Source organism: Oncorhynchus keta, chromosome 2, assembly GCF_023373465.1.
Source record: "Oncorhynchus keta strain PuntledgeMale-10-30-2019 chromosome 2, Oket_V2, whole genome shotgun sequence".
Taxonomy (NCBI): domain Eukaryota; kingdom Metazoa; phylum Chordata; class Actinopteri; order Salmoniformes; family Salmonidae; genus Oncorhynchus; species Oncorhynchus keta.
This window is the reverse complement of record NC_068422.1, coordinates 25,843,776-25,974,520: the sequence shown is the minus strand read 5'-3', so window position 1 is coordinate 25,974,520 and position 130,745 is coordinate 25,843,776. Positions and strand designations below refer to the sequence as shown.

The 130,745-nt window shown below is 43.1% G+C and overlaps 4 protein-coding genes across 6 annotated transcripts; 1 reads left to right on the top strand and 3 right to left on the bottom strand.

Moving 5' to 3' along the window:
* Window positions 1-27,330: 27,330 nt before the first annotated feature.
* LOC118361565 (homeobox protein koza-like) lies at window positions 27,331-32,219 on the bottom strand. Its single transcript, XM_035741593.2, has 2 exons — window positions 31,354-32,219; window positions 27,331-30,877 (listed from the first exon to the last, which is right to left on the bottom strand). Exons 1-2 carry the CDS (start codon window positions 31,700-31,702, stop codon window positions 30,363-30,365), a joined length of 864 nt encoding a protein of 287 aa, XP_035597486.1. The 5' UTR covers window positions 31,703-32,219; the 3' UTR covers window positions 27,331-30,362.
* An 8,264-nt stretch (window positions 32,220-40,483) lies between these two features.
* Window positions 40,484-43,535, bottom strand: LOC118398626 (homeobox protein Nkx-2.5-like). The gene is made up of 2 exons (XM_035794155.2): window positions 42,824-43,535; window positions 40,484-41,753 (listed from the first exon to the last, which is right to left on the bottom strand). Exons 1-2 carry the CDS (start codon window positions 43,212-43,214, stop codon window positions 41,122-41,124), a joined length of 1,023 nt encoding a protein of 340 aa, XP_035650048.1. The 5' UTR covers window positions 43,215-43,535; the 3' UTR covers window positions 40,484-41,121.
* A 16,200-nt stretch (window positions 43,536-59,735) lies between these two features.
* On the top strand, window positions 59,736-92,468 carry LOC118398614 (aspartate aminotransferase, cytoplasmic). The gene is made up of 9 exons (XM_035794136.2): window positions 59,736-60,006; window positions 77,923-78,104; window positions 78,395-78,518; window positions 80,612-80,724; window positions 80,986-81,090; window positions 81,507-81,657; window positions 84,245-84,410; window positions 89,869-90,011; window positions 90,469-92,468. The coding sequence occupies exons 1-9, from the start codon at window positions 59,898-59,900 to the stop codon at window positions 90,606-90,608; spliced, it is 1,233 nt and encodes a 410-aa protein (XP_035650029.1). The 5' UTR covers window positions 59,736-59,897; the 3' UTR covers window positions 90,609-92,468.
* Window positions 92,469-92,618: 150 nt separating this feature from the next.
* LOC118398618 (metal transporter CNNM4) lies at window positions 92,619-123,781 on the bottom strand. Of its 3 annotated transcripts, XR_008075135.1 has the most exons (14): window positions 123,310-123,781; window positions 123,104-123,206; window positions 121,978-122,976; window positions 117,668-117,811; window positions 110,388-110,528; window positions 110,060-110,229; window positions 106,946-107,045; window positions 101,188-101,336; window positions 99,951-100,182; window positions 98,997-99,305; window positions 98,598-98,681; window positions 98,184-98,274; window positions 94,316-95,142; window positions 92,619-94,058 (listed from the first exon to the last, which is right to left on the bottom strand). XR_008075135.1 is itself a non-coding variant. In XM_052474483.1 (13 exons), the coding sequence occupies exons 1-12, from the start codon at window positions 123,679-123,681 to the stop codon at window positions 98,195-98,197; spliced, it is 2,883 nt and encodes a 960-aa protein (XP_052330443.1). In that variant the 5' UTR covers window positions 123,682-123,781; the 3' UTR covers window positions 92,619-95,153; window positions 98,184-98,194. The 3 variants fall into 3 exon arrangements, 2 of the variants coding, with proteins under 2 accessions (XP_052330443.1, XP_052330442.1); XM_052474483.1 differs by having other exon boundaries at window positions 92,619-95,153; XM_052474482.1 differs by having other exon boundaries at window positions 92,619-95,142.
* Between the last annotated feature and the right edge of the window lie 6,964 nt (window positions 123,782-130,745).

Genomic DNA, 130,745 nt, shown 5'->3' with positions numbered 1-130,745 from the left:
TGGAACTCAGTAGTGAGTGTTGTAACCGAGGACAGAAGTTTTTTACACGCTTCAGCACACGGTGGTCTCGTTCTGTGAGCTTGTGTGGCCTACCAATTCGCAGATGAGCCGTTGTTGCTCCGAGACATTTCCGCTTCACAATAACAGCACTTACAGTTGACTGGGGCAGCTCTATCAGGGCAAAAATTTGACGAACTGACTTGTTGGAAAGGTGACATCCTATGATGGTGCCACGTTGAAAGTCACTGAGCTCTTCAGTACAGGCCATTCTACTGTCAATGTTTGTCTATGGAGACTGCATGGCTGTATGCTAAATTATATACACCTGTCAGCAAAGGGTAGCTCGAAATAGCCAAATCCATTCATTTGAAGGGGTGTCCACATACCTTTGTATATATATAGTAGCTCTATGATTAGCTTCCATAATGACCATCGTTATGGTTGGAGGACAAAGGGTGGCGGCTTGCAAGCTGAAGAATACCATCCCAACCGTGAAGCAAGGGGGTGACAGCTTCATGTTGTTCGTGTAACGGATGTGAAACGGCTAGCTTAGTTAGCGGTGCGCGCTAAATAGCGTTTCAATCGGTGACGTCACTTGCTCTGAGACCTTGAAGTAGTAGTTCCCCTTGCTCTGCAAGGGCCGCGGCTTTTGTGGAGCGATGGGTGACGATGCTTCGTGGGTGACTGTTGTTGATGTGTGCAGAGGGTCCCTGGTTCGCAGCCGGGTATGGGCGAGGGGACGGTCTAAAGTTATACTGTTACAGTCGGGTGAACCTACCAAAATAGGTGGCATCAAGACGATGGAAAATTATGTGGATATATTGAAGCAACATCTCAAGACATCAGTCAGGATGTTAAAGCTTGGTCGCAAATGGGTCTTCCAAATGGACAATGACCCCAAGCATACTTCCAAAGTTGTGGCAAAATGGCTTAAGGACAACAAAGTTGAGGTATTGGAGGGACCATCACAAAGCTCTGACCTCAATCCTATAGAAGATGTGTGGGCAGAACTGAAAAAGCGTGCGTGAGCAAGGAGGCCTACAAACCTGACTCAGTTACAACAGTTCTGTCAGGAGGAATGGGCCAAATTTCACCCAACTTATTGTGGGAAGCTTGTGGAAGGCTACCAAAAACGTTTGACCCAAGATAAACAATTTAAAGACAATGCTACCAAATACTAATTGAGTGTACGTAAACATCTGACCCACTGGGAATGTGATGAAAGAAATAAAAGCTGAAATAAATCATTCTCTCAACTATTATGCTGACATTTCACATTCTTAATATAAAGTGGTGATCCTAACTGACCTCAAACAGGGAATTTTTACTAGGATTAAATGTCAGGATTTGTGAACAGCTGAGTTTAAATGTATTTGGCTAAGGTGTATGTAAACTTCCAACTTCAACTGTGTCTCCGTTGTCTTTGTAAAGCACATGGCAGGGGAATGCACTTCCTGGATGCTGATAATAAAATAAATCCATTAGCATTTAAATGTTAGAAAGTGATCTCTCCCAGTACTTCCCCTTGTTAGGTCCTTTAGTGCGTGTGTTGTCTTAGTCATTTGAACAGAGCGAGGAGAAGAAGCCTAAAGCATGGTGTCCTCCGGTTAGCTAAGACAGTGATGTTTTGGACAAGCAGCTTTAGAAAGAATCGGCTTTCACAGGTTCGGGTGGAGAGTGATGTCTCACTGACTCATCTCACTCACACACACAACACTGTCTCTTGTCAGCCAGACACCTGTTCAAACAGCAAGTTATAATGAACCGTCTGTGTGTGTGTGTCTATCTGTTTCTCACTGTGTGTGTTTGGCCCTGCATATATCTTCCTGTCTGTGGTGTAGATGGCTCACCCATGCTTCTGGTGATGCTCCTCTGGGTGTGCGTGGGGGGATACAGTCTCTCTGACACCATTTCCAAGCCTATCCTAATATAAACTATTTAGTCTGGAGCTAAGCCATGTTGTTCTGTGGGTGTGCGTGTCTTTGTAACTAGTTTGAAAACAAATTAACGTTTTGCCTCTCTTATCTGACATGAGTGTATTTGGTATGTAAACGATGAAAACAAAGACTACTGGACAGCAGTAGTAATGATGAACACAAAGACTACTGGACAGCAGTAGTAATGATGAACACAAAGACTACTGGACAGCAGTAGTAATGATGAACACAAAGACTACTGGACAATAGTAGTGATGAACACAAAGACTACTGGACAGCAGTAGTAATGATGAACACAAAGACTACTGGACAGCAGTAGTAATGATGAACACAAAGACTACTGGACAGCAGTAGTAATGATGAACACAAAGACTACTGGACAGCAGTAGTAATGATGAACACAAAGACTACTGGACAGCAGTAGTAATGATGAACACAAAGACTACTGGACAGCAGTAGTAATGATGAACACAAAGACTACTGGACAATAGTAATGATGAACACAAAGACTACTGGACAGCAGTAGTAATGATGAACACAAAGACTACTGGACAGCAGTAGTAATGATGAACACAAAGACTACTGGACAGCAGTAGTAATGATGAACACAAAGACTACTGGACAGCAGTAGTAATGATGAACACAAAGACTACTGGACAGCAGTAGTAATGATGAACACAAAGACTACTGGACAATAGTAGTGATGAACACAAAGACTACTGGACAGCAGTAGTAATGATGAACACAAAGACTACTGGACAGCAGTAGTAATGATGAACACAAAGACTACTGGACAGCAGTAGTAATGATGAACACAAAGACTACTGGACAGCAGTAGTAATGATGAACACAAAGACTACTGGACAGCAGTAGTAATGATGAACACAAAGACTACTGGACAGCAGTAGTAATGATGAACACAAAGACTACTGGACAGCAGTAGTAATGATGAACACAAAGACTACTGGACAATAGTAATGATGAACACAAAGACTACTGGACAGCAGTAGTAATGATGAACACAAAGACTACTGGACAGCAGTAGTAATGATGAACACAAAGACTACTGGACAGCAGTAGTAATGATGAACACAAAGATTACTGGACAGCAGTAGTAATGATGAACACAAAGACTACTGGACAGCAGTAGTAATGATGAACACAAAGACTACTGGACAATAGTAATGAACACCAAGACTACTGGACAATAGTAATGATGAACACAAAGACTACTGGACAGCAGTAATAATGGTAGCTGACAGTGTGCCTGATGTATGGTGTTTCGTCTACAGAAGCTGTTCCTCTCTAGCACACCTGGCTGAACAACGTCATTTAACTGTGAGATCAATGAATTTGTAAAGTCTTCAGACCACTTCCTTTTTCTACATTTTGTTACGTTACAGCCTTATTCTAAAATGGATCCAATTGTGTTTTTCCCCTCACCAATCTACACACAATACCCCACAATGACAAAGTGAAAACAGGTTTTTAGACATTTTTGCAAATTTATAAAAAATTCAAAAACATAAATACCTTATTTACATAACTATTCAGACCCTTTGCTCAAAATTGAGTTCAGGTGCATCCTGTTTCCATTGATCATCCTTGAGATGTTTCTACAACTTGATTGGAGTCCACCTGTGGTAAATTCAATTGGTTGGACATGATTTGGAAAGGCACACACCTGTCTTTATAAGGTCCCACAGTTAACAGCAAAAACCAAGCCATGAGGTCGAAGGAATTGTCCGTAGAGCGCCGAGACAGGATTGTGTCAAAGCACAGATCTGTGGAAGGGTACCAAAACATTTTTGCAGCATTGAAGGTCCCCAAGAAGAAAGTGGCCTCCATCATTCTTAAATGTAAAAAGTTTGGAACTACCAAGACTCTTCCTAGAGCTGGCCACCTAGCCAAACTGAGCAATCGGGAAAGAAGGGTCTTGGTCAGAAAGGTAACCAAGAACCCGATGGTCACTCTGACAGCGCTCCAGAGTTCCTCTGTGGAGACAGGAGAACCTTCCAGAAGGACAACCATCTCTGCAGCACTCCACCAATCAGGCCTTTATGGTAGAGTGACTAGACGGAAGCCACTCCTCAGTAAATGGCGCATGATAGCTTGCTTGGAATTTGCCAGAAGGCACCTAAAGTACTCAAACCATGAAAAACAAGATTCTCTAGTCTGATGAAACCAAGATTAAACTCCTTGGCCTGTCATGTCTGGAGGAAACATGGCACCATCCCTACAGTGTAGCATGGTGGATGTTTTTCAGCAGCAGGGACTGAGAGCCTAGTCAGGATCGAGGGAAAGATGAAGGGAGCAAAGTACAGAGAGATCCTTGATGAAAACCTGCTCCAGAGCACTCAGCACCTCAGACGAGGGTGAAGGTTCACCTTCCAACAGGACAATGACCCTAAGCACACAGCAAAGACAGGGCAGGAGTATATATTTATACATATAATATATTTATATATTATTTGCAAATAAGTTTGTAATGTAAGAAAAAGTGAAGGGGTCTAAATAGTTTCCAAATGCCTCTTGTGTCTTACTGCTTAATACAGTGGGAAAGTGATCACCTTTTCTGCCTTACTTCTGTATCCTGTTTCGAATGGGCTTCAAGATTATATCATCAAATGCATAAAAACACGGTCACTTCAGATAGATACAGTTGAAGTCGGAGGTTTACATACACCTTAGCCAAATACATTTCAACTCAGTTTTTCACAATTCCTGACATTCAATCCCAGTAAAAATTCCCTGTCTTGGGTCAGTTAGGATCATCACTTTATTTTAAGAATGTGAAATGTCCGAATAATAGTAGAGAAAAGTATTTATTTTGGCTTTTATTTCTTTCATCACATTCCCAGTGGGTCAGAAGTTTACGTACACTCAATTAGTATTTGGTAGCATTGCCTTTACATTGCTTTACTTGGGTCAAACGTTTCAGATAGCCTTCCACAAGTTTCCCACAATAAGTTGGGTGAATTTTGGCCCATTCCTCCTGACAGAGGTGGTGTAACTGAATCAGGTTTGTATGCTCCTTGCTCACCCACGCTTTCTCAGTTCTGCCCACACATTTTCTATAGGATTGAGATCAGAGCTTTGTGATGGCCACTCTAATACCTTGACTTTGTTGTCCTTAAGCCATTGTGCCACAACTTTGGAAGTATGCTTGGGGTCATTGTCCGTTTGGAAGACCCATTTGCGACCAAGCTTTAACTTCCTGACTGATGTATTGAGATGTTGCTTCAATATATCCACATCATTTTCAATCCTCATGATGCCATTAGTTCCTCCTGCAGCAAAGCACCCGAACAACATGAAGCTGCCACCCCATGCTTCTCGGTTGGGATGGTGTTCTTCGGCTTGCAAGCCTCCCCCTTTTTCCTCCAAAAATAACAATGATCATTATGGCCAAACAGTTCAATTTTTGTTTCCTCAGACCAGAGGACATTTCTCCAAAAAGTACGATCTTTGTCCCCATGTGCAGTTGCAAACCGTAGTCTGGCTTTTTTATGGCGGTTTTGGAGCAGTGGCTTCTTCCTTGCTGAGCGGCCTTTCAGGTTATGTCGATATAGGACTCGTTTTACTGTGGATATAGATACTTGTGTACATGTTTCCTCCAGCATCTTCACAGGGTCCCTTGCTGTTGTTCTGGGATTGATTTGCACTTTTTGCACCAAAGTACGTTCATCTCTAGGAGAGAGAACAAGTCTCCTTCCTGAGTGGTATGACGACTGCGTGGTCCCATGGTGTTTGTACTTGTGTACTATTGTTTGTACAGATGAACGTGGTACCTTCAGGTGTTTGGAAATTGCTCCTAAGGATAAACCAGACTTGTGGAGGTCTACAATTTGTTTCTGAGGTCTTGGCTGATTTCTTGTGATTTTCCCATGATGTCAAGCAAAGAGGCACTGAGTTTGAAGGTAGGCCTTGAAATACATCCACAGGTACACGTCCAATTGACTCGAATTATGTCAATGAGCCTATCAGAAGCCTCTAAAGCCATGACATCATTTTTTGGGAATTTTCCAAACTGTTTAAAAAGGCACAGTCAACTTAGTGTTTGTAAACGTCTGACCCACTGGAATTGTGATATAGTGAATTATAAGTGAAATAATCTGTCTGTAAACAATTGTTGGAAAAATGACTTGTGTCAAGCACAAAGTAGATGTCCTAACCGACTTGCCAAAACTATAATTTGTTAACAAGACATGTTTGGAGTTGTTGAAAAACTGGTTTAAATGACTCCAACCTAAGTGTATGTAAATTTCCGACTTCAACTTTACGTTAAACTGCGTATTTCCAGATCCTTGATATGCTTTGGTTTGCACTTATGCAGGAATGGTCTTATTTTTGCTCATCTTTAATCAAGGGTGCTACTGCCATCATTTCATTTGTGGCTGTATCTTTCACTTCCGCATTTTGATGCATGATCATCTTAAAGCCCACTCAAATCAGTATGGCTCTGGACTCTGAAGTACTCTGGACTCTGAAGTACTCTGGACTAGAAAAGGTAGTCACTTTCTCACCGTACTATACAACTTCCCTTTCTCTCTCTATCTCTGTCACTCTCTCCCTCTTTCCCTCTCTCTCTCAATCTGTCACTATCTCTTTCCCTCCCTCTCTATCTCTGTCACTCTCCCTCTTTCTCTCTCTCTCTATCTGTCACTATCTATTTCCCTCCCTCTCTATCCATGTCACTCTCTCCCTCTTTCCCTCTCTCTCTCTATCTGTCACTATCTCTTTCCCTCCCTCTCTATCTCTGTCACTCTCCCTCTTTCTCTCTCTCTCTATCTGTCACTATCTCTTTCCCTCCCTCTCTATCTCTGTCACTCTCCCTCTCTCTCTCTCTCTCTCTCTCTCTCTCTCTCTCTCTCTCTCTCTCTCTCTCTCTCTCTCTCTCTATGTCTCTCTCTCTCTCTATCTATCTATCTCCCTCTCTCTATCTCTCTCTCTCTCTGTCACTCTCTCCCTCTTTCTCTCTATCTCTGTCACTCTCTCCCTCTTTCCCTCTCTCTCTCCATCTCTGTCACTCCTTCCCCCACTCTCTCTCTGTCACTCTCTCCCTCTTTCACTCTCTCTCGCTATCTGTTACTCTCTCTTTCCCTCTCTCTCGCTATTTGTCACTCTCTTTCCCTCCCTCTCTATATCTGTCACTATCTCTTTCCCTCCCTCTCCCTCTCTATCTCTGTCACTCTCCCTCTCTCTCTCTCTCTCTCTCTCTCTCTCTCTCTCTCTCTCTCTCTCTCTCTATCTCTGTCACTCTCTCCCTCTTTCCCTCTCTCTCACTATCTCTGTCACTCACTCTCTCCCTCTTTCTCTCTCTCTCTCTCTCTCTCTCTCTCTCTCTATATATATATATATATATATATATATAAGCTCTGGTGCTAATGTGCTGACGCCTGGCTCAGGATGTAATGGATGAGGTGTGAGACACACACACACCGGTTGTGGTCCCATGCTCTCTTAGGGGTGATGCTGGATGGAGGAGCTGTTGATGATAATCCACCTGCCTGTTTCTCACACTCCCACTTCAGAAGAGAGAGGGGGGCATGAAGGGGATAGTGATGGGAGAGTGATGCTCTTACTTGCTCTCTGTGCATATGTGTGTGTATGTGTGTATGTGTGTGTGTGTAACAGTTGGGTTGTTCCACGAAATGAGTGCCTTTTGCGTCCCTTTGATATTTTAAGTAGAAATTGTTCATGTGGAATTTTACAAGTCTGTTATATTAAATGAGGTGTCCTTTAATATAGACCACATGGAAAATTCTATAAATATGATTTTTAATATGAATATAAGACTTGCTAAAGTGCCAGAATTCAGCATTTTGACATGTCCCTCTGGGACCTCTAGTAACCCAAACACTTCAAGTTTTCACCATAATTGTAAAGCCCTAGTTATTATGTTTCTTTGACTAAGTTATTTCTGGTGATTATTATGTGATGAGTGATTAATTTTAAGGTTAACAAATCCTGTCCCTCATTTTAAGGTCCACCTTGTTACTTGAACTGAACTCTCATTTTAATATGGTGAAACTGTTACCCATAGATAGACAGGACAGAAATGTTTTACGAATTGCATTGTGTTTGTGAAGCTAGCATTCAATTGCCCCTCTCACAGGGGGATTTATGGCTGATTTAAGATTAAATTATCAAACCTGTTACGGTTACCTTAATAGGCGCTTAGTATAGTCTTTTTTTTCCATTCAACCTCTTGAAATGGGAAAACATTTTTAATTAAGTTGAACATGTGATCTTCATGACAGAATGTTCAAATTAGAAGCATTTGTTTTAATCCTACAAGTTACACTACAAGTTACACTACTCAAAAGGCAACCAATTGCTGAAACGGCCAGTTATAGTTGTAGCTGGTGCTTTAAGGTCTGTGTTTTGTCCAAAGAGGAGTGTTTCAGGAGAGGAGAAGACAAGAGCATTGGGAGGTTTGGACTCTAATGCAGTTCCCTATTAGTCTTCTCCCTGTAGTAAACCAACTAACCCAGCTTTCAGCTTATCTTTGTTCAAAAACCCTAGCAGATTTTAACTGCAAATGAGTGATCCATTCCTTACTGGCAGCAAGTAAAATATTACACAGGCACACACTGACCATATCTGACGATTGAGACAATGTGTGAGTGAATTAGAGATGTGAGTAAAGATGCTATCTGTTGTCGTGATCAGGTTTAATCCCCATTATTGACCATAGGAGCAGGCTGGACAACACAACCTGTAACGATACCATCAGACACACAGATAAAGTCACAGATAGAGTTACTCTGGACAGAGAGACCGCCTACCCTGCACATAGCAAAGGAGAGAGAAAGAGAGGAAGTCATGAGTTACTGTGGATAGAAATCTGATAACTTCAAGTTCAGCAGAGATATTCTCCCATTGACATTCATCTATGGATGTGTGTCAGATAATTCAGATGTGGAGGAGAAAGTGCACCTGCACTAAAGATAATGAGCACAGAGACATATTCTTCCCACCACCAAGTATACAAGCTGAAAATGATTAGCACACACAACACACTTACACACACACCCTATGGGATAGAGCTGTCGAGGCATGGAGCACAGCTGGCTTAACTGTTTGTCTATGCTGTGGAAGATATCATGAGATTATGGGAGAAAGTTTGTGTGTGTGTGTGCGTGTGCATGCGTGCATGTGTGTGCATGTGCTTCAGTCTGTGTGTGTTTGCATGTGTGTGTGTATTTGCGTGCGTGCATACATATTTGTGTGTCTGTGAAACGGGATACCTCACACTTCTCGTCCAATAAAAGACATCATGCTAGACTTGCAGTTAGTAGACGGCTTCCCCAATAAATCTAAAACATCTAAATGTTTAGAGAGACACGCCATATCTAATGGGCTACAACTGGGAGGGTTCAGTCAAGGGTGTGTGTGTGTGTGTGTGTGTGTGTGTGTGTGTGTGTGTGTGTGTGTGTGTGTGTGTGTGTGTGTGTACAGTGGGGGGGATGTACGTGGTACTGTGAACGGTCCTGCATTGGCTAAGATGATTTATTGCCACCCCACAGCAAGCTGGCATCAGCGTGCAAAGACTAATGGTGATACGGAAAGAGGAAAGACGGAGATGGAGCGAGGGATGGAAGGACAGGAGGGTTTCTGTTTACTTCTTCAAATACAGGATCAGAGAGGAAGACAAATATGGACAAAAAAATGGTGGGTGTGTCTTAATGTGTAGATCGGTGTATATACAGTACCAATCAAAAGTTTGGACACACCTACTCATTCCAGGGTTTGTCTATATTTTACTGTTTTCTACATTGTGGAATAATAGTGAAGACATCAAAATTATACAAATAACACATATGGAATCCTGTCGTAACCAAAAAATATATATTTTATATTTGAGATTCTTCATGACAGCTTTGCACACTCTTGGCATTCTCTCAACCAGGTTCATTTTTTAATTTGTTTTATTTATTTTACCAGGCAAGTCAGCTAAGAACACATTCTTATTTTCAATGAAGGCCTGGGAACAGTGGGTTAACTGTTCAGGGGCAGAACGACAGATTTGTACCTTGTCAGCTCAGGGGTTTGAACTTGCAACCTTCTGGTTACTAGTCCAACGCTCTAACCACTAGGCTATGCTGCCGCCCCACACAACTGATTGGCTCAAACGCATTAAGAAGGAAAGAAATGAGGATGCATTTCAATTATCAGGTGTGCCTTGTTAAAAGTTCATTTGTGAAATTTCATTCCTTCTTAATGCGTTTGAGCCAATAAGTTGTGTTGTGACAAGGTAGGGGTGTACAGAAGATGGCCCTATTTGGTAAAAGACTAAGTCCAAATTATGACAAGAACAGCTCAAATACACAAAGAGAAATGACAGTCCATCATTACTTTAAGACATGAAGGTCAGTCAATATGAAACATTTCAAGAACTTTTGAAGTTTCTTCAAGTGCAGTCCCATCAAGCGCTATGATGAAACTGGTTCTCATGAGGACCGCCACAGGAAAGGAAGACCTAGAGTTACCTCTGCTGCAGGGGATACGTTCATTAGAGTTACTAGCCTCAGAAATTGCAGCCCAAATAAATGCTTCACGGAGTTCAAGTAATACATCTCAACAGCAACTGTTCTGAGGAGACCGCATGAATCAGACCTTCATGGTCGAATTGCTGCATAGAAACCACTACTAAAGGACACCAATAAGAAGAAGGACTGGGGTCAAGAAACACAAGCAATGGACATTAGACCGGTGGACATCTGTCCTTTTGTCTGACGAGTCCAAATTTGAGATTTTTGATTCCAACCAACCGTATCTTTGTGAGATGCAGAGTAGGTGATCAGATGATTTCTGCATGTGTGGTTCCCACCGTGAAGCATGGAGGAGGAGGTGTGATGGTGTAGGGGTGCTTTGCTGGTGATGCTGTCAGTGATTTATTTTTAATTCAAGGCACACTTAACCAGCATGTTTACCACAGCATTCTGCAGCGATACGCCATCCCATCTGGTTTGCACTTAATGGGACTATTATTTGCTTTTCAACAGGACAATGATCCAACACACCTCCAGGCTGTGTAAGGGCTATTTGACCAAAAAGGAGAGTGATCGAGTGCTGCGTCAGATGACCTGGCCTCCACATTCACCTGACCTCAACCCAATTGAGTAGGTTTGGGATGAGTTGGACTGCAGAGTGAAGGAAAAGCAGCCAACAAGTGCTCAGCATATATGGGAACTCTTTCAAGACTGTTGGAAAAGCATTCCAGGTGAAGCTGTTTGAGAGAATGCCAAGTGTGTGCAAAGCTGTCATCAAGGCAAAGGTTGGCTACTTTGAAGAATCTCAAATTTAAAATATATTTTGATTTGTTTAACATTTGTTTTGGTTACTACGGGATTCCATATGTGTTATTTCATAGTTTTGATGTCTTCACTATTATTCTATTATGTAGAAAATAGTACAAATAAACCCTTGAATGAGTAAGTGTGTCCAAACCTTTGACTGGTACTCTATATCTGTATGTCACAAAGGCATCTGTTGCTTCGGGGCGTGTGTGTGTGTGTGTGTGTGTATTGGGTAGGTTGTATTGCAGTGCCTTTGATGATGAAAGTACTGCGTGAGAGTCAGCTAAGTGTTCCTCCTTCTATACGTCCCCAGGCAATACATGTCTTCTCTTTCTCTCTCGCTCTTTCTCTCTCTCTCTCGCACTCTCTCGCTCTCTCTCTCACACACATACCTCCCCTCGGCATTAAGGGTTAAGCCTGGAGAGGGTCTGGTGAAAACTAGCATTCTTGCAGATGAGTGCAGGTGTCCACCACTTTCTCTTTCTACCCTTTCATACACCCCTCCCTCCCTGTCTGCCCCTCCAACCCATTCTTCCATCTCAGATGTTGTCACAAAATTCCTTCAAAAGGTAAACAAGGTCGTAAAATCCTCCGACAAGCTCTTTAGTGAGCAACACATGCACACACAGACATGAACACACATGCACACACCCTGCCACAGGCTTAAAACAAGGTCACTGATCTGTCAGAGGTGTGGACAAGACGGAATGGTGTGTGTCTGGCTTTAACAGCGCAGGTGCAGTCAGGGACACAGAGAGAGGCCGTCTGTACTTTCAACTATAAAAGAAATTCTGTCTTCCTCTCCTGTCAAACAATCTGCCTGCAGCACTAGTCAACTAGTCAACACAGCAAGGCCAGGACCAAAGTATGTATAATGACTAGGTTTTAGACTTTATCTACAGAACTTGAACTTCAACTAAAAATAGTTTGGAATACTTACCCATCACATGCAACACATTTGTGCATTGGTTACTCCAACTGCATAAATAATCTCTGTGTTCTCATGAGCATTGTTAAAACATACGTTTGGGGCCTCCCGTGTGGTGCAGGTGTCTAAGGTACTGCATCGCAGTGTTGAGGCGTCACTACAGCCTGGGGTTTGATCCCAGGCTGTGTCACGACCGGGAGTCCGATAGGGCGTTGCATAATTGGCCCAGCGTCGTCCGAGTTAGGGGAGGGTTTGGCCGGGGGGCTTTACTTAGCTCATCGCGCTCGAGCGACTTCTTGTAGCGGGTCGGGCGCCTGCAGACTCACTTCAGTTGTCAGTTTGCTCCGAGACATTGGTGCAGCTGGCTTCCAGGTTAAGCAAGCAGGTGTTAAGAATCGCAGCTTGGCAGGTCATGTTCTGGAGGACGCATGACTTGACCTTCTCCTCTCCCGAGCACATTGGGGAGTTGCAACCTGCACAAAGACTTACACATAATACACATTTAGCCAGCTGTTGTTGAAATGTAAATTAAATACATTGTTTTTTCATGGAAACAGGGACTTGACCGTGCCTCTGCTAATGATAAGCTATGTCTTGGCCAGCACATGGTCTCCTGTTGGCGTATGAAGATTGTTCAGACCTCTGATAAGTCTGTACGTCTCCAATGTTTTGTCTCTTTATCCTCCCCCTTTATTGCCTGTTTAGAAACGGCTCTCAACACCACCAGAGTTGCAGCGATGAGACAAGTTTGCAATTGGATATCAAGTAATTGGGGAGAAAAGGGGGTAAAAAAAAAACATATAAGATACGTTTGGAGATAAATCCCACAGTAACTTTGGTGAACACACATTGACACAATGAGCGTGTTTGTACTCCTCTTCACTAAGTCCCTGTCACATATACAGTGGGGCAAAAAAGTATTTAGTCAGCCACCAATTGTGCAAGTTCTCCCACTTAAAAAGATGAGAGAGGCCTGTCATTTTTATCATAGGTACACTTCAACTATGACAGACAAAATTAGAAAAAAAATCCAGAAAATCACATTGTAGGATTTTTTATGAATTTATTTGCAAATTATGGTGGAAAATAAGCATTTGGTCACCTACAAGCAAGCAAGATTTCTGGCTCTCACAGACCTGTAACTTCTTCTTTAAGAGGCTCCTCTGTCCTCTACTCGTTACCTGTATTAATGGCACCTGTTTGAACTTGTTATCATTATAAAAGACACCTGTCCACAACCTCAAACAGTCACACTCCAAACTCCACTATGGCCAAGACCAAAGAGCTGTCAAAGACACCAGAAACAAAATTGTAGACCTGCACCAGGCTGGGAAGACTGAATCTGCAATAGGTAAGCAGCTTGGATTGAAGAAATCAACTGTGGGAGCAATTATTAGGAAATGGAAGACATACAAGACCACTGATAATCTCCCTCGATCTGGGGCTGCACGCACAATCTCACCCCCTGCGGTCAAAATGATCGAACGGTGAGCAAAAATCCCAGAACCACACGGGGGGACCTAGTGAATGACCTGCAGAGAGCTGGGACCAAGTAACAAAGCCTACCATCAGTAACACACTATGCCACCAGGGACTCAAATCCTGCAGTGCCAGACGTGTCCCCCCGCTTAAGCCAGTACATGTCCAGGCCTGTCTGAAGTTTGCTAGAGAGCATTTGGATGATCCAGAAGAAGATTGGGAGAATGTCAAATGGTCAGATGAAACCAAAATAGAACTTTTTGGTAAAAACTAAACTTGTCGTGTTTGGAGGACAAAGAATGCTGAGTTGCATCTGAAGAACACCATACCTACTGTGAAGCATGGGGGTGGAAACATCATGCATTGGGGCTGTTTTTCTGCAAAGGGACCAGGACGACTCATCCGTGTAAAGGAAAGAATGAATGGGCCCATGTATCGTGAGATTTTGCGTGAAAACCTCCTTCCATCAGCAAGGGCATTGAAGATGAAACGTGGCTGGGTCTTTCAGCATGACAATGATCCCAAACACACCGCCTGGGCAACGAAGGATTTCAAGGTCCTGGAGTGGCCTAGCCAGTCTCCAGATCTCAACCCAATAGAAAATCTTTGGAGGGAGTTGAAAGTCTGTGTTGCCCAGCAACAGCCCCAAAACATCACTGCTCTAGAGGAGATCTGCATGGAGGAATGAGCCAAAATACCAGCAACAGTGTGTGAAAACCTTGTGAAGACTTACAGATAACGTTTGACCTCTGTCATTGCCAACAAAGGGTATATAGCAAAGTATTGAGATAAACTTTTGCTATTGACCAAATATTTATTTTCCACCATAATTTGCAAATAAATTCATTAAAAATCTTACAACGTGATTTTCTGGATTTTTTTTCTCATTTTGTCTGTCATAGTTGAAGTGTACCTATGATGACAATTACGGGCCTCTCTCATCTTTTTAAGTGGGAGAACTTGCACAATTGGTGGCTGACTAAATACTTTTTTGCCCACTGTAGGTACTTTGGAGCAGTGAGGAGTTGTTGGTGGCGTACAGGAGCTGATGCTCTCACACGTAGAATATCGTGGACAGTCTTTAGCACTAAACAAGCTATCACAGTCTCATGTCAGAACGGTGACCTAGCTGTTATCACTCCATGTCCTAAAATGAACAATAGCAGCTTCATCTGCTCAACTCCACTCCTGCAGAAAGTCTTAAAGAGGAACACTTAGTAACCACCCGTCTCGCTCTGCAGCCCACTATGTGACTAGTGTGTGTGTGTTGTGTGCATGCCTGTGTGCATGTGTGTGTGTGGGCACGCACGTGTGAGTACCTTCTACGTGACTAGACCTCCTTAGAGAGACAATTTCTGTTCAAGGTCGGACAAGGTCTCAGGCGGTTCTAACCCCCCACCCCCCCACCCCCCCTTGAGCTCTCTCACACGCACACACACTTGCCCAGACCTTGACCTGTCGGACACTGTGTACTGTATGTGTGTAACCTGACCACAGTCGCTCGGTGGAGGAGTAGAAGGAGGGAGGGAGTGGAGAAGGCTGTGAGAACAGAAGAAGAGAGTGGTTTGGAGTCTGACCTGTTAACCAGAGGCTCGTGAGAGGCAGTAAGTACCCAGTAAACATGTCCACATTGGCATAATGTGGGCACATTGCGAGCTAAAATATTGGACCCATGTAGGCTGCCCACATTGGGCCGATACGCCTTTGCTATTTAATAGGAATGTATTTATTTATAATTTATTTAATTAAATGCATGAATTCCATAATTTTAAAGGTATTTAGGGAAAGAGATACAGTGTATCAGAAATACAACCAACAAGTTGTTACTATCATACATAGAATTTTTACAAGAGAAACTGTGTGGGCGACCCTGTATTGGGTTTGGTGTGGGCTAGCCCGTGTCGGTCTGGTGTGGGCTTGATGTGGGCTAGCCCATGCCCACCTTGCCCACCAAATACCAACATTGGGCCAATGGGGTCAAGTTTGCTGGGTAAAGCCTGAGTTGGGAGGACTAGGCAGACAGGGTGAGTAGAGGAAGAGAGGTGGTAAGTAGTTTCTGAGTGAGTGTGGTTGTTATCGGTTTGTGATAGTGGATGTTGCTCTGTGTCAGAGCTTCTCAATGCTCTACTTGTCTCTGCTTATCACCACTAATTAAAACATCTAAATTCCTCTGGTCAAAGCTCTGGGCTGAGGGAGTGTGTGTTAGAGAGAGAGAGAGTGTGTGGGAGCGGTCGGAGGCGATGTAGCAGGTTGGAGGATATCATCCACTTAGCTGGCCTTCTATGGACAGGAGGCTGTACAAATATTCACCCTTGGCCTGGCCTGCCCTGCCAAAAGGCAGCTGGCTAAATATCCGAATCCACTCATTTGAAGGTTTTGTATATATAGTATACGAAAGAACACACACACTCCCTTGAGTCATAATGTGAGCCTCTGTTTTGGGACCCCAAGTTTCGGGTCAGTGTCATTCACAGCTCACACCTGTGGAGGGGGCCGGTGACACACACACACACACACACACACACACACACACACACACACACACAAACACACCGCCCCCCAGACGCACGTTCCTTGAAAAGCTACTCCTGATCCTGAACCCCCCCCCCACACACACACACACATAGCATGTCCAAGACAAGGGAACATACTGTAGATGTTTCTGTGAGAGTATCTCTCCTGAAGGACATGGGTTTGATAAGTGTAGCCATGAGTTTCTTTTTAAGTTGAGTTGAGAAATATGTATTTGTATGTCCAAGCAAAGTGCCATATTTACGCATGTTGCCCCTGTTTTTACCATAAATAAACAACACATAGTGTAAGTAAACAAATAAGTAGATAGAAATATTAGAAATATTAGATAACATAGATGTGAGGGCAGGAGGAAGGTCCAGGTTTAAGCTTGGTTTTAGAGGTTTCTACTTTGATAAAATACCACTGGGTTTTGAACCAAGATCAACTGCACAACTCGGGCTTATTTAGATCTGTGACAAGGGGTTGTTGTTAGCGTTGTTATCAGACTCGGGAAAGTTTGTCTGTCCAGTCTAGTGCATCTTGTCTAGTGTCTATCTATCTGAAGAAACTTACTTCCTCATAATCTAATGGACTCCACTCAAACACTATAGTCCTTCTAGTGATCATAAATAACCCTGATTTCTCCTTCCCCTGGGTGGTCTCATCTATCAGACTGCCTTTACTAATCCTCACTATGACCCTTCCCAATGCTTTAGAACACACACACACACACACAGAGAGAGAGAGAGAGGGAGAGAGAGAGAGAGAGAGAGAGAGAGAGAGAGAGAGAGGGAGAGAGAGAGAGAGAGAAAGAGGGAGAGAGAGGGAAAGAGGGAAAGAGGGAGAGAGGAAAAAATGTGAATTTCGAACTTCAGAATGACATGAAATCAAAACAAGTTAATTTAAGAGAGACTGCAAACATTTCAGAAAGGTCAAGGGAGAATTCAATCAAAGCCGTATTTGGGGAAATGTTCCTGGGTCAAAAAGTTATTTCTGTATAAAGTGCAGTCAATTTTCCTAGGTAAAATCTAAAAGATTATTATTGTTACCTAACAGCATTAATAAAATCCCACAGCCGACACCAATGTAATATAAGAGGAAATCATGTATCATGAGTAATCATTCAATGAACCATCCATTTTTACGTGAAATATGAGAGAAAACCCTCGTCTTTGGGGGAAAATGTGGTTGTCTGTGATGGATACAACACACCCAGAGGGGAGGAGATCTCTTATGGTTTTACTGTAAATGTTTACATTCCTACATGCTCCGATGCTATCAGCTAATAGTTTCTGGAACACAGCAGAGCAGTCCTCTGAGTGGGAATATTGGCCGTGTGTGTATGTGTCTGTGTGTGTGTCTATGTATGCATGTGTGTGTGAAGCACTAATGCGGCTGGGGAGACAGGGTCCGGGGAAGCAGCCCTGTCTTTTAAACAGAGGTATTAACCATGACCCATCTACTTCCTGAGTCCTGACCCAAGTCTGCCCTGGGACAACACATTAACGCCTGCACACACACTTACACCCCCCCACCCCACCTTTCACCTTTAAACACAGACACTTCCCCCCACCCATTTCACCTTTAAACACACAAACACATTCCCCCCTCCACCCTTTTCACCTTTAAACACACACACTCTCCCCACCACACCCCTTTCACCTTTAAACACACACACACACACTCACCCCACACCACCCTTTTCACCTTTAAACACACACACTCCACCTTCAGTAGGCCTAGTTAAAATCTCGTTGGATAGATTGATGTTGTTCTATCCTCACCCATCATCTGTGGGAGGTTTGTAATGGAAATATCCTTTGACAGTCAGTGCTTACAGTTGTTGTATAGTTGTTTTTTTATTTCACCTTTATTTAACCAGGTAGGCCAGTTGAAAACAAGTTCTCATTTACAACTACAACCTGGCCAAGATAAAGCAAAGCAGTGTAACACAAACAACACAGAGTTACACATGGGAAAAACAAATGTACAATCAATAACACAATAGAAAAATCTATGTACAGTGTGTGCAAATGTAGTAAGATTAGGGAGGTGAGGCAATAAATAGGCCATAGTGGTGAAATAATGACAATTTACCAATTGAACACTGGAGTGATAGATGTGCAAATGATGAATGTGCAAGTAGAAATACAGGGGTGTAAAGGAGCAACAAAAATAAATAACAATATGGGGATGAGGTAGTTGAGTGGGCTATTTTCAGATGGGTTGTGTACAGGTGCAATGATTGTTAAGCTACTCAGACAGCTGATGCTTAAAGTTAGTGAGGGGGATATAAGACAGATTGTGAACAGTGTGATATCTCTGAGCCCAGCTCTTACAAAGCGTAGTATAGCAGAGACTGCAGACGGTGTGTGTGTCTGTGTGTTTGTGTCTGCACACACGTCCATACATGTGTGTTTGTGTATGTGCAGTGGCACCATACACTCCAAAAACCTAAGGGAGCACAGAGTACGTGAGGATGGCTGGGAGGTTGTAAATTGAAAGAAATGTCATTTTTCAAACATCTGAAACAGATTTTTCCTGCCATCTAGAGCCATAATCATTATTCTTAATTCTATATAAAACATGTATATTTTTTCTGCATTTCTAAGCATACCTCTTGAGCTGTCTGTATCCTCCTGATTGGTGGTTCTTTTTTAATAGAAACTAAATATGCTTCTATGCCTCTCTGCTAACATCTGGGTAAAAGATTGAACTGACTTTTATTCAGTACATTTAGTGATTGCTTGCGTTTCTAAAGTCTACCAACCTTGCCAGCAGGCTTGTCAGCCTAAATGCAACATGCAACAATTTCAAAGATTTTACTGAGTAACAGTTCATGTAAGGAAATCAGTCAATTAAAATAAATAAATTAGGCCCTATTCTATGGATTTCACATGACTGGGTAGGGGTGCAGACATGGGTGGGCCTGGGAAGGCATAGCCAGGCCCAACCAATCAGAATTAGTTTTTATCCACAAAAGGGTTTTATTACAGACAGAAATCCTCCTCAGCATCCCCCCAACCCCCTCAGACGATCCCACAGTTGAAGAAGACAGATGTGGAGGTCCTGGGCTGGCGTGGTTAAACGTGGTCTGAGGTTGTGAGGCCGGTTGGATGTATTGCCAAATTTTCTAAAATTATGTTGGAGACAGCTTATGGTAGACAAATTAACATTAAAATGAACATTAAATTATCATGCAAAAGCTCTTGTGGGCATTCCTGCAGTCATTCCTGCAGTCAGCATGCTAAAACTGCACATTTTTAAATGGCCTTTTATTGTCTCCAGCACAAGGTGCACCTGTGTAATAATCATGCTGTTAAATCAGCTTCTTGATATGCCAACATTTCTGTGATTATTTTTATTTCAGCTCATGAAATATGGGAACAACACTTTACATGTTGTGTTTCTATTCTTGTTCAGTGTAGTTAGACAAGCTTGCTAACTTGATTGAGAGTAGGGATGTCACAAATTGAAAAGAAATCTTACTGTTTAAACAGCCATTTCCATAGTGAGCTAGCAAGGGATGGAGAGAGAGGGGAGGGGCACAGTATAGGCAAGTCGGATGTCACGCAGACCATCAGAACTGTGCACTAGGCCTATCTATTGGCAATCAAAAGCTGTATCTTGCAATTTCTTGGCTGGCAATATACACACAACAGACCGAAGACTGAACACACACTCTCATCATTAATGAAGAGAAAGAGTAGGCAAGCCAGCACGAGAGGGTGCAGGCAGATTGAAACATACCCCTATGTCTTAATAATCTGTATCTAGCAATTTCTTGTCTTGCATGCCTTGCCAATTCTCCAAAATAGCCTAAAATGTGTCTTCCTCTCTGGTTGAGACTGGGAAACTATCCAGGCTAGCTGAAGCCAATCTTCCTAATATTGCTAGGTGGCCAGTAGTATTACAGAGAGACAACAACAACAACCACAAAAAAATGTAATACATTTCCTATGTGCATGACACCTCTGTGTGTGTGCGCGTGCATGTATGCATGTGTGTGTGCTGACTGGGTGAGTGTTTCATTGTATCTATGTCTATTCCACCCAGCTGAGAGCTGAGCTACTGTAGCAAACTCCTAAGACAACAAAGGATTAGTGTTTCCAATACAGATGAGAAATCTAGCAATTCATTCATTAATTCTGTTAAGTACAGGTACATTGCCTGTCCCGACGTGATGTTAAAACAGGTAGAAATCTCTCCCCAACATTGACTTTGTTTTTAGTCCCATTTTCTTCACACTAAAACAAATCCAGTCTATTCTCCAAACACGCTTTCTTCTCACTGAGTTCCCCCTCTGTCAGTCTGTCTCTCGTTACACCCCCCATCCTCTCTATTTCTCTACTCACCTTTCTCCCACTCATCTCTATCACTCCACTGGGCACAGACATCAAATCAACGTCTATTCCAGGTTGGTTCAACTTAATTTAATTGAAATGAAGTGGAAACGAAGTTGATTCAACCACTGTGTGCCTAGTGGGTCGTCTCTTTCTCTCCCTCACTCACTCACTCTCTATCTGTTTTACGAGCCTCTTCACGTCAAACAGCAGGGAAGCGTGAAGGCGATACTTGGCTCTCGCTCTCAGACTGAATGTTTACATACTTGTGCATTATATATGTATAGATAAACACAGACGTTAGCTTGCTGACCCAGGCCTTCTCTCACCTAACCACTACCAAAAGAGGCTGAAGGGTCTAGATATGCAGGCTTTTGATCCAATGTCCAACCAGCACTAACACACCTGTTTCAGTAATAAACTAATCATGGTCTTCAGTTGGGATTTGGGACCATGACCATGCTGTCAATTATGTAATGATGTAATGATAACTCTAATTACCCAAGTGTTCTGTTGTCACATGAATGTAACCACCCTGTAAATGTCAATAGATGTCACTTGATGATGGTCCATTAATCACAAGGTGTTGTCTCTCCTCCCCAGAACCATGTATGTACAATACCAGCTACACGTGATAGCTTAGAGTGGTAAATCTGATCTGAACGAGATGAATGAGGCTTGGGCAGCTGCCAGTGTCGTTCCCAAGGTGAGAGTGACTCTGTCTTACAAACAGGCTGGAGGCCTAGTGGGTGTGTAGCATGTAGGTAGGCAGACAGGGTGATGGAGATTTTCACTACAGCTGCAATACAACTACTACCGATAATGCATTGGAATACTTCAAGTAGAGATGAATACTTGATTTATGTTGTTAGGGAGAAGAACTCACCTTATCCAACAGTACTGAGGTTTCACCTACCTAAGGGATGCCACGGCAGCCATTTTCTGCCCAAACTCTCCCCACGCATCAGTTAAGAGAGATGTGAATAATTTTTCATGTCAATTAGCAGACATAGCATGAGGCGTGAGAAGCACTCTACAACCTGACTTACCTGGGTAACTGCCAACTCAGGAAATCGCATCTGTGCTTTTAAAAAAAGCCGACCTCTGGATGTGCATTGAAACCACAATAATTTAGCCTACATGGAATGCACTCCTTATTCTTTGACTATGTAGAATGCACACAACATTACAAAGTCCCATCTTAAAGTAGGCCTAATGTCGCTTTGAGCATTCCTCATTCCATGTTCTATATCCCATTTGCCACTTAACTCCATCCAACATATATATTTCTATTTAGTTAAACTGCAGTAGCTAACCCCTCGACACAGCCTGGTCTCATAGACTAGACATAGCATAGTAAATGTAAATCCGGGACACTCAAATTAGTGATGTGTTACGTTTAGTATGGTTGCGTAAGACCAGGAACAGAAACGGAACTTGGGAAGAAAGTGATCCATACTGTACTAAATCTTTGCCTGTGTGTGCTACCTGCCACTCCCCATCCGAAGCATAGGCTACTGTACTAACGTTACAAGCTTGATTCAGAAGAAAGGGAGAAAGATGTTTAATTAGCTAGAGAATGGATTAGCGTGTTCAATGCTAGTTAAGGATACTATAGGCCTAGTTGTCACTTTATCACGTTCCATGTAAGACGTGTGTAAAGTCCTGGGCCGCTCTGCACACACAAGCTTGTTAGCTAGCTAGCTCAAAGGACATTAAAAGTTCCTCCATCGAAGCCACTCCTCCCTAGTATAATTCTGTGGACCTAATTCATATAATGCATGTCCTAACAAGATGCCCAGTGCTTCAAGCCCCCCCACCCGCACAATTTCAGTTGCATTGTGGCACCATAGTCTACACTTGTCTTTCCACTGAAGTGGAAATAACTAGCATGCCTGCTCTATCTGCACTGATTGGTGAAGTCATTTAATGAGCTAAATGTAAAAACTGTTGATTTCACAGGTTGAAAAATGAACAGAAAGGAACAATATAAACTAGTACTTTTGGGGGTTTGAACTGGGTCAAAATTTTACTTAGCTATTCGGAACAGTGGAACAAAATGCTAAATAACACAGAGGATTACTTAAGACAAAAACGAGAGTAGGGTGGTTGGTTGTTTGGTTGGTTGGGGGGGGTGTAGGCATATAACACAAATCTAGCAACCCAGAGGTTGGGCATCTTTGAGTCTCATCATGAACAACCTTTGCATTTTAGCTAATTAACTATTTACTACTTTTTTGCTACTTTCAACTACTTAAGATGTTAGCTAACCCTTCCCCTAACCCTAACCCTAACCCTAACCTTAACCCTTTAACCTAACTCCTAATCCCAACCTTAACCCAAAGTTAACCCCTAACTCTAACCCCTAGCCTATCTAACGTTAGCCACCTAGCTAACTTTAGTCACATCAATTTGGAATTCATAGCATATGTTTTGCAAATTTGTAACATATTGTATGAATTGCAATTTGTAATTTATCATATGAATTGTAATTTGTAACATATTATATGAAAGGGATGATGGACATCCACAAACGAATACATACCATACGAAAGGTAACATATCCTACTAATTGCAGCGTCCTGGATCGACCTTTACTATGTCACGTCTACCAATGAGTCCAGGTTGCTCAGCAGGGTCTATTACAGTGAGATGAGGGTTTAGTCTGTACAGTCTTTTCAGCATAGCATGATTAATGTGGATCTGTCCTGAGCAGCAGGGCTGTGTGGTGCAACACCAACACGCTCTATTGAAGCTATCTGACTCATGCAGCTGGGCCTAGAGCAGGGAATTTACAACAGCAGTAAACACACATTCATACCTGTAATACACTGAGTGTACAAAACATTAAGGACTCCTGCTCTTTCCATGACATAGACTGACCAGGTGAATCCAGGTGAAAGCTATGAATCTATTATTGAAGTAACTTGTTAAATCCACTTCAATCAGTGTAGATGAAGGGCAGGAGACAGGTTGAAGAAAGATTTTCAAGTCTTGAGACAATTGAGACAATGATTGTTTATGTGTGCCATTCAGAGGGTGACTGGGAAAGACAAAATATTGAAGTGCCTTTGAAAGGGCGGTATGGTAGTAGGTGCCAAGCACACCGGTTTGTGTCAAGGTGTTCTTAATGTTTTGTATGCTCAGTGTATGTAAGAGTATATTGCATGGGGTGCCATTTGTAAAATTTAACAGCACCTCATAATATAGCCCCAACACCCAAAATGATCAAGTATCAACACAAGTCAGTGAAGTCTACACTTTCGGACCATTTTTTGTTATTCTTTTTGAGCTCAACTCATGCATCTGAAGAGACAGCGGATTCAGAACAAGCGTTAACAAGCTAGGCTACAAACACAGCAGACAAAACTCCACAGAGTAAGATATACATCTTATGATAATTTAGTGGAATAGATACAGTGCCACCAGAAAGTATTTACACCCCTAGACTTTTACTGGCTTTTAATACATTTTGTTGTGTTTTAGCCTGAATTTAAAATGGATGAAATTGAGATGTTGTGTCAATAGCCTACACACAATACTCAGTAACATATACACAGAATTATGCTTTTAGACATTTTGAATTAAAACATTTATAAAAAAATGTCCATCTGAAATGTTAGCAAGTCACATAATAAAATGCATGGACTCACTCTGTCTGCAATAACAGTGTTTAACATTTGTTTTATAACTACTTCATCTGTACAATTATCAGTCTAGCAGTGAACTTCAGATTCAACCACAAAGAGCAGGGAGGTTTTCCAATACCTTGTAAGAAGGGCACCTATTGGTAGATGGGTAAAAAAAACAAGACATCGAATATCCCTTTGAGCATGGTGAAGTTATTCATTGCACTGTGGATGGTGTATCAATACACTCAGTCACTACAAATATACAGGCATCCTTCCAAACTCAGTTGCCGGAGAGGAAGGACAACACTCATGGATTTCCCCATGAGGCCAATGGTGAATTTAAAACAGTTACAGAGTTTAATCGCTGTGATAGGAGAGAACTGAGGATGGATCAATAACATTGTAGTTACATTAGTTACACAATACTAACCTAAATGACAGAATGAAAATAAGAAGCCTGTACAGAATACAAAATATTCCAAAACATGCATCCAGTTTGCAATAAGGCACTAAAGTAAAACTGTAAAAGATGTGGCAAAGAAATTAACTTTATGTCCTGAAAACAAAGCGTTCATTTTGGAGCAAATCCAACACAACACATCACTGAATATCACTCTTCATTTTTTCAAGCGTGGTGGTGGCTGCATCATGTTACGGATATGCTTGTCATCGGCAAGGACTTTTTCAGGATAAATAGAAATGGAATAGAGCTAAGCACAGGCAAAATCCTATAGGAAACCCTGATTCAGTCTGATTTCTAACAGACACTGGGAGACAAATTGACCTTTCAGCAGGACAATAACCTAGTTACAGTTTTGACTTAAATCGGCTTGAAAATCTATGGCATGACTTGAAAATGGCCATCTAGCAATGATCAACAAACAACTTGACAGAGCTTGAAGAATTGTAATAATAATGTGCAAAACATTGTACAATCCAGCTGTGGAAAGCTCCGAGACACCCAGAAAGACGCAAAGGTGTAATCGCTGCGAAAGGTGATTCTAAAGTGTTGACTCAGGGGGTTGAATACTTACATAATTAAGTTATATTAGTGTTTTAATTTAAAAAAAATGTTTTTACAAATGTTAGAATTTTTCTTCCACTTTAACATTACAGAGTATTTTGTGTAGATCTTGACAAAAAAAAAGACAAATCCATTTAAATTCCACCTACAAAATGTGAAAAAAGTCAAGGGTTTCTGAAAGCACTATACACGTGTTAGGTATAAGTTTATGTAGTGCACTTTTTACATTTTGTGTAAAGGTTCTCCTTTACCCAAATCCAGATAGCAGATGTTCTGAAAGAGCTGCAAAACCTGGACCCGTACAAATCAGCTGGGCTTGACAATCTGGACCCGCTATTTCTGAAACTATCTGCCGCCATTGTCGCAACCCCTATCACCAGCCTGTTCAACCTCTCTTTCATATCGTCTGAGATCCCCAAGGATTGGAAAGCTGCCGCAGTCATCCCCCTCTTCAAAGGAGGAGACACCCTGGACCCAAACTGCTATAGACCTATATCCATCCTGCCCTGCCTAAAGGTCTTTCAACAAACAGGTCACTGACCATCTCGAATCCCACCGTACCTTCTCCGCTGTGCAATCTGGTTTCCGAGCCGGTCACGGGTGCACCTCAGCCACACTCAAGGTACTAAATGATATCATAACCGCCATCGATAAAAGACAGTACTGTGCAGCCGTCTTCATCGACCTCGCCAAGGCTTTCGACTCTGTCAATCACCAAATTCTTATCGGCAGACTCAACAGCCTCGGTTTTTCGGATGACTGCCTTGCCTGGTTCACCAATTACTTTGCAGACAGAGTTCAGTGTGTCAAATCAGAGGGCATGCTGTCCGGTCCTCTGGCAGTCTCTATGGGGGTGCCACAGGGTTCAATTCTCGGGCCGACTCTTTTCTCTGTATATATCAATGATGTTGCTCTTGCTGCGGGCGATTCCCTGATCCACCTCTACGCAGACGACACCATTCTATATACTTTCGGCCCGTCATTGGACACTGTGCTATCAAACCTCCAAACGAGCTTCAATGCCATACAGCACTCCTTCCGTGGCCTCCAACTGCTCTTAAACGCGAGTAAAACCAAATGCATGCTTTTCAACCGATCGCTGCCTGCACCCGCATGCCCGACTAGCATCACCACCCTGGATGGTTCCAACCTTGAATATGTGGACATCTATAAGTACCTAGGTGTCTGGCTAGACTGCAAACTCTCCTTCCAGACTCACATCAAACATCTCCAATCAAAAATCAAATCCAGAGTCGGCTTTCTATTCCGCAACAAAGCCTCCTTCACTCACGCTGCCAAGCTTACCCTAGTAAAACTGACTATCCTACCGATCCTCGACTTCGGCGATGTCATCTACAAAATGGCTTCCAACACTCTACTCAGCAAACTGGATGCAGTCTATCACAGTGCCATCCGTTTTGTCACTAAAGCACCTTATACCACCCACCACTGCGACTTGTATGCTCTAGTCGGCTGGCCCTCACTACATATTCGTCGCCAGACCCACTGGCTCCAGGTCATTTACAAGTCCATGCTAGGTAAAGCTCCGCCTTATCTCAGTTCACTGGTCACGATGGCAACACCCATCCGTAGCACGCGCTCCAGCAGGTGTATCTCACTGATCATCCCTAAAGCCAACACCTCATTTGGCCGCCTTTCGTTCCAGTACTCTGCTGCCTGTGACTGGAACGAATTGCAAAAATCGCTGAAGTTGGAGACTTTTATCTCCTCACCAACTTCAAACATCAGCTATCCGAGCAGCTAACCGATCGCTGCAGCTGTACATAGTCTATAGGTAAATAGCTGACCCTTTTTCACCTGCCTCATTCCCATACTGTTTTTATTTATTTACTTTTCTGCTCTTTTGCACACCAATATCACCAATATCTCTACCTGTACATGCCCATCTGATCATTTATCACTCCAGTGTTAATCTGCAAAATTGTATTATTCGCCTACCTCCTCATGCCTTTTGCACACATTGTATATAGATTGCCCATTTTTTCTACTGTGTTATTGACTTGCTAATTGTTTACTCCATGTGTAACTCTGTTGTCTGTTCACACTGCTATGCTTTATCTTGGCCAGGTCGCAGTTGCAAATGAGAACTTGTTCTCAACTAGCCTACCTGGTTAAATAAAGGTGAAATAAAAATAAAATAAACATCATGTGTTTTTATTATATGTGTAGGCAGCACTACACTAGACATTTGCAAGTCGTGTACACATGTTTGTATTTTGTGAATTTTAATTAAAATGATTATGATTGTATTACAATTGGTTTGTTATACATGTATTATCAATAGGGAAATGTATGATTAGCCTATATGAATTACAGGTCTACTATTAATATGATATTGATTTAGGCCTACCATTCAACCACGGTCACTATTTATGGTCCTTAATGACAATACTATCCGAGATCTGTTTGGAAAATCACTTAAAACCCTGTGGAGAAGGTAGGGGACATTTGCACACTTTAACCACAAAACAAATCAGGGCCACGTCAGCAGCACGTATTTAGTTAGATTCATTGTGATTTTTGGCTCAACATTTTGAAAGCGTGAAAGTGTCTACAATTAAAATGTAATAAATATAAACTGGCCAAACTAGTCTATCCTCCTCTATGATAACACACTACATACGCCGAAACACACATAACATGCACACACATGCATACTGACGCCACACACAACACACACACACACACACACACACAGCTAAGGGACATCCTGTTGTATTAAATATATTTAATATATATTAATTTATATTTTTATTTTTATTTCCACACCCACCACATAAGTTGCTGCTACTGTCTATTATCTATCATGTTGCTTCGTCACTTTACCCCTACCTATATGTACAGTACATAGCTGCCTCAATTACATTGATTCCGTATTGGTACTCCCTGTATATGGACATGTTATTTTCTATTCCCTATATCAAGGCTAGTCATGTTATTTTTACTCGTTATTTTTATTCGTTATTCACTGTGTTCCTCGTGTCACTATTTCAATATTGTATTTTATTTTTTATATTATCTTTAACTGGGGGCGGCAGGGTAGCTTAGTGGTTAGAGCGTTAGAGCAGCAACCGAAACCCCCGGACTGACAAGGTACAAATCTGTCGTTCTGCCTCTGAACAGGCAGTAAACCCACTGTTCCGAGGCCGTCAATGAAAATAGTAATTTTCAATGTAAAATATATTTTTAAAAACTTTGGATTCGAAGTAAGCATTTCACTCTTAGTCAGTGCACAAAAACTCAAACTGGACAGTTTTATCTCAATCTCATTACATTTACATGTAAGTCATTTAGCAGACGCTCTTATCCAGAGCGATTTACAAATCTCTTCATTCAAAGACTCAATAATGGACACTTACTGACAGTTGTGGCTGCGTTGCGTGATGTAGCGGACTAGTAACCAAAAGGTTGCAAAATCGAGCTGACAAGGTAAAAATCTGTCGTTCTTCCGCTGAACAAGATTCAGGAACACCGTTCCTAGGCCGCCATTGAAAATAAGAATTTCTTCTTAACTGACTTGCCTAGTTAAATAAAGGTAAAAATGTATTGTTGTCTGTGCCCAATAATGTTAGTACCATGTTTTGTGCTGCTAGCATGCTGTTGTCATGTGTTGCTGCCTTGCTATGTTGTTGTCTTATAGGTCTCTCTTTATGTTGTGTTGTCTCTCTTGTCGTGATGTGTGTTTTGTCCTATATATATTTTTTTATCCCAGCCCTCAGCCCCGCAGGAGGCCTTTTGCCTTTTGGTAGGCCGTCATTGTAAATAAGAAGTCGTTCATAATAACTGACTTGCCTAGTTAAATAAAGGTTAAATAATAAAAAAATATTTAAAAAATAGTCTACACCTGTTGTCTACGAAGCATGTGACAAATAACATGTTATTTGATTTTATACCTTTACATTCTAAGCCTCATATTCAATTTTAAAATTGGGTTCTTTTTAAACCTAGAATTTTTAGATGTTATAATGTCGGTGATTCAATTTAGTTACTTGTAGTCTTCAAGAGCTCGACCATGGGCTAATAATACCCATGTTCAAACGCATTATGTCCTCATTGGTGCAACGTCTTTTGCATCGTTATGTTGTGTAAGTTTACTGTCCACATATTGTGGGTTCAACTTCTAACAGGCAGCTAAATGCAGAAACAATGCAGATATTATTGGTACTTATATTGTGTCTGCCATGATGAAATTCGTTATCAATCCTTAAGAATGTTTGGAAAAAAATCCCACAATATGAAATCCATATATTTGTTTTTTCCTCTTACGAATTTAATAATTTCATGAAGATGGATGTTGGCTTAATTTGGAGAATAACAATCCTTAATTTACCTAAGTATTTCAATTGTATTTGTGTTGTATCAATGTTTTAACGAATCTATTGCATATATGAGATCGACTAATGTGAAAAGTTATTAGACCTATTAAGTTCAAGGCTTAGATCGAGAAGTCTATCAAAGGTTTATGAAAATGTTAGAAATTGAAATGTTGTTTATTTCGATTTAGCACTTGATATTAGCCTACATTGTTTCATAATCATGAATTAACCTACATACCTCATGTAGCCTAGTGGTTATATCGTTGGGCCAGTAAAGAAAGGTTGCTTGATCAAATCCCTGAGCTGACAAGGTAAAAATCTGTCCTTCTACCTCTGAGCAAGGCAGTTAACCTACTGTGCGTCGTAGATGTCGATTATGGCAGCCCCCGCACCTCTCTGATTTAGATGGGTTAGGTTAAATGTGGAAGACACAGTTGAATGTACTCCTTTCCTGTTTTATAATGAGCTATCAACTTTGTGTGTGTGTTAACAATGTCATTAGGATAATGATGACTCCCAACTAGTTTTTAAGCTTTATTTAGTTATTAGTTGGCTATACAATTAAACTCGATGCACATTACTGCGTAATAATTCCAATATTGTTATCTAGGCTACTACTTCTTGCTGTGTCCATCAATGTTGTCAGTGTAATGTCTATAGGCCCATTTGCTTTGCAGGTATACAGTATCAAAAAGCTCCCTGTGCTTTGAAATGACCTCACTCTCCAATAGAGAATAAAGAAAGTATTTAGCTACACATAGACGCATGTAGAAATGTCGTCTGGTTATCCAGTGTCTTTTTCATCTTTTAGTAAGTCCATATAGTTAATGAATGCCTTAAGGAATTGTAGCTACACCACTGTGTCAATGCATCCCCCCACAAAGCGCATTGCTAGAGATTCCTGTCTGGAAGCAGTACATGTAGGGGTTGTATCCATATTGGTAGGCCGGATATAGTGGCAGAGCAGGCGGACGATGCAGCTCGTCCCCTCCGTACTGTCTCTGATCGTCTCGAACCAGGATCTTCACCGCCACTTTCTTAGCCAGTGTGGCTGGTGTAGAGGAGCTACAAGCGGCAATTTCGGCCACCATCTGCCGCCGTTTGGTCTTATATCTCCGGTTCTGGAACCAGATTTTCACCTGGGTTTCCGTGAGCTTCAGGGCACCCGCCAAGTTCGCCCGTTCGGGACCGGACAGGTAGCGCTGCAAGTTAAACCGACGCTCTAGCTCGTAGACCTGCGCGTGGGTGAAGGCCGCACGGGAGCGCTTCTTGTTACCAGATATGGATTGGCCCACGGTGCTGTAACTACTCTCCCTCTCATTCTCCTCTTCCTTCCTCTGTTTGTCCTGATAGATACTGGGTTGTTTGTTGTTTATGTCTGTATTGGAAGAAAGAGAAAAGTAAAAGCTATTGTGGTTATTTGGCAAACAGGCGACCTCTTTATTTTTCAAATAGCAACAACGTAGGCTAGCCAGTCTTTATCTCTCCAGGACAACCGCGTGTTTCCACAAAATGTCTTTCAAGTGAAGGTGACTGCAAGTACTTACATATATGTTTATTACTCAATAAATTAGGCTACAAGTTCAAAGCCAGTAAGTAGGGTTTTAATTGTACTCTTAGGCCTATATATATATTGGCCTTATACCACAAATCCCCAAGGTGACTTATTGCTATTATAAACTGCTTACCAACACTGGAACAGTGTTTGGAACAGTACAAAGTCATGTTTTGTCACACCCGTGGAATACGGCTTTCAGCCAATCCGCATTCAGGGCTCGAACCAACCAGTTTATAATTGCATTTAGATTCATGGTCGATATAAATAATATTATAGACAGTCAGAGGGCGAAGTACCTTTTTTGCATGCCATGTGTTCCGCCTCCTCCCCAGTGGACTCTTCACTACCGAACTCGAACGTAGGGTTCCTAGTGTCTCCCAAACCAGGAGAGGAACTAATACTTCCTTGGCGGATGTGTTTCATCTCCCTCTCATCCCCTTTGTGCTCGTCACTGCAATCCGAAGTGGATGAACCGGGGCCCCTCAAGCTCCCATCCCTGCTCTCGGTTTGCCGGTCCTGGCTGATGGAGGCCAGCTTTAACGTGCAGAGTTCTGTCAGATTCCGTGAAGTTGGAATGTTGTCTCGCGCGTCACGTCCGCGGGTGAGGATGTCCTTGATGGAGAAAGAGGAGCAGTCCAGCGCCATGATAACATTTACTCAAAACCAATGTTTTATCACAACCGAAGTTTTGTTAGGCTACTCTCTCAACCCGCTCTCTAAAGTCGTGCGACCCCCATCCAGAGACCCCTCAAAAGTCTAAAATCTACTGGTATTGATTGGGTTGTCAGTTGCTCTTCTCTCTCGATCTTCTCCGGAGATGATTTAATTGCGGTGAAACAGCCTCTGGTCTAATCAACAGCCGAGGTGTCATTGGATGTCATGTCTGCACTACAACTCTCACTACTGCAATTGAAGCCTGCGCTGATTGGCTGTCTGGCCTAGTTATCCCCGCCCCAGACCGCCTTGCCCTGTACGTCTATCCCTCCAGCGCTTGACTTTATTTGAGGACGGAGAGATACATTTGATAAACTTGCGTCATTTGAAGACAAGGATGAAAAGCCTGCAGTGATTGTATAAGTGTTATGGACTATGAGGGATGGAGGTAGCACAAATTCAGACCTTTTAAACGTATGTTTCAGTTTGACATCAGTTGTTATATGAATGAGGACAAAGTAGTAACCGTCAACAGTTATGGGAAAGGTCTGCAGTTGGGGTGATTTTGTTGAGGGCAATCTGTGATGGGCTATTGGCTCGCGGAGCTCTGCAAGATCTAAGAACATTGTACTTGTGTAGCCTACTCTTATCTGGTTTTAATGTGTTATGAAGGATCAATAACAATGGATTTGGAGACCGTCGTGCTCAGGCCTAATAAGCTATCCACAGTATAGGAATTGTATAGGCCTATGCATTTCAATATTAGCCTACATTAAATTTAGTAAAGAGGGTGACATAAAACAGGGAGCTGGTATTTTGTTTATAATTTTTGTCCACAAATGTGTACTGCGCCTCTCTGTCCATTTGGTTGTAACTAGTATCAAATAGTTACTTTCATGTGTATTTTATTTTTCTCATGATTACATTTTTTATAGTCTTAATCACCTTTCCTGTGCTTTTGCCTCGATAAGGATTTGAAGCTAAAATAATGCCTAAAATGGCCTAAAGAGTAGGCTATGCATGTCCCATGGATCAAACGCTGCAAAACCTTCAGCGAAATGACTGTTCAATCAAAGTACTATTTAAAGTTTACTTGTGTACATAACGGATCATATGTCAGGTAAATGTAGTTGACCTATATATTTTTTATTTGTTTAACTAGGCAAGTCAGTTCAGAACAAACTCTTATTTTCAATGACGGCCTAGGAACATTGGGTTAACTGCCTTGTTCAGGGGCAAAACGACGCTCTAACTCGTCCAACGCTCTAACCACTAGGCTACCCTGCCGCCCCAGGGTAGGTCAGTGTTTGTAAAGTGAGTGAAGCCTGATTACCCTCGTGATTTTCGCAGGTGTGGCATTTCCTGTATTTGTAGAAAGGATGGGCAGAACATTTAGGCCTTAGTAACTTTTGTTATCAGAGGATCTTGCGATATATAACTGTATTAAGAAGACTTTTGTCTGCAGATTGTTTACAGATAGTAGGCCTAACAACAAAATAGCTTAGTTATGGTCAAGTGAAGAAAGGAATTGAGAAACCAATGAGCACCTCAATTATCTTGCGATTTTAGAAAAATGTGAAGGTGAATTGTAAAGTGACTGCCATTGATTTTGAACAGGGGTGTCAAACTCATTCCAAGAAGGGCCTAGTTTCAAATCAAATCAAATCAAAACACATTTTATTTGTGACATGCGCAGAATACAACATTTTCCGTGAAATGCTTACTTACAAGCCCTTACTTAACCAACAATGCAGTTTTAAGAAAAATAATTGTTAAGAAAGTATTTACTAAAATAAACTAGGGTAAAAAAATATATATAAAAATAACAAATACTTAACCCCTTCTACCCCCAAGCCATAAGACTCCTGAACAGCTAATCAAGTGGCTACCCAGACTATTTAGATTGTCCCATTTTTACGCTGCCTCTACTCTCTGTTTATTATCTATGCATAGTCACTTTACCTCTACCTACATGTACATATTACCTGTGTCCTCGCACATTGACTCTGTATTGGTATCCCCTTGCTACTGTTATTTTATTGTTGCTCTTTGAGAAGCATTTCGGACTTAAACTTGGCACAGACTTAAACTTTGACCCCTTCCCTATTGGCTGTCTCATCGTTGTCGGTGATCATGCCTACCTACATCTGCCTACCTACATCTGCAAACTCAATGATGGTGTTGGAGTTGTGCTTGGCCATATAGTCATGATTGAACAGGGAGTACAGGAGGGGATTGAGCACGCACCCCGAGGGGCCCCTGTGTTGAGGATCAGTGTGGTAGATGTGTTGTTCCCTACCCTTATCGCCTGGGGGCAGCCCATCAGAAAGTCCAGGATCCAATTGCAGAGGGAGGTGTTTAGTACCAGGGTCCTTAGCTTAGTGATGAGCTTTGAGGGCACTATGGTGTTGAACGCTGAGCTGTAGTCAATGAAAAGCACACAGGTGTTCCTTTTGTCCAGGTGGGAAAGGACAGTGTGGAGTGCAATAGAGATTGCATCATCTGTGGCTCTGTTGCGGCGGTATGCAAATTGGAGTCGGTCAAGGGTTTCTGAGATAATGGTGTTGATGTGAGCCATGACCACCCTTTCAACGCACTTCATGGCTACAGACATGAGGGCCACAGGTCTGTAGTCATTTAGGCAGTTTACCTTGGTGTTCTTGTGTTGGTCTGCTTGAAACATGTTGGTATTACAGACTCAGACAGGGAGAGGTTGAAAATGTCAGTGAAGACACTTGCCAGTTGGTCAGCGCATGCTTTGAGTACACATCCTGGTAATCCATCTGGCCCTGCGGCCTTGTGAATGTTGACCTGTCTAAAGCTCTTACTCACATCGGCTACAGAGAGCGTGATCACACCGTCGTCCTGAACAGCTGATGATCTCATACATGCTTCAATATTGCTTGCCTCGAAGCGAGTATAGAAGTGATTTAGCTAGTCTGCTAGGCTCGTGTCACTGGGCAGCTCTCGGTTGTGCTTCCCTTTGTAGTCTGTAATAGTTTGCAAGCCCTGACACATCAGACAAGTGTCAGAGCCGGTGTAGTACGATTCATTCTTAGTCTTGTATTGACGCATTGCCTGTTTGATGGTTCGTTGGAGGGCATAGCGGGATTTCTTATAATCATATCAAATCAAATTTGTTGCCAAATACAACAGTTTTAGACCTTACAGTAAAATGCTTACTAACGAGCCCCTAACCAACAGTGCAGTTAAAAAAAATATATATGGATAAGAATAAGAGATAAAAGTATCAAGTAAGCAGAGCAGCAGTAACAAATAACAATATATACAGAGGGGTGCCGGTACAGAGTCAATGTGCGGGGGCTCCGGTTAGTTGAGGTAGTGTGTACATGTAGGCAGAGTTAACTAAAGTAACTATTTATAGAGGACAACAGAGAGTGGCAGTGGTGTGGAGAGGGGGGGAGGCAATGCAAATAGTCTGACTAGATGTTCAGGAGTCTTATGGCTTGCGGGAAGAAGCTGTTTGCAATGTTGTAGCAGAGAGAACAGTCTATGACTATAAGGTGGCTGGAGTCTTTAGGGCCTTCCTCTGACACCGCCTGGTGTAGAGATCCTGGATGGCAGGCAGCTTAGCCCCAGTGATGTACTAGGCTTTACACACTACCCTCTGTAGTGCCTTGAGGTCGGAGGCCGAGCAATTGCCATAGTGATGCTCTCGATGGTGCAGCTGTAGAACCTTTTGAGGATCTGAGGACCCATGCCAAATATTTTCAGTCTCCTGAGGGGGAATAAGTATTGTTGTGTCCTCTTCACAACATTCATGGTGTGCTTGAACCATGTCAGTTTGTTGGTGATGTGGACACCAAGGAACTCAAAGCTCTCAACCTGTATTCCACAATCATCTCCTTTGTCTTGATCACATTGATGGAGAGGTTGTTGTCCTGGCACCACACGGCCAGGTTTCTGACCTCCTCCCTATAAGCTTTCTCGTTGTTGTCGGTGATCAGGCCTACCACTGTTGTGTCATCGGCAAATTTAATGATGGTGTTGGAGTCGTGCCTGCCCGTGCAGTCATGAGTGAACAGGGAGTACAGTCGTCCGGGATTAGAGTTCCGCTCCTTGAAAGCGGCAGCTCTACTCTTTAGCTCAGTGCAGATGTTGCCTGTAATCCATGGTTTCTGGTTGGGGTATGTACATACGGTCACTCTGGGGATGACGTCATCGATGCACTTATTGATGAAGCCAGTGACTGATGTGGTGTACTCCTCAATGCCATCTGCGGGTTTTCGTTTTTTCCTTTCAATTAAGACCTAGAGATGTTCCTTACTAATTGGTGACCTTAATTAATCGATCAAGTACAAGGGTGGAGTTAAAACCCGCAGACACTCGGCCCTTCTTGAAATTAGTTTGACAGGCGATTTAGAAGCTAGAACATTTCAGCAACAGAAAGAACATCATCATCCATCTTACAGAAGCTCTTCTGGCAACCATGGCAAACTGATTTGGAAAAGGGAAGACTCAGAGGATCTTTGCCCTGGAATATAATAGCCTACATTATTGAAGTAATCCGCTCCCCTTCATTTAACTTGCTGTCAATGTTAGTTAGTTAATGAGTAAGTAGCGCCGCCCTGTGGTAGTAATGATTACCACACTCAGTAAAATGGCTCAGTCATAACATGGGTTTGAGAAAGTATGTAAATACAGCCCTGCGCCATGAGGAGTGGTTCCAGCACAGAGCAATAGAGCAATAGAACACCTTCCCAATAGAACACCTTCCCAATAGAACACCTTCCCAATAGAACACCTTCCCAATAGAACACCTTCCCAATAGAACAATAATAATCTGAATATGATCGAGACAACCCTGCAATCAGGATCTTAAATGAAAAGGTATCCTGATGACATAATTAGGGTTTCCTATATATCATCTAAATACAATAATTGTTGGAAACTGTTTACATAAGACGTCACTACACATTATTTTAATAATGTTTCATGTTTGATAATGCGTTTATTGAGACATTCCATTGTTTTTACTTTCTTGGGATTTTTTTTGTCCTACATTTTCAGTTGTATATATTTTTTGTGATTGGATTTTTCTGTCATTAGCCTAGTCTCGAGTGCCCTTTTACGCAATGGAGCTTTAAAAAAAAGCTCAATAACCTAATTTAAAATAGTCTACCTAAATACACACATTACATTTATGCGCAGCAACTCGCAGTCCCCCTCCGCACGCACACACACCTCCCTCTGTCTCTCTGTCCATATTGGGCAACTTTCGAGCCTACCTTTCATTTATGAGATGATGTGATGATGTGATGACAGGTGAGTGTTCTTGCTCCTTGGTTGTGTTTTGTTTTCGTCCCCTGACTAAACAGATAGGTCTCTCTTTCTCTCTGCTCTGACGACAGAGAACACACAGCCCTAAGGTGTCAAAACATGTCTGGAGAAGAAGTCATGGAAATTATGTTAAGCAAATCTACAGGTGTTCATGGTAGCCTATATTACAGGATCTTTGTAGGCTAGCTATTGTAGGCTTATATGCATAACGACGAATTAATTTTTTCAGCATCATCACAATCTCCTAAAATACTGTATGATTCACATTTACACAGAAGCATAGATATTGCAAACATATAGCCTACATAGGCCTATATAATGCCGTTAACAGCCTAGACATGTTTATATATGCCTCTCCTCTTTCCATCCGGGGATCCGGAGCACATCTCTGTCATTCCCCAACCCCGCTGACAGCTGCTGCTGCTCGGGTAGACCAGGATGAGAGAGTAATGAGGGCTATCAATATTTAAGTTCCTCCGCTAGGCCTATAGCTGTCTATAGGTCTACTCTATATTTGGCCTTTGTTCTCTGTAAAACTGGGAGACTGTTATAGGAAACTCTGTTAACGCCGTGCGCCTTTTGGATGAGCAGTCTTTGACAGCAATAGATAGCAATCACGGCTGTGGCACTTACTCTCTCCACACACACACACGTGCACGCACACACGCTGTGACACACACACACACACACACACACACACATACACACACCGCGTCCTCAGGCATCGCCTTCCTGTCGCCATCTCTATTTACTTTTGCGTCTCTCTGCCACTTACCCTGACACAGGTATCCTCTACCGGCAGTGCACTAGCCAGGGGAAGCGGCCTATCACTGGAGACAAACACTGTTTACGTTTCTATTCATCTCCATTAATGGCGTCTTCGTATCGGATCAGTCCTGTGTAGGCCTATATAGAGAGGCAGGCCGTTTGTTTAAAACGGTTAGCTGTCTAATGAGCGGCAGTGATATGGAGACCTAGAGATCAAAGTTATATGAATTCCTCCTTTGTAAACCCAAACTATGCCACTCTCTCGTCCCATTGAACATCATCCTTTATTTGGGGACTGTGAGGAAGACCATCCCACTGGGCACAGACATCAATTCAATGTCTTAATGTCATGAGAACACAGTGACATTTCCTCAAAGGCAAAAGTAGTGGAAAAACCCAACTATGCAATCAGTGTTTCTGATTGGTTTAGGCCTACATCCAATGACAGATCGAATTAAGGCAAATCAGTCTAATTTCAGTTTGACATGTTTAAGGCCTGGTGCAGTCATATATTTCCACACTATGAGGTTGGAATAATACTGTGAAATTGTGAAAATTATCATAATGCTCTTTTTAGTGTCAGAGCTGTTTGAAAAGATCCCATTCATGGGCACTATTTTTTAAATGTAGGTTTTAACCCTATCCCAAACCTTAACCATTTGCATTGAGCGAGTTCCTTAACTTAACATTGGACTTCGAAATTTGACATTTGGAGAAATTGAATAATATTGAGCAGTAGGAAAAACAAAAGGACATCGACATTTTACGTTTGGAGCAACTTCGACATTTTACGTTTGTAGAATATGGATGAACGTCTTATTCTGCAGTGAAACTGTGAGAGCTTTTCTCCACATGGTTTAAATTATGAATTCGATTTCACCTCCTTCCTATAAGCCACATTTAGACTGTTATACAAGAACACCCACCATATCAGACTTTGCATATTGTTTATTAGCTGGCCTCACAAATGTATGAATGACTGTGCTTGATGTCCTTTGTAGTGGGATATCTAATGAATTGATATGACGTATTCAGGTGAGCGGACACCTGGGATGGTTGATTCGTGAGTTGCCTTTGGAGCCCGCTCCCATACTATATAATGATGTACTTTGTGACTAATTTGTGTACAGGTAGACCAGAAAAGCCACATCCCTGATTTGCAGGTGAGTGACAACCATAATTAGAAGCACCCCCCCACCCCACCACCCAAATGAAATGCTAATTAGCTGATAATGTGGCTATCATACAGAACTACAAATGCCACGATGATCTGGAGGAGACGTTAAATTAAGAATCTCTGGATTAACTATCTAATGTTAGCTAAATGTAGTAATGAATAAATTGGCTAAATGTCTTTAGATGTACAATTCTGTGAACTGTCTTGATCAAGTTTTAAATTGACACAATACCTGTTAGCAAAGATGTCCGCTAGAAATAATGTGCATGAACTTTCAGGGATTTGTTGTCTTACATAGTTTCTAATTTAATACTAACTACTATTTTCAAATCTGAGCGTAAATAGAACCGACTATGTTGATAAAAGTCACGAGAGAGATTTACATGGTTAACAAATCGTCATGACAGGGTAAGCCTACAAGAAACACTGCCCTTGTTAGAAGTTTTCACGTTTTCCCTATGGGAAAAATGAATGTTGGATAAACGACAGGAACCATTTCCCTGTTTGATTGCGAGGTTTTATGGGTATTAAGATACCTCCACTGTGGGGCTCTATACTAGGCCATTAATAAGAGATCAGTTCAGCATAGTATGCTAGCCTAGAGTGTCTTCGTGGGCCCTCCGTGGGTGCGCGATCAGACCATTATAGCGCATTGTCTGGATAACGTCTCTAGCCTAAATTCTCAATTTTCCATTCTTTCTGAGTTCTGGCTCTTGTCTGTGTCTGTCTGTGTTTCTGGCCTACTCTGCTATATGTGCCTCTCTCTTCAGCTCTTCCAAAGCGACGGCTGGAAAACAGCCTTCCATGGCGAACAGTATGCTGGAACCATATCTCAAAAATGTATTTTTGGAATAGCCTAACATAGCATAACATGAAGACAATCAATTTGCTTTAATCGTTATGTATTTTTGGTGATATTTTCTTAAATTTAGTTGTATCTTTAGATTACAAATAATCAGCATAAGCGTCGTTCTGGAAAAGAAATGTGAAACTGAATGCAAAACAGAGACCAAACGCCCTTGAAGTGCGGGGCGCTTCTGGAGAACGTGTACAAAACCAAATCAATGGCCAATAATGAGAACATATAATATCAGAAAGTAGGCTAGGCCTACGGTTTCAACCACTGTCAATCAAAGCATTTTAAAAACGCCATGAATAAATCCGACATTTGTGCGCACATATTTATGCGTTTATTGTAGAAACACAACACACCTTTTCTAAATGGGATTGAAGGAACTTGACCAGACACCTAAAGTTTCATAAGGTGTAAAATCACATTCACACACACACACACACACACACACACACACACACACACACACACACACACACACACACACACACACACACACACACACACACACACACACACACACACACACACACACACACACACACACACACACACACACACACACACACACATTTCCGCCGCATTCGAAACTATTATCGAAACTACGATGGAGAGTGCAAAAGATACCACAATTGCATTTTCCCTCTGAATATATAATCAACATATGCCTTCATTTTGATACCAAAATGTTTCACTTTATTTCTCAATAAATGCTTATTTTCCTCAGCAACAAAACATAATCAGCAGGCATTGTTCAGGTGCACAAGGATACATCTCAAATTAACAAAAAAAAGTATACAGAAAACAAAATCCTCATGGATTTTGGATCTTTTATTTGGGGATGTCCTGATATGATGTAGAAGGTTTTCACTGGTAACGCCCCTTTTACATTTTTGGTAGGCTACATGTAAAGTCATATTTTTTAAGTAAAGCGCTCAGATATAATCGTTGCTAATGTTTGCCAGCATAGGCCCTTCACATCCTGAGTGATAAGCACCCAATAGTTTATCCCAAATTGCGCATGGGGATTTAGGCAGTATACAATGCTGTCACAGTATATATCTATATCCAACAGTTACTTTGGAATAGTCCAACTTTTAAAAACACGTTTTTGCCGTTGATGATGAAACATCTAATCTCTTTGTACAAAATGTGTCTCAATATGACGACTTTCAAATATAAATCCTTATTGTGCTGCAAGGGACACATAAAGGTTTTTACTTATCCCAAAATACTGTAAGTTAGTTATCAACTTCATCAACGCTTGATCAACAAAGCAAATGTTATTCAACTGGAGATCAACACATTCAGCTACCAGGCCCGAATGCCCTGCAGAGTTCCTTGGCAGGCTGTTCCCTGTGGTGTTTGGGCCTGAGATTGCGACACGCCCAGGTTTCCAAGACCCATATTAATAAAGGCGTTAGCAGTAGTGTTGGGCGCTAGAGCAGGCAGGCTAGAGTACGTGCATGAGTAAGTGTTAGTATACACCGGGTTATTGTAAACCGGGTAGCCATTATAACTATAGGGGTTGGCCGCTCCAACAGTGTAGGATGTATTATAGTTCTGAGATCCAGCCAGGCAGGGCTTCCCATCACGCACCAGCACCGGGACTGCCACTCTCCTAGGCGGGGGAGGATGGTGTGGGTGTCCGGCCATCTCTAGGGTCTTGTCCTGCCGCTGCCGTTTACACTTATACCTCCTGTTCTGGAACCATATTTTTACCTGTGTGGAGGTCAGTTTCAGAGTGTTGGCCAGTTGTTCCCTCTCCGGGGCGGATAGGTAACGCTGCTGCTTGAAGCGCCGCTCGAGCTCGAACACCTGCGCCTGGGAAAAGAGTACCCGTGGTTTCCGCCGGGCCCTTTGCTGTTTTGGGGGTTTCTCCAAGTCCGAGTGCACCTGTGTGGACTCCTCGCAGTCCCTCACTCCTATTAGGCCACATGATTCTCCAGAAAGAGAGGGGAGAGAGATTTTAGTCATATTTGACGACAGATTGATCAATTATTTCATTCTATACAAAATAGCTATTCTAATCCTGGAGGTCCATAGTTAGGCTGCTGATGTTTTTCAAAAGTAATCTCGAGTCTTTACTAATCAATGACACAAATATACATTTAGCCTATCAGAGAAAATTAAATCAGATAGTCCTTCCTATGATTTGTTGTTCAAATGTTGTGGTTTTAGTGTAGTCTGTGGCTTGAAACCAGTTTTACTTCAAATATATGTATCGTTTCAACGGGTCACCCTGTCTAAGAAACCTGACCACACACACTGCAATGAAATCACACTAAACAAAACCATTTAGCAAAAACCCAATGACATTTGTTGTGATTGGATTGCAAAATGACCATAGTACAGTTCCCTCAAACACAAATGTCCCAATACACTTGAAGTCCCACTAATGCTGACATCAACCTAAAGAGTAAATGCATTAAATAATTAGGGTATATGCAACGTATAGGTCTAATTAAAGCATTTGGCCCAATATTACTTGTAATTTCTAAAAAAGGAAATAAATTGCGTGGAACAACATTTCTGTCTTATCTAAAGGTTAATTTCAGTGCAGTAGGTACATTTATCTGAAAAACAACATGGCTCTTTAAATTATTTCTGAAAACGAAGGATGTTGGATTGCTCATATTTTTTATATGGCGATTCAGCCATGCACAATTTGTCAAAATGCTGTCGTTTGGCGCGTTTTCTTCTCCAAACCTATTTATTTACAGGTGAACCCTCTATGTAGGTGACAAATAAAATAAAGCTATCGCTTTCTATAAAAGGCGCGAATATTGTAATCGTTTAACTGAAGTAGTCTCTTGTTAAATGGAAGAAGAAAAAAAAAATATATATATATATATATGTATGTGTGTATTATCATATAATTGGATGTAATTAATGATCTGGATAATCTAGAATATTGCAATCATAATAGAGTTAGAATAATATAATATAATACTTTCTTTTAAAATCAAATGGTTAGGATACTATGTATGCTGGTAATCAATCGCTGACTTACTGGTGTCTATGTCCTCCAGCTCAACTTCCAGGCTGGTGTCGGCTGAGTGTCCCTGTAGCCCCGGGGAAGTGAATATCTCTCCGGCAAGACCCGTCTCCATCAGCCGCTCCTGCACGGTCAGACTACCCAGGTAGGACATCCCCGCCTCTCTCTCCAAGAGCCCGGGGCTGGGACTGTCCCTGTTTCTGCCAGCCAGCATACAAGACGGGGGCGACTGGAGGGCGAAGCATTGCTGCTGCGACACCGGGTGAGAGCACTCATGGGGCGGCCCAAGGTGTGAGGCGAGCCGCTGCTGCTGGGACTGCTGCTGAAGCTCCAGCTTCAGTATGTCCTTGACTGAGAACGGCGTGGTGGAGGCAGAAATAACAGGGCTAGGAAGCATTATTATCATCGGCACCTATTCGTTCACATGAAGTAGGAATTATAGTCCCTTGGTGAAGTGGCTCATCCGAGCATAAAGAACTCCTCAAGCAGGTGTTTGTTTGGATAGACGGGTTTTAAGAGTAAACGGATCCAAAAGGGGGTCTATTCGTCTCTTTGAAGAAGAATAAAGAAAACCTCTACAGTAGCCTGAATGATTGCTGAGCCTTGCTTGTTGTTTGTTCATGGAGCTATGCAAAAGAGGACTGGTTTATTTCGTGAAGTGACAGCTCCCGTCTCTCTGCCCTGCGCTCTCTGCCTCGCCTACGGTGTGGTGTCTGTTTAGCTTGTTGGGAAATTTGGTGAGATGCAGTTTCTGTTTTGTTGGAGGACTCAAGGCGGACGCTTCTTTTCCTCACTGTGACGTCACGAGATAATGGGATGGGTGACTGCATGGAGCGAGGGCGCAAGCTCTTATATGTATTTAGAGTTTAGAGAAGATTATCAAGTAACAACTATTGAAATGTTGTATTATGTTACATTAAATGAATACGTCTTTATTTCAATGGGAAATTTAAAAATAAGTAGGCATAGGCTAGAATCATTTGAATGTGGTATCAGCCCTCAGAGCGTCTGCATGCAGTTTCTGTACAGGTAGGAGACCGGTTTTCATCATATATCCGTTCATGGTTTGCATATAGCTTAGTTCACATTGAATAGTGTAAAAATGGAGTAGTAACCGACTGAAACTATGATGAACTCAACATATTTGTAGCCTTCCTCATTATACAAATGGAAGAAGAAAAAGCATGTGTCTTTCATGTAGAGTGGGAGATTGAGTCAGTGTGTGTGGAGGCCTGCACGGATGAGACTGTTTCTTTGTGGCTGGTTTAATAGGCTAAGAAAACATGCTGATAAGCAGCATAGAGAGGAATACTGATATTAATGACACATTATCTGTTGCTATCTGTGTAGTTTCCGATTTAAGCACTCTCCCTCTCTCTCTCTCTCTCTCTCGATCTCTCTAGGCTACTCTCCCTATCATCACACACACTTAGATAACCCAAATCTTATTTTCCTGTTTCCACAAACCGCGGATAAGATAATGGGGGGGGAGGGAGTTATAACAGAATTATAGGCTAACGATTGCTTTACTGTATTACTAATTGATAGGCTACACTATATAGTGTACATTTGTAACCTAATCACTTACTTCTACAGACATTTACAAGTGCATTTGTATATTTATAGTGTGTGAAGTATTTTTTTTTTACTGGTCAATAACTAAATACAATGAATATAGGCGTATTTAGTATTTGGTAAGAGTATAAAATAACAACGACACGTTTAAGAAAAACACCAAAACGAATACATTTCCCCCATACATTTATTAAACGAACGAACAAAAACTTACAAGGGAATCCTTGAAAAACATAAAATACAATATTGTCATATTCATTCACACACATTTTCGTTTACATTGCATATCGATATTTCTGTCTTAGAATTTTGTTGAAAATATGATAAATCATAGCACATAGCTTTTATTTATATTAGGCTACATTGAAACAATATCCAAACTATAATAATTGGCATAGGTCTAATGATTTATAATAATATTAGGACTACAATTATAGGCATTTACTTAAGCTATTATTTGTTAGTCTGTCCTCGCATGCTTGTGTGAATAATTCATTTATCGTTCGAATTGATGAAGTCAAACATATAGCACAGCTCCGAAGGCCTTATTGGCTAATCTAATTATCACGTACACATGTTGATGCAGCTATCCTATATAATGTGACCAGGTACAAGTGGTCTACAGCCAACGAATAACTCCAAATAGCTAGATTTGTTCTGAATACATGGGTTAAATATTTGTTTTGAATACATGTTTTTTGCCTAGTTGATTGGTTTTACAACTAAAAGTTAAACACGCCACGCATTATGTAGCTGCAGACTCATTTAACTGATGTTTTCACAAAGCAAAGAGAAATAGGGTGAGAATAACGTGTATATGGACAGGATCCAGACCTGCCAGTGTCTCACTCTAGTACTATCCACTGTGTCTACTGGCTCCTCTCGCCGAGGACAGACAGGAAACAGAGCACACTGCGGGTCTTGCACTGCGACTATTTGTGTTGAGATGTTTTATAACTTTGCAATATTATTTACTTTTCTGAATGCCTTGACCCTCTCCTTTAGTCCATATATGTTTTAGTCCTAGGAAGACAGATGCATGAAGGGGTCTAAACTATACAACACTGATCAACATTTCAAAATGAGAACCAAGCATGGACGATGATTCACTAGTGGAACGAACACACACACACACACACACACACACACACACACACACACACACACACACACACACACACACACACACACACACACACACACACACACACACACACACACACACACACACACACACACACACACACACACACACACACACACACACACACAGCTAAGGAACTTCCTGTTGTATTAAATATATTTAATATATTTATTTTCAGATATATGGACCACCGTCTGCAAGCAAAAGTTATCGCAAATCCAGAGGGATAATCAGATATGTTGTAATGTTACACCTCTACTCTCCTCAAGTCGCCTGTCTACAGTGGCCCAGGACAGGCGCCAGGGACAAAAGCCACGGTAGCGCCTAAACCGTGCAGAGAGAATGAAAGGGGGAGAGAAAGACAATATACATAATCTCATCCGCTCGCCATCAGCAGAGTGCTGTTTAGATTGGAGGAGCGTCCACCCCGGCTTCTCAAGATGGATGTCTTTAAAACGGCCAATTTGAGAGATGGAGAGCGGGAAGAGGGGAAGAGAGGGAGAGGGGGAGTAGTGAGAGAGGGGGAGTGTAGGGAGAGGGCTATAAACACAATTCGTGCACTTGTGTTTTCCAAAACAAAGTAATCCATTACTGTTTGCGTTGCTTGTATTGGCGTAAAATGTGGTTACACCGCTATGAAAATGTGGAGCAATCTGAAACAGACTTTGTTTATGGCTATTTTAGCCTAGGGGCACAGATAATTTACACATGTATTTAGGTGGAGTTTATTGACTCGACCGGGTGAGCCAAAGGTTTACTCCCGTTTGTTTATTTACTCTTAGAAAAAAAGGTTCCAAAATGGTTATTTTTGGGTTCCAGGTACACTTTTGGGTTCCATGTAGGATCCTCTGTTGAAAAGGTTCTACATATAACCCAAAATAGTTAGTCAAAGAGTTATCCTATTTAGACAGCCAAAGAACCATTTAAGATTCTACTGAACAAAAATATAAATGCAACATGTGAAGTGTCTGCTTTGCCAAGATAATCCATCCACTTGACAGGTGTGGCATATCAAGAATCTGTTTAAACAGCATGATCATTACACGTGTGCCCTGTACTGGGGACAATAAAAGGCCACTCTAAAATGTGCAGTTTTGTCACACAACTCAATGCCACAGATGTCTCAAGGTTTGAGGGAGCGTGCAATTGTCATGCTGACTGCAGGAATATCCACTTCCATTTCTCTACCATAAGCCACCTCCAGTGTCGTATTAGAGAATTTGGCAGTACGTCCAACTGGCCTCACAACCGCATGTAACCACGCCAGCCCAGGACCTCCACATCCAACTACTTCACCTGTGTGATCATCTGAGACCAGCCACCCGGTCAGCTAATGAAACTGAGGAGTATTTCTGTCTTTAATAAAGCCTTTTTTGTGGGGGAAAACTCATTCTGATTGGCTGGTCCTTGCTCCCCAGTGAGTGGGCCAGTCTCCCAATTGGGTGGTCTATGCCCTCCCAGGCCCATTCATGGCTGCGTCCCTGCCCAGTCATGTGAAATCCATAGATTAGGGCCTAATGAATTTATTTGAATTCACTGATTTCCTTATATGAACTGTAACTCAGTAAAATCGAGGAAATGGTTGCATGTTGCGTTTATATTTTTTTGCTCAGTACCTTATGTTCTACGAATGTGCTTGATTTTTACAAGCCCTGGTAAAATAATGTTTGAAATAATATTTGTGAACTGTTATGTTAATGTCGAGGCTTTGCCTTTCCCCAGGCATAAATGCAGGCAGGTCACCCACGAAATATGACATTTGAATGAATGTCTAATTCTGCCGTGAAACTGAATTGAGACCGTGAGCGCTTGTTACCTAAATGAGCGCTGACTGACCGCATGTGTTCCATAGCACAAGGCAGTCAGACATGGTTGCTATAGATAGGCCTATTTCTAATCCATCATGAGATTATCTCACCACCACTGACATCAGGATCCGAGGGGACATGCTTGGACTGTAAAGGCAGTGACTTTCTGATTAATGGTTTTAGGTTTATGTCTCTATATGTTACCAATCCAAATTATTATTTGAATAATCAAATAGACCTAGCATAATAGTGACACAAATATTAATGTGCATAGGTCAGGGCAAAAACTAGTCCTCCTTTCTATATTGTTATTTAAAAAATATATATATTTTTTACCCCCATTTCATGGTATCCAATAGTTAGTAGTTACTGTCTTATCTCATCGCTACAACTCCCGTACGGGCTCGGGAGAGACGAAGGTCGAGAGCCATGCGTCCTCCGAAACACAACCCAACCAAGCCGCACTGCTTCTTAACACAGCGCGCATCCAACCCGGAAGCCAGCCGCACCAATGTGTAGGAGGAAACACCATACACCTAGCGACCTGGTCAGCGTGCACTGCGCCCAGCCCGCGGCCACACCCTCCCTAACCCAGACGACGCTAGGCCAATTGTGTGTCGCCCCATGGACCTCCCGGTCGCCGCCGGCTGTGACAGAGCCTAGGCTCGTTCCTTTCTATATTGTGCTATTTTTATGGCTAGCATAATTATACAATTTTCGATGTCCTTCTATCAAGTTTTGTCGAGTTAATGTTGTTTATGTCTGTTAACCCTCATACTACCGACGGGTGTATTTTGACCCCAGAGGCATATTTTTGTAACATAGCCCAAAGGTGGGTAATACAATTCTTCAAATTGTTAATGACTTTGTCAGTCAACTTGTTCTTAACAAAAATAAACCATTGTTTAGTGTTTTTGCATCAATATTGACTTATCGTAATTTTGACCCCAAATGATCCGTACCACCAGAGGGTGGAGGACCTGCATAAGAGATTTTGACCAGATAGACAGTTTGCCAAAATATAGCACCCCATGTACTCGCCTAAGATTGCACCTTACTTTTCTATACCACATATCATATGACTGTGTAGTTTTGTGCATAAAAAAAATCTGCCAATAGTATAAAAACTCTGCCAATGGTGTGTATACTTGATAGAACTGCAACACAGAATTCAGCCTACACTCTGAATCTACATAGAGAGAAGTATCGGTGTTTATACCATGGCATTGTTGAATACTTGTTTCTGATTGGCTTGAAGGGCATTCTAGGCCGTGCATTATTTCCCTTTATGAACTATGTGGTTGGAACCCTGAATGCTGATTGATTGGCTGACAGCTGTGGTATATTTAAGCAATAAGGTTCGAAGGGCTGTGGTATACGGCTAAGGGCTGTTCTTCGCACAACGCAACGCAGAGTGCATGGATACAGCCCTTAGCCGTGGTATATTAGCCATATACCACAAAGCCCTGAGGTGCCTTATTGCTATTACAAACTGGTTACCAACCTAATTAGAGCAATACAAAAACATGCTTTGTCATACCCATGGTATAAGGTCTGATATGCCACAGCTGTCAGCCAATCAGCATTCAGGGCTTGAATCACCCAGTTTATAATTAAGCAATAAGGCACCTTGCTAATGGTGTTAGGAACACTGCAGATTGCAGTCGCACAGTTCCGCGCGATAAAGGGAATAAAAATCCTCTGGGGTTTGTGGTATATGGCCAGTATACCATGGCTAAGGGCTGTAATACAGGCACTCAGACACAATGCGGAGTGCCTGGACACAGCCCTTAGCCATGGTATATTGGCCATATATCACAAACCCAGAGGAGCCTTATTGCTATTATAAACTGGTTACCAAGTAATTAGAGCAGTAAAACTAAACATTTTGTTATACCCATGGTATACGGTCTAATATATCATGGCTTTCAGCCCATCAGAATTCAGGGCTCAAACCACTGTTTATAACAGATCTTATACCACAGGTATGACAAAACATGCCTTATTTATTGCTTAAATAATGCATGGTATATCAGAATGGTAGAATTCAATGGCTATAGTTAATTCTTACATGTTCTATGTTTGAGCTGCGTTTGAAAGCCAAAGTCGAATTGAAAACATTATTGGCAATGTTAAATTGTATTTTCATAATAGCAAGCTAGGATTGATATTTTGGTTAGCTTAGCTAGCAAGTCTATTTGTTTGGTTACCAAGGCAACTACTGTAGCTATCTAGTAAACTTGCTAGCTACTCAGTGGATGTTGGACACATTTTTATCTGAAAATTGACACATTTCTAGTGCCAAATGTGTTCAATTATAGCCATAATATAAAGGGATAATCAACTCGGGGCTCTATGCGTTTTCTGGAAAATAATGCAGCTCTGTGGAAGTTTAGTGCAAATCTAAAAACAAATATTTATTTGATTCCAGGTTTCTCTGGAATCATAATATTAAATTACACTTATAAGCAGTTGTATAGGAAAGGAAAGGGTGAGTATGCCTACATAAGGTGCTCCATCACTGCAGGTGATCTGCTTATCTGGTCAAAATTCCTGATTGAGCCCCCTCAACCCACAGCACAATAAAAAAAAATACCTTACATGCTTATTTGCAGTCAAAACAGCTCATAAAAGTATGTCAGTGGTATGTATACTTAAAAAAAAGGGGAAAAAAGTAGCCTCACTCTAAATGTAGGCCTACACATATTTGTGTGTATTCTCAGAAAAATAGGTAGGCTATACTACAGGAAATGTTATATAGCCTAAATACCAGCATTCCTATATATCCTCCAATAGTATATATATGTGCAACTAGTTATGTTATTTGGGTGGCTATAACATTTGGTTTGAAGTCATTTTGAGTATTTGAGAATGCTTTTTAAAGCATCCTGCCAGCTCGGCTCTACCACTCACATCGTTTCACTTGCAGCGATGCTAATCCTGGCAATAGGGTAAGTAAAATAAAACGAACGAAGGCGTATTCTTGGTCATTGTCTCTCGGGATCAATGTGGATGAATCACTTTTTGTCAATACAATTAAGTACGCTATATTTCAAATGTTGGTATACCGCCCATTAAATTACAGTAGTTTTTATCACCTACATATGACACAATTATTAGGCCTATTTACTTAATAACAAAAAATATATATAATTCTACAATTAAATTATGGTGAATCAGTAGGCCTACTTTTAGTACTTAAGTCGATTGTACTTTGTAAAAAAGCTGCAGATTAATCATGGGACAAATTGATATTTTAATTTGACAGAATATGCAAATTACTGTAAAAAAAATAATACTTTTGCAAATATTTTATTTCAGATAACCTTATTTACAAGCCTAGTGATGTTTGATAAGAATGAAGTTGCTATTTTGCTATGATTGTTGCTTTTCCCAATAGTTTCTGATTGGTGTCAAAACGACCACGTTGGTAATGCATGTATATAAAATATGTTGATAGTATGAGGGTTAAAAGCTATTATCGTGTCAATCAGAGCAGCCTCGCGGCCGTTGTCCTCTCTGGTCAGCTAAGCGCCACGGATCACTGATGCACCTTGCTAAATGGTGTTACGAGCACTGTAGTTGCAGTCGCACAGTCCACACACACACACACACACACACGCGCTGCATGACGAGATACCGCAAGATAAAGAAAGAAAATATATAGCAAAATAGGTTTACAGCATTAGAGAAAACTACAGATAATTACGCTGACGTAATTACATTAATAAAATATAGAGTTACATGTAGACCAACTGAAGGTTAAATGTAGCGCAAGTCGTCCCGCATGGCCATGTTCGAAATCTTAGCTCCTGTTCTCTCTGACATGAGAAGGCTAACACGTACACACACGCCGCATGGCGAGATACTGGAGTATACAATAAAAACACAAATCCAGCAACATAGGCCTAAAGCATTAGAGAAAGCACCACAGCTAATGCAACGTTTCATCTATATTTAATCCAATAAACACGCTCTTCCATTGTAATTATCTAGACTACTTTTCAGCTTTCAGCTGCCCTGTGAAAACAACCACGGGGATGAATGGGGTTTTAACAACAGCATTCAGCATGATAACATACTTAATACAAATCTATATTTCGACACAGGCTATGGGCTATCATTGGCATAATGACTCCACAACATACATCGAAAGAAAACAAACATTTTTTGTATTCATATTTTTTTTATGCCAGCATGACTCGGTTCACCGTGTGCTTAATCGTAACGCCTCAGCGGTCATCATGATTTTAGGACATCGCCTAAATCTGTCAAAGAAAACAGATGAAAACATTTATAAACTATGAACTAAGACTTTTACACACTGGCCACTTAGGGGCCGTTTTCACCCCTCTGCTTAGTTCTTCGCCTACCCAGAGATAATGGAATGGAGAGATAATGGAATGGCTGTTAACGTTATCAATGGTATTCGCGTGCCACTGTCAGCTCTGCTGCAACCCCGAGCTCTTGTTTACCCTGTTTCTGATCTCTAACAAACCCCAGGACCACCATAGTGTCCAGGAGGCGCGGCTTGCGGTGGATGTGACACTGACACACCGATACAACATCTCCGTCATGATTAGGACAGGTGTCATGCTAGGAGGTCAGGGCGAGACACATCTGAGATATAAAAACATAGGTAGGGATGGACCTCAAACCCAAGGCTTCGAATTTCTCAATCTTCAACCCAAGACCCACTTCAAGGACATACATTCTTCTTAGATGTTTATCCAAATTAAGCACAGGGGCTGTAAACAGTGCAAATAGATATATTTTTATTTTTAGTGTAGCTAGTGGGCCTAGTTCACATCTACTCACATGTGACTCAAATAGGTGTGTCTCACTCCAGTCGCCATAAGAGAATTACGCTGCGATAATTACATGTATAAAATATAGAGTTAATATATAGCACAACTGAAGGTATGATGAAGAGCCAGTCATCACGCCTGGCCGTATTCGACATCTTAGCTCCTGGTACAACACAACACGCATTTTCACACCCATGCTTAGTTCTTAGGCTACACAGAGATAATGGAATGTCTATTAACGTTATCAGTATCCTCGCGTGCCACAGTCAGCCCTGCCGCATTACCAAGCTCAGCACTGTGTTTATGGGGCGGAAGAGCCTGTTTCCGGTCTCTAACAAAACCCAGGACCCGCCATAGTAGTCTAGTAGGCGTGGCCTGCGGTGGATGTGACACTGACATGCTGATACAACATCTCCATCATGATTAGGACAGGTAAGGTCATGCTGGGAGATAAGGGCAAGACAGAGCTGAGATATAAAGGCATAGGCCTTTAGGGATGGACCTAAAGCCCAAGCCTTCAAAGACAGACAGGATCATCAGCAGAATAATTCATTTTAGATGTTAATCCAGATGAAGCACAGGAGCAGTAAAAAAATAAAACAAAGTCTAAATGAACACATCACATTGGGGAGCAGCAAACAGTGCAAAGACATGTATTTCATTTTAGTGTAGCTAGTGGGCCTAGTTCACATCAACTCAAAGATGACTCAAGTAGGTGTGGCTCACTCTCCATAAGATAATTAAACTGAGATAATTACCTTAATAAAATATAGAGTTACATGTAGCCAAACTGAAGGTATGATGAAACGCCCGTCATCCCACCTGGCCATATTCAACATCTTAGCTCCATTTATTTTTGACATGAGAAGGCTACTACGTGCACACATACACAAAACACACATATGCACACACTAACCTGTAGAGACAGTCTTTCTGTCTGACAGGGCCGTAGGTAGCCTTGCAGTTAAGTGCATTGAACCAGTAACAGAAAGGTCACTGGTTTGAATCCCTGAGCCGACTAGTTGAAAAACCTGTTGATGTGCCCTTGAGCAAGGCACTTAACCCTAATTGCTTTTGTAAATTGCTCTGGGTGAGAGTGTCTGCCAAATACCTGTAATGTAAAATGTAGGCCTGTAGTGTAGATCTCTCTCTGGGCTAAGGGTTTGAAAGTACAGTACTGGAGAGTTGGTAGTTACTTCATTAAGATAATAGATCATTTAAAGAGGATGTCCATGGGAAAGTGTTCCACAATCTCTTACAGAGAGAGTATCAGCTGTGTTGTTTAAGATGGAATTCACCCAATAAATGACTGGGAGTTTATATATATATATATATATATATATATATATATATATATATATATATATATATACATATATATATATTTATTTATTTTATTTTGATAGCTTACAGTTTAATTCGCTGTCAGTCAGCACCTCTATACTAAATCATTATCTCTGGGTGTGCGCCAGCTCATACTTTTTATTAGATGGAAGTAGTGCCATAAATGTGATTTGTTTTCCCAGCAGAAGGTGTTAAGAGCTTTAGAGGGATGGATTGTGGGATTGATGAGGGTGGAGAGTTGTCTGGGATGGAGGTCTTAATGTAAAATACATTAAACCTCTGGAAAGTAGCTATCAAATATCAAATGAATTGGTAAATGTTCCCAAAATGTCCCTCAAAATATGTTTCTTATTAAAGCACAATAATCCAATTGTATGTAGTGCAAATGTGGGCATTGATAATTGGACATGTATCAGAAAATGTATCTTCTCCTTATCCCTAACCAACCTTGTAGGGAGTTCCTAAGCAATTGCCTTGGCATCAGCACATTGAATAAGCAGGCCAGAGACCAGACTGTATATCTGTCAGGGGCGAGACCCTTCCAGTCCCCTTCCAATCCCCTTCCAAGGTCCCGGAAGCTGTGTGTTATCAGCAGGGTGTGTGAGAGGGGCTGAGCACTGGGTAAAAGGCCCATGCCATTGTGCCTCTGCCTGGGCCAGCATGACGGATGGCCTCCTCCTCTCTGGAGGAAAGGACAAGGCCGGAGGGTAGCTTAGGCCCAGAGTTGCAGTGCAACCCAGCTCTCGTCCACACTGCTGGGTCACGCTAACCAGTGGTTCAACTGTTCTCTAATGGTGGGTATAGTGTGGACCCACTGGTAGATTGGGAATTAGTGGCTATAAGTTGTAGATTGGTGGCAATACACTAGAAATACAGGTAGAAATAACGCTGTCATTATTTGGTGTGTAAGAAGAAAGGTCATGTCATAGGTGAAGTTTACAAACCACAGCAGGAACAGCACCAGGGGTATAGGGGGCAGAGGTCGGTCTGTGAACCAGAGAAGGATGTAAGGTCAGGCTAGTCTGTGTTTCCAGACACACTACCACCCCCGGATCCATACCCAGACCCCTGCCCCCCTGCCCCCTGCCCCTGTGGGACTCATAACTCAGGCAGCTGTATTCTCCAGGCAGCCTTGGTCCGGGCAGGTGTGTGTTTGTATATATGACCCACTACCAGGGGATGTAAGGCCTGTACGGCTGTGATCTACAACACTGGTAATGAGTCATGTTCAGAGTCTCTGTGTGGGGTTAGGGTGGGATGTGGAATGCAGCAATATAGGAAGAAACATGCAACTTAAATATACTTATCCTCTCCACTACCTACCACACTAGGAAATAGACATATAGAAACTGTAGTGGAAAAACTCAGTAGAATGGGGTTGTCTTCCCTGGTTACCTTAAGATAAATGCACTAACTGTAAGTCGCTCTGTTTAAGAGCATCTGCTAAATCAAGGATTCCCAAACTAAATCAAGGTCCCCCCCACACACAGCTGATTCGGATAATCAAAGCTTGCTGATGAGTTGGTTATTTGAATCAGCTGTGTAGTAATTGGGCAAAAAGCAAAACGTGCACCCGGGGGCCCAGGACCGAGTTTGGAAAACCCTGTTAAATGACTAAAATGTAAATGTAAAATCTTGTGCATAGGATGTGCGGGCAGAGGTTACCAGTTTTTGGCCTGCTGCTGCTATGTTTCTGTCTCAATAAAACATCTGTCTGGACAGCCATGTTGGAACAAAAACAAAAGGTTGAGTTGAGTTCATCTGGCCACAGGCATGTAGGACAGTTTACAGAATTGGTTACATACAAACACAGTTGTCATGAACGACACGTTTTGTTCTTCTATCCTTTTGGGGACCTAAAATTAATTTCCATTCAAAATCCAATTTTTCCTAACCCTTAACCCTAAACTTAACCCTAACCCTAACCCTTACCCTAACCCTTACCCACTCTAACCCTAACCATAACCAAAACCCAAAACCTAACTGCTAACCCTAACCACGTACCTCACCCTAATTCTAACCCTAAGCCTAAAATAGCCTTTTTACAAGTGAGGACTGGCAAAATTTCCCCACTTCTCATAATTTTAGTTGGGTTACTATTCTTGTGAGGACTTTTGGTACTCACAAGTATGTAATCGTGTCCACACACACGCACGCACACACACACACACACACACACACACACACACACACACACACACACACACACACACACACACACACACACACACACACACACACACACACACACACACACACACACACACACACACACACACACACACACACACACACACACACACACACACACACACACACACACACACTAAAAATCTTCCTGAACTGGAAGAGAAGCACGCTCTTCTCTCTGACTCTGCTTTTACATTTCCTCTGTGCATTTCCTTAGAGCAACGCAGTGGCGTTGACATCATTGTTCATTGTTTAAAATTGATCCGGTTGAATTATGAGCCGTTTGGAGCGAAAGGATTAATTGAAGACCATGGTTAAGGGTCCAATATTAACGGGTGTTTGTTTTTTCTTTTCATAGAGACGTACAACCAAAGGGTGGACGTAGAAACGCAGACGTGAGCCTACCACTTCCTCCTATTGTGTTACAGAGCTACATATTTATACTGAGCTCTGGTCTGGTCAGTCAGAGTCGGGTAAACACTACATCAATCAATTGCTGCAGAACTGAATTTAGTAGGAATGTATGTTCACGCCTTCTGCTTTCTCACTTGTGAAGGTCTGGGCTAGTGTGACCGACTGGGTTCAAACCCAGGTCTCCTGCATTCCACGAGACTATGTTCACTTGTTGAGCTAAAGTCTAGGCATTAGATCAGAGTGCTATATGTCTTCAGGTCTCATACAAGGGTCTTTGTTGGAGAGAGAAAAAAAAGAGAGAGAAAAAGAGAGACAGGGAGAGGAGTGAGGGAGAGAAAGAGAGGCTTGCGGCCAACATTACTGTATGTGACATTGAATATCCCTCTCAAAGCCATTCCCACCACTCAAGTATTAACGTACATGTAAACTTATGTAAATCACTGTCATCTGTGGTTTGAAAGTATAGCAACAATGTGGTAGGCTTGCCAGTATCACGTCCATATATTCCAATACACAAGCATCCCCTGGTTTATATTTGCATTGCAAATAACATTAAATGGACTGTTGGAAATGTTTGAGGTGATGTCTGTGATATCTCAGGTGTGGAAGGTGTGGTTTCTCAGTTTGCATGCCATGCCTGCATATACCTTTGATCAATTGCCTCGGAAGAGAAAACACGTCTGGCTACTGCATGCACGCAACATGTCACTAAACAAACACACACACACACACACACACACACACACACACACACACACACACACACACACACACACACACACACACACACACACACACACACACACACACACACACACACACACACACACACACACACACACACACACACACACACACACACACACACACACACACACACACACACACACCACTGAGGCATGTCTGGCTACTGCATACACGCACCATCAGTCGGGGTCGCTGAATACAGGGAAGCAGGGAGGTCCGTGTGCCTCTGTTGTTGGTGTGTCTGGTCCCTTGTTACAGAATTGATGACACTGTCTCAGGAAAACAAACAGCGCGGGGAGCTGAAAGACTGTCACTCAACACAAATCACTGACCCACAGACACACAGGGCAACACAGCATGTGAGCTACGCCAGAAGGTCCCCTCTGGAATGCAGCCATGTGTGTGTGTGTGCACATTCTCGTGTTTGTATTTGATACCCATGTGGACTGTGGCTGTGTGTGTTTGTGCACACACACACACACTCACACACACATACACTGTCAGTCCTTCTCCCTGGCCCTCTCAGTCATCTCTAGGCCCCAGGCATGAGGCCTGCTCTACTCTGCTCTGCTCAGGGTGCTCAAATCCTATAATTGCTGGCCTGACAGTGACAGGTAATATACACACTGATACCTGGTCTCACCTGGTCGGAAGTAATGAAAACATCTACTGCCTGAGCGAGGGAGAGGTGGGGGGAGAGGAGAGGGGGTGGAGGGGGTGACCCTGGCCTTCAGATAGCCCGACCCTCTTCTGGCAGGCCCACTGGGGTTACCCTGCACCTGGCCCGGATAGTGAGGGGAAAATCATAGAGGTCCCAAACCCTAGAAACGTTTTTGAGTTAGATTTTGCCTTTCATTAGTGCTCCAACCAACTGCATTGAGACAATCTAGTAAGCTAAGTAAGCTGAAGTAAATTTCCTTATACAGTGAGTTGGTTGGTATGCAGTCAGACCAGCCTCTCAGATACCTTTAAAAAAACTACAGTACACTGGAAATAAAATGTTACTTTAGGACAACCACTACCAGCAGACACAGAGTGTTGAAGTGTTGAAGAGTGACACATGGTGGATATTCTATTGAGGACTGAGAAATGTTCAATTTTAATCCAGGAGACGAGAGGGATGAAAGAGCAGAAGTGGCCTTCATTTATCAACCACTTCATCTCAGGGAGACGGACAGACAGTTAAGGGAGAGAGTACACAAACATGTACATAGGTACGTACACACATACACAGACCCACACACAGAGCCACAATCAAACATATCCATGAGGTTTATTCACAGAACGTTCTGAAGTCAAGAATACAAAACAACTCATTTTATACTGACATCTCACGCCCACACACACACACACACACACACACACACACACACACACACACACACACACACACACACACACACACACACACACACACACACACACACACACACACACACACACACACACACACACACACACACACACACACACACACACACAAAATACTGCTTTGAAAAGACAGGGTTGTTATTGTTATCATCGATCAACCCTGTTTGGTTAGGATTAAAATCTGCATTCACATGTCTGCATTCAAACAGAGTTGACACAGGGATTATAAACCTGTCAGTGGGGCCATGCCAGAAAGGTGTCATCACTATTAAGGTCTACTGCAGTAGCTTACCTGCACTTGATGCTAGTAGTTCAGTCTAAACATGGTAGGTAGCCTACTTGGTCGAATGAGGAATATATTTGTTCTCGTCAGTTGAAGAAGTTGCCCTTAATCTCCCTGAGGAGGATGAGCTGGCCAATCAGCGTTCTGCGAACGTTCATATTTTTAATGACAGGTATATGTTCACATCGTTCTATTGTTGGGGTACGCCCACACCATTCCAACACACAAAAGCTGCTTTTTAACATACTTAATTAGCATTTGGAAGGAAAACTATTCCACTCATATTCTAAGTAATTATAGGTCATATTTCATAAAAATCTGGAGACACTGTGAAGTTACTTTAACACTGATCTATGGTCAGTTTAGGGTTCCCTAATTGTCCCTGGGACAATATATAGGATGAGGGGAGGGGGATCTCTGGTCAAGTTCTATACAGGGCAGAAATCATGGTGGATCATGAATAACAAGCTTAGGCTGCCACCTTGTGGATAGATAGAAAAGTGACTTCAACAAAATTGGGGTGTTCAATATAAAACATGTATAGATCATAACAGTGAATCTCTTTGATTGAAATACAAATGATGAAATTTATTCAGTTGCCTGTTTAGAGAATAGACAATCAGGTAACTAAAGTGTAGGGATGTGAAGATTTTAACAAGAGGGTAGGCATAGTTTTAGATCCATAGTAAAGTTGTTTCAGTGTTATAGGCAGAATGCTTAACTATGGATGTTATGAGGCTTTGGAAACCCTGCAAAACTACTCGTATGCCATAACATTTAGGCTATTTATAAGATGTCAGACAATTTTTGCAAGGAAATCCCAATGCCTCACTACAACGCCGCTCTTTCATATTCAGCGACCGAGATTTGCATAGTAATTTGTCAATCTCCAATGGAGGCTAGTCATTGGCGCCAGCTGTCAACTACGTCACAATATTGCACCCATTGACCCCATTCAATCGTTGCTAGGATTGGCTAATTTTTGGGTCAACTGCTTGCTTTCGATTTCTATTGGTGAAATCTTTCACACCCATTCTCCATTGGCCAAATCCACGTTTTCCACTAGATGGCAAAGCTACAAAGTCAAAATTGGCAAAGTCGTAAAAATTATAACAAAAATTATATATTTGGATATCATTTAGGGTTAGGGTTAGGCAATTGTTATCAGTGTGGTTAGGGTTAATGTTAGGTTTAGGTTTAAAATCAAATTGTATTGAGAAGAGAAAGTGTAGAAATAGGCGGGGTTTATGAGTTTGTGGCTGTGCTAACTAGGGACGACCTCAAATCCATCCAAGTTGAAGGTGAAAGTATTTTCCTATCTCGTCCTGTAGCACTTTACACAGCGGTTTGTGCCCGGTTTGTTTAACGCTTTGTCTAACACCCCTCCTTGGTAAAAGTCGTCATTATGTCGTTATTCGGAGAGGTTCCCCAAGCCACCCCAGTGGCTGTATTCAAGCTATCGAATGATTTTAAAGAGGACGCGAACCCCAAGAAGGTGAACCTCGGAGTTGGAGGTAAGAGATGATGATGATGCGTCAATCGCTGGGATGAAGTAAGCAAGCTAGCTAACATTTGGATCGTAGAGTTCCACTGCAATAACAATGCACCTGCTGCCTGTCCGATTTCCTGCACCATTAATAATCGCATAGTTCATTTACTAGCGAACCGTTCAACCGTGGCTAACGAGCTAGCTAACGTTAGCAGCTAACTTAGTGTTTATTTTTAAATTTTATTTAATCTATATTTAACTAGGCAAGTCAATTAAGAATAAATTATTATTTACAATGATTGTTTAGTATACCATAGCTAATCCCCTTATAACTAGTCCATCATCTGAAATGTGTTGCAGGGCCCTGTTTGAGACGGTCATAAGACGGTCATAACCATGTCGTAACAGCTGACATGTCACAATATGGTCATAACACTGTCATTGCATATATGTATATTAAGCAACACCTGGTGTGACCTATTGCGTTATTTTATGGCTGGTTATGACACCTACATCAGAGTGTCAAAACCTACATTTATTCAAATTAGTGTTTTTCCTGCCAAGAAGTTTCCTTTCATTTGAAAGTCTGTCACTTAGATCCTTTGTTTTTGTTGTAATACATTCTTTACAGTCATGTTTTTTTAATCGTATTTTAATTAACTTGTAGAAAATACACTTTATGACACTGTCAAGAAGCATTCTGACCCTCATAATCGTATAAGCCAGATAGGCCTATATTGTACATGCCCTTATATCAGTCGTCAGTCAAAAAGGGTCATCAGTCAAAAAGAGGATGTCTTGTCCTTCTCCTGAAATCTGCTCCTGCATTCATCTCAGTCGTCATCAGCAGAGCATTGAGGTAGGCGCATGTCTGACATCAATGTTTGCGCAATTGCAATGATACTTTAACATGGTCATTTATTTTTATTTTTATACAACAGAATCATACTGTTGACACAAGCTGTGGTCTAATGGAATGCTTTGCCTTGTGTGGTAGGCTTTGGGTTTTGACACTTATGTAGGTGTCATAACCAGCCATAAAAGTATGCAATATATGTCACAACAAGTCTAAATCTATGTCATGACAGTGTTATGACCATATTATAACAGGTTATGGCAAGTTATGTCAGCTTCTATGACATGTTTGACTGTGTCATAACGTGTTATGACACTGGGTGTCAAGTAAAGTGTCACCTTTTTGCATTCTCCCTCAATGTTGTGACAGACTGGATCTGTTCTATGTGTTGAAACCTTTTCACCTAACCAATCAATCAGGATAGCATGATGTCCTTGGCTTTCCGTGCTGATTGTTCAGAATCCCTAGATAGCCTAGCAAGGCCTATATAACCTGTCGTTGGCAGTCACCCAAAGAAGTGGCTCTGTCACTGCAGTAAGGAGGACTGGAACAGACTGGAACATGCCGGTAGTTGTAGCTGGAGATCAATGAGTCATGGTCATATCACTGTAAGTTAAGATAAATTGACCGTAATCATGAAGTAATTCACTCCCATTCACTCTCTACGATCCTCCTATGAGAGACTGTAGACAGAATACACCCCGTCCCTCCCCTTTCTTATTGTCACACAACCCAAATTTCCATTTAGTCACACAGTGCAGTGCACTCACACATTACCATTCTTCTGACTGGATCTTTGAGTGTGTTATTATTATTTAACACTGCAGCGCAAAGGCTGAAATCTCCATGTGTGATCTGTGACTGCTTGCTTGGCCTCTCCGCACTAAAGGATTTGCATTGCGCTACATTTGAGCAGAGCTACGCCAGAGAACTGGCCAAAGCTCTGTTGTTGTCACATGGTGTTAAACCCTCTATTACAATTCATAAGAGATGGAAAAACGGTGGTGGATTAGGGTCCTATTGGGACACTTTACAGTTATTTCAGAAAGTATTCATACCCCTTGACTTTTTCCACATTTAGTTGAGTTACAGCCTGAATTTAAAATAGCTTACATTTACATTGTTTTGTTACTGGCTTACACACAATGCCCTGTAATGGTCGTCGATGGTGGAAGAAGGTGAGGACCAAGGTGCAGCGTGGTATGTGTCCATATATTTTAATAAAGAGCTTGAACACTGAACAAAAACAATAAACCGACAACCGAAAACAGTTCTGGCTGGTGCAGACACACACCAGAAAACAGAAAATAATCACCCAACAAAACAAATTATAAAACAGGCTATCTAAATATGGTTCTCAATCAGGGACAACGATTGACAGCTGCCTCTGATTGAGAACCATACCAGGCCAAACACAGAAATAGCAAATCATAGAAAAAGGAACATAGACAACCCACCCAACTCATGCCCTGACCATACTAAAACAAAGACATAATAAAATAACTAAGGTCAGAATGTGACATGCCCCATAATGTCAAAGTAGAATCATCTTTTTAGAAATGAATTAAAAATGAAAAGCTGAAATGCCTTGAGTCAATAAGTATTCAACCCCTTTGTTATGGCAGGCCTAAATACATTCAGAAGTAAAAGGTTGCTTAACTAGTCAAATAATAGGTTGCATGGACTCACTCTGTGTGCAATAACAGTGTTTACCTCATCTCGGTACCCCGCACATACAATTATCTGTAAGGTCTCTCAGTCGAGCAGTGAATTTCAAGCACAGATTCAACCACAAAGACCAGATAGGTTTTCCAATGCCTCGCAAAGAAGAGCACCTATTGATAGATGGATAAAAAAATAAAAAATAAACAGACATTGAATATTCCTTTGAGCATGGTGAAGTTGTTAATTACTCTTTGGATGGTGTATCAATACACCCAGTCACTACAAAGATACAGGCTTCATCCTAACTCAGTTGCCAGAGGGGAATAAACCGCTTAGGTATTTTCACCATGAGGCCAATGGTGACTTTAAAACAGTTACAGAGTTTAATGGCTGTGATAGGAGAATACTGAGGATGGATCAACAACATCAACAACATCAGCTGGATCTTCACAACTAGCTATCTAGCTAAACTGCAACCCCGGATGATTACCCCTGGCTAGCGTTTCCACCCACTTAGCTTGAAGCTAGCCCGGCCAGAGCACCTGTAGCACACCCCTGCTACCCTGTCTAGCCCGGGCCTACGAACTGTTAGCTTGTTAGCACAGGCCTGCTAACCGTCTGAATCGCCGCGTCCCAAACACTCTCTGGACCCATATTTACTTTCTATCTCTTTTTGATTTTTAAATTGTTTATACCTTCCGGAAACCTGCCTCACCCATTGTGATACGGAATCGCTATTATTTTTAATTTTTTAGAACACACTCAAGAACCTCCAGACGCTAACCAGCTAACTAGCTACAAGCTATTTAGTCACTGTTAGTTTTTTTTAACCTGGATAACACTCGCCAGTCCAGCTTCCCTGCCCATCCACCGCTGCCCCCTGGACACTGATCTCTTGGCTACATAGCTGATGCACGCTGGACTGTCCATTAATCACGGTACTCCATTCTGCTTGTTTGTTTTATCTGTCGGCCCCGTTGCCTAGTCAACGCCATTTTACCTGCTGCTTGCTGTGCTAGCTGACTAGCTGTTGCTGTCTCACCTACTGTTTTAGCTAGCTTTCCCAATTCAACACCTGTGATTACTGTATGCCTCGCTGTATGTCTCTCTCAAATGTCAATATGCCTTGTATACTGTTGTTCAGGTTAGTGATCATTGTTTTAGTTCACAATGGAGCCCCGAGTTCCACTCTTCATACCCCTGTTACCTCCTTTGTCCCACCTCCCACACATGCGGTGACCTCACCCATTACAACCAGCATGTCCAGAGATACAACCTCTCTCATCATCACCCAGCGCCTGGGCTTACCTCCGCTGTACCCGCACCCCACCATACCCCTGTCTGCGCATTATGCCCTGAATATATTCTACCATGGCCAGAAACCTGCTCCTCTTATTCTCTGTCCCCAACGCCCTAGGCGACCAGTTTTGATAGCCTTCAGCTGCACCCTCATACTACTCCTTCTCTGCTCCGCGGGTAATGTGGAGGTAAACCCAGGCCCTGCATGTCCCCAGGCACCCTCATTTGTTGACTTCTGTGATCGAAAAAGCCTTGGTTTCATGCATGTCAACATCAGAAGCCTCCTCCCTAAGTTTGTTTTACTCACTGCTTTAGCACACTCTGCTAACCCTGATGTCCTTTCCGTGTCTGAATCCTGGCTCAGGAAGGCCACCAAAAATTCTGAGATTTCCATACCCAACTATAACGTCTTCCGTCAAGATAGAACTGCCAAAGGGGGAGGAGTTGCAGTCTACTGCAGAGATAGCCTGCAATCTCACACAAATCATCAAGGAACCCACCAGGTACAACCCTAACTCCGTAAACAAGGGTACCCTCATAGACGTCATCCTGACCAACTGGCCCTCCAAATACACCTCCGCTGTCTTCAACCAGGATCTCAGCGATCACTGCCTTATTGCCTGTATCCGCCACGGAGCCGCAGTCAAACGACCACCCCTCATCACTGTCAAACGCTCCCTAAAACACTTCTGTGAGCAGGCCTTTCTAATCGACCTGGCCCGGGTATCCTGGAAGGACATTGACCTCATCCCGTCAGTTGAGGATGCCTGGTCATTCTTTAAAAGTAACTTCCTCACCATTTTAGATAAGCATGCTCTGTTCAAAAAATGCAGAACCAACAGATACAGCCCTTGGTTCACTCCAGACCTGACTGCCCTCGACCAGCACAAAAACATCCTGTGGCGGACTGCAATAGCATCGAATAGTCCCCGCGATATGCAAGTGTTCAGGGAAGTCAGGAACCAATACACGCAGTCAGTCAGGAAAGCTAAGGCCAGCTACTTCAGGCAGAAGTTTGCATCCTGTAGCTCCAACTCCAAAAAGTTCTGGGACACTGTGAAGTCCATGGAGAACAAGAGCACCTCCTCCCAGCTGCCCACTGCACTGAAGCTAGGTAACACGGTCATCACCGATAAATCCATGATTATCGAAAACTTCAATAAGCATTTCTCAACGGCTGGCCATGCCTTCCGCCTGGCTACCCCAACCTCGGCCAACAGCTCCCCCCGCAGCTCCTCGCCCAAGCCTCTCCAGGTTCTCCTTTACCCAAATCCAGATAGCAGATGTTCTGAAAGAGCTGCAAAACCTGGACCCGTACAAATCAGCTGGGCTTGACAATCTGGACCCTCTATTTCTGAAACTATCCGCCGCCATTGTCGCAACCCCTATTACCAGCCTGTTCAACCTCTCTTTCATATCGTCTGAGATCCCCAAGGATTGAAAGCTGCCGCAGTCATCCCCCTCTTCAAAGGGGAGACACCCTGGACCCAAACTGTTACAGACCTATATCCATCCTGCCCTGCCTATCTAAGGTCTTCGAAAGCCAAGTCAACAAACAGGTCACTGACCATCTCGAATCCCACCGTACCTTCTCCGCTGTGCAATCTGGTTTCCGATCCGGTCACGGGTGCACCTCAGCCACACTCAAGGTACTAAACGATATCATAACCACCATCGATAAAAGACAGTACTGTGCAGCCGTCTTCATCGACCTTGCCAAGGCCTTCGACTCTGTCAATCACCATATTCTTATTGGCAGACTCAGTAGCCTCGGTTTTTCGGATGACTGCCTTGCCTGGTTCACCAATTACTTTGCAGACAGAGTTCAGTGTGTCAAATCGGAGGGCATGCTGTCCGGTCCTCTGGCAGTCTCTATGGGGGTGCCACAGGGTTCAATTCTCGGGCCGACTCTTTTCTCTGTATATATCAATGATGTTGCTCTTGCTGCGGGCGATTCCTTGATCCACCTCTACGCAGACGACACCATTCTATATACTTTCGGCCCGTCATCGGACACTGTGCTATCTAACCTCCAAACGAGCTTCAATGCCATACAACACTCCTTCCCTGGCCTCCAACTGCTCTTAAATGCTAGTAAAACCAAATGCATGCTTTTCAACCGATCGCTGCCTGCACCCGCATGCCCGACTAGCATCACCACCCTGGATGGTTCCGACCTTGAATATGTGGACATCTATAAGTACCTAGGTGTCTGGCTAGACTGCAAACTCTCCTTCCAGACTCATATCAAACATCTCCAATCGAAAATCAAATCAAGAGTCGGCTTTCTATTCCGCAACAAAGCCTCCTCCACTCACGCCGCCAAGCTTACCCTAGTAAAACTGACTATCCTACCGATCCTCGATTTCGGCGATGTCATCTACAAAATGGCTTCCAACACTCTACTCAGCAAACTGGATGCAGTCTATCACAGTGCCATCCGTTTTGTCACTAAAGCACCTTATACCACCCACCACTGCGACTTGTATGCTCTAGTCGGCTGGCCCTCGCTACATATTCGTCGCCAGACCCACTGGCTCCAGGTCATCTACAAGTCCATGCTAGGTAAAGCTCCGCCTTATCTCAGTTCACTGGTCACGATGGCAACACCCATCCGTAGCACGCGCTCCAGCAGGTGTATCTCACTGATCATCCCTAAAGCCAACACCTCATTTGGCCGCCTTTCGTTCCAGTACTCTGCTGCCTGTGACTGGAACGAACTGCAAAAATCGCTGAAGTTGGAGACTTTTATCTCCCTCACCAACTTCAAACATCAGCTATCTGAGCAGCTAACCGATCGCTGCAGCTGTACATAGTCTATTGGTAAATAGCCCACCCATTTTCACCTACCTCATTCCCATACTGTTTTTATACTGTTTTTATTTATTTACTTTTCTGCTCTTTTGCACACCAACCTGTACATGACCATCTGATCATTTATCACTCCAGTGCTAATCTGCAAAATTGTAATTATTCGCCTACCTCATGCCTTTTGCACACATTGTATATAGACTCCCCCTTTTTTCTACTGTGTTATTGACTTGCTAATTGTTTACTCCATGTGTAACTCTGTGTTGTCTGTTCACACTGCTATGCTTTATCTTGGCCAGGTCGCAGTTGCAAATGAGAACTTGTTCTCAACAAGCCTACCTGGTTAAATAAAGGTGAAATAAAAAATAAAAAAATACAAAAATTGTAGTTACTCCACAATACTAAGCTAATTGACAGAGTGAAAAGAAGGAAGCCTGTACAGAATATAAATATTCCAAAACATGCATCCTTTTTGCAAAATGCACTAAAGTAATACTGCAAAAAATGTGGCAAGGCAATTCATCTTTTGTACTGAATACAAAGTGTTTTGTGGTTTCGATTCCCGCTGGGGCCACCCATATGTAAAATGTATGCACTCATGAGTGTAAGACACTTAAAAATTGTCTGCTGAATGGCATATACTATTATTATAATTATTATTATGTATGGGGCAAATCCAATAGAACACATTACTTAGTACCACTCTCCATATTTTCAAGCATTGTGGTGGCTGCATCATGTTATGGGTATGCTTGTAATCATTAAGGACTGGGCTTTTCAGCATAAAAAATAAAGGAAATGTGTAAGGTTCTGTATTTATTTTCTTAGTCAACCTTGTGTTCTGTTTCATTATGTTCTTGAACGTAGCCCTGTTTTCTTTGTGTTCTTGAACGTAGCCCTGTCTGTCATTTTTGTTCATTGATTTCACCTGTGTTAGTTACTCACCTGGTCTCATCAGCTCCTTATTTAGATCAGTTCATTCTGTTTGTGCCTTTATGAGGTATTGTTCATTTTGACTCTACTAAGCCTTTTCCTAGCTCGTTTGTGAGAACCAGTTATAGCCTTCAGTCTTAGTTTTGATTCACCTGCGTGTTTGCCTACCTGTGTATGACCATTGCCTGCCTGTGACCACGATTCCTGCCTTCTGTGAAGGTGAATTAAACACCTGCTGCGCGTGAATCTACACCTTTTTCTCCCTGAGATTTCATTACAAAATGGAGCTAAGCACAGTCAAAATCCTATAGGAAAATCTGTTTCGGTCTGCTTTCCACCAGATACTTGGAGATTAATTCAGCTTTCAGCAGGACAATAACCTTAAACACAAGTACTGTATACAATGGAATTGCTTACCAAGAAGACAGTGAATGTTGTTGAGTCGTCGATTTAATAGCTTTGACTTAAATCTGCTTGAAAATACATCTATGGCAAGACCTGAAAATGGTTGTCCAGCAATAATCAACAACCATTTGAAGAATTTAGAAAATAATAATAGGCAAATGTTGCACGATCCAGGTGTGGAAAGCTCTTAGAGACTTACCCAGAAAGACTCACAGCTGTAATCGCTGCCAAATGTGACTTTAACATGTATTGACTCATGGTGTTGAATACTTATCTAATCAAGATATATTAGTGTTTTATTTTTCATACATTTTCTTTTACAAATGTTAGAATTATTCTTCCACTTTGACATTACATAGTATTTTGGCTAGATCATTGACAAAAAAATAACAATTAAAATGTTTAATCCCACTTTGTAACACAACAAAATGTGGAAAAAGTCCAGGGGTGTGAATACTTTCTGAAGGCCCTGTAAATGTATGCCTCAATGCCTTACCTGAAGTAATCGCTGACATGATTGGATGGGTGTAAGCAAGCATTCCACTACATGTAATGTTTTTATTTTTACTAGGCAAGTCAGTTAAGAACAAATTCTTATTTACAATGACGGCCATAGCTTTGACCAATCCAATCATATCAATGAGGAATACTTGAAAGGAGGAAAGGATGGATGTTGTTGGATCAGTGCCTAAACTAGCTCTTGAGAACCCAAGAGGGTATACCCATTTACAAACAGAAATGGTATCAGAATGTGAATGTTGAACTTTTGTTGCATACATATCCAGATGATGCTGCTTACTATTTTGTGCAAGGACGCTGTCAGAATGCTCAACGTGTAAACCTGCTGTATGGTGATACTGCGTCTGCTCCCCCCCTGCTCTCTCTCTGCAGTGCAGGTCAGAACCGTTTGAATTTCCCTGATTAGCACAGGTCAGGCCTACGGCCCAGTAATTCCTTCCTGTAGTAGACTAACATTAGACTGGTACTGTGGTCAGCTGGCTGAAAATAACTGACATATGTACATATGCTACACCATGTGTTTACATGCTCATAGAGCAGATAGACCCATGTCCCTTCTCTTGAACTTCAGTCACAAATTATACAGTTAGTTGGGCTCTTTTAGAAACTAGATGTGGAAGTATGTTTTCAGACAGTTTACAGACTATAATAGTTGAGTAGGTAAGAGTCTGTAGACAGGAGTGCCCTCTCCCCTTTAGCTCAACAACACTGTTTACTCTGACAGCAGAGGAAAGTGCACAGCCACAGTCTTTGACATTCATCAGGTTGTAGCCTGATCCGTTAAAACTATAAAAAAACAAACCTTTGCAGAGTTGACCACCACCCACTTTAAAAAAAATACTTCAGTTTACTATAGAATACTAAAGTACTTACTATAGAAATCTGTTGTAAACTGTAGGTATAACACGTCTATTTCTATTGGCACAAGCACTGTTCATGAAACAAACTGTTCACACCCCTATGGTTGGCACAGAGAAAATTCAGCAGTTTTAAAGCTTATTTCCTGCAATTCCATACATTTTGCCATGGGATGGGGGCTTTATTTTGCCATTTTAACCCAATGAGTCCTACCATCGTGCCATTGTGATTTAGGACCTCTAACCCCTTTTAAACATTGTGTGTTTATCTATTTCTTTTGCATCCGTTGGGTACGAACCATTAGTCTGTGTGGTTAACATGGGCTGAGCTAGAGCAATGTTTGTGAGACAAGGGTCTCGAAGGGGCCCTTGTCAAAATCATCTGTAGAGTCAGAATGGTTTGAGCTACAAAGCGATCTATGAAAATCTGAGACTCTCACGAACTCGCACATGTAACATGTTTTGCTCTACGACACTCACAAGCTATACAAGAGTCGTTAAAAGGTAAGGGGTTCTTCTACTTAGCATAATAATACTGTAATAAGCTCACAGTTGCTGCCACAAACTCCAAATTCCACACAATTGTCACGGACTAGTTGGACATACATTTCCCACTGACCAAACAATTTCTGTACTTACTGCATTTATATAGATATATTTTTATCAGTTTTTGCTTTGCAGGATCTTATTTTGTTGTTGTTGACGTTTGTCAATAAAACTCATGAATGTAACTGTTTATGTCAAATGATTTTGTGTTCTACTTGTAGCCCTGGTTGTCCTGAAAAGAACATGGCTGGACATGCAGATAAATGAAAGTTTGTCATGGGGTGCAGAGAAAGTGTTGCAGTTTTAAAGCTACTTCCTTATGTGTTCATGTGATATTTGAGTGACTAAAAAAACGTTAGCTGACATGGGTTAGTTGTTCTGGACATTTCTGACAAATTATAAATACAGTTGAAGTCGGGAGTTTACATACACTTAGGTTGGAGTCATTAAAACTCGTTTTTCAACCACTCAACAAATTTCTTGTTAACAAACTATAGTTTTGGCAAGTCAGTTAGGACATCTACTTTGTGCGTGACACAAGTCATTTTTCCAACAATTGTTTACAGACTGATTATTTCACTTATAATTGTAACGGCGTTCTTCGTTTGTAGAATGAGAGTCGGACCGAAATGCAGCGTAGTGGTTACTCATGTCTAATGAAAGGAAAAAAGCGATACATGAAATAACTATACAAATACGAAAACAACAAACGGAACGTTAAACCTATTACAGCCTATCTGGTGAAACTACACAGAGACAGGAACAATCACCCACAAAATACAAAGCGAAACCAGGCTACCTAAATACGGTTCCCAATCAGAGACAACGAGAATCACCTGACTCTGATTGAGAACCGCCTCAGGCAGCCAAGCCTAACAACACCCCTAATCAGCCGCGATTCCAAATACAAAAACCCCAATACGAAATACAACAACATAAACCCATGTCACACCCTGGCCTGACCAAATAATTAAAGAAAACACAAAATACTAAGACCAAGGCGTGACAGAACCCCCCTAAGGTGCGGACTCCCGGACGCACCTCAAAACCATAGGGAGGGTCCGGGTGGGCGTCTGTCCATGGTGGCGGTTCCGGCTCGGGATGTGGACCCCACTCCATTAAAGTCATAGTTCCTCCCCTTCGCGTCCTGGGATAATCCACCCTCGCCGCCGACCATGGCCTGATAGTCTTCACCCAGAACCCCACTGAACTGAGGAGCAGCTCGTGACTGAGGGACAGCTCGGGACTGAGGGGCAGCTCGGGACTGAGGGGCAGCTCGGGACTGAGGGGCAGCCCGGAACTGAGGGGCAGCCCGGAACTGAGGGGTAGCCCGGAACTGAGGGGAAGCCCAGTACTGAGAGAAAGCCCAGTACTGAGAGGAAGCCCAGTACTGAGAGGAAGCCCAGTACTGAGATGAAGCTCAGGCAGGTAGTAGGCTCCGGTAGATCCTGGCTGGCTGGCGGATCTGGAAGATTCTGGTTGACTAGCAGATCTGGAAGAGACTGGTTGACTGGCAGATCTGGAAGAGACTGGTTGACTGGCAGATTTGGAAGAGACTGGTTGACTGGCAGATCTGGAAGAGACTGGTTGACTGGCAGATCTGGAAGAGACTGGTTGACTGGAAGAGACTGGTTGACTGGCAGATCTGGAAGAATCTGGTTGACTGGCAGATCTAGAAGATCATGGCTGACTGGCAGATCTAGCTGCTCTATGCAGACTGACAGCTCCTTGCAGACTGACAGCTCTGACTGCTCCATGCAGGCTGGCAGCACCTTGCAGACTGGCAGCTCCTTGCAGACTAGCAGCTCCTTGCAGACTGACAGCTCTGACTGCTCCATGCAGGCTGGCAGCACCTTGCAGACTGGCAGCTCCTTGCAGACTAGCAGCTCCTTGCAGACTGACAGCTCTGGCTGCTTCATACAGACTGACAGCTCTGACTGCTCCATGCAGGCTGACAGCTCTGACTGCTCCATGCAGGCTGACAGCTCTGACTGCTCCATGCAGGCTGGCAGCACCTTGCAGACTGGCAGCTCCTTGCAGACTAGCAGCTCCTTGCAGACTGACAGCTCTGGCTGCTTCATGCAGACTGACAGCTCAGGCTGCTCCGAACAGGCAGGAGGCTCCGGCAGCGCTGTAGAGAAGGAAGGCTCTGATAGCGCTGAACAGGCGGGAGACTCCGACAGCGCAGGAGGGAAGGAAGGCTCTGATAGCGCTGAACAGACAGGAGACTCCAGTAGCGCAGGAGGGAAGGAAGGCTCTGGCTGTGCTGAACAGGCGAGGCGCACAGAAGGCCTGGTGCGTGGTGCTGGAACTGGTGCTACAGGATCGAGGACACGCACAGGAAGACTGGTGCGGGGAGCTGCTACCGGAGGACTGGTGTGTGGAAGTGGCTCTGGATAGACCGGACCGTGCAGGCGCACTGGAGCTCTTGAGCACCGAGTCTGCCCAAGCTTACCTGGCTCGATGCCCACTCTAGCCCGGCCAATAGGAAGGGCTGGTATGTGCCGCACCGGGCTATGCACCCGCACTGGAAACACCGTGCTCTCCATAGCATAACACGGTGCCTGCCCGGTCTCTCTAGCCCAACGGTGAGCACAGGGAGTTTGCGCAGGTCTCCTACCTGGCATAGCCATACTCCCTTTTAGCCCCCCCCCAATAATTTTTTTGGGCTGCTTTTCGGGCTTCCAACCGCGTCGCCGTGCTGCCTCCTCATACCAGCGCCTCTCCGCTTTAGCCGCCTCTAGTTCTTCCTTGGGACGGCGATATTCTCCAGGCTGAGCCCAGGGTCCTTTTCCGTCTAATTCCTCCTCCCATGTCCAATTCTCCAAGTGGTGCAGCCTCTCCCACTGCAACTGCTCTTCATGATTAACAGGGAGAGTTGGCTCAGGTCTGAACCCTGACTCAGCCACTCTCTCTCTGCGCCCTCCCCTAATAAATATTTGGGGGTTACTTTCGGTTTTCGCTCTGCGCCGACGAGTCTTTCTTTTTGACTCCATTCGCCTATAGCCCTCTTCGCATTGCTCCAGCGAATCCCAGGCGGGCACCTGCACTCTCTCTGGGTCGGCCGCCCACCTGTCGATTTCTTCGCACGTCGTATACTCCATGCCTCTGCTGTCCATAACGTCCTCCCTTCACTGTTCAAGCTGTCGCTGCCTGTTAACACGCTGCTCGGTCCGTGTGTGGTGGGTGATTCTGTAACAGCGTTCTTCGTTTGTAGAATGAGAGTCGGACCGAAATGCAGCGTAGTGGTTACTCATGTCTTTAATGAAAGGAAAAAAGCGATACATGAAATAACTATACAAATACGAAAACAACAAACGGAACGTTAAACCTATTACAGCCTATCTGGTGAAACTACACAGAGACAGGAACAATCACCCACAAAATACAAAGCGAAACCAGGCTACCTAAATACGGTTCCCAATCAGAGACAACGAGAATCACCTGACTCTGATTGAGAACCGCCTCAGGCAGCCAAGCCTAACAACACCCCTAATCAGCCGCGATCCCAAATACAAAAACCCCAATACGAAATACAACAACATAAACCCATGTCACACCCTGGCCTGACCAAATAATTAAAGAAAACACAAAATACTAAGACCAAGGCGTGACAATAATTCACTGTATCACAATTCCAGTGGGTCAGAAGTTTACATACACTAAGTGGAATGTGCCTTTAAACAGCTTGGGAAATTTCAGAAAATGATACCATTGCGTTACAAGCTTCTGATAGGCTAATTGACATCATTTGAGTCACTTGAAGGTGTACCTGTGGATGTATTTCAAGGCCTACCTTCAAACTCAGTGCCTCTTTGCTTGACATCATGGGAATTCAAAAGAAATCAGCCAAGACCTCAGAAAATAAATTGTAGACCTCCACAAGTCTAGTTCATCCTTGGGAGCAATTTCCAAATGCTTGAAGGTACCACGTTCATCTGTACAAACAATAGTACGCAAGTATAAACACCATGGGACCACACAGCCGTCATATCGCTCAGGAAGGAGACGCATTCTGTCTCCTAGAGATGAACGTACTTTAGTGCGAAAAGTGCAAAACAATCCCAGAACAACAGCCTGTGAAGATGCTGGAGGAAACACGTACACAAGTATCTATATCCACAGTAAAACGAGTCCTATATCGACATAACCTGAATGGCCGATCAGCAAGGAAGAAGCCACTGCTCCAAAACTGCCATAAAAAAGCCAGACTACGGTTTGCGACTGCACATGGGGACAAAGATCGTACCTTTTGGAGAAATGTCCTCTGGTCTGATGAAATAAAGATAGAACTGTTTAGCCATAATGACCATCGTTATGTTTGGAGGAAAAGGGGGATGCTTGCAAGCCGAAGAACACCATCCCAACTGTGAAGCACGGGGGTAGCAGCATCATGTTGTGGGGGTGCTTTGCTGCAGGAGGGACTGGTGCACTTAAAAAATTGGTGGCATCATGAGGATGGAAAATTAAATGGACATATTGAAGCAACATCTCAAGACATCAGTCAGGAAGTTAAAGCTTGGTCGCAAATGGTTCTTCCAAATGGACAATGACCCCAAGCATACTTCCAAAGTTGTGGCAATATGGCTTGAGGACAACAAAGTCAAGGTATTAGAGTGGCCATCACAAAGCCCTGACCTCAATCGTATAGAAAATCTGTAGGCAGAACTGAAAAGCGTGTGTGAGTAAGGACGCCTACAAACCTGACTTCGTTGCACCAGCTCTGTCAGGAGGAATGGGCCAAAATTCACCCAACTTATTGTGGGAAGCTTGTGGAAGGCTATCCAAAGTGTTTGACCCAAGTTAAACAATTTAAATGCAATGCTACCAAATACTAATTGAGTGTATGCAAACTTCTGACCCACTGGGAATGTGATGAAAGAAATAAAAGCTGAAATAAATCATTCTCTCTACTATTATTCTGACATTTCACATTCTTAAAATAAAGTGGTGACCCTAACTGACCTAAGACAGGGAATGTTTACTAGGATTAAATATCAGGATTTGCGAAAAACTGAGTTTAAATGTACTTGGCTAAGGTGTATATAAACTTCCGACTTCAACTGTAGCTCTCTAAGGTCTGCAATGACTGACATGACTTGAGGAAAACTGCTGATGCACTACCCAATGAAATTGCACCTTGAGCATTCTACTATTGCAACTTTCAGTAGTAAGTTGAAAGCCGGACTGAGTTCCGACCCTTTGCACCCCCACAGTTTGGGAATTACTGCTGTAGGATACTATAAAGTGCATTCGGAAAGTATACTGTGCATTCAGACCCCTTTACTTTTTCATATTTTTACAGTGGCTTGCGAAAGTATTCACCCCCCCTTGGCATTTTTCCTAATCTGTTGCCTTACAACCTGGAATTCAAATTTATTTTGTGGGGTTTGTATCATTTGATTTACACAACTTGCCTATTACTTTGAAGATGCAAAACATTTTTTATTGTGAAACAAACAAGAAATAAGACAAAAAAAACTGAAAACTGGAGCGTTCATAATTATTCACCCCCCAAAATCAATACTTTGTAGAGCCACCTTTTGCAGCAATTACAGCTGCAAGTCTCTTGGGGTATGTCTCTATAAGCTTGACACATCTAGTGATAGGTGAGAATTGTCTGTTAATTTAATGATTAGAATATTCAGCCCTGAAACATATAATTGTATGGAATTGATTAGAATGTATAAAGTTATAATCAATAAATGTGTAGTCCTAGTCAGATTTAGGGTAAAGACAATATGTCTATGGTATTTTAAACACTGACTGTCTGAGCTTGGTCCAAACTGACTAGAGATTTGGGAGAGAACGGGGAGTACGTCTCAAGGACAAAGTCACCATCTCTGTCGGCTGGGAAGTGAGACAGACAGTGTGTGCGTAGCAGGACATGTGTGTGCGTCTGTTTGTGTGGGTATGTGTGTATGTGCGTCTGTTTCTGTGTCTGTTTGTGTGTGTGCATATGGCTGTGTGAATGTGTGGGCGTGAGAAGTCAGTATAAAATGAATTGTTTTGTATTCTTGACTTCAGAACGTTCCGTGAATAAACCTTTTTGACTATTTAGCTGGGCCTCCGTCTGTTTCATTCGACCAGGATCTTACAAATTCTGGTTTGCAGACTGAGAGTAATATAATTAAATTGGGTGATGTACCTGGAGAACAGGGTGTTGGGTGTGCAGGGTGTTGAAAGGTGCCAAAACAATTCAACCAAAAGGCCACCAAGATACACAACATAATCTGTAAAGGTGTCTGCATGGAGAGAGTCTCCTCCATGAATAGGGAAATGGGGAAGTTGTGTATTTATCCTGGGACACACCGGGCCCAGGTGTTTCCCATGTAGCTGACGACCCTCCCAACTCCGCCCACCGGCATCCTAATAAGGAAACAAGAACAAAGAGAGAATATGGCAGACAGAGTGGGAGGGTCGTCACACTGCCACCACCATGCTTCACTGTGGGGGATGGTGTTCTCGGGGTGATGAGAGGTGTTGGGTTTGCACCAGACATAGTGTTTTCCTTGATGGTCAAAAAGCTCAATTTTAGTCTCATCTGACCAGAGTACCTTCTCCAATATGTTTGGGGTGTCTCCCACATGCCTTTTGGCGAACACCAAACGTGTTTGCCTATTGTATTCTTTAAGTAATGGCTTTTTTCTGGCCACTCTTCCTGTCACGATCGTCGTATTGAGGAGACCAGCGTGATGTGTATACATCTTTCTAATGACGGACGAAAAACACGAAGTACACTAACCAAACAAACAAACTAACAAGACGAAGGTGACTGCTAAAGAAACACTGTGCTAACAAGCAACATAACATAGACAATAACCCACGAAATAGCCAAAGAAGATGGCTGCCTAAATATGGTTCCCAATCAGAGACAACGATAACCAGCTGCCTCTAATTGAGAACCAATTTAGGCAACCATAGACATACCTAAACATCTAGATGGTAAACAACCCCATAAACCTACAAAAAAAACTAGACAATACAAAAACACATACATCACCCATGTCACACCCTGACTTAACCAAAATATATAAAGAAAACAAAGAATACTCAGGTCAGGGCGTGACACGTCCTTAAAGCCCAGCTCTGTGGAGTGTATGGCTTAAAGGGGTCCTATGGACAGATACTTCAATCTCCGCCGTGGAGCTTTGCAGCTCCTTCAGGGTCATCTTTGGTCTCTTTGTTGCCTCTGATTAATGCCCTCATTGCCTGGTTCTTGAGTGTTGGTGGGCGGCCCTCTCTTGGCAGGTTTGTTATGGTGCCGTATTCTTTCCATTTTTTAATAATGGATTTAATGGTGTTCCATGGAATGTTCAACGTTTCGGGTATTTTTTTATAACCCAACCCTGATCTGTACTTCCACAATTTTTTCCCTGACCTGTTTGGAGATTTCCTTGGTCTTCATGGTGCCGCTTGCTTGATGGTGCCCCTTGCCTAGTGGGGTTGCAGACTCTGGGGCCTTTCAGAGCAGGTGTATATATACTGAGATCATGTGACAGATCATGTGACACGTAGATTGCACACAGGTGGACATTATTTGACTTATTATGTGACTTCTGAGGGTAACTGGTTGCACCAGTGTCACGGTTTTCTAATGGTGAAGGAGAGTCGGACCAAACTGCAGAGCGTATATTGTGATCCATGTTTATTTACACAACGTAACATGAATCCAAAACACAAACTCTACAAAACAATAAATGTAGTGAAAACCAAAAACAGCCTTAACTGGTATTACTGGTAGTATTTTTTCATGTGGATGAGACATACGGTAGGCCTAATTACATATTAGTCTACTTGGATCTTGCAGAGCAGTAAAGCTTCTAGTGTAGTAGAGCGCAGGTGAGAGTGTTTGTGACATTTCCATCTGAGTTAGATCTCTCCTCAGGTTGTCAGTGTTCATTGTTCATTGGCACCTTCCCCTCTTGAGTGGGTTGCTCACCAAGGCAGTAATGCCAGCTGGAGAGAGAGCCATAGGGCCAGAATTGGGCTACTGCAACATTTGCACCGTAAAACAAACTTAACCTGTAAAACTGTCTCTTCCCTCCAGCCTACAGGACAGATGAGGGCCAGCCCTGGGTGCTGCCCGTGGTTAAGAAGGTGGAGAAGATCATCGTAGCGGACAACAGTCTGAACCATGAGTACCTGGCCATTCTGGGTCTGCCTGAGTTTAGGTCCTCTGCATCCAAGATCGCCCTGGGAGAAGACAGCCCTGCCATCCAGGAGAACAGGGTAGGGTAGTTTTTGAAGTGTGATTGTGTTAGGGGAGTTGTGTTGTGTGCATGATTATGCAGATATTGAGCTGAATTTAAAGGAATGTATTTAAATTTGTACTGGTGCGCTACATTGCTCCTAAGTAGTTATCAAGTCACTTATTTAGTGTGTATCAGCCACCACCTTCTCTCTCCCTCTGTCTATCTCTCCCCCTCTCTCTCTACTGTCTCTCTCTCTCTGTCACCCTCTCTCGCTCTCCCTCACCCCCTATCTCTCTCTCACGCTCGCTTCCTGTCTCTCTCTGTCAGGTGGGAGCGGTGCAGTGTCTGGGGGGTACAGGTGCTCTGAAGATGGGGGCAGAGTTTCTCAGACGCTGGTACAACGGGAATGACAACACAAAAACACCTGTCTATGTCTCAGCGCCTACCTGGGGTACACACACACACACACACACATGCACACAGGAACGACAACACTTAAACACCTGTTTACATCTCTGCTCGTACGGCTGATTCAGGGCTGTATGAATGTCCTAGAATAAGATATAAACTTTTCATTGTTATTGTTATCTTATCTGGACCTTATACTGCTAAATTGTCCTCTTAATAGTTCATTAATAGGTGACTATATACAGTGCCTTGGGAAAGTATTCAGACCCTTTGACCTTTTTCCTCATTTTGTTACGTTACAGCCTTATTCTAAAATTGATATATTTTTTTCTTCTCATCAATCTGTACACAATAACCCATAATGACAAAGCAAAAACAGTTTAAAAAAATGTTTTTTTGCTAATTTATTAAAAATGCTAGATTGAAATATCACATTTACATAAGTATTCAGAACCTTTACTCTGTACTTTGTTGAAGCACCTTTGGCAGCGATTACAGCATCAATCTTGGCACACCTGTATTTGGGGAGTTTTTCCCATTCTTCTCTGCATATCCTCTCAAGCTCTGTCAGGTTGGATGGGGATTCTTTTTTTTATAACATTTTTATTTAACCTTTAACTAGGCAAGTCAGTTAAGAAGAAATTCTTATTTACAATTCTGGCCTACCCCGGCCAAACCCGGACGACGCTGGGCCAATTGTGCGTCGCCCTATGGGATTCCCAATCACAGCTGGTTGTGATACAGCCTGGAATCAAACCAGGGTCTGTAGTGATGCCTCTAGCACTGAGATGTAGTGCCTCAGACCATTGCGCCACTCGGGAGACCCTGCCATTCGGGAGCGTTGCTGCACAGCTATTTTCAGGTCTCTCCAGAGATGTTCGATCGGGTTCAAGTCCGGGCTCTGGCTGGGCCACTCAAGGACATTTAGAGACTTGTCCCGAGGCCACTCCTGCATCATTGTGTTGGCTGTGTGATTAGGGTTGTTGTCCTGTTGGAAGTTCAACCTTTACCCCAGTCTGAGGTCTTGAGCGCTCTGGAGCAGGTTTTCATCAAGGATCTATCTGTACTTTGCTCTGTTCATCTTTGCCTTGATCCTGACTGGTCTCCCAGTCCCTGCTGCTTAAGAAACATCGCCACAGCATGATGCTGCCACCACCATGCTTCACCGTAGGGATGGTGACAGGTTTTCTCCAGGCGTGACACTTGGTATTCAGGCCAAATAGTTCAATCTTGGTTTCATCAGACCAGAGAATCTTGTTTCTCATGGTCTAAGAGTCTTTAGGTTCCTTTTGGCAAGCTCCAAGTGGGCTGTCATATGCCTTTTACTGAGGAGTGGCTTCCATCTGGCCACTTTACCATAAAGGCCTGATTGATGGAGTGCTGCAGAGATGGTTGTCCTTTTGGAAGGTTCTCCCATCTCCACAGAGGAACTCTAGAGCTCTGTCAGAGTGACACAATCGGGTTCTTGGTCACCTCCCTGACCAAGGCCCTTCTCCCCCAGATTACTCAATTTGGCCGGGCGGCCAGCTCTAGGAAGAGTCTTGGTGGTTCCAAACTTCTCCCATTTAAGAATGACGGAGGCCACTGTGTTCTTGTGGACCTTCAATGCGGGACATTATATAGACAGGTGTGTGCCTTTCCATATCATATCCAATCAGTTGAATTTACCACGGGTGGACCCCAATCAAGTTGTAGAAACATTTCAAGGAGGATCAATGGAACAGGATCCACCTGAGCTCAATTTCAAAGGTTCAGAATACTGAACAAAGGTTCAGAATACTAAACAAAGGTTCAGAATACTAAACAAAGGTTCAGAATACTTATGTAAATAAGGTATTTCTGTTTTTTATTTTTAATAAACCTGTTTTGCTTTGTCATGGGGTATTGTGTGTAGATTACTGAGAAGTTTTGATATTTAATCAATTTTACAATAAGGCTGTAACGTAACAAAATGTGGAAAAAGTCAAGGGGTCTGAATACTTTCCAAAGGCACTGTAGGTGATTAAATCCAGCATGTTACTTTTTAACAAGCTGGACTTAATCTTTGTAACTATGTCATCTAATGTTGTCAGCTAATGTTAGGCCTCAAAAGATACCTCTTTAGAGAAAAGTGTTGTGAAACCTGTTTGTTTCTAGAGAACCACAACGCTGTGTTTGCCAACGCCGGGTTCGAGGACATCCGTCCCTATAAGTACTGGGACGCAGAGAAGCGGGGTCTGGATCTGGACGGTTTCCTAGGCGACCTGGAGGTGAGACGCTGACCTCTGAACTGGTGGTGTTGACATGGAGACCAGACCGCCTCCCGAACTCTGAATTTACCTCACAATAGTGAATATTGAATATCTTAACTGGTCATGTCAACGTAGATAGTAAATTAGCTTTTTCCACACGGTTAAAAAGAGGATAGGTTTGGCTTTCTAACGATACCAACTTGGTGCATAAACTCCCAGTACACAATATGTTATTTGTCTGTCCTGTAGTCTAACATTGACCTTTGACCCCTGTCCCAGAGTGCACCAAAGCACTCCATCTTTGTTTTGCACGCGTGCGCCCACAATCCCACCGGCACAGACCCTACACACGTAGAGTGGATGCAGGTGGCTGAGGTCATGAAGGTAAGACTGTGTGTGTGTGTGTGTGTGTGTGTGTGTGTGTGTGTGTGTGTGTGTGTGTGTGTGTGCGTGCGTGCGTGCGTGCGTGCGTGCGTGCGTGCGTGCGTGTGTGTACACACGTTATACTATACTTGTGAGTACCAGAAGTCCTCACAGGAATAGCAAACCACCTTAAAAGGCTATTAGTAAAAATACTGTTTTATGGGTTAGGGTTAGGTTTAGTGTTAGAGGTTAGTGAAAAAAAGGATTTTGAATGGAATCAATTGTTGGTCCCCCCCAAAAAAATAGTAAGACATAGCTGTGTGTGTGTGTACATGCCCAGTGTTATGTAACAAAAAAAATATTATACATTTAAAAATATATATATATATTTTCTGTAGGTTTGAATATTTCTCCTTTTTTGTTTTCTCTCTCCCCAGAGGAGGAAGCTGTTTGTGTTCTTTGACTCAGCGTACCAGGGCTTTGCATCAGGCTGTCTGGATAAGGATGCCTGGGCCGTGCGCTACTTTGTAACGCAGGGTTTCGAGATGTTCTGTGCCCAGTCCTTCTCCAAGAACTTTGGCCTCTACAGTGAGACACACACACACACACACACACACACACACACACACACACACACACACACACACACACACACACACACACACACACACACACACACACACACACACACACACACACACACACACACCAGTGTTGATTTCGTCAACAATAACTATGAAGAAAAATACTCGAAAACTACTTATTTTTCCTGACTTAAACAATGACGACAACGAGACGAGATGCCCTGGAAAAAACTACAACTTACAAATTACTTATAATTTTTGTCAATGGAAATGTGACGAGATGAGAATTCCACATGAGACTAATGGACATAAAATTTGCCATAAAGCTCCTTTTCATCTGTTTTGTTCCACCCTAAGCCTGCGTGCAGAATGAACTTCTTCAGTTGTGTGAGCTGATCTGCTCTCCCACACTGCTCTCAGGCAGTCACTTCAGTCACTTGTCAATCTTCTGAACTGATGCGAAGCCAGGACACTTCACTTAACTAGGCTAATCTCAGCTAGAAACAATCATGTTTACTCTCTCTCCTACTTTCATGTAGACTCTTTTCCCATGTGCGCTGTTATTTATTCCTTTGTGTTGCTGCTCTCTTGCCACAGTACTCAAATGCGAGTTGCAGTTGCTATTTTCCTATGGGAAAAACACATGCTATTTGTTGAATATTAGGATTGCAGTAATACTTCTGGCATTTTTGGAAAGCTCAAATTCTCCCCCTTTCAAGAGAACCATTGTTATTTAACCCTCTTGACGGTTACGATGGGGATAAAATCTAAAAGCTGTTGAGAAGCCTTTTGGTCCCAGACTTGGCGCTCCGGTACAGCTTGCCATGTGGTAGTAGAGAGAACACTATATGACTGGGGTGGCTGGAGTCTTTGACAATTTTTAGGGCCTTCCTTTGATACCGCCTGGTGTAGAGATCCTGGATGGCAGGCAGCTTAGCCCCAGTGATGTACTAGGCTTTACGCACTACCCTCTGTAGTGCCTTGCTGTCGGAGGCTGAGCAGTTGCCATACCAGGCAGTGATGCAACCAGTCAGGATGCTCTCGATGTTGCAGCTGTAGAACCTTTTGAGGATCTGAGGACCTATGCCAAATCTTTTTAGTTTCCTGAGGGAGAATAGGCTTTGTCGTGCCCTCTTCACGACTGTCTTGATGTGTTTGGACCATTCTAGTTTGTTGGTGATGTGCACACCAAGGAACTTTAAACTCTCAACCTGCTCCCCTGCAGCCCGCAATGAGAATGGGGGCGTGCTTGGTTCTCCATTTGCTGTAGTACACAATCATCTCCTTGGTCTTGGTTACGTTGATGGATAGGTTGTTATTCTGGCACCACCCGGCCAGGTCTCTGACCTCCTCCCTATAGGTTGTCTCGTTGTTGATCAGGCCTACCACTGTTGTGTTGTCTGCAAACTTAATGATGGTGTTGGAGTTGTGCCTGGCCACGCAGTCATGGGTGAACAGGAAGCACAGGAGGGGACTGAGCACGCACCCCTGAGGGGCTCCAAGGTTGAAGATCAGCGTGGCAGATGTGTTGCTACCTACCCTCACCACCTGTGGGCGGCCCGTCAGGAAGTCCAGGTGTTTAGTCCCAGGATCATAGCTTAGTGATGAGCTTTGAGGGTACTATGGTGTTGAACTCTGAGCTGTAGTCAATGAATAGCATTCTCACATAGGTGTTCCTTTTGTCCAGGTGGGAAAGGGCGGTGTGGAGTGCAATACAGATTGCATCATCTAGGGATCTGTTTGGGCGGTATGCAAATTGGAGTGGGTCTAGGGTTTCTGGGATAATGGTGTTGATGTGAGCCATGATCAGCCTTTCAAAGCACTTCATGGCTACGGACGTGAGTGCTATGGGTCTGTAGTCATTTAGGCAGGTTGCCTTAGTGTTCTTGGGCACAGGGACTATGGTGGTCTGCTTGAAACATGTTGGTATTACAGACTCAATCAGGGACATTGAAAATGTCAGTGAAGACACCTGCCATTTGGTCAGCACATGCCCGGAGCACACATCCTGGTAATCTGTCTGGCCCTGCGGCCTTGCATAGCAGGATTTCTTATAAGCTTCTGGGTCAGAGGCGTCACTACAGACCCTGGTTTGATTCCAGGCTGTATCACAACCGGCCATGATTGGGAGTCCCATAGGGCGGCGCACAATTAGCCCAACGTCGTTAGGGTTTGGCCGGGGTAGGCCGTCATTGTAAATAAGAATTTGTTCTTAACTGACTGAGTTAAATAAAGGTTAAGTACAAAATATATAAAAAAATATGTGACTAAAATGGCTGTGACTAAAATAGTTCAGACTTTTAGTCGACTGATAATAACTAAAACTAATGGATGAAACGACAAAGATTTGACTTCGACTAAAAAGGCACAGTATTTTAAGACTAAAACTAAATAAAATTGCTGCCAAGATTAACACACATGCACTCACACACACACTGTAAGATGCATTGAAACATATGAAACCAATCTATGTATTCTTACTCCCACCTTTCACACATAACACGCACACACACATTTCAAATATGATATATGTACATAATGCAATCTGTAAACTGCAGGGAACCCTAAATAAAGTTTCTGTGTGCTGGCAGATGAGCGTGTGGGGAACCTGACTATTGTAGCTCGTGATTCTGACAACCTGAAGAGAGTTCTATCTCAGATGGAGAAGATTGTCAGGGTAACCTGGTCCAACCCTCCCTCCCAGGGTGCAAGGCTGGTCGCCATCACACTCAACACACCTGAACTCTTCGCTGAATGGTGGGTACACACACACAGACATCACAAAAGTAGTGTATGCACATCCAACAATTAAACATGAGTGGTCAAAACGTAGATCTATATCCTCCCTTCCTCCCCCTCTCTGTCTGTCTAACCCTGTTTCTCTGTCTAACCCTGTCTCTCCGTCTAACCCTGTCTCTCCATCTAACCCTGTCTCTCCGTCTAACCCTGTTTCTCTGTCTAACCCTGTTTCTCTGTCTAACCCGGTCTCTCCATCGAACACTGTCTCTCCATCTAACCCTGTCTCTCCGTCTAACCCTGTCTCTCTGTCTGTCTAACTCTCTCTCCATCTAACCCTGTCTCCATCCAACCCTGTCTCTCCGTCTAACCCTGTCTCTCCGTCTAACCCTGTCTCTCCGTCTAACCCTGTCTCTCCGTCTAACCCTGTCTCTCCATCTAACACTGTCTCTCTGTCTAACCCTGTCTCTCCATCTAACCCTGTCTCTCTGTCTAACCCTGTCTCTCCGTCTAACCCTGTCTCTCCGTCTAACCCTGTCTGTCTGTCTAACCCTGTCTCTCTGTCTAACCCTGTCTCTCCGTCTAACCCTGTCTGTCCGTCTAACCCTGTCTGTCTAACTCTGTCTCTCCGTCTAACCCTGTCTCTCCATCTAACCCTGTCTCTCCGTCTAACCCTGTCTCTCCATCTAACACTGTCTCTCCGTCTAACCCTGTCTCTCCGTCTAACCCTGTCTATCTGTCTAACCCTGTCTCTCTGTCTAACTCTGTCTCTCCGTCTAACCCTGTCTCTCCATCTAACCCTGTCTCTCCATCTAACCCTGTCTCTCCGTCTAACACTGTCTCTCCGTTTAACCCTGTCTCTCCGTCTAACCCTGTCTCTCCGTCTAACCCTGTCTCTCCGTCTAACCCTGTCTCTCCGTCTAACACTGTCTCTCCGTTTAACCCTGTCTGTCTAACTCTGTCTCTCCGTCTAACCCTGTCTCTCCGTCTAACCCTGTCTCTCCGTCTAACTCTGTCTCTCCGTCTGACACGGTCTCTCCATCTAACACTGTCTCTCCATCTAACCCTGTCTCTCCATCTAACCCTGTCTCTCCGTCTGACACGGTCTCTCCATCTAACACTGTCTCTCCGTCTGACACGGTCTCTCCATCTAACACTGTCTCTCCATCTAACCCTGTCTCTCCGTCTAACCCTGTCTCTCCATCTAACCCTGTCTCTCCGTCTAACCCTGTCTCTCCATCTAACCCTGTCTCTCCGTCTAACTCTGTCTCTCCGTCTGACACTGTCTCTCCGTCTGACACGGTCTCTCCATCTAACACTGTCTCTCCATCTAACCCTGTCTCTCCATCTAACCCTGTCTCTCCGTCTGACACTGTCTCTCCGTCTGACACGGTCTCTCCATCTAACACTGTCTCTCCGTCTAACCCTGTCTCTCCGTCTAACCCTGTCTCTCCGTCTAACTCTGTCTCTCCGTCTGACACTGTCTCTCCATCTAACCCTGTCTCTCCATCTAACCCTGTCTCTCCGTCTGACACGGTCTCTCCATCTAACACTGTCTCTCCATCTAACCCTGTCTCTCCGTCTAACTCTGTCTCTCCGTCTGACACTGTCTCTCCGTCTGACACGGTCTCTCCATCTAACACTGTCTCTCCATCTAACCCTGTCTCTCCGTCTGACACGGTCTCTCCGTCTGACACGGTCTCTCTCCGTCTGACACGGTCTCTCCGTCTAACCCTGTCTCTCCATCTAACCCTGTCTCTCCGTCTAACCCTGTCTCTCTGTCTGACACGGTCTCTCCGTCTGACACGGTCTCTCCGTCTAACCCTGTCTCTCCATCTAACCCTGTCTCTCCGTCTAACCCTGTCTCTCCGTCTGACACGGTCTCTCCGTCTGACACGGTCTCTCCGTCTAACCCTGTCTCTCCATCTAACCCTGTCTCTCCGTCTAACCCTGTCTCTCCATCTAACCCTGTCTCTCCATCTAACTCTGTCTCTCCGTCTGACACGGTCTCTCCATCTAACACTGTCTCTCCGTCTAACCCTGTCTCTCCATCTAACACTGTCTCTCCGTCTAACCCTGTCTCTCCATCTAACACTGTCTCTCCATCTAACCCTGTCTCTCCGTCTGACACGGTCTCTCCGTCTGACACGGTCTCTCCGTCTAACTCTGTCTCTCCGTCTAACCCTGTCTCTCCGTCTAACACTGTCTCTCCATCTAACACTGTCTCTCCATCTAACCCTGTCTCTCCGTCTAACCCTGTCTCTCCGTCTAACACTGTCTCTCCATCTAACACTGTCTCTCCATCTAACACTGTCTCTCCGTCTAACCCTGTCTCTCCATCTAACACTGTCTCTCCATCTAACACTGTCTCTCCATCTAACACTGTCTCTCCATCTAACCCTGTCTCTCCGTCTAACCCTGTCTCTCCGTCTGACACTGTCTCTCCGTCTGACACGGTCTCTCCATCTAACACTGTCTCTCCGTCTAACCCTGTCTCTCCGTCTAACCCTGTCTCTCCGTCTAACACTGTCTCTCCATCTAACACTGTCTCTCCATCTAACACTGTCTCTCCGTCTAACCCTGTCTCTCCATCTAACACTGTCTCTCCATCTAACACTGTCTCTCCATCTAACACTGTCTCTCCATCTAACCCTGTCTCTCCGTCTGACACGGTCTCTCCATCTAACACTGTCTCTCCATCTAACACTGTCTCTCCATCTAACCCTGTCTCTCCATCTAACACTGTCTCTCCATCTAACACTGTCTCTCCATCTAACCCTGTCTCTCCATCTAACCCTGTCTCTCCGTCTAACCCTGTCTCTCCGTCTAACCCTGTCTCTCCGTCTAACCCTGTCTCTCCGTCTAACCCTGTCTCTCCATCTAACCCTGTCTCTCTGTCTGACACGGTCTCTCCATCTAACACTGTCTCTCCATCTAACCCTGTCTCTCCATCTAACCCTGTCTCTCCGTCTAACCCTGTCTCTCCATCTAACACTGTCTCTCCATCTAACACTGTCTCTCCATCTAACACTGTCTCTCCATCTAACCCTGTCTCTCCGTCTAACCCTGTCTCTCCGTCTGACACTGTCTCTCCGTCTGACACGGTCTCTCCATCTAACACTGTCTCTCCGTCTAACCCTGTCTCTCCGTCTAACCCTGTCTCTCCGTCTAACACTGTCTCTCCATCTAACACTGTCTCTCCGTCTAACACTGTCTCTCCGTCTAACCCTGTCTCTCCATCTAACACTGTCTCTCCATCTAACACTGTCTCTCCATCTAACACTGTCTCTCCATCTAACCCTGTCTCTCCGTCTGACACGGTCTCTCCATCTAACACTGTCTCTCCATCTAACACTGTCTCTCCATCTAACCCTGTCTCTCTCCGTCTAACCCTGTCTCTCCGTCTAACCCTGTCTCTCCGTCTAACCCTGTCTCTCCGTCTAACCCTGTCTCTCCGTTTAACCCTGTCTCTCCATCTAACCCTGTCTCTCTGTCTGACACTGTCTCTCCGTCTGACACGGTCTCTCCATCTAACACTGTCTCTCCATCTAACCCTGTCTCTCCGTCTAACCCTGTCTCTCCGTCTAACCCTGTCTCTCCGTCTAACCCTGTCTCTCCGTCTAACCCTGTCTCTCTGTCTGACACTGTCTCTCCGTCTGACACGGTCTCTCCATCTAACACTGTCTCTCCGTCTAACCTTGTCTCTCCGTCTAACCCTGTCTCTCCATCTAACACTGTCTCTCCATCTAACACTGTCTCTCCATCTAACCCTGTCTCTCCATCTAACCCTGTCTCTCTGTCTGTCTAACTCTCTCTCCATCTAACCCTGTCTCTCCATCTAACTCTGTCTCTCCGTCTAACCCTGTCTCTCCATCTAACACTGTCTCTCCATCTAACCCTGTCTCTCCATCTAACCCTGTCTCTCCGTCTGACACTGTCTCTCCGTCTAACTCTGTCTCTCCGTCTAACACTGTCTCTCCATCTAACCCTGTCTCTCCATCTAACCCTGTCTCTCCGTTTAACCCTGTCTCTCCATCTAACCCTGTCTCTCCGTCTAACCCTGTCTCTCCATCTAACCCTGTCTCTCCGTCTAACTCTGTCTCTCCATCTGACACGGTCTCTCCATCTAACACTGTCTCTCCATCTAACCCTGTCTCTCCATCTAACCCTGTCTCTCCGTCTGACACTGTCTCTCCGTCTAACCCTGTCTCTCCGTCTAACTCTGTCTCTCCGTCTAACACTGTCTCTCCATCTAACCCTGTCTCTCCATCTAACCCTGTCTCTCCGTCTAACCCTGTCTCTCCATCTAACCCTGTCTCTCCGTCTAACCCTGTCTCTCCATCTAACCCTGTCTCTCCGTCTAACCCTGTCTCTCCGTCTAACCCTGTCTCTCCGTCTAACCCTGTCTCTCCGTCTAACTCTGTCTCTCCGTCTAACCCTGTCTCTCCATCTAACCCTGTCTCTCCATCTAACCCTGTCTCTCCGTCTAACACTGTCTCTCCGTTTAACCCTGTCTCTCCGTCTAACCCTGTCTCTCCGTCTAACCCTGTCTCTCCGTCTAACCCTGTCTGTCTAACTCTGTCTCTCCGTCTAACACGGTCTCTCCATCTAACCCTGTCTCTCCATCTAACCCTGTCTCTCCATCTAACCCTGTCTCTCTGTCTGTCTAACCCTGTCTCTCTGTCTAACCCTGTCTGTCTAACTCTGTCTCTCCGTCTAACCCTGTCTCTCCGTCTAACCCTGTCTGTCTAACTCTGTCTCTCCATCTAACCCTGTCTCTCCGTCTAACCCTGTCTCTCTGTCTAACTCTGTCTCTCCGTCTAACCCTGTCTCTCTGTCTAACTCTGTCTCTCCATCTAACCCTGTCTCTCCGTCTAACCCTGTCTCTCCATCTAACCCTGTCTCTCCATCTAACCCTGTCTCTCCATCTAACCCTGTCTCTCCATCTAACCCTGTCTCTCCATCTAACCCTGTCTCTCCATCTAACCCTGTCTCTCCATCTAACTCTGTCTCTCCGTCTAACCCTGTCTCTCCATCTAACTCTGTCTCTCTGTCTAACCCTGTCTCTCCGTCTAACCCTGTCTCTCCATCTAACACTGTCTCTCCATCTAACCCTGTCTCTCCGTCTAACCCTGTCTCTCCGTCTAACCCTGTCTCTCCGTCTAACCCTGTCTCTCCGTCTAACCCTGTCTCTCTGTTTAACCCTGTCTCTCTGTCTAACCCTGTCTCTCTGTCTAACCCTGTCTCCGTCTAACCCTGTCTCTCTGTTTAACCCTGTCTCTCTGTCTAACCCTGTCTCTCCGTCTAACCCTGTCTCTCTGTTTAACCCTGTCTCTCTGTCTAACCCTGTCTCTCTGTCTAACCCTGTCTCTCTGTCTAACCCTGTCTCTCTGTCTAACCCTGTCTCTCTGTCTAACCCTGTCTCTCTGTCTAACCCTGTCTCTCTCTCTCTCTCGGTCTCCCTGTCTCTCTGTTGTAGGAAGGATAATGTGAAGACCATGGCAGACCGTGTTTTGTTGATGAGGGCTTCACTCCAGGCTAAACTGCAGGCTCTGGAAACCCCAGGAACATGGGACCACATCACACAGCAGATCGGCATGTTCAGCTTCACTGGCCTCAACCGTAAGCACACAGACATACACACACAAATGAATGCAAACACATGCATACCTCTCTTTTCCTCTCTAGTCTTAAACACACACATACACTCCCCATCCAGCTATTGTTTGCTTCACCAGTCCGCTGAGCACATCCTCATTACTGTTTGTGTGAAGTAACTGCCTGGATAAACATTAAACTCCCCTGTGCTGTGCTGTCTTCCGTAGAGCTTCAAAAAGCTGTTAGAACCAGGAAACAGCTTCCCATAGAGAGCACTGATGCTAAGGCTCAATGATGCCTTAACTGAATGGGGGGGGGGGGTAGTTCTACTCAGTATACACATGTACACAGCACACTGGCACAGAAATATCCTCTCTTCTTTAACTCTCCTTTCACACCGATAGTATATGTTGTACGTTCTGAAAATATCATATTTGTGATGTCATACCTTTTAATATTTTCTCTCCCTCTCGCTGTTCAGCTAAACAAGTGGAGTACATGATCAAGGAGAGGAGTATCTACCTAATGGCCAGCGGTCGTATCAACATGTGTGGTCTGACCACTAAGAACATCGACTATGTGGCCGAATCTATCCACGAGACTGTTGTCAACGTCCAGTAGAAGACTACACTACCCACAACCACCAGCACTCCCTCCTGCCCCCCACCAGCTGTGTTTGTGTGTGTGTGTGTATAATGTATTGGACCAAACATACATAATAAGCCCCATTCCCAACTCCCAGCACACTAGCTTATGCTGGGCCTATAATGTCACTTGTTGTCTATAGATACATTGTATTTGAACTCTTAAATGAATGCACAGGCAGCGTAAAGGCTAAAGAGAAGTGTTCATGATTTGTCTGTGTGTCTCTGTGTGGGTATCATCCCTGTGTGTCATCACTGCTGCTTGCAGTAGAGTGTGGAGTGATTTCATTTGTACTGTTTTTGTTCAGTAGTGTTGAAGTCCTGTTTACTGATGAAGCACTGTGTGTCAGGGCATTTTAGCTGCTGTGTGGTTCCACACTAAGCACTAGCTGGCTGGGTCTTAATACTCTGAAATGGCTTCCTTTCCTCATCTCTGATGTTCCTTCAACCTATCGTGTCCAGCCAGATCAGTGATCATGGAAGGAAGGACACAAGGAAAGGAGATATGGAAAATAAGCTATATTGTTTAAACTATTGCGACACAGCCCAAGTGTTTCTGGATGTATAAGAACTAGCTCCCGCAGTGCTGGTGAAGGCGATCTTCCATTGCTTATTAATATTATTAACATTACCTTATGATTAGTATTGTTTGGGTCGTTGAATTGCGGTGGGATGTGGGCCTGGCATTTTGAAACAAATGTACGTCATTTATATTTATTTTTTATTTAAAGCTGCAGTAGTAACGTTTTGGGCGACCTGACCAAATTCACATTGAATTGTAAGTTATAGATTTGGAATTCTCATTGAAAGCAAGTCTAAGATGTGGTAGATATGTTCTATGTGCACTATTTCTATGCTTCCCGTTCTTAAGTTTCGTTTTTGCATCTTTTACTTTGGGTTTTGTACACCAGCTTCAAACAGCTGAACATAAAATATATTTGGTTTTGGAAACAATATCTCAAAGCGGTTTAGATGGTACGATGATTCTCTACACTTCACCTGATTGTTTTGTCACAAACTGAAATTAGGCAAACTATTAGAACGCTAGCAAACAAGAAATGACGGAACGATTTCTGCAAATTGCACCTTTAAATGTATTTGGGTACTATAAGGTGCAATTGGGAGAACATATTAAAAAAAGGAATGCCATCGCAATTCAAGAACGACCCATTTTTATGCAAATTTCATTCCAACTGTGAAAGGCGCATTCCCTTGTCTGTTTGACTTACCCACCTGCATATCTCATAGGAGTTGTTTGTGTCCACTTGAAAGAGAACCTAAATATTAACTGTGACCAAGTAATCAGTACTTGACTTGAAAGCATACAACAAGTACTAGAGTGAAAAAACAATCAATTGACCAAATCAGTCAGGCACTTAATGTATGTCAAAGAGATTATGTAATAAGGATGATAATATTGAACTTGAACTATGGACGTTATATTTACAATCATGTTTATTTTGGCCCAAGATGATGAAGTAAAAATGATGTATCAGTATCTCAGACTTAAACTGTGTAACTCTCTGTTGAATTTCACGTTTGAAGTCCTGGCGTGCATTCAATAGGGACAAACAGGACTGTTCTCAATCAGAGAGCAACAATCCCTGTTATTTTTGTTTCAACATTTGAAAGAAGGATCTGCTCAATGTGAATGTCCAATCAGTCTATTCCGAAGCGGTCGCTCTCTGTTGTTATTATTATTATCAGTATCTGACATCTCAGTGGTATACGTGTATTCAAAATTGCACAAATCAAATGCACTAACAGATGCTGTGAATACCTATGTATCTCAAGGGGGTATGACTCAAATCCTTTAATAAATGTCTGCACACCACAATATAATGCCAGTTCTTTCCATCTGAGAGCCAGGATGCAAAATACATTTTGTTGGTGCAAGTTGTCTCTTTGGTGTATGTTTCTCATGACATTGGGGATCAGTGCAGAAAGCCAAGAACACTATCAATACACAAATGGAATTCAGAACAACAAGTCAGATATGAATCTGTTAGAATCTTTTTATTGAGGATTTCATCGTTTTTAATACATTGGGAGGTCTGATATCCTGAAAACCCTAATATTCTGAAGATCATGTTTTAAACTGTTAAAACATTACTAAATTTGCACATTCCGGGAAGAAAATTAATAAAATGTCCCCTTACATATCCTCCTGTCCCTTATAATCTATTTAAAAGCTACCACTATCTACTGTATCTCTGTCACCCTCACCAAATGTGTTCTCTGAGAGCATGAGGCTGAGAGAGTGCTTGGTTTCTTAGTTATTCTTCTGTAAAGCAGTTCAGTACTGAATGCGTGTGTTTTTGCGTGCGTCAAGGAAGGCAGTGGCTTGACGTCAGACTGCGTCACGTCTCCTCCCACTTTCCCTTCTGTCCCTCTCCTTTCCTCTCCTGCTCTCTTTCACTACCTTTCATCTTCCCTCCCACTCACCCTCTCTATGCTCTCAGTAAATCAGTTATCTGTCAGTATTGTGCAATACAGAGCAACTCAATCGAAGTCCAGTCTAATAGCAGTAGGGAATAGTGATGGTCTCAGGCAGGTTCTAGGGAATTATTATTGCTACAGATGAATAGGAGAGAGCCCATTGTCTGACCAGCTATATAATAAAGGGCACTATAAAATGTAATCTCTCTCTGTACATCTCTAAGTCTAAATATGAACCCCTGTGTACATTGGTATACATTCCTATAAAACAGTATATATCTTTTAATCGGTGCCTGGCTGACTTTACAGGGGTGTCTGTCCTTGAGCATGTTACACTGTCCTGATACTCTGTGCAGCTGTCACCTAATATTACACTCAGGTATTTTCTTCTCATGCTTATGTATTGCTTATCAGTTTTCTATACACTACAACCTCCCATCAAACTACATCTCCACGTCAGCCTGGTCTTTCATAATCACAGGTTTGCGTCATGCTCCTGTCTGCATCAAGCTGAGTACCTAGCCCAAGGCGTTGTCCTTAAATAGGAATATATTCTAGTGGGAAAGCAGTAAGCAGTGCCCTCCATACACCCATCTCCTGTGTCACTGTATAAACCAAACATCCCTAGCCTCCAGGCTCCTGTATCTGCAGCCTCTCATCCCAGAAGCTTAGCCCCCAGCCCCCTGTGTTCCTATGCCCTTGCGTGTCCCTGGAGGGGTCTCTTCAAAGAGAATAGTTAACCTGTTGTGTTTGCATCTGTAGTAATAGCATGCATGTGAGAGTAACACTTCACTTCATCATGGGGATATACACAGATAGGGTGTTACAACTGTTACCTACTGCAATGTCACACTTATGGTGACTGCTTTATGTCATGGTGATATGGAGATGGCACATTTAGTGTGTGTGTGTGTGTGTGTATATTATGATGATAAAGGAAATGATATGGCAGGCAGGAGTTGTTCTAGGTACATGCTGTTAAAACAACCTATTACAGATGACCAATTAATCACCATATTATTATACATCATTTTGTTTGTGCATCTTTTACTTTGGGTTTTGTACACCAGCTTCAAACAGCTGAACATAAAATATATTTGGTTTTGGAAACAATATCTCAAAGCGGTTTAGATGGTACAATGATTCTCTACACTTCACCTGATTGTTTTGTCACAAACTGAAATTAGGCAAACTATTAGAACGCTAGCAAACAGGAAATGGTTGAACAATTGCTGTTAAAACAACCTATTCATTACAGGTTACCAATTAATCACCATATTATAAATCAAATGATCAAATATCATCCAATCATCATAAATATGTCAAATCATCATATTATCTAATCATGATAAAATACCTGTTCAAATCTAGGTAACACGCAACCTACATTTTTGGGATTGTGAATATTGCATATCCCTTCTTTATGCTGGCAGATATGTTAGTTATTATATGGCTTTTTAAAATCTGGTAAAAAGTATTGACTGGGAGTCAATTGACTTCAATGGAACAAAATAATGTGTGTGTGTGTGTGTGTGTGTGTGTGTGTGTGTGTGTGTGTGTGTGTGTGCGCGCACACGTATGTGTGTGTGTGTGTGTGATGCTTTTGCTTGAGACAAGGCTGTTTGTGCATAAAAAAATCCTCTGTTTGCCACATGGGACAAAGAAATGACAAGAAATGACTCCTTTAAATCAGCATAAAGTCCCTGTGGTTGTAGACATTGTGCTTGTTCTCATGGCTGGTGTGTGTTGGCTGTTTCTTCCTTATGTGTCATCAGAACACTGGCAGTGTGGATGGCATTTATATGGCAGGACTCCTATCAACCACAGTTGATTGACTGATAGAAGTACTCTATTCTATGATAAGGACAGTTCCCTGTGCAGAAAGCACTTGGTAATAAGAAACGATCATCTGATGGTAGAAGACAGAAATGGTTGTCTTCTTGGTTGAGCAATAAAAAAGATTTAGAAGATGGCTCAGATCTGGACTTGCTATTTCCCTCTTATTTTTCTCTTCATTTAGTTTATTCTTCTTCTTCCTCTTCAGACTCCACTAGCACAGTAGAGATGGGTGGCTGAAAGGTAACTCAACAGAAACATACAGTAAAGTCAATTAAAGTCATAATGTTTCCGTAGTCTGTTACCCAGCCAGCCTGGAAACACAACGTTGAATTTCATTGAATTCTACATCGGGCATAAATGAGCGTTTGGTTCGGGAAAGTTTCCTCTCACGACCTCTACGAGCCAGAATGTTGAATAAAATGATATTTGAACTTTTCCGCTTGTCAATGTGGTCAGTCCTTTTGCAGGTAGGAATGTGAGTCAATATATCTTCAGGAAAGTATAATTACATAAACTTTGTGTTGCTAGTGCGTTCAGATTTCTTACGATTGGGTCTGGGGAGTGGACAGAGGGTATACAGGGGTAGGGTTGGGTCTGGGGAGTGGACAGAGGGTATACAGGGGTAGGGTTGGGTCTGGGGAGTGGACAGAGGGTATACAGGGGTAGGGTTGGGTCTGGGGTGTGGACAGAGGGTATACAGGGGTAGGGTTGGGTCTGGGGAGTGGACAGAGGGTATACAGGGGTAGGGTTGGGTCTGGGGTGTGGACAGAGGGTATACAGGGGTAGGGTTGGGTCTGGGGTGTGGACAGAGGGTATACAGGGGTAGGGTTGGGTCTGGGGTGTGGACAGAGGGTATACAGGGGTAGGGTTGGGTCTGGGGAGTGGACAGAGGGTATACAGGGGTAGGGTTGGGTCTGGGGTGTGGACAGAGGGTATACAGGGGTAGGGTTGGGTCTGGGGAGTGGACAGAGGGTATACAGGGGTAGGGTTGGGTCTGGGGTGTGGACAGAGGGTATACAGGGGTAGGGTTGGGTCTGGGGAGTGGACAGAGGGTATACAGGGGTAGGGTTGGGTCTGGGGTGTGGACAGAGGGTATACAGGGGTAGGGTTGGGTCTGGGGTGTGGACAGAGGGTATACAGGGGTAGGGGTTGGGTCTGGGGTGTGGACAGAGGGTATACAGGGGTAGGGTTGGGTCTGGGGAGTGGACAGAGGGTATACAGGGGTAGGGTTGGGTCTGGGGTGTGGACAGAGGGTATACAGGGGTAGGGTTGGGTCTGGGGTGTGGACAGAGGGTATACAGGGGTAGGGTTGGGTCTGGGGTGTGGACAGAGGGTATACAGGGGTAGGGTTGGGTCTGGGGTGTGGACAGAGGGTATACAGGGGTAGGGTTGGGTCTGGGGAGTGGACAGAGGGTATACAGGGGTAGGGTTGGGTCTGGGGGGTGGACAGAGGGTATACAGGGGGGGTAGGGTTGGGTCTGGGGTGTGGACAGAGGGTATACAGGGGTAGGGTTGGGTCTGGGGTGTGGACAGAGGGTATACAGGGGGTAGGGTTGGGTCTGGGGCGTGGACAGAGGGTATACAGGGGGGTAGGGTTGGGTCTGGGGTGTGGACAGAGGGTATACAGGGGTAGGGTTGGGTCTGGGGTGTGGACAGAGGGTATACAGGGGTAGGGTTGGGTCTGGGGTGTGGACAGAGGGTATACAGGGGTAGGGTTGGGTCTGGGGAGTGGACAGAGGGTATACAGGGGTAGGGTTGGGTCTGGGGTGTGGACTGAGGGTATACAGGGGTAGGGTTGGGTCTGGGGTGTGGACAGAGGGTATACAGGGGTAGGGTTGGGTCTGGGGTGCGGATAGAGGGTATACAGGGGTAGGGGCTGGGTCTGGGGTTGGGTCTGGGGAGTGGACAGAGGGTATACAGGGGTAGGGTTGGGTCTGGGGAGTGGACAGAGGGTATACAGGGGTAGGGTTGGGTCTGGGGTGTGGACAGAGGGTATACAGGGGTAGGGTTGGGTCTGGGGAGTGGACAGAGGGTATACAGGGGTAGGGTTGGGTCTGGGGAGTGGACAGAGGGTATACAGGGGTAGGGTTGGGTCTGGGGAGTGGACAGAGGGTATCCAGGGGTAGGGTTGGGTCTGGGGAGTGGACAGAGGGTATACAGGGGTAGGGTTGGGTCTGGGGAGTGGACAGAGGGTATACAGGGGTAGGGTTGGGTCTGGGGAGTGGACAGAGGGTATCTAGGGTTAGGGTTGAGTCTGGGGGGTGGACAGAGGGTATCTAGGGTTAGGTGTGGGGAGTGGACAGGGTATCCAGGGGTAGGGTTGAGTCTGGGGAGTGGACAGAGGGTATCCAGGGTTAGGGTTGGGTCTGGGGAGTGGACAGAGGGTATCTAGGGTTAGGGTTGGGTCTGAGGAGTGGACAGAGGGTATGCAGGGTTAGGGTTGGGTCTGGGGAGTGGACAGAGGGTATCTAGGGTTAGGGTTGGGTCTGGGGAGTGGACAGAGGGTATCTAGGGTTAGGGTTGGGTCTGGGGAGGGGACAGAGAGTATACAGGGGTAGGGTTGGGTCTGGGGAGTGGACAGAGGGTATCTAGGGTTAGGGTTGAATCTGGGGGGTGGACAGAGGGCATCTAGGGTTAGGTCTGGGGAGTGGACAGAGGGTATCCAGGGTTAGGGTTGGGTCTGGGGAGTGGACAGAGGGTATCTACGGTTAGGGTTGGTTCTGAGGAGTGGACAGAGGGTATGCAGGGTTAGGGTTGGGTCTGGGGAGTGGACAGAGGGTATCTCGGGTTAGGGTTGGGTCTGGGGAGGGGACAGAGGGTATCTAGGGTTAGGGTTGGGTCTGGGGAGTGGACAGAGGGTATGCAGGGTTAGGGTTGGGTCTGGGGAGTGGACAGAGGGTATCTAGGGTTAGGGTTGGGTCTGGGGAGTGGACTGAGGGTATCTAGGGTTAGGGTTGGGTCTGGGGAGGGGACAGAGGGTATCTAGGGTTAGGGTTGGGTCTGGGGAGTGGACAGAGGGGATCTAGGGTTAGGGTTGGGTCTGGGAAGTGGACAGAGTGTATCTAGGGTTAGGGTTGGGTCTGGGGTGGGGAGGGGACAGAGGGTATCTTGGGTTAGGGTTGGGTCTGGGGAGTGGACAGAGGGTATCTCGGGTTAGGGTTGGGTCTGGGGTGGGGAGGGGACAGAGGGTATCTAGGGTTAGGGTTGGGTCTGGGGAGTGGACAGAGGGTATCGAGGGGGGTCTTCTATGCTTGGTCTTCCCTGCTGTCTCTACCTGGCGTTGTGCTAGGTGGTCACCGATGGCTGCTCCAAACCTTCCTCCACACTCTTCTCCCCATCCTGGGACTTTTTCCTCTTCTTGTTACCTGGAAGGATAGCACACTGTGTCAAGTTCAAGTTTCAACTTCAAGTTCTAAGATTAGTCGTATGTACAGGATACATACGGTATACACCGTCCAATGAAATGCTTACTTGCAGGTTCCTTCTCAACAATGCAACAACAATAATAAATAATTAAATACAAGAACACGAACATATACAAACAATCTCTGCATATGACAAATAACCTTTTAATTTACCATTTAAACATAGAATAGCAGTTGGGCAGAATTAGAAGAATAATGAATACTGATCTATGGTCAAATGTAGAATGTGGGGAGGAAAAACTGATCCTAGATCAATCACTCACTCAGTTTACGTAGCAGCTTCTTCCCCAGTGTCTCCTCTGAGCCAGATAGAGAACAGATGATATCTACCTCCACAGGAACAGCATCTAGGTGGGAGAGTGAGAGGATGAGAGTGAATGAGAGCAAAAGTGGGCAAGGGATTAAAAGAGTTGGCAAGAGAGAGTGTGTGGGTGAGAGAGAGCGAGAGAGGGGGAGGGGAGTAGAGAAATGAGAAGAGCTGCAACCTACAAGACTATAAATAAATACTATTAATTATGCAGACCATGGCCAAGGCACTGTTCTTGGCAATGTTTCCATGGGAGGATTTTTTTACTTCACTAGACTTGTGAGGACTAAATAATGTTACCACTCATGAATATACCAGCTATAACAGCTTACAACTCTCTCCCTTCTCTCCTCACCGATCCCTTCTTGGCTTTCCAGCTGGTCTTCCGAAATTTCTACCAGCTGGTCTTCTGGGCGTTCAATTAACCGTTTTTCCGGACAGTCTTCCAGCCTGTCCTTCATACGGCCTTCGGGCCTATCTTCCAGACGGTCTTCTGGGTGGTCTTCCTTTCTATCTTCCGGGAGGTCTTCCGGTCTCTCCTCTAGTGGCTCCTCTGGGTGGCCTTCCTGACAGTGTTTTTGTAGGTCCTCTTGGATGTAGGGTATGTCATCCATCCGTAGAAACACTGAATCACTGGGACTCCTCTGTCCATCTGACTTACTGCCTGTAGAGGGAGACAGAGTACCATGGTGACAATCTGGACAGAGGCTGCACCTCAATGAGGTGGTAGCCCCTTTTCAGTCTCAAAATCTCCCTTCTGTACATAGAAGTGTGGATCTGAAAGAACCGGATCCATGTCCCATTATCTGCAAAGTGAGGTATTGAGAACCAGGGAGGGGCTAGTCAGCATCATGTCTGCATCATGATCAATTCCACCCCTTGGTTTAACAACACAACCAAGAGGACAGACCACTGATTTAAAGAGAGAGACCATAGGCTTAGGAGAGCAGGTTAGAGGTTCATACATGCATACTCACAAGCATTATGAGATAAACCAAACCTGATTGGTTTCAGGGCTTACATGATTTTTCAGATACCATCTGGCCTGTACTGTCTGGCATGTCATCCTATGGTGTGTGTGTTCAACTGAAGCAAGAGTCTATTTCAGATGAATATCCCTTTGGAAGTAAATACTGACAAATGATCAACAAAATGTAGCTATTTATGCCTCAAACTCTGTCTATTTTAGCTTTCTAATTACATCTATTCTGTGTGTCTGACAGAATGAAGATGGGGGAAAAAAATATCAGACTCTTTCACACCGTCTGTTTGCCACGGTGGTTATGTAACACACACACACTCCACTTACGGACGATGCGGTTTCTCTCATTGAGCTGTGAGGTGAGTGGTCCAGTGTTGTCCTCTCTGTGTGTGTGTTGTTCCAGGACGGGTCGGAGGTATGTGTATGTGTGTGTCAGGGGCAGGGCGATGCTGTGGGAGCGGGTCTCAGGGATGGTGGGTCTCCCGTCGGGATCAGGGGTCTGGGGTACACTGTCCATAAGACTGGCTGTTAGAGCATTCTGGTAGTGGTTCCTTGAGATCTAGCAAAGAATAACACACATACGCAAATACTGTATCAACACAAAGTCATCAACACACACCGCAAATACAGTATCAACACAAAATCATCAACACAAAATCCCCATTGTGGTCCTTCTGTGGCTCAGTTGGTAGAGCATGGCGCTTGTAACGCCAGGGTAGTGGGTTCGATTCCCGGGACCACCCATACATAGAATGTATGCACACATGACTGTAAGTCGCTTTGGATAAAAGCGTCAGCTAAATGGCATATATTATATATATTATTATATTAACACACACAGAAAATACAGTATCAACACAAAATCATCAACACACACCACAAAAACAGCATCAACACAAAATCATCAACACACACAGAAAATACAGTATCAACACAAAATCATCAACACACACAGAAAATACAGTATCAACACAAAATCATCAACACACACCACAAAAACAGCATCAACACAAAATCATCAACACACACAGAAAATACAGTATCAACACAAAATCATCAACACACACAGAAAATACAGTATCAACACAAAATCATCGACAAACACGGCAAATACACATGCACGCCACACGCACACACATGCACAGATGCACACACACCACCAAGCTGTTTCTCTATGTAAACGTAAAAGTTACAGAGTGTGTGTACTAGCAACCTTCTTCCTGGAACTATATTAATGACCTTGGGGGATATGAGGGAGTGTGTATTTAGGATGTACATCCATCACTTTAAGTCTAAATTATTCATACTGAAAATGGAGCTCATTTATCACCAATGATTAAAGCTAAGACAGACAGATTAAAAGGAAAAAGAGGGAGGGAGGGAAGGAAGGAGAGAGAGAGAAGGATGGAGGGAGAGGGAGAGAGGATGTGTCTGTGTTAAGTCAAAATAAGTGGGATTAAGACATTTCAAAAGGAAATGGAAATTAGTAGCGGTATGGGATCTGGGTAGTTAGGAGTTTAGGGGTATTTTAAATGTGTGTGTGTATGTGTGTGTGGGTGTATACCTTTATAATCTGTAGGTCAGTGAGTTGTCTGACAGAGAAGTCAGGTAGGTAGACTCCTCCCCCTCCTATACTCAGCTGACCCAAACTGCCTCCTGATAAGACAGACTCTGACTGGTTCAACCCACTGCTACCAGAACCAAACCTGTTGACTGGAGATGAGTTTGATTAGATTCTGTCCCTGTTTCTGATTATTATTTTGGGTAACAAAAATGCTCCAGACCACACTTGAGTGTCTAAAACTAGATAGAAAGTATTTAGAAATGATAAAAAACTGCCCTTTTTCTGGCCCACAAATAGATTTTTACTCGGGTTGGGTAGATTACTTTCTAAATGTAATCTGTTACAGTTACTAGTTACCTGTACAACATTTTTATCAGTAACGTAACTTTTGGATTACCCAAACTCAGTAACGTAATCTGATTATTTTCCCCTTATTTTCCCCAAAAATTATCTATCAAACACATTTGTTGTGTCATCATAGTGGTCTCTGACTTGTGGTCAGACTCCCTCAAGTGGATACTTGAACTTGCGCCATTTTTCAATGCTGAATTGAATGTCATTTAGAAAAACAGAAAGGTGTCATAATTATTTTTTCTTCTTGCAAATATCCTTTCAGAAGTAATCCAGGAAGTAATCATCTAGTTTTTCAGAAGTATCTGTAACCTCATTACAGTATTTTTGCGGGTAACATACGTAACTGATTTCAGCTACATTTGTTTGTAGTCAGATAACATGTAACTGATTCCATGTAAACAGTTATTCCCCAACCCTGATTTCGACAAATAAATCAGTCCCCAAAAACTCTGTGTTGAATTTCAAAATCCCGATATGACCCAATAACCAAAAAATGCTGCCCACCCCTGAAATACACACACACACACAAACGCTCGCTCACGTGCACGTCACTGGGCTGGTCCTCTTGTGTCTGCTTATCAGTGTGTTATATCACACAGGTCAGGACATGTCTTTCCACTAAACAATTTTCTTTAAACAGCTTTAATTGCTGGAGTTACATAGTTTCCACTGCAGCTTCTCCCACAGATTCAAAAGAAAATTAATAGTGGATTTTGCACACACATACAGTGCCTTTAGAAATGATTCACAGCCCTTTACTTTTTCCACACTAATATATTTTGATGAGATAAGTGTTCAACCCCCTGAGTCAATACATGTTAAAATCACCTTTGGCAGTGATTACCGCTGTGAGTCTCTTCTGGGTAAGTCTCTAAGAACTTTGCACTGGATTGTACAATATTGGCACCTTATTTTTTTTTAATTCTTCAAGTATGGTGGTGGCTGCATCATGTTATGAGTATGCTTGTCATCGGCAATGACTAGGGAGTTTTTTAGGATAAAAAGAAACAGAATGTCTAGACAGCCATTTTCAAGTCTTGCCATAGATTTGCCACTCAGGAACATACAATGTCATCTTGGTAAGCAACTCCAGGCTATAGTTGGCTTTGTGTTAGGTTATTGTCCTGCTGAAAGGTGGATTTGTCTCCCCGTGTCTTTTGGAGAGCAGACTGAACCAGGTTTTCCTCTAAGATTTCGCCTGGGCTTAGATCTATTCTGTTTATTTTTATCCTAAAAAACTCCCTAGTCCTTGCCGATGAAAAGCATACTCATAACATGATGCAGCCACCACCATACTTGAAATGAATAGGGGTACTCAGTGATGTGTTGTGTTGGATTTGCCCCAAAAATAATGTTTTGTATTCAGGACATAACGTTAATTTATTTGCCACATTTTTTTGCAGTATTACTTTAGTGCCTTACAGGATACATGTTTTGAATATTTGTATTCTGTACAGGCTTCCCTCTTTTTCACTCTGTCATTTAGGTTAGTATTGTGGAGAAACTACAATGTTGTTGAGCCATCCTGTTCTACCATCACAGCCATTAAACTCTGTAACTGTTTTAAAGTCACCATTGGCCTCATGGTGAAATCCCTGAATGGTTTCCTTCCTCTCCTGCTACTGAATTAGGAAAGACGCCTGTATCTTCGTAGTGACTGGGTGTATTGATGCAAATATTTACTCCTTTAGGCTTGCCATAACAAAGAGGCTGAATACTTATTGACTGTTCCCTCAATTGTTTTTGTAGGTTACTGTGGCTATTTGATCGTAATGTACAGTGCATTCGGAAAGTATTCAGACCTCTTCATTTTTTCCACATTTTGTTACGTTACAGCCTAATTGACAAAGCAAAAATAGGTTTTTAGACATTTTTACAATTTTTCTTTTTTTTAAACTTCTGAAAAATAACATTTACATTTACATTTTCAGACCCTTTACTTAGTACTTTGTTGAAGCACCTTTGGCAGCGAATACAGCCTCGAGTCTTCTTGGGTATGACGCTACAAGTTTGGCACACCTGTATTTGGGGAGTTCCTCCCATTCTGCTTTGCAGATCCTCTCAAGATCTGTCAGGTTGGACGGGGAGCATCACTGCACTGTTATTTTCAGAGATGTTCAATCGGGTTAAAATCCGGGCTCTGGCCACTCAAGGACATTCAGAAACGTGTCCCAAAGCCAGTCCTGCATTGCCACTCCTCTGTTGTCTTGGCTGTGTGCTTAGGGTCATTGTCCTATTGGAGGGTGAATCTTCGCCCCCAGTCTGATGTCCTGAGCGCTCTCGAGCAGGTTCACATCAAGGATCTCTCTGTACTTTGCTTCGTTCATCTTTCCCCCGATCCTGACAAGTCTCCCAGTCGCTGCCGCTGAAAAACATTTTGCTGCATGATGCTGCCACCACCATGCTTCACCGTAGGGATGGTTTTGGCCAGGTGATGAGTGGTGCCTGGTTTACTCCAGATGTGACACTCAGGCCAAGGAGTTCAATCTTGGTTTCATGAGACCAGAGAATCTTGTTTCTCATGGTCTGGGAGTCCTTTAGATGCCTTTTGGCAAACTCCAAGTGGGCTGTCATGTCACTTTTACTGAGGAGTGGCTTCCGTCTGGCCGCTCAACCATAAAGACCTGAGTGGTGGAGTGCTGCAGAGACGGTTGTCCTTCTGGAAGGTTCTCCCATCTCCAACAGAGGAACTCTGGAGCTCTATCAGAGTGACCATCGGGTTCTTGGTCACCTCCCTGACCAAGGCCCTTCTCCCCTGATTGCTCAGTCTGGTCGGATGTCCAGCTCTAGGAAGAGTGTTGGTGGTTTCAAACTTCTTCCATTTAAGAATGATGGAGGCCACTGTGTTCTTGGGGGACCTTCAATGCTGCAGAAATGTTTCGGTACACTTCCCCAGATCAAACAATTCAACCTCATGGCTTGGTTTTTGCTCTGGCATGCACTGTCAACTGTGGGACCTTATATAGACAGATGTGTGCCTTTCCAAATCATGTCCATTTAGTTGAATTTACCACAGCTGGAATCCAATCAAGTTGTAGAAACATATCAATGGATGATCAATGGAAACAGGATGCACCTGAGCTGAATTTCGAGTCTCATAGTAAAAGGTCTGAATACTTATGTAAATAAGGCATTTTTAATACATTTGCTAACATTTCTGAAAAACTGTTTTTGCTTCGTCATTTTGGGATATTGTGTGTAGATTGATAAGGAAAAAATGTAATTGAATCAATTTGAATCAAAGGCTGTAACGTAACAAAATGTGGAAGAAGTGAACGGGTCTGAATACTTTCTGAATGCACTGTAGGCCTACCAGAGTAGCCTACCATCAACAAAATGGAGAAAATGCATCCCATAACATTTTAACAAGGAAATAGCTGTTCTATCATTCAGCCTACAGTAGCAGCCAATGTGTCGTGTTCAATGTAGGCCTTTGAAAAAAACAACATGCAGTGCTTGACATTAACCTGTTTATCCACTTGTCCTTCAGACAAGGAGGTGACTGAAAATCTTGTTGTGTTGTTTGATGCAAGAAACCACTTTACTTTGATTTCAAAACAAGGGCATCTATTCACGACCGCTCATGCTGTAAACACAGTCCAGTTCGACGTAAATGGTGTATATCCATATATGGCAATGGTCTATTTGCATATCGGCTTACTGCAGCTCTGATTATTTTTGCCGCACCGGTCTGTGTAGAATATGGGCTGAGTAGTGCGTGTCAATGCAATACAATCTTACTCCGATGTGTTCTGCCTACAATAAAATATTTTACATAGTTCGTTTTGTTTCGGTATGCTGCGTTGAAAGTGGCTAATATTGCGTTGATTCAATCACAATTGCCACAGTAAAGGGAAATATTGATAGTGTTAACAGGGACAACTCTAGAACAGTGTTCACCAACCTTTTCTGAATCAAGATCAATGCAAGCCGAGATCTATCGCTCAGATGTTTTTTTAACATGACTTAAAAAACATAAGCCTATACAACAATTAAAAACAGTATTGTAGCAATGAGGTTTGTGCAGTAAGCTATAGGCCCAATACATTACCACTGCATATCGGCTTTGCTTGAACTGCACTGCCAATACATTGTTGTTCGGGACATTTAAAAAAGTTATATTTAGGTAGGCTATATGATCACACTGGTAATAGATCTGTTGTTGTATTACTTGTGAAGTACAACTGAGTGGGCATACATTTAAATAATTTGCCTTTTATTTTATTGGGCTGATAGTGATGGTCAGTTTCAGTGGAAGGAGAGAGCAGCAGACTGAGGGTCCATCTCTAAACATCCCTCCGCTCTCCCTTTCCTCCACTGACACTGACCAAAAAGGACCCCGTCTCCCAGCTGATGGCGAAACTCGAGTTGCACCACATTATTTCTGCCTCATGCACAAATTCATGTTGTTACTCCTATGAACAGAGAAAGTGAAATATTCCTTGATAATAATAACAACAACGCAAGCCTATAGATACACTTTCCTACTCATACATTACTGCTGCAGTGCTTGTTGTAGCGCTGAGTGGAAATAGGAAGAAAACACATTTTATGGCTTATAAAAGTGTTGAACACAGTGTTGACAGTGCTGAGTAAGAACTTATCTTTGCTGTATTCGTTGACAGTCTCTCTCTCTAGTCATGGTTTTAAACGTTTTGAAATCTCACTGTATCTACTTCACTGTAGATTTCTTGTATGCCTGCTACCTTACTGCAGACACGTTAATCTGAGCTGTCTGATTGGCCAGCGGTAGGCCTATAGTGCACTTGATTTGCTCTTTGGGCCTGCTGGGAAGGCAGAGTTTACCCTCAGATACATTAAATAGTTCAAAATGGCAGCAGTTCACCCAAGACTTTATCGTTGTTTTTTTAACAGAAATATTTGGCGATTGACTAGAAATTCCTTGGAGATCGACGAGTCATTCACGATTGACAGGTTGTTGACCACTGCTCTAGAAAGTTGGGTTCAATCTCGTCTATCTCTCTGTGGGCTGATATTTCTGCGCACGCACAGTTCAGAGGGAACATTGCCAAGACATTTCAACTTTTCATATTTCATTAATTTGTTAAAAGGTCTAAAAACATAATTCCACTTTGACATTATGGGGTATTATGTGTAGGCCAGTGACACAAAATCTCAATCTAATCCATTTTAAATTCAGGCTGTGTGGAATGTGGAAAAGGTGGAGGGGTGTGAAGACTTTCTGAATGCACTGTAACACAGAAAAGCAGTGTAGCATTTAGAACAGGGAAAGCTGGGGTAAGAATGTATTTTTTCGAGTACAATAAATCCTCTTCATCACCATCATCATCACCGTCATCATCATCATTATCATCAACAACATCATAATCACTAACACCCGTTAATATCCCATTGTGTGTCGTTGGGGCCGTGGGTTATTTACCTATAGGTAGTGGTGGTATGAGGGCTGGCATGCCATAGTAGGAGAAAGCTCCGTTCTCAAAACGAAGAGCCTCCTTGCCAATCTCCACCTCCACTTTACCCTGCAATCACATAACACACAGACAGACTACTAAACACCAAAGTTTCCATAGATTTCCAATTACATAACTTTTAAAAATAACCAGTAGTTTTCCAACCCTAGCTGTGTATCTGTAGAACCAGGACAGTGTAGTATCAGTGTCTATGGTGTGTATCTGTAGATCCAGAACAGTATAGTATCAGTGTCTATGGTGTGTATCTGTAGATCCAGAACAGTGTAGTATCAGTGTCTATGGTGTGTATCTGTAGATCCAGAACAGTATAGTATCAGTGTCTATGGTGTGTATCTGTAGATCCAGAACAGTGTAGTATCAGTGTGTATCTGTAGATCCAGAACAGTGTAGTATCAGTGTCTATGGTGTGTATCTGTAGATCCAGAACAGTGTAGTATCAGTGTCTATGGTGTGTATCTGTAGATCCAGAACAGTGTAGTATCAGTGTCTATGGTGTGTATCTGTAGATCCAGAACAGTATAGTATCAGTGTCTATGGTGTGTATCTGTAGATCCAGAACAGTATAGTATCAGTGTCTATGGTGTGTATCTGTAGATCCAGAACAGTGTAGTATCAGTGTGTATCTGTAGATCCAGAACAGTATAGTATCAGTGTCTATGGTGTGTATCTGTAGATCCAGAACAGTATAGTATCAGTGTCTATGGTGTGTATCTGTAGATCCAGAACAGTGTAGTATCAGTGTCTATGGTGTGTATCTGTAGATCCAGAACAGTATAGTATCAGTGTCTATGGTGTGTATCTGTAGATCCAGAACAGTATAGTATCAGTGTCTATGGTGTGTATCTGTAGATCCAGAACAGTGTAGTATCAGTGTCTATGGTGTGTATCTGTAGATCCAGAACAGTGTAGTATCAGTGTCTATGGTGTGTATCTGTAGATCCAGAACAGTATAGTATCAGTGTCTATGGTGTGTATCTGTAGATCCAGAACAGTATAGTATCAGTGTCTATGGTGTGTATCTGTAGATCCAGAACAGTGTAGTATCAGTGTCTATGGTGTGTATCTGTAGATCCAGAACAGTGTAGTATCAGTGTCTATGGTGTGTATCTGTAGATCCAGAACAGTGTAGTATCAGTGTCTATGGTGTGTATCTGTAGATCCAGAACAGTGTAGTATCAGTGTCTATGGTGTGTATCTGTAGATCCAGAACAGTATAGTATCAGTGTCTATGGTGTGTATCTGTAGATCCAGGACAGTGTAGTATCAGTGTCTATGGTGTGTATCTGTAGATCCAGAACAGTGTAGTATCAGTGTCTATGGTGTGTATCTGTAGATCCAGAACAGTGTAGTATCAGTGTCTATGGTGTGTATCTGTAGATCCAGAACAGTATAGTATCAGTGTCTATGGTGTGTATCTGTAGATCCAGAACAGTGTAGTATCAGTGTCTATGGTGTGTATCTGTAGATCATCTGTAGAACCCAGTCCTGGGTTCAAATACTATTTCAAATATCTCAATTACTGTCACATACATTCAAAGTAAGTATTCAGATATCTATTTGAGAATGGTATTTGAAATACACTACCGTTCAAAAGTTTGTGGTCACTTAGACATGTCCTTGTTTTTGACAGAAAAGGTCATTCTTTGCCCATTAAAATAACATCAAAATGATCCGAAATAGATTGTTAATGTTGTAAATGACTCATGTAGCTGGAAACGGCAGATTTTTTATGGAATATCTACATGGGCGTACAGAGGCCCATCATCATCAACCATCACTCCTGTGTTCCAATGGCATGTTGTGTTAGCTAATCCAAGTTTATAATTTTAAAAGGCTAATTGATCATTAGAAAACCCTTTTGCAATTATGTTAGCACAGCTGAAAACTGTCATCCTGATTAAAGAAGCAATAAAACTGGCCTTCTTTAGACTAGGTGAGCATCCCAGAGTTGCCTCTTCACTGTTGACGTTGAGACTCGTGTTTTGCAGGTACTATTTAATGAAGCTGCCAGTTGAGGACTTGTGAAGCGTCTGTTTCTCAAACTAGACACTCTAATGTACTTGTCCTCTTGCTCAGTTGTGCACCGGGGCCTCCCACTCCTCTTTCTATTCTGGTTAGAGACAGTTTGCGCTGTTCTGTGAAGGGAGTAGTACACAGCATTGTACGAGATCTTCAGTTTCTTGCCAATTTCCCGCATGGAATAGCCTTCATTTCTCAGAACAATAATAGACTGACGAGTTTCAGAAGAAAGTACTTTGTTTTTAGCCATTTTGAGCATGTAATCAAACCAACAAATGCTGATGCTCCAGATACTCAACTAGTCTAAAGAAGGCCAGTTCTATTGCTTCTTTAATCAGGACGACGGTTTTCAGCTGTGCTACCATAATTGCAAAAGGGTTTTCTAATGATCAATTAGCCTTTTAAAATGATAAACTTGGATTAGCTAACACAACATGCCATTGGAACACAGGAGTGATGGTTGCTAATAATGGGCCTCTGTATGCCCATGTAGATATTCCATAAGAAATCTGCTGTTTCCAGCTACAATAGTAATTTACAACATTAACAATGTCTACACTGTATTTCTGATCAATTTGATGTTATTTTAATGGACTAAAAATGTGCTTTTCTTTCCGAAACAAGGACATTTCTAAGTGACCCCAAACTTTTGAACAGTAGTGTAAATATTAGAAAATATGCTCAAATACTCTAGTTAACTATTTTTATTTAATTTGATGTAATTTGAATAACAATTAAATACTCATAAAAGTACTTGTTTTGGGCTGTGTATTTGATCATACTAGAAACAGGACAGTATAGCATCAGTGTGTATGGTGTGTACCTGTAGAACCAGGTCAGTGTAGTATTAGTGTGTATGGCGTGTACCTGTACAACAAGGACAGTGTAGTATTAGTGTGTATGGCGTGTACCTGTACAACAAGGACAGTGTAGTATTAGTGTGTATGGCGTGTACCTGTACAACAAGGACAGTGTAGTATTAGTGTGTATGGCGTGTACCTGTACAACAAGGACAGTGTAGTATTAGTGTGTATGGCGTGTACCTGTAGAACCAGGACAAAGTAGTCGACAGGTTTGTTCCTCATATACAGGAAGTGCTGTGGTGCTTGTTTGTTCTTTCTGTCAAACTTTAGTTCCTGAACGACACTGGGGTGTTTGATCAGACGAAGGAGAATCTTCTCTGAGAGATGACATGGCCTGAAGGGCTCCACTTCTAGAAAGAGAGAAAGAAAGAAAGAAAGAAAGAAAGAAAGAAAGAAAAGAAAGAAAGAAAGAAAGAGTGGGTGAATAGAAAAGATTGTAACGCGTGAGTGCACGTACAGATGCACGTACACACACACACAAACACATCCCTCCACACAGAGGTCCTACCTGTGGCCAGGAAGCGGTGTGTAGCAAGCAGCAGTTGAGGAGACATCTTCACCTTCATTTCGTTCTCTGTCAGGTTAAAGATGGAGAAGTCGTGTTGCTTCCTCTCATGGTGAGACACGCGCCTCTTAGTCCTCTTATCAACTAGGGAACCATTAAGCAATTAACCAATTAACCATCCATCAATCAATTACATGTTTTATTTGTTACTTACACAGTTATTTATCACAGGACACAAACTTATTTTTTAGTGTTCCAGAAACATCTGATGAAAACATATACACCCCCAACTCACTAATCTGATTTTAATCAAACAATCCCTCATCTGGGGAGTTTGATGAATAGCCTTAGATTGGACTGGTAATATGATGTTCAGATTGTGTTAAATAGTAAGGCTTCAGTATGAACAGCTGGTGTTATACTGAGGCCTGCGGTGCAGTCCCTGAGATTAGCTGCACTGTGCTATGTTTAACATACACACACACGCACAAGCACACACACACACAGCATTGTGATGATTGGTCGAATGTACGATTGAAGTCCGGTGTCCGACACACACAGCGACACACACAGCGTTGTGATGGCTGGTCTAATGTACGAATGAAGTCTGGTGTCCGATACACACAGCATTGTGATGATTGGTCTAATGTACGAATGAAGTCCGGCGTCCGATACACCCTGTTGTGATGACTGGTCTAATGTACGAATGAAGTCCCGTGTCCGATTTACGCAGCTATTAGCATGTGCATATTTTATATTTTTGCATTGGTAATCTGCCCAAGTTTTTTTTCTCCAACAGGCCCCTCCGTCGTGACGTCCCCTGAAGGCCCATCTGCTAGCCTGCTAGCCGCGGCCCTCTAGCTGTCTAGAGCATATTGGACTGTTAGCTGAATAGATCCATCGGCCAATTTCTTGGGCCACTATACCCATTTTGCCAATTGGACTTGGACCTCTCTGCTACTCGGATCCCTACTAATCCATCACGACGGGTCTATCAACGTCACCGCACGAGGAGGCTAAAACAGACTTTCCTCTGTCGTGACGTCCCTCTAAGGCCCTTCTGCTAGCATGCTAGCTGTCTGAATCGCTGTGTCTCCAGCCAGCCCAACCACGCACTGGACCCCTATGATCACTCGGCTACGCACGCTTCTCCCTAATATCAATATGCCTTGTCCATTACTGTCCTGGTTAGTGATTATTGTCTAATTTCACTGTAAAGCCTCTAGCCCTGCGTGCCTCAAGCAACCCATCTTGACAACGTCCGGTGAAATTGCAGAGTGCCAAATTCAAATTACAGAAATCATAATATTAAACATTCATGAAAATACAAGTGTCATACATCACTTAAAAGATAAACTTCTTGTTAATCCAGCCGTGTTGTCAGATCTCAAAAAGGCTTTACGGTGAAAGCACACCATGTGATTTTCTAAGGACAGCGACATGCATACAAAAGCATTAAAAACATTTTCCAACCAAGCAGATGCATCGCGAAAGTCAGAAATAGCGATAAAATACAACCTTTACCTTTGAAGATCTTCATCTGGTTGCAATCACAGGGGTCCCCTGTTACATAACAAATTGTCCTTTTGTTCGATAAAGTCCTTCTTTATATTCCCAAAAAAGTATGTTTATTTGGCGAGCTTCATTCGTTTCCCCTCGTTCAAAATGCATACAAAATTAATCCCAAACGTTACCAATAAACTTGGTCCAAACATGTCAAGCAACATTCCTAATCAATCCTCAGGTACCCTAATATGTAAATAAATGATAACATTTAAGACTGAAAATAGTATATTCAATACCGGAGTGCGTCACAATCATTTTCCAACCAAGCAGATATAGAAATAGTGATAAAGTAAAATGCTTACCTTTGAAGATTTTCATCTTTTTGCAATCCCAAATGTCCCAGTTACACAATGAATGGTTGTTTTGTTCGATAAAGTCCTTCTTTATATCCCAATTTATTTTGTTTATTTGGTGCGTTTGATTCAGAAATACACCTGTTCCAACTCGCCCAACATGCCTACAAATGAATGTAAAAAGTAACCTGTAAACTTGGTTCAAACATTTCAAACAATGTTTCTAATCCAACCTCAGGTACCCTAATATGTAAATAATCAATAAAATTTTAGACCGAATAAACTGTTTCCAATACCGGAGAAAAACAACGAGGAGAGCACAGTCATTCACGCGCACCAAAAGACTAGAGTCCATCTGAGTGACACTTAGAAAGAATACGACTACTTCTTCGTTTAAAAAATAAATAAACATTGAACAATTTCTAAAGACTGTTGACGTCTAGTGGAACCATAGGAACTGCAATCTGGGTCCTAATAATTCAGCTTTCCCATAGCAAAGCATTGGAAATTCGAATGACCTCAAAAAATAATTTTCCTGGATGGATTGTCCTCAGGGTTTCACCTGCCAAATTTGTTCTGTTATACTCACATACATTATTTTAACAGTTTTAGAAACGTTAGTGTTTTCTATCCAATACTACCATGCATACGCATATCCTAGCTTCTGTGCCTGAGTAACAGGCAGTTTACTTTGGGCACCTCAGTCATCCAAACTTCCAAATACTGCCCCCATCCCTAAAAAGTTAACCAACCATTTAAATCCACCTCCCACATATGCGGTGACATCACCTGGTTTAAACGTTTCTAGAGACAATATCTCTCTCATCATTACTCAATGCCTAGGTTTACCTCCAATGTACTCACATCCTACCATACCTTTGTCTGTACATTATGCCTTGAATCTACTCTATTGCGCCCAGAAACCTGCTCCTTTTAATCTCTGTTCTGAACGTACGAGACGACCAGTTCTTATAGCCTTTAGCCGTACCCGTATCCTACTCCTCCTCTGTTCCTCTAGCAGTGAATACGACATCATAACTACCATCGATAAGAGTCATTGCTGACATTGCTGTGCAGACGTATTCATCAACCTGGCCAATGCTTTCGACTCTGTCAATCACCACACTCATATCGGCAGACTCAGCAGCCTTGGCTTCTCAAATGATTGCCTTGCCTGGTTCACCAACTACTTCTCTGATAGAGTTCAGTATGTCAAATCGGAGGGCCTGTTGTCCGCACCTCTGGCAGTCTCTATGGGGGTGCCACAGGGTTCAATTCTCGGGCCGACTCTCTTCTCTGTATACATCAATGATGTCGCTCTTTCTGCTGGTGATTCTCTGATCCACCTCTACGCAGACGACACCATTCTGTGTACCTCTGACCCTTCTTTGGACACTGTGTTAACTAACCTCTAGCAGTGTAGAGGTTAATCCAGGCCCTGCAGTGCCTAGCAGCTAGGCCCTAGCTCCACTCCTATTCCCCAGGTGCTCTCATTTGTTGACTTCTGTAACCGTAAAAGCCTTGGTGTCATGCATGTTAAAATTAGAAGCCATCCTCCCTAAGTTTGTTTTATTCACTGCTTTAGCACACTCTGCCAACCCAGATGTCTTAGCCTTGTCTGAATCCTGGCTTAGGAAGACCACCAAAACGCCTGAAATTTCCATCCATAACTATAACATTTCCAGACAAGACAGAACTGCCAAAGGGGGCGGTGTTGCAATCTACTGCAGAGATAGCCTGCAGAGTTCTGTCTTACTATCCAGGTCTGTACCCAAACATTTCGAGCTTCTACTTTTAAAATCCACCTTTCCAGAAACAAGTCTCTCACCGTTGCCGCTTGCTATAGACCACTCTCTGCCCCCAGCTGTGCCCTCGATAGCATATGTGATTTGATTGCCCCCCATCTATCTTTAGAGCTCGTGCTGCTAGGTGACCTAAACTGGGACATGCTTAACATCCCAGCCATCCTACAGTCTAAGTTTTATGCCCTCAATCACACACAAATGAAGAATGAACCCACCAGGTACAACCCCAAATACGTAAACACGGGCACCCTCATAGATATCATCCTAACCAACTTGCCCTCCAAATACACCTCTGCTGTTTTCAACCCAGATCTCAGCAATCACTGCCTCATTACCTACATCCGTAATGGGTCAGCGGTCAAATGACCACCCCTCATCACTGTCAAACGCTCCCTAAAACACTTCAGTGAGCAGGCCTTTCTTATCGACCTGGCCTGGGTATCCAGGAAGGATATTGACCTCATCCTGTCAGTAGAGGATGACTGGATATTCTTTAAAAGTGCCTTTCTCACCATCTTAAATAAGCATGCCCCATTAAAAAAAAATTGAACCAGGAACAGATATGGCCCTTGGTTTTCTCCAGACCTGACTGCCCTAGAGCAGCACAGTTGTGTGGCGTTCTGCATTAGCATCGAATAGCCCCCGTGATATGCACCTTTTCAGGGAAGTTAAGGAACCAATATACACAGGCAGTTAGGAAAGCTAAGGCTAGCTTTTTAAAGGAGAAATTTGCATCCTCTAGCACAAACTCAAAAATGTTCTGGGACATTGTAAAGTCCATGGACAATAAGAGCACCTCCTCCCAGCTGACCACTGCACTGAGGCTAGGAAACACTGTCACCACCGATAAATCCACTATAATTGAGAATTTCAATAAGCATTTTTCTACAGCTGGCCATGCCTTCCACCTGGCTACCCCTACCCCGGTCAACAGCCCTGCACCCCCCACAGCAACTCGCCCAAGCCTCCCCCATTTCTCCTTCACCCAAATCCAAATAGCTGATGTTCTGAAATTGCTGTAAAATCAGGACCCCTACAAATCAGCCGGGCTAAACAATCTGGACTCTCTCTTCCTAAAATTATCTGCCGAAATTGTTGCAACCCCTATTACTAGCCTGTTCAACCTCTCTTTCGTATTGTCTGAGATTTCCAAAGATTGGAAAGATGCCGTGGTCACCCCCCTCTTCAAAGGGGAAGACACTCTAGACCCAAACTGCTATATCTATCCTACCCTACCTTTCTAAGGTCTTTGAAAGCCAAGTTAACAAACAGATTACCAACCATTTCGAATCCCACCGTACCTTGTCTGCTATGCAATCTAGTTTCAGAGCTGGTCATGGGTGCACCTCAGCCACGCTCAAGGTCACAAACGACATCATAACTACCATCGATAAGAGACATTGCTGTGCAGACGTATTCATCAACCTGGCCAATGCTTTCGACTCTGTCAATCACCACACTCATATCGGCAGACTCAGCAGCCTTGGCTTCTCAAATGATTGCCTTGCCTGGTTCACCAACTACTTCTCTGATAGAGTTCAGTATGTCAAATCGGAGGGCCTGTTGTCCGCACCTCTGGCAGTCTCTATGGGGGTGCCACAGGGTTCAATTCTCGGGCCGACTCTCTTCTCTGTATACATCAATGATGTCGCTCTTTCTGCTGGTGATTCTCTGATCCACCTCTACGCAGACGACACCATTCTGTGTACCTCTGACCCTTCTTTGGACACTGTGTTAACTAACCTCCAGATGAGCTTCAATGCCATACAACTCTCCTTTCCGTGGCCTCCAACTGCTCTTAAATGCAAGTAAAACTAAATGCATGCTCTTCAACCGATCGCTGCCCGCACCTGCCCTCCCGTCCAGCATCACTACTCTGGACAGTTCTGACTTAGAATATGTGGACAACTACAAATACCTAGGTTTCTGCTTAGACTTTAAACTCTCCTTCCAGGCTCACATTAAGCATCTCCAATCCAAAATTAAATCTAGAATAGGCTTCCTATTTCGTAACAAAGCATCCTTCACTCATGCTGCCAAACATACCCTCGTAAAACTAACCATCCTTCCGATCCTCAACTTTGGCGATGTCATTTACAAAATAGCCTCCAACACTCTACTCAACAAATTGGATGCAGTCTATCACAGTGCCATCCATTTTGTCACCAAAGTCCCATATAGGGGCGGCAGCGTAGCCTAGTGGTTAGAGCGTTGGACTAGTAACCGGAAGGTTGCGAGTTCAAACCCCCGAGCTGACAAGGTACAAATCTGTCGTTCTGCCCCTGAACAGGCAGTTAACCCACTGTTCCTAGGCCGTCATTGAAAATAAGAATGTGTTCTTAACTGACTTGCCTGGTTAAATAAAGGTAAAATAAAAAAATAAAATATACTACCCACCACTGCGAGCTGTATGTATAGTCTGTCCAACTACCTCAACTACCTCATCCCCATACTGTATGTATGTATTTATTTACCTTGCTCCTTTGCACCCCATACTGCTGCTATTTGCACATTCATATTCTGCACATCTACCATTCCAGTGTTTAATTGCTATATTGTAATTACTTCACCACCATGGCCTATGTATTGCCTTAACTCCCTTATCTTACCTCATTTGCACTCACATTTGTGCTGTATTATTGACTGTATGTTTGTTTATTCCATGTGTAACTCTGTGTTGTTTTATGTGTCAAACTGCTTTGCTTTATCTTGACCAGGTCGCAGTTATAAATGACAACTTGTTCTCTACTAGCCTACATGGTTAAATAAAGGTGAAATAAACAAATGTGAAACAAATTGGTGTGACATAACATTTTGATTTTATTGGTCCAAGTGACCCATCATTATTTTCTCGGGAAATGGGGAGGAGCTTGGTCAGGAAGTCCCGGGATACTGGTCACAGATACTCAACCCTAACACACACACACACGCACGCACGCACGCACACACGCACACACAAACACACACACACACACTCTCTCTACTCTTTTTACCCCTCTCTTTCTCTCTCTCTCTCTTACCATGGGAGCCTACTTTATACAGCATACAGTATACAGTCTCCTTGCAATTAAACATGTAACAGGTTTGAAACATCAATGATGTTCCCAAAAAGGGTTAGGGAAGTCTGTTATTATGCACACAGTGTTTACCCCATTGGTGGTTGTATCTTACATGGAAGAAATATGCAATATTTGATAATACAGCATAATGAAAAATAAACAATGTACAGTGCAAGGACAATGAGCAACACAATTCACCATGAAATGCATTTGCCAGTCCAATACTGTAGCCGGTAAAACAAAAGGCTCTTTTGATGAGGTCACTAGGTATAAATGTAGTATCTCTCTCTCACTCGCTTTCTCTCCCCCCTCCCTCTCTCACTCGCTCTTTCTTTGTCTCGCTCTCGCTGTCTCTCTCACTCACACACACACTGGAGAGAGAGCATTAAGCCCCAATTAACCCAGTGGTAATTATCTATAGGATAAGTTCATTACTTCTGATGAATTATTATGCATCAGATCAGGTGATGGGAGCAGCAGGAAGGGATATCGGTGGGATAAATAGCATAGATGGAGACAGGAACAGGGAAACCGAGAGATAGTTTTTAAATTGTACATACTGAAGAGGTCTGTCTCGTCCACAATCTCAGACTTGATGATTTCTTCGATAACATCCTCCAAAGTAACAATTCCCAGGACCTCGTAGAATGGATCTCCCTCCCCTTCACTATTCACCCTGTGGACTATAGCCAGATGGGATTTACCTAGGAGAGAGAGGAGAAGGTGAGAGAGAGAGAGAGAGAGAGAGAGAGAGAGAGAGAGAGAGAGAGAGAGAGAGAGAGAGAGAGAGAGAGAGAGAGAGAGAGAGAGAGAAGGCAAAGGAGGGGAAGGATGGTGGAGGGAGGGAGAGAGAAAGAGAGGGGGAGAGGTAGAGAATGGGGGAGAGAGAGAGAATGGGGGAGAGAGAGAGGGGGGGGCAAAGGAGGGGAAGGGGGAAAGGATGGTGGGTGGAGGGAGGGAGAGAGAGGAGGTGAATACAGAGTTATTAGAGAGAGAGAGAGAGAGAGAGAGAGAGAGAGAGAGAGAGAGAGAGAGAGAGAGAGAGAGAGAGAGAGAGAGAGAGAGAGAGAGAGAGAGAGAGAGAGAGAGAGAGAGAGAGAGAGAGAGAGAGAGAGAGAGAGAGAGAGAGAGAGAGAGAGAGAGAGAGAGAGAGAGAGAGAGAGAGAGGTTAGAGAAATGGATAGTAGGATCTATTTGTGGTGAGTCTGGAAATCCTTCTGTCATTAAAGCAGATAAAAAATCAACACAACGCCAATCAGGAGACTCTTACAGTAAGTAGCCGTTAAGCCAGAGATTGATGCCCTCCCCTGCTGATATGAGTCAGTCATACAGTACATACTGTAGATAAGTCATATATTTGTGTTATTATTACTGAGAACTGGCCAGATCCCAAATGAAAATACCCTCAGCGGTGTGTGTGCGTGTGGGGGTGATTAATAGAGACATTTTGACAGTCAGGAAAACTTGGTGGTTACGTAAACACATCCTGAGATTACGTAACCAGTCTGAGGAAGCCTGGTTCTGACGAGTAGACTCACTAGCCATACTGCTGCTTGGCAACTCCAGGCACACACATGCCCACACACCTACACTCACTCACACACATACCCACAAACATAAACACACAAAGATGCATGTTTTTAAACTCTCATACATATGCATGAATGAACTGCATGCACACAGACATAGCATGAACGCATGCCCACACAGCATCATGAAGCCTCCTACTACATATCAAACCTTTTTGAGATTGGAACTCTACTCCATATTGAGTCTAACTCTTGTTCAACTATCAAATCCTCTTAGTTTGAGGATTTTTTAAAAAACTGTCCACTATGAAAGGCACTGACTTTGCTAGCACCTTACATAACAATTTACAAGTACACTGCCTTGTGTGTCAGTCCAATACAACAACAGAGACGCTGTGGTTTATTTCCATGGCTTGTGAACGATTTAGTCACCGTGGCATTTCATGTAACACTCCCCACCTCCCTCCTAACCCTATTGCCTTCCCGAAACAGCCTCCATCACAGCTGCAGAGAGGGGAGGAGATGAAGAGAGAAGGAAAGGAGGGGAAGAGGTAAAGGTTGGAACTGCATTTTTTATGGTGCCACAGCCAGGTTACCAATAGCTCACACACACACACACACACACACACACACACACACACACACACACACACACACACACACACACACACACACACACACACACACACACACACACACACACACACACACACACACACACACACACACACACACACACACACACACACACACACACACACACACACTTCTGCCTCTCCCCAGTGATGGCCTGCTGACATGAGGATTAGAAGTGAAGGTCGGAATCAGCAGGGTTCTCTCATTACTCTCATCCTCTCCCCCTCACATGGATATGTAACTTAACATTTGATAGTCAGTTAGCTCCTATAAAATGTCATGATTCTGCAGGACCAACTGCTTTGAATGGTTCTATTGTTCAATCAAAACGTGTGTCTGTTTTTTGAGGGGTATGAGAAACATAACAATATACAGTAACTAACAATATATATGAACTATATATGCTCTCCTCAGACATTCCTACCGACCAAAGGACATCCCTGTCAGTGAACTGATTCTCTGGCAACCACAGCATGAATCCACCCGAAGGGGCAACCCAGATATCATGTATGTGGACCAGTTTAAATGTGACACCGGACTGAGGGAGGAGGAGGAGACTGTGTCTGCGATGGAAGCCCAACCTTTCCTTCTGGCGCCTCTAGACAACCAGATGATGTTGAATGTGAGTTGAAAATGTGAATGTTACTTTTAATCACACCACAAAACAAATGTTGATTGAATAAGGCCCTCTGATCCAACTCATTTCCCCAAGTCATCCTTCTCATCATTAAACCCTTCATTCTGAATAAATCAGATTACCATCTCTGAGCCATCATGGACAAACCAACCCTGACAATCTGAATAGCATCTGAGTGAAGCCCTAGTCCTGTTACATAATCTCTCATCCTAGTGGACACTGCCGTCTCTGTCCCAAAGCCTCCAGTTTGATTCCTGCCAACAGTCAGAGCACATCAAATCTATTCTACTTCTGTGTATTATGCAACACACACGAGAAACATTATGTCTGTTCATTTCACCCACTCAAAAATACACTTTTACTTTTGTATAGCTCCAAACGAAGTACTGAGTGTGCACCCACACAAACACAGTTTTGTATTGCTATTCTTGTGGGGACCAAATAATTTATTCCCATCCAAAATCCTATTTTCCCTAACCTTTTTTTATTTACCTTTATTTAACTAGGCTAGTCAGTTAAGAAAAAATTCTTATTTTCAATGACGGCCTAGGAACAGTGGGTTAACTGCCTTGTTCGGGGGCAGAACGACAGATATTCACCTTGTCAGCTCGGGGATTCAATCTTGCGACCTTTCAGGTTACTAGTCCAATGCTCTAACCACTAGGCTACATGCCGCTACCTGCCGCCAACCTTAACCCCAAACCCCTGACCCTAAAACTATACCTAACCCTAAACCCTAAACCTAACCATAACCCTAATTGTAACCCTAACCCTTACACCTAAGCCAGAAATAGCATTTTTCCTCGAGGGGACCGGCAAAATGTCCCCACTTGTCTGAATTTTCCTTTTTTGCTATCATTGTGAGGATAGTACTCACAAGGATAGTTAAACAAAAAGACACACACACCTACCTAGCCTCCTGGCTGACGGCTGAATGATTTATACTCTGGTTGTCATGGGAATCAGAAAAGCCTCCAGCTCCCTTTGACATTCTTACATGGATGGTAACACAAAGGACCGTTTACTGTCAATTTGTCACTTCTCTTCAAACTGCAGCACTTCAGTCCTGTTCTACTGTGGGATGTACCGCTTCACTGGGCTCTTTCAACTCAATGCCATTCTATGGATTCCTGAGACGGGTGATAAACACAGGTTATCCAAAGCAATTACCATAAGGACAACAGGACATTTGTATCATAATCATTGGCATAATCATTGTATAATCCAGAACCAAATCAGCTAAAGCAATCACAAGACTATAATTAGCATAATCTGTAAAACATATAGATAACCTTGCTACTCTCTCTAAGCTGTCCCAGTTCATTCCCGGGTAGCTTCAAGGAAGTTGTTGGTTTTATGGATTATAGATACGGCTTAAAACTCTTCCCTGACATACAGTAGCCCAGCGTTTCCCAAACTTGGGCCTGGGGACCCCAACGGGTGCACATTTTGTTTTTTGCCCTAACACTACACAGCTGATTCAAATAATCAACTCATCATCAACCTCTGATTATTTGAATCAGCTGTGCTAGGGCAAAAAAACTAAATGTGCTCCCCTTGGGGTCCCCAGGACTGAGTTTAGAAAACCTTGCAGTAGCCTATACCAATTACCTCCACTCGAACCTGCTGAGCCCTTATCATCTTATATGACGGACTCTTCAAAGCGTCACTGGACTTAAATACATCCTGGATCCTCTGCTTTTCAGGAAGAGGGAAATGGTGTGATGGAATGTGTATGGGTTAACTTGAACACTCTCATGGCACTTAGCTACAGTATACACAACTTCTTGTCAAACGAGCACAGCACCTGCTGAACAATATATTTGTTTTATCATAGATCATGTGCAACATGGTAGAGGTTCCTGAAATGCAGTAATCATGTGATTTGAACTTGTGAGCTCATTGGTTCATGTGCTCTGATGGTTGCAGGTATATCTCTGGAGAATGCACCTCCAGCTGTTTCCAAAAATGGTGGTGCATTTCCTATAATATTTAACTCTTTATATGTTACCTGATTCTGCATATGTTTTTTTTCATCTCTACAACAGTGTATACCTAACTCTATTACCTCTCTTGAACTCCTCCAGCATCACATCCAGTTTGGTATCGCTGAACACACAGTGCATGGGGTGTTTGTAGAACTGGGTGATGGTCTTCAGCGGGGTGCAGTCATCCGGGTCCACGAACGCCAGGTCTTTGACGAACAGGATATCAACAATGTTGGACCTGTCGTTCTCATAGACCGGGATCCGGGTGAACCCGCTCTGCATGACGTCAGACATCGTACAGAAGTCTAGAACAGCATCCGAGGAGAGCATGTAACAGTCCGCCAGCGGAGTGTGAACAACTTCTACGTTCTTGGTGCGCAACTCCAGAGCGCCCTGGATGATGTTGAGTTCTTCTTTGACCAGATCGTGGTAGGGGTCTGTGACGCGCAGCATGGCAACCAGTTTCTCTCTGGTGTAGAAGTTACTGATCTCCTGGTGGAGCATGATGTCTAGGAGTTTGGAGACGGGGTATGAGATGGGGAAGGAGACCAGCATTAGAAGCCGGGTGGCCCAGATGGTTTTGGAGGCGATGGCGAGGCTGTGTCTGGACGCCACAGAGTGAGGCAGGATCTCTCCTATAAAGAATATACCGAAAGTGCAGGTAGCAAGGGAGGTGGGAGTCATCCCTATAATCTGGCACATCCACACTACAAAACAGGTGTTGGTCAGCACATTGCCCAGCACCACAGTACACAGGATGTAGTTGCCATGTTTACGCACAGATTCGATCTTGTGCGCATATTTTTGTTCCTTCTCGGTGCCGCTGTTTTGGAGGACCCGGAGCTCAATGGGATCCAGGGCGAGCATGCTGATGTTCAGTCCACTACAGAGCGCAGAGAGCCCCAGTAGCATCACCGACACCCCTAACTGGAGCCACACGTCCGCTTGCGGGGGTCGCTCCACCACGGCTAGCCAGAAGTCTCTGGTGGTGAAATGTTCCCACTTCACCCCATCAAACGCGCAAATGGAGTAGTATTTTATCCGCTCATCTTTGCGCAGGTCTTTGGCGAGCAGCTCCACTATGGAATCAGAATCAAATAACACAAAGGTCCTCATCAGACAAAATAAAAACGCACAATAACACAATACACTTTTTTAAACATTCGACAATTCAACAACGATAAAAACATGTAACTACAAACGAACCTAGAACGGAGTTGTGGCTGGATGCAGACCTGAAGGAACCCAGGAGTTCGATGTCAGAACTCCGCGCATGCTCGTCCACGCACGGGTTCCATTTGGAATGGACCTAAAGACAAATTAAAATTTTAACACGATATATACGCAATTGAATTAAACATATGTCATATATAGCGTTATGGGTAAATGGTCAATACACTAAATAAACTGACCATGTTATTCCCCTCTCCTCTCTCTCGCTCTCCTCCTGGCTCCTCTATGAAGGCGATCCATGGTGCGGCAGCTGCACCCTCTGGTCTCCCGCTCCCAGAGCGGTTCTGGGCTCTCTGTGTAACCGGGGATGCTGCGTAGTAAACCCGCAGCATGAACCGCGTCCCCTCGGTCGCCTGGAGCAGCCCGTCTTGCACAGACAGTTCACCGGCTTTAGTGTTCTCTGGGCGTACACCAAGCAATCCCTTCGCCGGAGCTGGGAGAAAGAATATGATGATGAGAAGGATAGAGAAGTTAAACAACAGCAGGCTGCAGGAATGAAGTGCGGTGCGGTGTGTTGAGGATGAAGCTGCTGCAGCATCAGCAGCCATCATGCTGAATGAGCTGCAGAGGGAGGTCGGCGATGGTCACGTGGTTAGGGTTTTTACGCTGGCTCTTGGAATCGGCATTGCATCTGGAGAGCCACATTTGGAGCAGAGAGAAGAGAGAAGAGAGAGGGGGCCGAGAGAGAGAACGGGCATGTGTGCAGCACAATGACGTAATGTCATGTTGAGTGCCACTACAGTCTAAAAATAGCAGGCAGGATATGCCCTATCATCAGCCACTTCCCTGTGTGGTGTGTGTGTGTGTGTGTGTGTGTGTGTGTGTGTGTGTGTGTGTGTGTGTGTGTGTGTGTGTGTGTGTGTGTGTGTGTGTGTGTGTGTGTGTGTGTGTGTGTGTGTGTGTGTGTGTGTGTGTGTGTGTGTGTGTGTTCATTTTGTAGGCCTCTCTCTCAAGCTATTTTTTCACAATCAGCATCATCATAATCATCCTCATCATTGTCACCGTCATAATTATCGTCATAATCTTTGAAAACAGCAGCATCGTCATCATCACATTGGGTTAAACTGCAGTCGATTTTTCTAGAACGTGTTATACAGTATTCCACCAGATGGCAGTGCTGACTCCCCTTTCCCATTTCAGCACCAGCTCTGGAATCAAGTTTTACTAGAGCCTCTTCAACTCAACAAGTTGTTCGTTTACCCTGAGTAATTTGATTTAATTTCACATAATATGGTCATTAAACGGATTTAATTAGCACAGTAATAACAGCAGGGTTGTATTTTAAAGCCAATAATATGTTATTACTACGAGTCAATGTTTTGGGCCTGAGTCAGCAATGATTTATAATTTGCAAATTATTTATAATTAATAGCCTAACAATTATTATTTCTAAATTATTTTGAATTTTCAATCGCATTTAGGCATACGAACAATTAGCCTACAAACGACAACGTCTTACTTGTAGCGTCTAATTCAATTTAAAATATCATGTTTTTACATTTTGGAATCGGAGCCTACATGTTAGTGTAAACCATAACACGAGAAATGTAAACAGATAAGACAGTTTAGCAAAGCACACCATTACATTGGTTTAATAATCAGATAAATAAAAAGGACACGATAATACACAGCGACTTGGCTGCTCCTTTGTCTAGTGGTAGGCTGACTTCTCTGCCTCTGCAACTTTCACACGTCATCAATATTTGGAAGAGCGATCGTGAACCCTACCTCGTAAAACCGTGACCCTTTCATCGCCTGTTCAAGACAGTTACAATCCTGGTAGTGGTGTGTCAATAAATGGCCTTATCCACCCTCCTTCGTCCACGCTGTCTCTCTCTACACCTATGCTCCAAATCACATGTATGTGCCTGTCAAGGCAAAGTTAAAAATAAAAAATAAATGATTTTGGAAGTATAATCGAAGTCAGATCCCACGACACAGACGTGAATTCAATGTATATTCCACGTTGGTTCAACGTAATTTCGTTGATTTAAATAGAAAATAACAAACCATATAGCCACAAAACTGAAAATAAATCATGTTATTGTAGGGTATGTGACTAAATGATATAGGCCTAGTATTATTGATATTTTAAATCATGTTCAACTGATAAAGCTCAATACATTTCAACAAAATATGTTTCCAATGTAATGCATTTGCCCTTGGCTGTTATTGCTTCACTAACGAAATTGCTGTTACATTTTCGACCCTGTTGATTTGTTTCATTTTCCAATAGGCTACCATAGAGGCCTGTTTTATTGCGTTATATAGTTCAGGGGTCTCGTGTGAAAACATGGGACAAAGATAGAATGTGTTTTTGAAAAAAAGAGAGTTTAAATCTGATTATTATCGTTATAATCCTGAGAGGTTAAAAGCTAACTAACCTGTAGGTTATGCAAATCTGGACATATTTATATCAAATATAGAGAGAGACATGTATTTAAACCAGATGTAGGCCTATCTTTAAACACTATGCCATACAGGCTATATCTACCACCCCGTTATATAAAGCCATGTAACCACACCTAAAGGAATAATAGGAAAAAGCTTTTGCTTTGTTTAGCTCCGGAGATAAGATGTGTTCGTTAGTCTGCCTTCGAGGTAGGCCTATCTGTTGCACGTTTCTCTTTTTTCCCCAAGTAAATTACTATTTTTTCGTTTATATTACAAAATGATTTGTCTATTAGGTCATGTTTTTTTTGTTATTATAATTGTCATTATTATTAGTCTATTATAGTACTATTATGGTTGTGTTCAGTTTGTCTTGATTTTTCAGAGTTGATACAATAGGTCTACCTTTTTCTTCGATAAACGGGGTCGAAAAGTTATAGTATAATATTTAACATGTATTTATTATTTTGTCAAAAACTTCCGAAAGTAGTTATTCAGTCAACGATACCCACACACACTTTCGATAGCTTATGCCCCTGGCAAAAATAGCTTAATTAACACGATAAAATGTGACATGAGAAAACATTCGACATTACGGAATGTGTTGAAAGAAGCAAACGAGTGTTGGCTAGCCTACATTATTTTCCAAGTCGGAAGGAATTTGAAAAGTCGGTTAATTTTCTTTGCAATGATTGGAAATACGATAAAGTCAAGCTCAACTCGAGAAATGCAAGCCAATCTGTACTATTTTGGTGGCGGGTTCCCTAATTTCACTCACAGAGTGCACATGGACAACATTCACGCACAAACATCTTCTACGAATGTTCTATCCTATGAACACAACTGTAATGTTATTGAATTGTGATAATGTGCTAACCTATTTGTTTTCAACACCAATTGTTTGATTTTACAATTTAGTAATTTAGCAGACGCTATTATCCATAGCGAATTCCATCAGCAAATAGGGTTGTGCCTAGCTCAAATGCACATCGACAGATTTTTCACCAATTCGGCTCGGGCATTCGAACCAGCGAACTTTCAGTTACTGGCCCAATGCTCTTAATAACCGCTAGGCTACCTAGTGTAGCCTATAACACAGTTGTAGTTATCTAATGTAAAGTATTTATATTATATTTCATTTAGTTGGAATTCCTGGAAATCTCACAGACTGTAGCTTTACTCTTCCATCTATCTGAGTATCGAGTATCAGAACAATGTTTTGTAAAACTAAATGCATTCACAGTCTCCATATCGTTCAAAGAGTGGGCACTAAATTACTGTCATTTTTCTCTTAATGTTCTATTTAACATTTTGGTAACATTTCATAGGGAAAATCTAACCTTTATGGAAATCACATGCTATGTATTCCCATCAATCCCAAACACTTCACACAATATGTCTTTGACATCTCAAAACTGACATCAAAAGACTCCAAATGACGTGTACAGTATATCTGCCATAGACACGCAGTAAAAGACCGTAACTTGATGAGGGATGTTGGTCCGTTGCCACAGGACTGCTACAGCCGCAGCGGGACATATCAAAGACTCATCTCTTCTCCTGGCGGAGTGAGGGGTCAACCGAAGATCCCACTGTGATATGGAGAGAGTTATATAGGAGTTAGAGAAGGTTGGAGAGATTAATATATAGAGAGGTATGAGGTTGGAGAGGGTGAAAAGGAGTCAGAGGTTTGCTCCCCGCTATTAGACGTGAATATTAGGAATAGATAGACAGTGTTCTGCCTTAGGACCATGAGGGGTGCGTGTCTGATTCTTCCTCACATAGCAATGGACAGTTGATAAAGCTTTCTCATGAGAGATGAATAACAATAACTGGCTCGTTTATTTGCAATGTCCTGTCAGCCGCAGGCTGTGTCAGGCATGTCCTGTCCATGTTTGCGTCTTCATATTTCCTTTGTTCCTTTCAGCCAGGCCTCACGCACTTTCCAGAATTAATATCGAGCTTTCCAAAAGTTGTTTGAATGGTTTAACGTTGGAGCGTAAAACATGAAGTTGGTTGCAGCGGTCACTAATTCAAATAGATAATAGAACCTCTAAACATTTTCAAACGTGTATTGATTTTGACTGTAACAGGAGGGATTACACAAATGTTTTGGGATATCTTCCCAATCCCAGTGCATCATGCACTTTCTGCACGGTAGATCAAGGGGAGTATATTGTCAGCGACCTCAGACGACCAGAGTTATCAAACAGTAAGGCGGTGTGCTCATGAGGCTGAGACGGGCCACGCGGAGGTGAGGTGAAGTTGTTGGGATAACCGCCATAACAACGACCCATCCCGTCGGTCAATGCCTTTCTCTACTTGCAAGTGGGACCACGCTGTGTGTAGGCCCTCTGATCAAAGAACATCTGGAGAGAGACTTTAAATAAAGCTTTTATAGGTATGTTAAATATGATGGCTTTAGAGTTCTAAATTAGTTTTGAACATGTTTTTGGAAGCGCACCAAGCAGGCTATACGACTGAGCTAGGCTATGATTGGCAAAGTTGGCAAAGTTCGATGCAGTCACTGGTTAAACTGTAGAAAACATATTAGCACAGATCACACTGTGAGAAAACATTAGCCTTGTGATGGCATGTGTTCTTAAATAGCCTAGTTAAATTGGCTACTTGTGCGTAAAATATATTTTACCGCATAGCCTAACTAGCTATTTATTCTCCCTTTCTTGTAGGCATACTTATCTAGGACCGTACACCAAGAAATGCCCTGTTCGATAACAGCGTCTAAAAACCGTTCCATTCAAAAGTATAGAAAGAACACCAATAGGCCTACTCTGATATTTCATTTATTTACGTTGACGTTTACTTGTTTTACTAGGACTAAACATTTTCGTTTTATGCAGGCTTACTTAAAATATGAATGTAGCTTAGTTAGGAATGTGCGTTTTTTGTCTTCTTTGATGGATTGTATTGGGGTTCTTAGTTCCCCAACGAACGAAATATACATTTGTTTAAACATGCATAATTATGTCTTTATGAAAACCATCTTGACACTGTAGAGATGCATCCAACTTTCATGTATAAGAGATTTGTGTTTCACAGATAATTAGCAAATATAAAACGTTCAGCTTTTTCGATGACCCTGCAATTGTAATCTAAGCAACACAAATCCGAGATACCAAATTCGAGTAGTTCCTTAGCCTAAATATTTCTAGTAGTTCTAGTTTTGAATACACGGTTTTCACAACGCTTGTTTATAATCATTCCATTGGTTAACATGATTTGTTTGTATTGTTTTGTTCGAGAGGGAAAAATACACGACAGTTTCATACACAATTCATTGCATCAGACAAATTGCTTTTCAGATTTACATGAAAATGTATGTTTTGTGGCAATCACCAGCGTGCGTAATTCTTTTTACGTTGTGCATTGGAGACAACTCGCTAAGTGCGTATATTCTATATCTTATATAAGATATTATATATCTTAATACCTTTTGAGTCATGTGTCTATGTAAAAGTATAGCCTCTTGTTTTTCTAAAGGTTCCCTTTCCTAATTTTACAAGTCATAAAAGCAAGAAAAGTCGGACTTGTTGAGCTCTGCAATGCGGACTTGTCCTAACATACTGATAAATAGATCGCCCTGATCATTGTTTTCTCTCCTACACCTCAGGGAATAAGTATGAACCCTCATACCTCAGAGAAGAACCACCACTGAGTCCTGAAGAGGGGCGGTGCTGCCCCCTCTCCTCCCCCAGGCTCCTGGCCCTCTTTAGCGGGGAGGCTGGCCCGGGGCGTGCGCTCCCCTCTCCAGCTCCCAAAAACACGGAGGGGCGGGGGGAGACGGACAGACAGAAAGGAGCAGATATCTTCGCTCAAATGAATAGGAAGAGTGCATTCAGACTATATGGTATTCCTATAGCTTCTCTCACGTTCCCTCAAACAACAAAGCACGGTCTTGTTTTTAGGCGCAGTGTTCCATCTGTGGTGCCAAGCCAGGAAGATGCCCAATCCAGCGACATGCCCCTTCCCAGGCTCCCGGCTGTGGCTGGTATCCGTTGCTCTGATGGTGCAGTCGGTGATCTCCTCTTCTTCGACCTACCAGAGACCTGCACCCGGCGGCGGGGGGAAGAGAGCGGGGTTCATGGAGAGGACGCTGATTCTGCTGGACGTCAACACCCGCAGTCCGGTTCAAGTTCTAAACGACAACTTCCTCTCTTTACAGTTGGATCCGTCGATTATAAAGGACGGGTGGCTGGACTTCCTGAGGTAGATTACTTTCCCACTCTGTCTGCTTTATCGATTTCATAGTCGTCGTTATTCTAATGTTTGGATCAAATGCATTGCTTTTGGTTTATAGGTCTCTGTTGAGCATGATCGGATTTAGTTATCTAGACGAATGGTTCTTTGACAATATTATGATATCGGGAATCATTAAACCATGTCATAAAGTCGGTTTATGCCGATTTGTGCATCGCCTTTGTTTAGGTGACATTAGATATGGGGTAAACAAGCCCGTATGGAAATATGGAGTGTCCTAAAGATTGGAGTGTAGGTCTAACTTCATAATTACGTCGTCGAGCTTTACCAATTGGTGTGCATACTAGTAGCCTATTTTCTAGTTTCAGTTGAGACACCTTTTGACACATGCTGCGTCATTCTCGTGTGGCATGCATGCATCAGTTTACACAGTATGGAGCCTAATTCAGAAACAGCTCTTTAGCATAGCGATGTTAATAATATGTCTACATATATAATGCCACTGTCTTAGTCGTATCAATGTTTCTGTGTTCTACACAATGCTAATATGAAATGAAGAGAGAGGGGAACGAGAATGACAGGGAAAGAGGTGATATGAGCTCATCATATATAGTTAATGTTGCATGTTGGGTATGGAAGGGAATAGTTTACATTTGGTAGAAGTATGCCTACATGGCGCACACGAGGCTCTTTGAAGAATTTCCGTAAACAGAGGTTTCTTATTTCCAGTGAAACATCCACTGTTATTGTTTGGGAGGAGAGAAAGGGGGTCGTGGCATTTTACAAGTTCTATAGAGTATCAGGGTTTACTACTCGATATCGACATGTTTGTAATAATGAAAAACAGTCGGAATGGCTACTCAAATATTATTGGAGCCACAGCATGTATCGCCCTGGAAGTAAACAATTTCAGCTTCCAATCAGCTTCGGCTATTGTGCAAAGTTCCCAGATGTAACTTTTACCAGTCAGTGGAGAACTTTGTGGTCAGGATTTTAGCAAAAATGT

What these genes read in the sequence shown, in the direction of transcription:
- LOC118398626 (XM_035794155.2), bottom strand. Translation starts at nt 43,214, where the DNA reads ATGATAATAATGCTTCCTAGCCCTGTTATTTCTGCCTCCACCACGCCG. An exon ending in GCTGGAGGACATAGACACCA is followed by an intron (nt 41,754 to 42,823) that starts GTAAGTCAGCGA and finishes CTCTTTCTGGAG; the next exon opens with AATCATGTGGCCTAATAGGA.
- LOC118398614 (XM_035794136.2), top strand. Translation starts at nt 59,898, where the DNA reads ATGTCGTTATTCGGAGAGGTTCCCCAAGCCACCCCAGTGGCTGTATTC. An exon ending in CTGCCATCCAGGAGAACAGG is followed by an intron (nt 78,105 to 78,394) that starts GTAGGGTAGTTT and finishes TCTCTCTGTCAG; the next exon opens with GTGGGAGCGGTGCAGTGTCT. An exon ending in CAGCTTCACTGGCCTCAACC is followed by an intron (nt 90,012 to 90,468) that starts GTAAGCACACAG and finishes CTCGCTGTTCAG; the next exon opens with CTAAACAAGTGGAGTACATG.
- LOC118361565 (XM_035741593.2), bottom strand. Translation starts at nt 31,702, where the DNA reads ATGGCGCTGGACTGCTCCTCTTTCTCCATCAAGGACATCCTCACCCGC. An exon ending in ACACATGGCATGCAAAAAAG is followed by an intron (nt 30,878 to 31,353) that starts GTACTTCGCCCT and finishes CTTCCAATACAG; the next exon opens with ACATAAACAACAAACAACCC.
- LOC118398618 (XM_052474483.1), bottom strand. Translation starts at nt 123,681, where the DNA reads ATGATGGCTGCTGATGCTGCAGCAGCTTCATCCTCAACACACCGCACC. An exon ending in GGACGAGACAGACCTCTTCA is followed by an intron (nt 110,529 to 117,667) that starts GTATGTACAATT and finishes ATGGTTCCCTAG; the next exon opens with TTGATAAGAGGACTAAGAGG. An exon ending in ACTTTGTCCTGGTTCTACAG is followed by an intron (nt 107,046 to 110,059) that starts GTACACGCCATA and finishes ATGTGATTGCAG; the next exon opens with GGTAAAGTGGAGGTGGAGAT.